Source organism: Ammospiza nelsoni, chromosome 5, assembly GCF_027579445.1.
Source record: "Ammospiza nelsoni isolate bAmmNel1 chromosome 5, bAmmNel1.pri, whole genome shotgun sequence".
NCBI lineage: Eukaryota > Metazoa > Chordata > Aves > Passeriformes > Passerellidae > Ammospiza > Ammospiza nelsoni.
The window spans coordinates 71,718,341-71,862,519 of NC_080637.1; the positions used below are offsets into that span (position 1 = coordinate 71,718,341).

Sequence of the window (144,179 nt, forward strand, 5' to 3'; positions counted from 1 at the left end):
AAAAAAGTCCTGATATCTTTCCACTGGGTTATTAAGCTAAAGTGGATGATGCCAGAACTTCAGCAAGGGTCAAAAACACAATGGAGAGGAGTGGATTTGTAGGCAAGGGATGTGAATGAAGGAGGGTGGAGGGCACAGTGGGCTGTGTGGTACCCAGAGCCCTGCAGCCTCAGAGCACACATTTAGAGCTAAATTTTATTTGGCATAGCTGAAGACTGCTCTGGCCATTCCACACTGCTGTGCTCCCATCTTTTCCTTCAGGGCTGGATCAGTGACTCACACACCTCCACAGTGTGTGGTTTGATGGGTTAGTTTTTCCATCAAGCCAGGAACCAACTCAGTTCAGAGCCTCCTAGGCACTGGATCAGATGTGAATGAGGCAGGAGGAGCAAGTGGACAGACACAGAACCCTTGGCAGCACTCCATGGGTGACACAGATTACACATCAAACCAGAGGAACCGATTCCTCCCTTTTTTTGCGCTGATTTAGCCTGATCTGCTTATATCTCTGAGTGTGATATTCCACACTGGATCTACTAGTGCAGCAGAGGTCTTTTCCACAAAAACTAGAGACTTTTCCAGTACAACTTCCAGGGATGTGCTTTGCCTTTGCTAAAGTAAAGGCACAAGAGTCTTGCCTCAGTACAGAAACAAGGAATTCATTCTCAGCTTATACCATTTTAGTAGTGTCATTCAGAAGCAGTTACTATCCTGCTTTATTCAGCTAGTCAAACCAATTCTGAATAAAATCCCAACCAGAAAAACCTCAACTGAAATAGTAGAGATCAGAATATATATTTTTCATAGGCTAAAATATTCTGAATCATAAACAGTGGAAGACACCATTAGAAGTGGCAAGCTCCTCATGGAAAACTCCCAAATGGACAGAAAGAAAGCTAAATGTGCTTTGAGTCCTTTGCTAGGAATATTCTCTTTGGTGTGGTGCACACCACTTTCTTTCTCCCCAAAGAGGCTAATTTAATTGTTCTTTGTACACTTTTAGGAAGTATTTGAAACATAGAGGCTATAAATTTAACACTTGTCAGTTTGGGCTTCGTGCAGAACATGCATCTGGTGCGTTGCTGACACCCCAAAGCCTGTGATTCCTGACAGAGAATATGTATTTTCAGATACCCAGCCAGGAGGTTACATTTAAAGTCTGAATCCATGCACTGTACTCATGATTTATAATAAACATTCTCTCTTTGGGTCACCAATGCTTTAATTTGCTGCCCATTGAATGGACAATGAAAGATTTTAAACACACATCAATGGTTTTCAAGGCTCTCTATGTCAGCTGTCTAGAGACAGCAGTAAAATTTCAGAAATTTTTTAAAATTAAACTCCAAGTGCACACATTACAGTGATTTTTTTGTCCTCCTGGACATCAACAGGTTTTTTTCTCCTTCAAGTTGTGGATTTCAAAGGATTAAAATGCTCACAGGTATTAGTTATCTGCTGCAGAACCATCTGTCCCACCTGCAGGACTGCCCAAAGACTGTTACCCAGACAAAAGACATACAAAGGCTATTTCAAATTCTGGGTTGATTGTTTCAATATATAGCAGTAGATATCCAGCCCACGTTTTGCAACTAATTTTTGCTGGGTTTCCCTGCCAGAAACCCAGGATTTTTTTTTTCCTCTTTCCCCCACAGTCACGTCCCTCATGCTTCATGTAGCTAATGTAGATTCTATCAAAAAAGCATGATTTGTGATGTTTGTGTGTTACTGTTTACTTAAAAGTGCTAAAACCACCTTTTCTTATCAACAGGAAACTTTCAAGATATTTAAAAGCCTGCCTTTAAACCTTCTGGCAGCAATAAAGCAAAAATGGCAGGTGGCTGTATGAAAGAAGCAGGATATGTTTATATAACTTACCATGGGAAGGGGGGAATTATACCAGATACAGTGGGCTGGAGTCTCATCTCATTTACAAAGGTGCAAATCCACACTAATACTCAGCTGACAGCAATGCTTTTTAAAAATGTCAGATTTATCACATCATGTGAATATAAAAATCAAACTGTATTTCTTCTAAACAGAGCTGTAAAAAGTATTTTTGGGTTGAAGAGGGACAAAGGGCTAATTTGCCTGTTCTCTTGTTGAACCAGTAGCTTTTGTTGTACTGCTTTGTAGTACTAAAAGGTGTGGTGCCTGTGGGATGGGAAAGCTGAAAAATTCAAGTTAGTTGGAAGAAATGAAAGTTGAATTTTCTTTGCAAGTAAATGAAAAAAGTTATAGCTGGTTTGGGTTTTGTTGGTTGCTGTTTTTTTTAGTTTTCTCTTTTTTTTTTGGTGTTTTTTTAAAATTTGTTTTGTTCTGGTGGTTTTTTGTTGGCTTTTTTGTTTGTTTTAGTTTGGTTTTTTGGTTGGGTTTTTTTTGTGGTTTTTTCCCCCCATCTGTCCAGCCCCAGTCAGTCCTCTCAAACTATGCACAAGCAGAATCTTCCCAAAAGTGAAGCAACAGCTATTTTGTAAGGTAATCCCCATACCTGCACACTGGAAGCAGGTACCACTATGCAGATCAGACACATTGATAAGGACAAGATTTAGCTTTTTTATATTTTTGGGATGTGTTTTACTTCTGTGAAATCTATCAGCCTTTTGTAAACTAAGGCCCTGCTGCTGTTTTCATGCATTTTTTCTATGTTGTACTTCAGTGGAATAAGGATTTTGAGGGAATTTAGGCTTGTTTGGTCTCCAGTTTGGCAGTCTTTGAATCACAGAGGATAAAACCACCACAGAACTGACAATATTTGAGAATTGTTCCCTTTATTCTTGTAACGGGCTGTGGAAAAGGAGGAGGCATCACACCTGTTTTGATGCTAAAAGCCCCTTCTGTTAGAAAATGATTGTCCTTCGTTAAAATAAAATAAAAGTGCCCCCAGTGACTCGAAAGGCAGTAGTTTAACAAGCTGTATTACTTCCACTGTTTTTCTCCCCCTGTCTTTTCCATCTAATAGACTCCTTGGTGCCAGTGACCAGAGTGACACTGGAGGCAGCAGGCAATGACACATTACAGGAATTCCTCTAAATGACTTTTATCCAGTGCCTTTGAGTGCAGGTGCGAGCTGAATTGTGCGAGGTAGCTCCAACTCCCTCTCTCTGATTTCAGTCTTTCCAGGGGGTCAACTGCTTATGAAGAATATCCATTATTTATACCTTTCAAGAGAATTACATCAGCAGGAACATATGTATTCATGTAATAAAGCTGGGAAGCACCGTGCAAAGCCACACTGCTTTAAATATGGATGTGAAATACACCGAGATAGGCTTTCTTACACCTCTCTTACACCACTATCTGCAGCAGGAGCACTGCCTGGAAGTCAGGAAATTTGGCTCAGGGCATCTCATGTGTGCCTGAGTCAGCTGCCCCTGTTGGACACACAGCCACAGCCATCAAATTCCACATCCCCATCATCTGCTTTCTTCCTAGGTCTGGTTTAACATCCTGGATTCCGGCAAACCCTGGGCCCTTCCAGGAGCTAAGGTGCTGGGATCAAGACCTTTCTTCTTGGGTCTGGTTTAAGATCCTGGATTTATGCAAATCCAGAGCTCTTCCAGAAGCTGAGGTACTGAGATCAAGACCTTTCTTCCTAGGCCTGGTTTAAGGTCCTGGAGTCATGCAAACCGAGGGCTTTTCCAGGAGCTGAGATGCTGGGATCTGTAGCTTTTTTCCCAGGCCTGGTTTAAGATCCTGAATTCATGCAAACACAGATCCCTTTCAGGACCTGAGGTGCTGGGATCAAGAGCTTTCTTCCCAGGCCTAGTTAAAAATCCTAGATTTATGCAAACACAGATCTCTTTCAGGGGCTGAGGTGCTGGGATCAAGACTTTTCTTTCTGGCCTTGGTTTAAGATCCTGGATTTATGCAAACCCAGAGTTCTTCCAGGAGCTGAGGGGCTGGGATCAAGACCTCTCTTCTTAGGTCTGGTTTAAGATAGTGGATTCATGAAAATCCAGGGTTTTTCCAGGACCTGAAGTGCTGGAATCAAGAGCTTTCTTCCTAGGCCTGGTTTAAGATCCTGGATTTATATCAACACAGATCCCTTTTAGGACCTGAGGTGCTGGAATCAAGAGCTCTCTTGCTGAGTCCGGTTTAAGATCTTGGATTCGTGCAAACCCAGGGCTCTTCCAAGAGCTGAGGTGGTGGGATCAAAAAGCTTTCTTCCTAGGCCTGGTTTAAGATCCTGGATTTATGCAAACCCAGGGCTATTCCAGGAGCTGATGTGCTGGAATCTATAGCTTTTTTCACAGGCTGGTTTAAGATCCTGGATACATGCAAACCCAGAGCTCTTCCAGAAGTGGAGGTACTGGGGGGATCAAGAGCTTTCTTCCTGGGCCTGGTTTAAGATCCTGGATTCCTCCAAAACCAGGGCCCTTCCAGGAGCTGAGGTGCTGGGATCAAGACCTTTCCTCCTAGGCCTGCTTTAAAATTCTGGATTTATGCAAACTCCAGGAGCTGAGGTACTGAGATCAAGACCTTTCTTCCTAGGCCTGGTTTAAGATCCGGGATTCCTGCAAACCCAGGGCTTTTCCAGGAGCTGAGGCGCTGGGATCAAGAGCTTTTTTCCCAGGCTGGTTTAAGATCCTGGATTCATGCAAACTCCAGGATCTGAGGTACTGAGATCAAGACCTTTCTTCTGGGGTCTGGTTTAAGATCCTGAATTCCTGCAAACCAGGTTTTTTCCAGGAGCTGAGGAAAAGCTGTGTCCCTGTCAAGGGCTGTGTCCACCCAGCACAGAGATTTAGTCCCTGCCTGCCGATCAACAAATGCCTTGGCCTTCATTAAGGACATCAAATTTATGTCTCCCCAAGCACTGGAAACTTAAATGTTGTTTCGTCCTGGCTCCTGGCTCTGAGCTGTGGCATTACTTATCCTGAGCAACTCTGTTTCTCTTGGCTAAATTAATCAATTGAGCTTTCAGGGCAGGTCCCTTTCTTTCCTGGAGGAAGAAACTGCATCACATTAGCTACCAGTCAGCTTCAAACCTTTCACTTTGGACTATGCTCAAAGAGAGTTTAGCCAGAGAGAAAACTGGAATCAATACAGCAGGCCAGCACAATCTGGATTTCAGGTCAGCATGTGGAGAGAGAAATGGCATTTGTGAGACTGATGGTCAGTGAGCTGCTGTTTCTGGGTAAAGGGCAGAATTTCATCCTCAGCCTCCTGGACCTGTCTCCATCAATCCACCCAAGGACATCAGGATAGCAGCTTGCACCAGGGCTTTGGGGTTTCACCCTAATTGTTGTAAGTTTTGGTGAGATATGCATCCAGACCAGCAAATTCAGACTTCTTAACTGCGAATTCCTCCAAGGATAAATTTTATTTGTATTCTTTTCACAGCCTAATACAGTCTGGAACAGAAGTAGTTAAAATGTGACTGGCAAATGCAAACAGAATGCTGAATATCAAAGACTGGGAAAAACAGTTCTAAAAGACAGTGATAACATAAATGAGATTGAATGAAAAGACATGTTCCCAAAACAATCTTTCCTAGGGGCTGGATGAAAAGCAACATTTCTGGTAAGTGACAAGTTTTCTTTTAATTTCAGTCTAAGCTGGAAATTCATAACCATTTCTCAGCTGTGATCTTGGTACCACAAATACACCTTCTGGCATGCAGGTAAGGCTCTTGCTTTACATTGGGCAAACTTTTTTTACACCATAAAGTCTGCAGCTATCTCCAGCCCACAGCCTGAAGTATTCTCAGTTTCCAGGAGGTGTGATAATGATGAATTTCAGTGAGATGAAAATGGTTCCAATTTAAGGATAGCTCTACCATTTTATATTTGATATAAAAATATATCATTTTTTTTTTCCTAAAAAGTTTAAAATTTGGGCTTTGTACATGCAGTGCACGAATAGAAAATCCCTATCAACAACATTAACTGAACTGAAAATCCTTCAGGATAAGTTCTCTGAAAATTAAAACAGACATCAAGCTACACATCTACATGAAAGACTTGCACAGCTTTATAAATACAATGCACTCAGAAGCCAAGTTTCCAAAGCCTCAGTAAAAGCATCTAATGTCCAAGTCTACAATAACAGTCCTGTACATGAAAAAGACAATATTTACTCTCTCTTATGGTATTAAATTGGAGTTTTTATCACACTCTTAGAAACCAAGTGATAAGTCCAGGGTCTCTCATCAAAGGTATTTTAAATGAGAATTTCTGGATACCTCCCAAGACCAGATGAAAACCTCTTGGCTGATCTTCACATAAGAAATGGAACCATATTTACATTACTAATTCAGAAACCTACTTCTCTGCTCTTAACTGGTGTCATCCTGCATTTGTCTTTCATCCTGACATGATCTTTTAGCAGACTTACTATTTTAAACTTCAGATTGCTAAAATGACTTGTTTTGCTTCTTCCTTCCAAGTTTTGGTCACAGCAGACAATACTTTTTTGCTGTTATTCCTGTCCTATTGGGCCAGAATTTTCTGACTCAGCCTTCTGTTATGTTTGCCCTTCCATCTTTTGACTCCACTTCTCTGACAGCAACCTCATCTTGCCACCCATCTTCCTCTAATTTCAAATGGTCTCTCCAGTGTATGGTTTCATTACAGAAATTCCACACTCACATCCTTATTTTTCTGCTGCCTTCTTTCAGCATTTATAGGAATTTTCTTTGACCTTCTGACCAGCTTGCTATCCCCATGACATATTCAAGATACCTGTGGTATTTTGTGTTACAGGGAAGAGAGATCCTTCTGTAGCTCCGCATCTTTCATGTTTGATCTAAACTTGTTCTCCAAATCTCTGCTCCTCCCTCCTGCCTCCAGTTCCACCCTTCTTTGGACATAATTTCCCTGCCAGCTGTGATGCCAGTCTCAGTAATCAAGGGCTATAAATCCTCTCATGGCTGCTGTATTTCATGTTGTCTCTTCTCAGTGCATGCAGATGATGAAGTCATTAGTGTTCACGATATATTAATTAATGTTGATGTAAATTTTTCATCTCAAGTTTCTCTTCCATTGTGACAGCCATAGGAATTATTATCAGAGTTGACTGTTGCCGATGGGCAGTCAATCTGACTATTAATATTTACTAATTTTACACAATTAAACAGCTTATACAAACAACCTATGTGATCTCTTGTTCCTGCTACACACATTTTTCCTTCTAGATTCCCATGACTATAACACAGAATAGAAAGTAAGAAAAAATTTCATGTAGTCTCATAACCTGTGTAAAATAATTTACTGTGCTTTGTGCAAATAGAGTTTGTAAATTCATTAAGAAAGAGATGTCAGTATGTAGTTCACAGCGTTTAGCACAGTGAGGTATCAGTCTTATTTCAACAGCTGATTTATTTAATCATTTGTTCCAGCTATTCTAGAGAACCAATGGTAAGAGGCCAAAGTCTGTCTAATTAACTGGTGTAACTCTCTGAACAGCTGAATGCACAGCATCCCTTGTATCATACGTGCACAGTCTCATATATGCTGTGTGATGCTGAGCAAACAGTTTCAAGTCATACAAACATCTAAAAAAATGGGAATATTTTGATGGATATGTAAGAGAATGTTAATTAATGCTCACAACCTTCTAAGTGACTGGAGATCAAGTGGCCCTTCAGTCAAAGCAGGGACTTGTACCCAGCCTTGCACATCCACAGAAGAAGCACATATTTGTTTTTTACTTGGAACCAGCTCCTTACATTTAAGGAAGTCCTGTTCCTCCAGTGGAACTCCTGGGGGTGGTGAGGGAAACAATTCAAAGGAGGCATTATTGGATTATTCACTCTTCTAGGACAGACCCTGTTTGTATAACCAGAGATATGTCTTAAGTGATCTTTAAAAGAAAGTCAGATTTTGTTTAAAAAGGGGGAAGGAGGAGGCTTCATTAACTAGAATGACAGGCTTCATAGATTTCTCAAGTGTTTAAATTAAGGATTGTGAGTTCTTGAAACTTGACAAGGAAAGCAGGATTGTAACTGCTGGCTGTCTGAACCAGAGGTAAGTGCAGATTAAGCTTTTCCTATCTCCATTATAAACATTTTGTTCCTGTTCTCAAAAGTTCAGTGAAATAGAAAAGGGACTATTGTTTTCTATTATTTGGGGAAAAACTCCCAAACTACATTTTTAAAGTGGCACATAAAATTCTAAAGTACTTAAAGTGCTCAGGTGCTATTCATTATTATTCTAGTGGTAACTATTTGGCACTTGACACAAATTCCTTAAAGAAATAAATGAAATTTAAATCAATCATATCTGGACACCTAGAACCAAATTTTAAGAGCACTCATGATGAGCATGGCATACTTGAAAACACATTAAGCCATTTCTGTTGATTTTCTTAGAATTTTTTGTCTATCTGGGTTCAACCAAGATTGCATTCATGTTATACTTGTGTGGCAGGTTATCTTAAAGACCAATTCTGGCACAATTCTTGCAGGATCTCTCTCCTTGTTCTTACAGATGTAAGTGTGGCAGAACAGCATGAACTTAAAAAGTCTCATAAACGGTCACATTTCTTGGATGGAATTTTTTCAGGTGCACTTGGAAAAGCATATTTTGTTGAACTAGCAAGTGTAGGCAACTCCTGAACAAAGCCTGGTCAAACCTTAGCTTTGCCCTCAGAAGATCTGGAAAACAGCTTCCTTTGACTACTCAGTCCTGCTCAGGATTCATGAAGACAGATTAATTTTGTGTTCTGTACATTTATTGGCACAGAATTATAAACTGATGAGGCAGTTGTTACAGAATTGGGATTTCAGGTACCAACATGGCTGTCAGAGCACATAAAGGCAATTCAAAGCAAGCACTGGATCCCTCTCAAATTGATATTGAGATGATCTTGTTCCTTCATCACACATAAAAAGCAGCATTGGTGATGATACTGCAAATCAAGTACATTAGTTTGTGCCCCCACGTGCCCGGCATAAACTTTCAAAAGCTGTAAAAATTTTTTTTTTTTTTTTTTCCCAAGAAATAATTAGGTCCATGTCCATTCTAAGAAAACACAGTTTTTATAACAGTATCCCAGTGTAAATTCACAATAACCCCATGCCCCACATTGGAAAACTTTTCACTTGAGGTTATTTCATTTTTTAAGGGAAAAGGTGTATATTGCAGATGTTCATGGGTCTGATAACTTCTCTCACAGAACACCTGACTTGCATGCTTTTGTTAGAAATGGCCAAAAGCAAATTAAACTTAAGAAGGTTTACATTGTGCACATACATTGGATTTTATAATCACCCCCCAAATGCTTCTATCTCTTTCAGTCAGAGAAAACATGCTTTGGCTGCTTCTGTCACCTGGCTGAAGAATAAAAAAATATATATATAAAAAAATAAATAAAAAAAAAGTTACTGTGTGCAGTTAATATCGAACAGCAGCCATCTCCAGATGATCCCTGCTGCATCCAATTTCTGCCAAAATGCTTTCTGTTAAACCTCCATCAAACAGACACACGGCGCACAAAAGAAAACCTCATCACCAAGGGAAACTAATCCACCGGTGCGCAATGTAAGCCTGTCAACTTTTTATTATAAGAAGTCATCACTCATTTCAGTGAAGATTAAAAGTATGACTAAATTGAGAAAATCCTCTTAGCCATTTGGAATTTTAATAGAGGAGAAAAGGGGGTGAGTAAAATTTAAACTGTATGTGCGTGTGTGCCTATATATCTATCTATATGTGTGTGTATGAATCAAATATATAAAATTACATATATATCTCCACACACAAGTTGTATTTCATATATATATATATATATATATATATATATATATATAGTAGGAGAATGAATGTTGGAAATAAGATGCTTAGAGCTGTCCCCTCATCGCCCCACAAAAAATAGACTACCAAAAATTCATACATAAACATGTAGCCTTGTAGAACGTTTTCTCAGTTACCACAAACAGTTTCTGATTCAGACGAGCTTAAGAGATAAGAATGGAAAATGAGTCCTCACAGCTTTAATTACATCGCCACTGGCAACAAGGTGTTACAGTGGCAGAATGACAATTGCTTTTACTCAGAGTATGGATTCAGGGTCAATATGCTATTTCATCCTAGTACACCACAGCAGATGAGCACCATGTTGTTTCTATATTGGCCTTGCACTACTTTATCCCTGCAGGTAAAGTTGGTCTGATGTGCAATTAGAATTACAGATGTGTATTTAGCCACCACTTTCTCTTGCAGATTATGGGGAAGACTGTAAGTTTCACTTAAGCTGTCATTGAAGATGTGGGTAATCTTTTGCATTTAGAGACCATAATCATCTTCCCATTCTAAAGATTTAGCTGGCGTTCAAGAAAAATTATTGCTCCAGTCACTTTAAAGTTTGAAAGCGATCAGATGTTATCTTCAAAGCCTTTAGCTGCTTATTCAAAATACCCAAAAACTTTAGAGTTACATAACTCCTGGCAGCCCTCCCCCTGCTCCCCCAATCTCTCCCTCCTGTTTTCATATTGATAGCCACGTTCACAGAAACAACTTGAAGAGCAAAAGAGAAAGATTTATAAGAGAACACCAGGATAAACGGCCACGTTTCACAAAAGACAAACACAAATGCACCACCTGAAGTTAAGTACTTCACCACCAAGAAGATAAACTGCAACTGAGCCTTACCTTATTGCAGTTACACGGGCACCAACTGGCAAGGAACTGAGTTGAAATTTTTGTCTGCAAATCACTGAGGGCTGTAAGACCAGGCAACCTGCCTCTTAGAGCATAGCAGAACAGTGATGCTGACACCTTTGGGAGAGGCAGGGAAACCTGTCAGCAATTTCAACGTCTCCTGGCCCTTTGATTAAGCCTTTTTTTTTTCTCCTTTATCCAGCCTGCTAAACCTTTTTGCTATTCAAGTAGCCTGATTTGCGAGGGGTAGACAGCCAGTGAACTGCTTCTGCTTTCAAAGCCTACTTTACTTTCCATAACCTTCCCTTCCATCCAATGAAAAGCAACTGTGGCCTTTTACTAAGTAAATGAGCAAATATTTTCCCAGTGTTCACCAGGTTAGATCCCCATTTAATTAAACTGGCTCATTATGTCCCTATCTGATTAGCAGAGTAGAATCAATTATTCAATGCACAAACATGGCTGCAGGAGCTAGAGGTGTATACAGAGCTGTTCATTTAATTCCAAGGACACTAATTAGGTACAAAGCAAGCAATAACTTTAACAATTGCAGGCACAAGCATACATGCAGTACAGGACAAGGGGAAAAAAACAGGCCTTCATTTTCTTAATAAGCTGGATTCTCTTCCCCCTAACAGGGTCAAGAAAAAACAGAAAGCCAGAGAGGATGAAATGTAGATCAAGAAAGCTAAGCATCCAGGAAATAACCCTTGGGATTTGCATATGTAATAGTGTGCTGCTACTTTTGTACTTTATAATCAAACAGTAGGCAATTATCCAAATTATTGACAGCAGATTTCTCATTTCAACTGCAAATTAAGGCCATTAATAAAGCTTTCTAATGCAAAAGTGACTAATTAACTAATGGAATGGAACTCTGAAGCCGTGATATCAAAACCAGTCCACCACATATTGTGGAAACACAGGGGAACTAATTAGTTTAATTATCAAAACAGCTAATTAAAATTACACAGTTGCCTAATTAGTTCTTTGCGTTTTTTCTCTGGTTTAATTGACAGGATGGAGTTAAATAGGTAACTGGTCTCAAAGAGGGAAAAGGAAAAAAGAAGGGGAAAAAATGTGAGGAGTAGCTTCTGCTGAATATTTTAGCTGATGATATCTCATTCGTGTGGCAGACCGGTAACAGGAAAATAAATGACTCTCATCCTTTTGGTAAGCAACTCCAAATTTTCTGGACATAAATCTGCCCTCAGAGTAAGCTATCTAAACAGATTTTCATGAAGTTAAAAGGCTTGGATGTCTTAATGCATACAAAGGGTCAGGGCTGGCACATAATTTTGGGAGGACAGTCAGGAGTTTTTCTTCCAGGAAGTTAATTTTTCTCTTTGTTTTATTTATACCTCTCTGTATGTCTGCTGTTATAGTCATTGGCAAAGGACAGGCTAGAGAACAGTAGAACACAACAGACTTTGCCTTAGTTTCTCATCAGAGGATCCTCAAACAAAGGGAAATAAAATATGAAGTTTTGATATGTGAGCCTCAGGAAGTTCAAAGTTCAAGTCTGGCTCTTATCTATGCTTGCCCTTGTCTGCAAGGTAGAGCTGGAAATCTTGAAAGAAAAAAACACCCTTGCTAAATCAATGCTTTTAGAACTTGCAGAAATATCTCCACTTCATTCATAACTCAGCCACTGATTTGATACATCTCTATTCCAGCAAAAAGAAGGGTTTTTTTTTGGTCTGTGTGTATTATCTTCCTTTTATGCCAAAAAATTTACACCTATTCAAAACTGCAGTAAAGCTAATCCTAGCTCAAATACTTGTTCATGCTGAAGCTTCTATCAAGTTTATTAATCGTTTTAACAGAAAATAAAATAGGAAAATTATAATGTTCTTATTAAATTAAACAGAAGCACAGTTAAGACCAAGATAGCTGGTTGTGAATTGGGCTGAAAATACTGCACAGCAATACTTAGTTACTTTCTTAAACTTAAAAAAGCACAATGGAAAGAACTAAATCTAAAAATAGGCAAACAGCAAGGGGTCCAATTCCTAGAGAAACGAGGAGGATTTTCTATGTTTGGCTTGATTTGTAGTTGCTCAGCTGCTCCAGCAAAACATTCTGCATAACTACACAGATAGATGTTTCCTATGCTTACTTGCATCTCACCAAAAGAAACAATTAATATAGTATTTCTTGCATTTAAATCATGCTTGCCCTACTTCTGCAACTATAAGGGGAATAAAACTTGTTTTTACAAAGCAAGCCCTTTATCAATGTTGCCAAAAAAATGAAAGCTCACAGCAACTGAGCATCGAGATGATAAAAATTACAGAAGGACAAGTGAGAATCTTGCTATCAGAATATTAAAACTTCAGATAAAGATGTAGAGAAAATCAACATTAACTTCTTGAACCTGAAAGTGTGCTGAAACCTCTCAGGGGTGTCACCTGGGGGCTCAGACAAAAGTGGAATCAGCTGTGGGGGTGAGGCTGGTGATGAGACGAGAGTGAAATAAGCTGTGGAGGTCCATATTGATACCTATATTAAGGGGGAGCTGAGAAGGAAGGGGATTTTTGGGTCCACATTTAGTGCAAGACCGTGTGGGAAAATTAAATCCAAGTTAGTTATTGGACCCTTTCTGTCTTTTCTTCAGTAGAGCAGAGGGATGCTCATGAAGTTCCTCATCTGAGGCCCTTGGACTGGAAGGTGTGGGTGAGTACCTGGAACTATCTGTTCATTAATTTAAGCTCTGTTCAGGTCCAGTTGGTGTGTTTCGGGGGTTGTTTTTCTTGCTGTGAATTTGGAAGTGGGGAGAAGTGCAAATGCAGAGCTGGTGTTGCAGGGTTGAGGTGCAGAGCCCATGGTAGGGGGCCATGGTGTTTTGTCAGGAGCAAGCAGCTGGTTTGCAAAGGAGGCAAGCTCACTGTGTGGAATCCATTTAAACAGAATTCACTGAGGGAAAGGTGGGTTTCCCAATTTACTTGGGAAAGTAAGAGGAGAAGCTTTGGTTTTTTGGTGTTTTGCTGGTTATTTTTTGGGGTTTTTTGTTTTGGTTTTTTTTTTTTTTTGGTCTGTGTGTATTATCTTCCTTTAATGCCAAAAATATTTACACCTATTTAAAACTACAGTGAAGCTAATCCCAGTTCAAATACTTGTTCATGCTGCAGCCTCTATCAAGATTAATAATGATCATCGTAGCAAAGTGTGGGGAGGTGTCTGGAGGGGAGCTGCCCGCAGCCACCTTGACACAGGTACAGAGGTGAGGGGTGTAACACCCCAAAACAATCTGCACAACCTCAGTTAGCCTGAAAAAAACCCCTGTAGCTACCTCTGAAAAAGGGTTCCTCCCCATAGAAGCTATAAGTATTCTGTGTTAGTGGCTGCAGGGAACTGGTATCCCAGGGCAGTCAAACCCCAAAGCAAGGACTGGGCATCAGTGGGAGTGGTGTTAGCCCTGGAAATGTGCATTCCATGTGCATTACTCCCTTTTCTTGGCATCTTGGGCACAGCCAGCTTCCCCATTTTCCTGACTATGGGGTTTGTGGTCAGGAAAGCAGAGAGGTGCTGCTGCAGCCCTGGCAGGGAGGGGGACAGAACAGAACACAGCAGGTCCTGTACTCACATGGATTCACACAAATTTGCACATCAGTGTGCAAACAGAGCAGCTGGGAAAGAGGAAGAGACTCCAGAATTTTGTGTTTTATAATATTACTGCCCCTCAAGCACTTCATTGTTGAACCCACCTCTCCTTCCTCCAATTTGCTCCCTTTGCTGAGGAATTAGGGATGACCTTGCTCAGTGCAACTGAGCTAATACAAAGTGCTGATGTCTGGATCATGTTCCCCACTGGCTGTGACCCTTCCTTCTTGTAAATAATTGCAAAGTTTTTTGGTGGTTGTTTGCTGGCTTTGGGATATTTTTTTTTTTTTTGTCTTTATGACTTTGTAAAGAAGAAACTTGCTTTATTTTAGGACAGCCCTTTACAAACTTATGAATGCCAGCTTTGGAGCAGTGAAATGTATGGATGCTTCAAAGAAATTGCTGGAATTTTTTTTTTTCTTTTCTCTAAATACCATGTTAAAGACTGGTTTTTCTTGATGCTCTCAGGAACAGATTAAGTTAATTACTGATCCCCTCCTCCTTTAAACCTGCTTGAGGCATTGTTTTTGGCAAAGTTATAAATGATTGAAAATAAGAAGTTCTAATGAGAATGTTAGGCAGCCATAGCTTTAGTTTTCATTATTAGCACTCTCTGCAGTACCTCACAGTACTTTTTGACATAAAGTTTAGACCAAGGCCATGAAAAGAGAGAGGCAAAGAGGGCTTGTATTTATCATTTTGATATTGTTCTTATTTAAGCATTACTTAACTAGCAGAACGTCAGGCAGGGTTTGTTGCTGACTACAGCTTGCAATTCACAACTGCCCAAAAGAAATGATGACCTGGTATATGTGCCCACATCCTTACATAAAAAACAGTATTTCTTAATCACAGGGTAAAATTATATGGCCCCAAATATTCTTGGCAGACAGGGAGCTCTGTCAATCATCTAGTGAGACTCTCCAGCTAATAGAGGTGGTGAGAATCATGAGAGTGGGGGGAGGTAATGAAAAAATGGTGGTCATGTATGTTTTTCTTCAAGAGCCAGATGCTGGAAGCAACTGATTCCACCCTAATTTTCTTTCTCTTGCCCTATTGTTTTTTTTTTCCTTTTTAATGTATATTTGTGGTCCTCGTTGCTGTGGAGGAAAGCTGGAAAATGTGATCCCAAAATACTCCAGAGGCTCCAAATCTATGGCCTTCTTTAAAGAGAGTTCCTTGATTCAGTAGGCTGTTGTGTCTGATTTGTGATTTAAAAAGAGAAAAAGAAACCAAACCCTCATAATGGTGTATTGGGAAGGGACACAAGGCAGTGTTGTAGAGATGTTAATGCATACAGCTGTGGCTAAATTAGAATTGGATGCTCAGAGTTGCACTGCAATGTCCTCAGCACAAAGTCAGATTAGATACCAAGAACATCTAAGTCATTGTGATTTAGATCACTTATGCTGAGCTGCTGCTTAGGCACAAATCACCCACACTCTGCTGCCCCTGGGTTTGTCTGATGGGAGGAGTATTTTTGGCCTGCCCTGGTGTGATGTGGTTAGTTGCATTAATCTTTTCCTTTCTGCTCTGTCCTTTTGGACATTATGGGCATCTAATCCCCAACATGCATTCTAAGTCTCTTACATGGATGCCTGGAAAGAATGCAGGAGAAGGGCCAAGGCTTCCACCAGGACAGCAGAGCTGTGGCTGGGCTGCTTGGCAGAGGCTGAGTCAGTGCTGGCATCTCACTGCAGGGAGCACTGAGGAAAGCATGCTCACAACGGGGGGGAATGCTGGCAGGGCGTTTCTGAAAGAGGAAAACTGATTGCATTGTTTGCAGTATGCCTTTGTGGTCAGCCAAGAAAAGCTAAAGTGTTTAGAGGGAGTCCAGCGATTCATCCCGTGAAGTGCTGAGCGTGGGGTTGGTTCTGCCTGACATGTCAAGAATTGTGTGTCTAAATTAAGGGAATTGTCTGAAGTTCTTTGGTTTCCAAAGAGGTGAGCTGGTGAACAGTAGATATGAGTACATAGGTGCATCTTGGAGTCTTAGATTTGTCTAGATTTTAAATAACTTTGTCTAGGTGAGATGAAACAGGGCCTAAGCATCTGGTTGCAGGGGTCTTAGATATAAGCTTTCTGTTAGTCATTTGAGAGGAGATGGTTTCTTCTGAGAATAATTGGGATCTTTTCAGGTAGGCTTCAATTCTTAATCATTCACTGAAGAAGATATCCATACCTTTACCTGTATAGGATGCCTGCACTCCTAACCAGCTGCTTAAGCTAAAACCTGGTTACCCACTGACAGAGCATCTTACCATGGCATGCATATTCCTACAGCTCCTGAAGATATGCCTAAAAAGGCAGGATTTTTGTTGCAATATCAATTTCTGATCTTCTGTTGAAGGAATGTCTTGTGTCAATCTCCAGAATGTAATAGTATTTGTACTGTTAGAAAAAAAGGCTCAGTGAAGGTTGTATGTGTTTTTACCATTATTTATTATCAACAAACAAATACTTTGGGGTCTTTCACAGTTCCTGCAAAAACCAAAATAATATGTTTTATGTTTTGAGCTCTTGCAAGTACCTAATTTCATTCTTAGTGCATGGAACTAAATAAACCAGGAATAAAATTAGGGCAATATCAGTGTTTTCCCATCAGTCCTTCTTGGGCTGCTACAGGGCAAAGGGCCTTTTCTGCATTAATTATGTCTAGTGTGCTGGAAGGTTTGGCTGGAGTCTCAGCCCCACACAGCTTGGCAAGGGTCTGACATGTCTGGCCAAGCCTTTCTCCCCACTGACTTGACTACCAGGGCTGACAGCTGCCAGGTCCTGTTGTCCTCAAATGGAATTTTTCAGAGGTTCCTTCTCAAACTGTTGCCACAGACAGTCATGGGGGCAGCTGTGATTTCTAGGTCAGTGATTTTGTGTATCCTGCCTGGATTTGCCAGCCCACCCTTGTAAACTGTGGGCCTAAAAAGACTGCTTTTAATCAAGGCACTCAATAATTCACATGTAAGTGGGTACAACACTTAGAGCCCTCCTTTTGTCCCAGCCAAGCTGATTCTTCAGACTTGGGCTGCAGCAAGCAGCTGATCTGTGGCAGGATGATGTGTGATGCCCTTCCTTGCAGGGGGATAGAATATAAGAAAATCAAGTTGGTATAGAAAGTAATCTTACCCCTAAAGAGTTGCAGCTGAGCTAATTAGTAAAGATTAGGAGCAGGCCTGACTCTAACAAGCCACAGCTGTAGCCAATAAGAAGAGTGCTATAAAAGAGTGGGCCGGCTGGTTAAAAAGGCAACTGGAGTCAGTTGGCTGCTGTGAGAAGAAGGAAGAGTCAGTGCTGTGAGGAGCTGCCTATGAGAAACATCAAGGAGGTATGAAACTCTTGCATTAAGAAGACAGCAATATGGAACCTTTGCGATATAATGACCTCAATTCCTATTTAAGAGTGACCAAATATGTTGTATATATCAGTGACCATCACCTGTGTGTCTGGGATAGTGTCTTTTTTTGGATAATATAACCTCCTGTGTCACTGAGTGCTGAGAAAATACTTGTGCTGCTAATCCTGAACCCTGTCATAGTGTGTTTGCTCTGCTGGTGCCTTTATCCATTGTGGGCTGCCAAACTCATGCTGTCCTTATCTTATCCAGAATTCTGGCTTTCATTATTAATTAGAGGTCAGCTTTATGCCACCAACACCTGTTTAAAATATCAGGCCAAATTTGAAACTTTAGTAATGAATGTGCCCTGAGTTATGGCATGAGGATGAAAGTCAAAAATCAGACCTTCACCCATGCAGAAATTGTGCTGGTAATAGGGCAAAGAAATTGTTGGGCACAAACATCTTTTAAAGTCTAATTGATGAAAGATTGCAAAAATGCAGGGTGGGTGTCATGGTGTGTAGTAGGAAAGGTAAGGTGGCTGAAGATTTGATTAAACTAAAAAGAGGATGAAAAACAGGAACTGTTCTGAGACAGGAATTGCTGTCCTGTATAAGTGGAAAGTGTATGTAATGGCATGGTTATTAATTGGAAGATTCAAACTGAGTGTTTAGCTAATTACATGAAAAGAGGGATGCAGAGGACACTGCTTGGGAAGACTTGGTTGATTACCTGAACAGGAAGCATTTTAGCCATAGTGCTATAGAGTAATCTATTTTAAAAGGTACTATTAGCTTAAGTAGTGATATATCCTTTTGTTATCAAACTTGGTCTATCACTTGTTAGATCAAAATATTAATAGTTGTGTTGGTGAAGTGTGTCTTTCAGTCTGTTTCAAGCTCTGGCATCTTCTGCTCTCTTCTCTTGGTGCAAAGTGTAAAATGCTGCCCTGGGGCTGTTTGCATAGTGATTTGTTCAGAGCTGGAGATGAACAGAGCCACTGAGGGGGAAGAGCTCTCTGCTGTAGTCTGTGGGTGAGCAGAAATGAGCTGAGCTACAGGGAGGGTTTCGTTTGCATAACCTGTGGGTTTCATTTGCAAAAGCTGTGTAACCACAGTTATCCTGTTGGGAATCTCTGAAACAATTACAGTACTAACTAGTTGGAGGCTCTGCACCCACCCTGGCTAGTGAGAGCTATGCTCGTAGGCTGGTATTATGATGCTCTTTTTCACCCATGAAAATTGCATATGGCTTAAAAAAATCTTGGAGGAGCAGGAAATTTGGAGAGAGGCTTGTGTGAGGAAATTACAGAGCAGGGCTGAAGTTTAACTGCAATGTGCTACTGCTGGCATCCAGAGTAGTTGTAGTTTTGCTACCTGTTATCAAGAGTTAAGACTGAGGAGTGCTTTCTCAGGGTCTGCAGACAGATTTGAGTAAATTCTTTGTCTTCAGTGTGTAAAACAGTGTCTTGTGTTTTATCTGTTCATTGCTTGATACAATGGCTGGGGAGATGAAAACAATGCTGTAAGGATCACTTGTGCAAAGGACCCAGTTACTAAACCTCTGCTACAAATTTCTAGCTACAGGTGCAAGCACGGATATGAAGGATGTGCTATCCTTCTCCTGATAGTGTTTTTCTTTCACAGTTCATTAATTTTTCTACCTTTTATCCAGAAATGGGTTATTTGCAAGTATGAAGGTGTTGGATGTTAATGGCATTCAAGAAACATTTCAGCGATCCTAGGGATTTCTTGGGGGATTCTCTGAGGTGTTTGTGCAGATGATACTTTGTTTTAGAGAGAAATCCTGTTTTTTGAATTTCATTACTGTGGCTTTTGAGTTTTTTTGATCATGGATTAGACTTTGAATGCAAAGCAGTGTCATTTAGATAAGACAAGTTGAAAAATACTACAGAACTGATGGTTTTGTGTTTAAAGTGGTTACTCTTTCAAAATACCCACTAGCAAATATGCTCAACAGCAAACTTCTGAGAGAATTGTTCCTAATGGAATCAATTTTAAGGAAGGGAATTGCAGGATATCCTGGTGTGATCTAGTGAGAGATAGGGCAAGCATCAGTAGGGTGGCTAAGGCTTGGTTTCATTTCAGAAAATTGTGGTGAATAGCAAAAGTAGGATGAAGGGGAGGAGTTGGAAGATATAAAGACAAAACAATAGAAAGAAAAGCAGGGAACATGAGATAATTTATCTTAGAAAGTGCTTTATATCTTACTTTCACAAGAAATGCTTTTTGTTGAAGAATAGTCAGGAATCTCGGGACAAGGCAACAGAGAAGAGAGAACAATCCCCCCTCTGAGAAAAGTGTGAAGATTTTGGTTTTTTTTTTTCTATTAACAAAAAATTTCTAGGATTTTAGGATTTCTAGGGGTTTCCTCCCCTGCCTAAGCCCTGCTCTAGTAATGCCCTGGTTTGTGGAGTACCCACATTGAACTGCTGGGAACCAGAGGCTTCTGGTTCTGTTTGTAGCAGTCAAGAGGAGCAGCGTCACCGTGGCGTGTTTGAACGTGTATTGTTCTGCCTCATTGAGGGACACTTGTCCCTGGGGACAGCAGTTCATTTATCTTCATGTCTGCTCCAGAGGGAAATTGTCAGCAGAGAGCTCAGTTAGTTGTGGTAAGCTGTGTATGTGTGTGCTGTGTTCTGATGTAGTTCAGTGACAGCTGGTAATCAGACCTAATCTGTCAAACTCATTTCACCTGAGACCTAAAGTGCAACTCCCGTTCTGATCTTTAAGGTAAAAGCATCACAAAGCTCCTTGGTTTCTAACCTTCTGGCTTTTAGTATGTAATAACTTTTTGATTTCCAAATTTTCTTTTTCTTGCTTCCTCTTAAGACACTCTGCTTCTTTCAGCCACTGATGTTTTGGTTGTCAGCACCTGTTTGCAAAAAAACCCAAAACAAAGAAACCAGGAACCAACAAAGCCCTTGACTCCAAACAGCAAAAAATAAAAATAAAAAATAAACCAAGAGGCAGTTGTTAGTAATATAGAAACTGTTTGAGCAGAACATTTTATCATGCAGTGACTGCATTAGCATGTTTGATGTAGATGAGCCCCTATCCTTACCTGTTAGGTTGCTCCTAATTGGGTGTTTCTACATTTCTTACCAGTTTGCTACTTTAGGTTACATCTTTCAGATTAATTAGAAAACTGGAATCAATTAAAGATTCCTAGAGAACAAGAATCTTGATTGTAAAGATTTTGTTACCTAGGTAATAGTTATTAGTGAACAGGATTCCCAGCTACATGTTCACCTTGGCTGCTTCTCTTTCTTCTGATGGACTCACAAAGCAGGAGAGAAATTGCTCCACACCTCAAATTCTGCCTTTAAATTTTAAAAAAAGATCTTTTTCACATTGCTGAAACAGTTCTTGTTTGTCTAGTCTGTTTTCTCCTATTCTTTTTCCTTTTAGACTGTTGCAGGGTTGGCAATGTCCTCCTTTCATTCTGAAAGCTGCTAAAAATATTCTGGGTAGAAGCTGAAAATGCAAGACAACAGTCTCTTGATGCTGAAATGCTTCGTGGCCAAATGTTTGATGACTTCTTGTATTATTTTTGTTTCTGGTGGCTCTATAGCACATACAGATTTGCACTAGAAAAGAGGGAGAGCAGCTGACAAGGATTGTTCTTTGTAAGCTGGGCCTAAAAGGACCAACAGAAGATGTTCTTTCTAATCTCTTCATCTGGTGCTTTCTTCTAAAGGGAAAATAAGGCTATTATATATTTCTATGAATATTAATAACAGGGTTGGGCTAGTGGGATGATAAAATAGTGGTCAAAAGGCCATGCTGTGCTTCTGAAGTGTCCTCTTGCCAAATCTGTGAGGTGTTTCAAGGTATGTTGCACTTGTTTCATTTGGCTGAACCAAAGATTTTCATTTTGAGATCTTAGCCCATGTAAGTGCTATTTGACTTCAATTTGGACAAGTATTTTATGGCTTGTTTGGTTGGTTTTGTTTATTTTTATTTATTAGGTTATCTGTTAGACATAGATGAATAGCTGAAATCTATAGGTAAGGAGTAAAGTATATGGTGTTACTTTCAAAGGTGAAATCTTTCTGAAATTTTCTGTTCTGCTGGTTGTGTTATTCTTCACATCCCTTAGCAAGCAGATGTGTGTGATGTATGGTGCAGGAAATTATAGTTTTCTTACATGAAATTATTAAAGGGTATTGGACTGGCTTTGTGTTACTGCGCAGGTACTGTCCCATAAGAAATCTTAGCATAAAGCCCCCAGAAGTAATTTTTCTTAGCAACAGTTTCTTTATTATTGCCTACCAGGCTCTCTCTCAGAACTGAGATTTTAAGGAAGAAGTGGGAGGTACACCAGAGTTGCCAACACCAAGATTGCCATTAACATTACATTTTGGCTTTGGCAAAAGCATTGGCTGTATAAAAACAAGGGAACAAAGGATGACTTTTGAAATTATTTTGCCCTGGGCAGGGCTGAAGAAATAATGCTAAAACGTATTAGACGTGGGTTGATGACATGAAATGTGGTTGCAGAGAGAACTGAAGGGAAAAACAAGCAGTGTTTCACTGAATGTGTGAGGCTTGACAATGCCATAAACACACAAAACACTTCCAGTACTGTGAGCAGTGCCAGTGCTCTTCTGGGCTCAGGAAGTGCTTGTTGCAGCCTTGAGATTGCTCTCATGCAGAAGAACTTGGTGAAAAGTGCTTTGGGTAATTCTTTGGAGAAGGCAAACCACAGTTTATTTCTCTGAAGTTGCATAGCTGTGGGGTGTTTTATTGACAGGCTGGTATGAGTCAAGACTTTTCTCCTGGAAGTCCATTTTTTTAGTTCAAGATTGTGATAAGTTGTTGTATTTACAGTAATTGCAGTGATTGATTTTAGTTAATATATGTAATGGAAGCACTAGAATTGAAGATGCCAGTGGAATCTTAATATGGTCCTCTCTTTCTTATACACTATATTATAGTCTTTAATTATGGAAATATGCATTATTTTATTAATACAGCTGTATGTCTAGATGTATCCAGAATATTCTAAGTACAGTAGTTACCTGTAGGTCCTTATAGGGAAAAAAGTTGGATATAAACCTCATAAAATCTCACAGTAGTTTTCAAACTCTTGTTCCTCTTTGCTCTAAATTGCTACATCTCTGCATACATTAAAATAATATCACAATGCTGCTTGGACAGTTGTAAGAACTAGGCTGACAGTACTAGAAAACCCTTTTTTTTCCCCCCTTTATTCTCTTGTTCCCTACAATGAGCACCATCTACCTCTGGTTTTGGGAATCCTGAGGCAGTGGCTGGGTATTTAATTTATTCAAACATATGCTCTCTTCCGACATGATACTGGTGCACATGCAGACTATGCCAGATTAAAAATGAGCACTTATCACATCTGTGTTGCTTGAGAATCACAGTGTGACCAGAAGAGCTCATTGTTATCGTATACATGTTGCATTTTAATCAAACCAACAATTAATTTGGATTGTCTGTGCAAGTTTGTTATCAGTAAGGCTTTTCTTTCATCAGTGTAAATCTGAATGGTGATTTTTATCATTGCAAGTGTATTTTTAAGAAATGACTTGAAGTAATAGATAGGAAACACATTGCACAAAGCTATTAACACCATTAACTCCCAATATGCTTCAGATTCATTGTAAACCTCAATTAAAAATACAACCAATTTTTAGCTTGTCTGCACGAGATCTAAAATTTTAAAGTACATCTGTGATATAGATATTACTCTAAATTTGCAAAATGGAGAAGCCTTCTCTGAAGCTCTCAAAACTGTGTCTGTCCTCTTCCAACTGCTCATGAAATCTTAACAGCTTGGCCAAACTCCTCAGCCTTTTGGCCTGACTGGTCATAGAAAAGAAAACTCTGTGGCCAGAAATGACAGTTGGCTGCTGGTTATTTCATCACTTTTTTTAAAGCAGTCTAAGCCAAGCTGCCTTCTTCCTTTCAATTCAAGCCTTTCTCTTTGCATAACACACTTACTTATAAAAATTGGTCAATTCTAGAATTTTTAAAATTTCTACTCTTAAGGCAGTGGTACAATTCAAAGAAATCTTTCTCTGGCTTGTTATGTAGAAGGAACCTGGGCAAGTTCTGCCAGAAATTTAAGCCACATCAAGAAGCAGAAACTGCTGTAGAAAGGAAATGCCCAAAGTAAGCATTGTTCTTTCCTCAAAGGATATGTGCAGGGCATCCCATAAGAATTTAATTTAGATGTGGTGTATTCATAGAGGCTTTTAAGCTGCCTCTACCTAATATGGGTTATGCCTATTAATCTGGTAGAGTCTGAGCCAAAACCAGTAGGCAATTGTGACTTAGCACAAGCTAGATATTTTTAAGTGTTTTTAAAGTTTATTTTATAAATGAACTGTGTCTAGATGGTCATCATGCTGTACACTGTAGGGATTCTTTCTCCCTCTGTTAAACTGCAAGACAGGCAAATAAACTTGGGCAAAAATGCCAATTATCACTTTCTCCCAGGGAATGGCAAGACCTAGAAAACCCAGATGACAGTGAGCTGCGGGAGGGGAGGTTGCATCTCCACTCCAGCAGTCCAGCCATTGAGATCTGCAATTGGATAGCCAGAGCTGTGGATTTCTCACAGTTCTCGTGCTGGTGCCCCGTTGTTACAGTTCAGGACTAAGCTACAGACTTTCCTCGACATCAAAGGAAATATTTACATCAGGCTGAAGTTCTGCAGCTGTTTCCAGGCATAATATCTCTGCAATTCCATTCTCCAGTGCCAGCTGGTTCTCATTTCATGAGCTCAGACATAGCTTTGTGGGCAAAGGCTGTTCCAGAAAGCTGTTGCTCTGGAAGTCAATGTCCACTCCATGTCTTGCAGTCACCATGAGAGATTTGGAAGTGCAGAGACAAGCAGTGGTGTTACCATGGCTGCTCTCATGAATCATTCAGCCAGGAATGATTTCATGGCATCACAGGAGCTGGCCTGAGAGCTGCCTCTGCTTGGCAATACCACGTCAGGTTTTTATTGGGCATGTGGCTTGTGCTGAGAGTCTGAAAATCATGTCACATGCCTTGAAGGTGTTGAGGATCTGGGATGTTCATCCCTGCATGCAAACAGCAGTCACTTCTCCCTGACTTCTGTGGCTAGGCTTGTGATGCCTTGTCAAGGCTGACCTAGAACAGAGACCAGATAGAGCTAAAGAATAAAGTAGGGATTTATTAAGAGGATCTCCTCTCCACCTTGGACAGCACAACCCATAATAATCACAAAATGCACGACTGCTCGTGAGATCTCTCACTTTTATAAGTTCTGCTCCCTTTGCATATTGGAGTTAGTTGTCCAATTACAGCTTTAGGTTATGAAGTCCCATCCTCCTTGTTTTTCTCTCTTTATCCCAGCATTCTTTATGCTGTTGGGCCTGAGATTTGGATCATTGTCCTTGGTGCCCAGCTGGAGCAGGAATTGTTTTGTCTCCCTGCTCTGTGCACAGAGCTCACCATCCCCAAATGTGAAACCCAGACCCACACACTAAAGCAGCACAGAGTCTGAAAAACATAAAAGCTAAACCTGAGGCATCATCTGTGTGCCACCAACCCCAGAAAGTCCTGAGGCAGAATGTAAGATAGATGGGGATGGGTGAGCTGGTTTTATGGCTGTGCTCATACATGGGAGAGCATCCTCCTTCCTGCCCCTCCTTTGTGTCCCCTCCTCACCTGACTCTCAGTAAATGCCGCTGTTAGTTTGGCAAGGGCAGGTACTACAAAGCAGTTACAGCAAAGGCATGTCTTAAATCTTATACAGGCAAGCCCTTGGATGAATAAATCAACCTCTGGTGACTTTTTCAACCCATGGTTTTCACAATGACATTTGAGGCTTTATTCATGGGTCCAAAGGATCTCATCCTCTAGACTTAGCCCTCTGAAGTGAGCATTTACATGCACGGCCTTGTTTCTGTGTGTTTTGAGTTCTGCTCTGACACGGATTCTTGCCATTTCCTTAGGCAATAACATAGGTTTCCCTGTAAATTACTTAGGACCTGAAAAACTGATGGTGACTGTGTGATAGCAAATAAAATGTTCACTGTCACTGATTTTTTTTCCTATATACTGGAAATTTGCTGTTCTTGAAACACTAAAAATTATTTAAGCTCTTGTCCCTCAGTGTTAACCTGATGTATGGCAACACTCCCCAAAGCTGTGTGTCCAAGAACATGATCATAATGATTCTGTGGTTTTTTTCTTAATAAGTTTTTCTCTATGCCAAATATCAGACATAAAAATTTTGTTAAAGAGCTTTCTTACCCTCTACTCAACAGTTATTTTTATATGGTAGTAAATAAAACTTTAAGTAGATAATCATCAGAAAATGTTTGCAGTGTTGTAATCAAAAGAGGACAAAGTCATTCTACGGTAATAACTAGTTCAGAAAGTTAATTCCCTTAAAATAAGGATATTTTTCCCAGCCATAACAATAATATGTCTTGTATCTTGCCAGTTGTAATCGAGACTGGAAGGATAACTTAAGTTCAGGTCAACAAAGTTTTGCCTAATAGTTATGTTCCAAGTTAATTTCTCACTCATTTGGGTAACTTATCCTGAATATCAGTACTCTTTTATTTTTGCATGAAAGTTTGCTTTTTTTTCACCAATATTCCATTAATAGGGAATGTATTCTTTTAACAGATGCAAAGAAGCCCCTTTTTCCCACCTCCCTGTACAGAAAAATAACATATCTGTACTCAAAGCAATAAAGAATACACTGTAGATAAATTCATACCACAGCAATGCAGTGTAAGGATTCCATTAATGCTGTAGTGATATTATCAAGCAAGAAAAGGGCAAAATGGATCCACAACTCTTACTCTGCTGGGTCTGTAATGAAGCAATGTTGTAGCAGCTGCTGTATTTTTTTTTTTCCTGTAGTCATCAATTGGTGTATTGTGGAAGTTAAAAAAAAAAAATTCCTGACTTTTTTTCTCTCTCTATTTTTTTTATTAAGTAAGTCAGCTTCCTTTTGTTACTCCTGTGATGTACTTGTCCCTACTAACTCCAAGAGCAATATGGAAATTGCTAATATGACAGAGAAATATGAGCTTTATACTGTGGAAAAAGTGGCTGTAGCAATATATCAGAAATTATTGAATGTTATCGGTCATAGCACAATTTATTATTTTACCAGCGTGCTGTGAAAAGTTGCTCAGCCAACTCAGAGCTTTCCTACTACATTAGTGCTGTCTGGGAGTTTAACTGGTGGCACTTTGCTAAATGCAAGCACAGTAATTATTTGCACATCAGGCCCTCCCCACCCCAACCCATCATCCTAACACACCGTGTGCACAAGAATTTGATTTACCTCTTTTATTCTGGACTCTGTACAGTTAAGGCTTTCACAGGGAAAAGATGGCTGGAAGATATAAGGGAGGGCTGAGAATTTGGAAAGTGTCTGCTCTGCACTTTGTGCGCGCTCCCCGCCAAACTCACGTGTAGCTCTCATTAATGCTAATGGGATTTAATACATGCTGCAAGAGGAAAATATCCTCATTTATTTTGCACTGAATCGAGTGGGTAGCAAAAGTGCTGTATTGACAACTCTGGAGCCCTCTATTTATCCAAAGAACAGGCAGTGTCAGAATAAGTTCCTCTTACAACTTTGTTGTCTCAATCCTCTGGTGGAAGGAGTTCTGTGGCACACATGCAATGCATAAACTTTTTCTTCAGTATGATTGAATGGTAATGATAACTTTTAAGATGTCTCCTGCTATGCATGTGTGTATAATAGTCAGAAAAAAAACCCTCTCCACTGAAATTTCTCACAGTAGTTTTATTAAGCTAAAAAAATTGGGGGGAAAATGGAGGAAGAAGTTCTTTATTAGGATCAAGAAAATATTGTGCTCTTTTGGCTGAGGTAAAGCTAGGTATAATTATATGCAGTTTAACATGCAGAAAGTCACATTTATTGGAAAATTTTGAGTTCTTTCAGAGAGAAAGATTGGAACTGACTTGCCCTTTATGGAAAAGTGTCTTATTGCCTGTTTATTTTTACTATTGTCCTGACTCATCTAAGCTTGATTGATTGATGTTATTTCCATTGAACAGACAAGCTCACTTAAGCTTTCAAAATCACACCCAATCCAGGACTTTACCTCATTATTTTGTTCGTTTACATCACTCCCTGTCATCAGAAGTCTGGATGGAGTCTCTACCTGGCTCGCCTCACATCTTCCTGTGTGATGATCTATGTAAAATATATTTCAGAACAAGCAGCTGTCAATTGCTTTACAGCAACTTCCTGTGCACTGGTTGGAATGAAGAGCTCAGGATTGAGCGTTGTTGCTTTTTCCTCTCTTTGGGCTAGAGGAGAAGGCTTTTGAGAGAGTAAAACTTGGTGAGGAAGGAGTCAGCATGCAAAATACCACCAGGCATGTTGAAAATCAAGGGTGGTGTACATTGACTTGACTCATGTTCTAAAATGTTGTGGACTTCAGAATTTAATTTGAGTCCCTCTATCAGGGATTCCTTGTTGAAAGTGTGTCTAGGACACCTTAAGGCTTTGCCTATCCTATTTTTCCTTTATCCTTTGTTTCAGTTTTTGGAAACTGAAATAACAAAGAAATATTTCTGAAACTTTTTTCTCATTGTTTCTCATTTAAACCCACCTACCATTGGACTGTGACTTTTATAGGTATATGGGTCTTTTTTAAATGTCGTGCTGGTGTCTAAAGAAAAATCTGACTTTTAGAATCTCATTCTAACAGATGTGTGCTCTTTTCACCTTCAGGTGCTTAGTGTAAAATGGGGCCTGTGGAACAAAAAAACTTGAGTTTTCATTTTGTCCAAGCTGGTGTCTCAAAAGTGGATTCATGTAAAGAAAAAAAATTGAATCAGTTTGAAGTTAACACCATCCTTGGGAGTTTATCTTGTCAAACCTAAACCAGATATTAAGTAATGTTTTTGTCAGTTTCTCTTATTTTGTGTCGCACCAAAGAAAGGGTTGATGCTTAGGTAGTAGGAAAAAGATATCGGAAAAGGGAAATGATAATGTAAACCTAAGGTGTGCTTTGAAAGTTGGACACAAGCCTTGCCTTTACATTTTTTTCTGTAATATTGCAGTTGCTTGTTTTTTGGGTCATTAAATCAACCTGCAGGTTTCGGGAGACCTCATTCTAAAACTTAGGTTTTGGTTGATTTTGGTTTTCTTTTGAGGGCAATCTTACTTTGTCATTGAACTGGATCTCTGCTGATACTAAAGTTCAATCCTGCTGAGCTCCATTTCCAATATATAATTCAACAATAAAAAAAAAATCATGCTTTTATTTGAGAAAAATGTGTGGTTGAACGGAATTCAGACTTGTAGTGCAAGGCTTGTTTGCAAGGCTTTTTAACTCAGCTAAACAGTTCACTTCTATTCTACAATTTATTTAATTAATGTTCATCTCATTAGTAGGGATCTATCTTAGCCATCTACCATTATACAGTAAATTGCTTTAATGAATTCTGTGATTCTCTCAAAATTCCCAATCAGATGAGAGGTCCTGCTAATGTAATAAGTCAAGAAAGTACAGCTTTGGAGATTCATTAGATTTTATTTCATATAAATTGTCTCTGGAAAAACTCTGAGAGCAGTGCAATGGTCAAAAGGGGCCATTAGGAGACCTGCTTGTTAGAGAGGTCCGGAAAGAACAAAGTTTAGTTTGGTTTTGAAATTCATTAGTACACTGCTGATCTTTGTTTTGTTATGAGGTGTTTTTATTTGCTGGTTTTGTTAGTTTTTGGGGTTTTTAAAAATTTTTTTATTACGTTTGAACTCCCTTTAAAATAGGCTGTCGTTTTTAGCTTAAATAAGAGAGGAAAAAGGTTTGGACAGTGTTGCAAGGCAGGTCTACAAAAGGTGTTTACCAAATTTGTCATGTTTTCCAGTTCCTTCCAGTACACCCTGCAAGTGCAGTTCTGTCTGTCCTGCTCTCTCCCTGCCAACTGTCCCTTTCTTTAAGCTCTTTGATGCTCCTCATCCATAGGACAGCAGAATGATGCTACAAGCATTTCCCTTCAGCAGCAGGTGACACACTGCTGTATGTTATGCCCTTTAGCTAAAAGAAAAATTGATTCTGTCATGTATGCATTTATATCTCATCTATTTTTTTTTTGAGGAAATTTTTAACTTTCTTTATGAGGCTGAGGTAGAAAATAATAAACTATTGAGATTTATGGCATGGTTCTCTCATCTTGGGAAGACTGTCCATCTTGAGCAAAGCTAAATGGTGATTAGAGCTCTAGGCAGGTTTTCTTTGCTACAAAAAAGTCCAGTTGCATTTGTGGAGAATGCATTCAGTTGCCTTTTATTTTTTTTTTAAAGAAAAACAATGTACCAAGTATTCGGAGTATTTTCCTATCTTAATCCTAAATTTGGGAGAAAAACATCTTGACAAACAGCCAAATTTTAATCCATGTGCTGCTAAAAGGTTTATTTTAATTTTTTAAATTTTTATTTTTTACCTTGAAGTAGGGCTACATTCTCTCAAACAGCAGAAGTGCCTTTCGCTTAATTCACTGAGCTAATCAAGCACCTGCTTTCCATTCCTGGCCTGTCCTGTGTGATCTTTGCTATCTCAAAGTCTGTTTCCTCAGCTTTCAGTTAGAAAAACTGTGATAATAGTCACTTTGCCTCACCAAAATGGAAGAAAAAATGTAGACTGAAGGCAGAGTTTCTGGCATGGAGCACCCCGTAAATTCTGAAGAATACGAAATGTAGGCTGCATTAGTGTCCTCATCCAAAAGGTGCTCCAAAGACTTGTATTAAATTTTGACTTATTGAAGTGTTTCAAATAAGAGTAATTAGTTTTTATGGGGTGTTGAACATTGACCAGCTTCCTTCATAAATAGGGACCAAAAGTAAATTAAATGCTCAGAAGTAATTTTCTTGAATTACATTATGAAATACACAAAAATCAAATATTTTAGTCCAGACCCACTGGTTTTGGTTGGTTGGGGTTTTGTTTTCATTTTGGGGGTAGTTTTAGTGTGGATTTTTTTGTTTGTTTTTAATGAAATGGACGACTTTTGGTGTGATGACTTTTAGTCCAGATTTAGCTTCAGATAAATCTCTTTTGTGGAGGTAAAAATGATGGCCTGTGGTCAAACACCCTGTTTTAAACACCCTGCTCCTAATGGGAAAAATGTTAAGTTTCTACAACTAGCTCTATAATTTTGATATTTCTGTTTAATCATTTTTCTTTTCAAGTTTAGGTGTTAATGTTCCAACTTCTTGTGTCACGAAGGTGATGGGCTCAGTGTATCAAACTTGTTTTTTTCCAAGTTAAAGTCTTTATTTCCAAATCTTTTGCAGTTAATTCCAAATTCATCATCTTCAATTGGAACTGAGGCAAATATGTGGGTTTTTTTTCCCATGTTTGTATTGCATTGATTGTAAAGAGTATTTACAGTAATTTTGCAAATTGGAGAAAAAAGGTACTGCAGACTGAGGTTGAAAAATTAATTTGGTAACTCTGAAGCAAAATTGATCAGAATAGGGAAATTGTAGCATCTATCTGTTTTAGAAAAAAATCTTTGGGCGGGAAAATCTAACCAAACTCAGGTGATTTGTTGCCAGCACTCTTAGGATTCACTTGTAATTCCTGAGGTTGATGTCTCACATTCCATTCCCCTTGGTAGTCAAGATAAATTGCATTTCCTGGATTCCACACAGCTTCTTGTCATGTGGAAGAGAAATCTGAAATAGTGAGAGCTCCAGACCACTGCCCATGATGGGAAGTTGCAGTCTGGATAATATCCTGAATATCCAGTCCAGGCTGTCTGATCCATGTCAAGCAGGGACACCTCTTGCAAAATCAAGATGCACTTGCAGGAAAAAAAAAAATCCCTCACCCCAAAAACTTTCTAAAAGTATTTCCATTAACCATTGTTCAATACTAAATTTTCATCCTCTATAATGAAGGATAAATGAGCAAACAGGTAGGACAGAAAGGCCTGAGAATATTTGTATGCATGAACAAGTGGACAAATACTTATTTTCCTACAGTGGAACTCTTTTTGTTACAACAACAGAGGACAGGGTTTCTGTGAAAGGAGATTTCTCTGATCTAGAGGCAAATCCTCTTTCTTGGATAGGTTCTATCCTTTTAACTTATATCAGGATCATGTGTGTCCCTCTGACTGAGAATCCCCAGTTATCTTTCCCTTTTTTAATTTTTCATTTTTAATAGTAGCACTTCACATTACCTATAAAGAAAAGTGAGCTGAGTTTTTTTTTCAAGAACATATGTTTATTTTATCTTAGTATGTTAAACTTTAAAAAGTGGTTTAGAATTAATTCATTGTGGAACCCTGGGGCTATGAACCACATGTCACAGGTAACCAAATTAGAAGTCCATGGGTTATGAGATCACAGGCCCCTGGAGAAATATTTAGTGGTATGTTTACTTAATATCAAACAGCATGTGAAGTTTATTTATTAATATGCCTGCAGGTTTCTCTCTAATCCCACTTCTCAAAGATGCTCACACATAGATAGGAAAGCCAGGAGGGGGTGAATTGCCCTGGTATTATTTCCATCTAATAGAATAATATATCTGTTAAAGGAAAAAGTTAGGGTACAGTACATACCTTACTGACCTTGACCAAATCTCCAGTCCTGGTTTACACAGGAGCCTGTTGCGTGCTGTTTACAGAGAGCAGAAAAGCACATGAACAGCAACTTCTTAGGGTTATGAATCTTTAAGAAGAAAATTCATTTTTTAACATAGTCAGAAGAGCAATTGCTCTCAGCTAGGCAATGAGAAAACAGTTCACCCATCCTTCCTCACACCATGCTGCAGTGATGGAGCCTGGTGAGAGGAATTCTGCAGGAAGGAAATAATTTCCCTTCCCCTTGATGGTGGTGGTGGAGCTCTGGTCACCAATCCTATCCCAGCCAGAGCCAGCAAACCAAGGACCTGGCTTGGTTCCACCTGTGCTGGGCTGTCAGGTATTGCTGCTGTCCCCTCCTCATCTGCTGGGTGTCACCCACAGCCCCTGCAGATGTGGGAGGTGTGTTCTGCACAGGGCTGGGTCCTACCCATCAATATTGGGCTCGTCTCTGCTGTCCAGAACCCCCTGTGTGTTCCTCAGGCAGCTTTGCCAAGGACAGAATGCTGCTCTACAGCTCTTGGTTGTGCTCCCAGACCTGCCACTAACCCACTGATTTTTATGGGTGTCTCTGTGTCTAACATTTACCATCTTAATGAAGCATTTGTGGTTTTACTGACAAAAATTTTTTACAGAACCACAAGAGGTACTAGTGATTTTTATCACACTGCTGAAGAGCTGGGAAGGATTGCTTGTGTTTGCCAGAGTCACTTTAGCCTTCTTGATCATTTAGCATCCTATTCGTGCACTAGATAAAACATTAGGTCTAGGCACTGTTGAGGAAAAAAAAAAAGCATCAATGCTATCCTTCACTTGTTCAATCTTTGCAGCACATCACCACCTTAAATGTTAATAGGCAACTGCCTGGATTTCCTCTGAGTTTATAATTATTAAGCTCATAATAAACCTGAAAATTAAAGGTGAGAGAGATATTTTTGTGCTCTTGTTAAAATGTCAAAGCTTGAGAAAGTTTTACAAAATGCTGAGCTCTTTGTCTTCTGTGTCAAGGGCTATTACCAGAGTAGGTGCAGAGACAATCTGGACACCTGCAATCTTCAGACAGATTCCATCAAGCTGCTATCTGTTAGAAGCTGCAGTGCTTGCATTTGGATTCGATATCTAACAATAATGTGGTATTTTATAAACATTAGTGGGCCTGATTTTGCACTGGTCAGCACAGGTAAAAAATAGGTACTTTTGGAAAACAAATAAAAAAGGAATTGGAACTGTCTCGATAAATAGTGCAAATTGTAAATTTCCCAAAGATGCAGTTTTTTGCTCAGGCATAAGAAAATAAAGCTGGCAATTACAATATTGAGGAATTGCACAAGCTGCTTCTGCACTCAAGGCCTAATATTTACTTGACAATACCTTTATATTATTATATATAGCATTACATCCTTTTAATACATAGAATTGCAATTTCTCCTTTCTGTTGGATTAGAAAAAAATAATCTACTATCTCTGTAAATGGAGTAAACCCATGCATTTTCTGAGTCTTTGTCAGTGAACTTCTATTGATAATGCTTTAAGGACATAAGTGGAATATTCATGTTAGGAGAAGTAGAGAAACTTGGTTCAAGTCTGGAAACTGATCTTCACAAGCCAGTGTCACAACCTTTTTTTTTTGTATGACCTTGACCGAAGAATATGCTCCCTCTTTTTCCTAAAACCAGTGCCCTAAACCCACAGATATAGGAAATATAAGAGTTCTGAAATGTGATTTCAAGGAATACAGAAACTTGTGCCTCTGAAACTCTATTTTGATGAAAGACATCATTGTTCTATTGCTAAACACCTGTTTCAGGGTGTCATTTTTGGCAAGGAAGCTCAGTGAATATTGATGTTTAACACTTTCCACGTTTTACCTCAACTATAGGACTTGGTTCCAAACAATATTGTATTTCATCCAAAAATATTTCTTAAGTGACAAATACATATTTTTGAGATGAATAGTGAAAGCCAGACAGACATAACCACGTTTAGCTATTGAGGTGAGATGCTTTTCACAAAATAGAAAATACTTTTTTTTTTTTTTTTCAATCTGTGGCTGCTGAGAGCATTTTGACTATTTAAACTTGGTGCCAATGCACACAAATTTGAAGTAGGATTTGTTCATGTGTAATTGTAGAGCAAAACGTGGCTGAATTGCCAGGTATAACTAAGCTATTATAGAGTAAAAAGTTGAAGGGGTGCAATTGTAAAGAGTTTCTTCTCTTCCACAATTTGTCTTCTCACAAAAATCTGGTTTTATTTTTGTGTTTGCTGTTGTCTTTGTAGTGTGCCACCTCACTCTGTGAAGTATATACTTTTTCTACGTGTTTTCTTTTCCCATAATTTGTGGTTCTTTGGGTTTCTGAGTTTTGATGAGCTTGCAGGGGTTTGCAAATCTGCCTTGTAATAGTTATTGATTATTGTGCGCCTCGCAGCTTTTGTTATTAGGTAAAGCCTGGTTTCAATAAAAGGAAGCACTTGTGAAGTAAGGGAAAAGGCATCTCCACAGATCCAATTCATAAGTGAATTAAATGCTTCCAAACTTTTCCTCTTCCTCCACTAAAGAGAGCCCAGTTGGTGCCATGGCTTACCAACATTTCCTTCTTATTGTTGTGAATATTCTGTTAAAGGAGATGAGACTATGCACATGCTTTTACCCAGATCATATCCACCCCAACAAGAAAAATGGGTTTCTTGCCAGCCACTGTCCCTGCTGTGCTATCAGAAGTGATGCTACAGGCAGTTTTGGGGCTGGAAATATGGACTGAGGTGATTTCATGTTGGCTGGATCCCGATCACACAGGTGACAGACAGAATTGTCTGCTGGTCTCCAGAATTGTGCTTTGCCTTTCAGTTGCTGATGTGGCTGCATACTTCATCTTTTGGCTGTTTTGAATTTGCACAGAAAGTGGAATTAGGAGCTGCTCTTCAGACTGGGATAGCTGCATTGCATCAGCATCTAAAGAGATAGAATGAAAACCTATTATTCACAATAAATTAAATTTCTAATGAAAGCAAAAAGAACAGTCTTAAGAAAAAACAATTTGGATTTTTTTTTTCTGAAGGGGATAGGAGAGCTCCTTTTATCTTTTGTTTATACATTAGCTAGACCATCTAGAGCATGTCATGTGTGATCTAGGATAGATGCTTTAGAAAAATACGTTAAAGATCTCAAAACTCTATTTGAGCTTGTATGTGCAGACAGACTTAGCTTGCAAATAGAATCTGTCTCAAGGAACTCTCAGCATAATTTCTATCTGTCAAGCACCAGTATTAAGGCCCCTTAGATGTTCTGGAATTTCCATTTCTGTGGGAAATTTCAGCCTTTCTATGATAATACAAGAATTTTACTTTTCTTTTTTTTTTAATTCTTTAGACTAGAAATACCAAAATAGATACTGATCTGGTACTTTTCCATTATGGCATACACTCACAAAGAGATCTGGAGTTCAGTCTAATCCATTTTTTTAATCCGGATGAATTTGTTCTCCTGAAATACATCTGAGCCATACAATTCCTCTGACAAACCAATACAGCTCTTCCTTGCTGGGTAATCTAAGTTGCACAAAAACACAGATGAAGATGGAGAGCAGCAGGAAGGTCAGACTCCTGCAATACTTCAAAATTGGTCCAAACACAGATCTCTTCTCTCGGATTATTTAGTTAGCAACAAATGGGCATCGGTTCCCTCCCCAGGCACAAGTTGTAGGGTTTACCTCAAATGCATTGTAACTCAGAGTTCAGGCCTCAGCAGAGCAATGCACAAATGGTACAGAAACTACAAGTTAAGGGTTTTTTGCTGGCTTTTGCAGCACCTATTACAGACCACATTCTAATGCACTGATTCAGTAGTGAAAGATCTTTACTAGCCCAAGAACACCACACTGACTTCACAGTGACTGTGTGCAGGGTGTAACATCACAGGCTGAAAATGGTGCCCTGGATGAGGTGTTATGGTGAATTAATCATTTGAAGCAGCAGCAATATATGGCATGATAGAGAGGCACTACCCTCAAAATAAGAGAGATAGAAAGTGTCATCATTAGTGTGAAATGCAAAAATATCATCCTGTAACTACTAGTGTATGGAAGCTTTACTCATCAGGTGTTTTTATGTCTGATTTTTTTATTCTTTAAGTCTCTGCAAGCAATGCTAAGATATTTTCTTAAACTGAGTGACAAAGTTGGGAAACTTATACTGAAACAGAGAAAATATTTTTCTCAAAACTCTGTTGACAAATTGATTAATTCTTCCTACAAAACTCAAGATGACAGAACTACTACTCTTTCCAACTGTATCAGTCTAAAACCTGCCCTGAAAAATGCGTTGTCAGATTCCAAATATTTGATATTTGGGTAAAGAAAAGTCTTTTAATTCAAGTTGTTTCCATGTGAGAGAGCTTTACCAGTGATTTGTTACATTTCACAATCTTTTACCCTTCGTAGTATGAAAACCCCACGTTGTTCTACAAAACCTGTTAAGGAGGGCATGACAAGTTGCTGGGGGTTTTGAAATTATCTGGTGAATAAGCAAAAATTTCAAAAGAAGATCTTTTAGCAAATAATATGGCTTTTAGCTTTATAGCAAATGCTTTGTGAGTTTATTTGCCAAGTGTAGTTAAGCTGTAATTATTTATGATAAAATGTTATGCAAGACTTAACTGAACCTTCCTCAGAGTAGTTTGCACAATTCAGAAGTGCAATAGTGGAATTGCCTCCTACTGTTCTCAGTTGTAGTTGTACACATTTATTCTATGCCTGCTTTAGTTTTTAAGATCTGGGTGACTGTAGCACTCTGCTATTAAATTGAGATATTCCAATGTCAGAGTCTGAGCTCCAAACTGAGTCTGTTGTGTTTGGAACCAGACAAGGTTTGCAAATGTTATTGTATGCAAAGTAGTTATTCTTTATGATGGTAATTGTTAATGGGTGTGACATGGGAAATACATATTAGTGCATCATGTATAATTCTGGGTAATTTAGCTGAAGTGCAGTAATTGCAACTTTGGGGTGAATTTTTTCGTGATTTTAGCTTATTTATAAGAACTGATAAGAAGCTTTCCTGACTCTATTTTCCAAACTTTTCTGTTGGGAAAATAAACATGGGAGACTCAGGTATCTAAACCCAATTGTCTAGTGCTATTTTAGGGGCTACAGGTCATAAAGGATGCCTATATATATAGACTGCATATGCCTTAGCAGGAAATGGTGTGCTGTGTCCTTTTGGATTGGGGGATTGTAGGCTACAAATACCTCAGATCACTCATTTGAGCGACTAAAATGATGCTAAACCCAGGCATCTCTTGATGAATGAAATATTTTCCAAGTGTTTGGAAAATAGGTGCAACTTAGTTACTAAATGCTTGTATAGATGACTGATTTTATATCGTCTCTCTAAATTTCCAATACTTGCTGTTATATTAGTTTTGCTATATGAATTTACAATTTCATTTTATTAATAATTTTTCATCTGAGTAATAATTTTTAAATTATTTTATTCACCTTTGGTACCCAAAGATAAATTATCCCTAGGAGGCTGTCCTTGCAGGAAGCACAGCATCCATTTTGTGCCTCAGTTACCCTTGCCTAATCCAGTGGAAAAGCGAACTTATTTGGCCTTGTTTAAAATGTAGTTAAGGCAAGATAAGTAATATGGCTTTCCACAGTCTGTGTTTAATGGATTGTAACCAAGGTCCCCTGACAGCAAGTTTGTGGCTTAACCACAAGACCATTGTCTTCTATTAAAGAAATGTTAACCTCAGAGAAGTGAGGGAGTCTGTAAGCTTTCTTATCTTTCAAAGTCTGGCTTAATGAGCTGTGGTGTCTGATTTTTTTTTTTTAGTAAAGAGGAAGGCACCATGGAGGAGCCTGCAAAGCAGTGAGAGACATGGGTTAAACAAGGTTTTTTTTCATTTTGTATTAGTGGGTGAAGATGGTGAGATGAGGTGTTCATTTCAGGGAAAGTATTTCCTCACACATTTCTCACATCTCTCTCTCCATCCTGTGTCTGTCTTGCTGACCACTGTGCAATCAATATTCTTACAATAAATAGTAAGAGTCTAGGGTATTGAAATTTAAAAAAGTAATTTGTAAAGATATGGGAAAAATCCTTAAGATTGCAGCTTATTGTGATCCATCACTAATATCAGAACCTTCCCTGTGGGGCCTGAGAGTTTTATTTAAGATGTAGGGTTTCACTGCTCTCTTTAGCCCTCTTAGTTCCATCAGCTTGAGCAGAGTTGCTCAACCTCAGAAGCCAGAGAAATCCATGAGGACGTACAAATGACTGAGAGTTGGCACAGTTTACTTGCTTTTAGGGAAACATATTTTAAGATTCTTCATCCAGCGTAGCGTTACCTAAAATGGGCTTGCCCTCTAGTGTCAGGAAAACTGAAAGGTGATCTCACTTTTATTGGTTTTGTATCTCAATTATTCTTTCCTATTTCAAGTGGTGGAGCTGCTGCTTTGCATTCTGCGACTTGTCAGGTCAAACCAAAGCAGGAGCCAACATCTCAAGGAGCTCCTCAGAGGTTACCAAGTCCTATCTCTCTGCAAGTGATATTTGAGGAGCTTGCTATTTTACCCCCTTGGTGTTTACTGTTGTTTTCAAAAATCTCTTAAAAATATTTAAGTGAGGAAAGCCACCAGAACTTGAGCTTGTTTTGTGTTTGTGTGATTGGAAGACAGTTGATACCAGGTTTGAATCTCCTGTATGGAGAAGGTGTCATCCGAAAACTGGCAATAAAAGAGATGGAGGGCCTCTATGCACAGCGGGCATGTTGTAAAAACTTAGGACTATAATCACACTGCAGTGTTTGATTCAATATGCTATAAAGAGACTCTCTGTCTTCAACCCCCTGTCTCCTCCTCTGGAAAAAGCCCAAATCCAAAACTGTCAGAAGTAATGAGAGAAGGAACCAAACCAGAAAGAGCAGGTCTGGTCCAGTGGAAGGGACAAATTATTGCTGGCTGATTTTGTGGCACAGAATGAGTGAGGTCACATCTGAAAACGGGGCTGAAGACCTTGTGAAAAAAGCTGTGGTCCCATCCTTGCCTGGTGTGAATTTTTCTTTGCAGACCAAGCATCGCTGCCCATGAGGGCACTGGCTGAACTGAGATTTGGCTCCGTGCAAACACTTCTGCATAGAGGAAAAAGCATTGCATGAAGTGATAGAAGAAGGAGGTAGCCAAATAAAGAGGGTTTGCAATGAGGCAATTAATGAAAAAACTGTTTTCTTCAGACTTCCCCCAAAAGAAATGAGAGAGGAGGTGCAGGAGATCAATTCCAGTGAAGGATGATATCTACTTTTTGTGCCATCATTGTCAGTCTGGCTCCATCATAGAGGAAGAAATGTATGGTGTGCATCTATTGGCAAAGTTGAAATGAATCTGCCAAACTGAGGCATGAAATCTGGGAAACGAGACAGCAAGATCTGGAAACATTTTCATTCTTTTGATGCAAAGTTTCTTTTCAGAAAGGAACTTCTTTTACTGAGATTTTTTTTAATTAAATAAAAGAAACTTCTTATTTCAGATTGTTGACTTAAAAGTTATCTGTAAGTGAAAGACACAAAAATTTTACAAACCAAACAAAAAATTATTGCAATTTTATAGTAAGTGACAACTAAATGTTTAAGGTAAATGAAGTGATGCAAAAGACAAATTTTTCGTAGGGGTTATAGGAATAAGGGAGCTGAGTTTGCATCTTGCTGTGTTTTATTCTGCTTTGATATAATGCATTATTGGACTAGTGCTGTTCTGTAGGGACAGCAAGGCTCACAGTAGGGAAGGTCACCAGAAATTGTTTTATTGTTTGAAAGCTACAGAAAGTTCTGACCCAAACCTCTGAATCCCAGTTCTTCCCTTTTTATCCTCTTTTCCTCTTCCTCATTTGTCTTCCTTCTGCAAATTCCCCTTTTTCTTTAAGCCTCAATATCCATTTCTTGTTTAGTTTATTTTAGTTGTAAAATTGAAAGTTATTTGAGAATGAGGAAAAACATAGCTATGGTTGGTTAGAAAAAGGATTCATGTTTGAGAACACTTGTTTCAGATTTTTAGCAAAGAAAAATGAGTCTTCTGAAATAAGATTTTTAAAAATGTGAAATTGTAGTCCAGAATTTATTTTGGTTAATTTCTGATCAGTTCATTTTGCTCATAGTGAAATGTTGCCCCACATGTATTTCTCTCTTAGAATTTCATTAAATATCTGTTAAAATGACATAGTGTGAAATCATCGAATAATCAATATTATTATATATAAACAAAATGTTTCTAGATCTCTGAAAACAATAACCACACATTTGAACTGACCAGTATGGACTTCTCTAGGTTTGGAAACAAATGATTTTTTAAGTAGCATTTTCCTGCAAAATTTAAGAAAATTACTTTTTTTTTTTGGTTGGAAAATGGTTCTGCCAAAAAAAAAATTTTTAGGCTGGTTCTGGTTATCTAGACTTATCCTTGACTAGAAAGAGGCCTGGGAAGGGGAAGAACAGCAGGAGGTTTGGTTCATTTTCTTGTTTTGCAAGATGTCCATGATGCCTGTTTGCCTAAGCTAGGAATGCTGTTCCTCACCTCTACTCTCAGCCTCTGAAATATCCAGTCCAATAAATTTAAACAATGAGTTGAATCTGAACTAAGTTTTCTCCATCCATATTATTTGCTCTCACCACACAGTAGTAGTAATGAGCTCTATTACCATGTAAATTTTCTATTAAATTAAGAGATTTGTTTGAAAATCTTTATTTTCCTTTGCACCTATAAGAAAATCATCACCTTCCCCGCTGTAAGTGGCTCAGTATTCAGTGCAGGGACATTTTCCCTGTCAAGTCATTGTTTTAAAAATATCTCTCTCTAATTCCTTGTCCTTTTATTTATGATCTCGCTACATTTTTTTTATCTGTCTGTGTTTGTTTATTTTTTATGTGACATTCAATGATTTTGCTCTACCTCTGTCTTTTTAGTACTGGCTGATGTTTTATAACATATTGATTCCCAATATTTTAAACTGGCCCACTGTTGATATGAGGATCACTCTGGGAAGTAAGATGTTTACATCTCGCTATGAATAGCAGATAAACGAAATAATAAAGGTTGTCAAAAGCTGGGAAATAAAGTACACTGGGTTCTTGTTTGCTCTCAAGGATATATGGCTGTGCAGCTCTGAACTAGCAAAGTTCAGAATTCAAGGCAAGTAGTTATGGACTCCAGTTTTCTATTTAATTTTTTTTTTTTTTTATAAAAGAAGAACAATAGCAGTCTCCAGGACTATAATTTCCCCAAAATGTTGCATGACAGCAGTGGCTTCACCAGTGCTTTTCTCCTATAGTTTTACAGGTAGTTCCTTTATAAATAATCTATGTTCTAATGAGCACATAAATGAAGCAAACAACTTTCTTTCCTCATTGTATTTGATCCTGTTGACTAATTAGGGAAGGAATATGCAGAGATATTGACACAGATTTTACTGGTTTCACTTAAAACTTTCTCCCATATAAAGGCTTTGTTTTTTTTACAATCATTTTAAATTGCAACTGTTTCCAATTGAGTTTAATTCCTTCTGGTGTTTACTGCAGTAACATTAATCATGATGAACTCATCCTGTATTTAATTTTGATGCAATTTCAGTATATACTATTTGTGAATTAAAATACTTATTTTGTAGACAGTGAAAAATTATTTACTGATTATAGCACAACAGTGTGTGTGTGTGTAGATATAGATATATTGTATACATTAAGGGTGACATGTAATTTAAATCTGCACATTTTGCATTATTCAGGAGTTGCATGCCAGCTGCTTTTCTTTTGTACTTTGTGATTAATTTCATTGTTGGTAGATTTTATGTTTTCTGAAGAGTCTTTCACAGAACCTACACAGGACTCAATGAAGAGAATTTGAATACACAGTTGTCAGTGGTGTTTTAGCTTGATCTACAGCACCAAAGTTCAATGGTCAGAGTTACAGGATAACGAAGGAGGGAGAAAAATGAACTGTGGCATTATTTTCAAAGAACTTGATAGACTTTTATCACATAACTAAAAATAATCCTTCCCCTCACTCTTTTTTTAATCTCAACAGCAATAGTTTGTCTGCTTCATGGAAACAAATGCCAGGTAGGGGAGTGCTTTGTCTGAATTTGTGTGTGTTTTTCCATGCAACCTTCAACTCTGAAAAACACAAAGCTGCTCTGTAGGGCTGAAGAGTTCCAAAGCTGGACTTATCCAGCCTGTTTTGTATATTGCATTTTTGCTTGCTTTGTCAGAACAGCTTGAAATAAGAGCACGTGGAAAGAAAAAAAAGCAAGTAGTAGTAAACATGAAAAAAAATCACAACTCTCAAGCACCAGTAGCAATTATAACTTGTAAAGTTCTGTCTTTTTGTGTTTGCTTTCAAAAGCAATTTAATAAACTACAAAATTTTGGAGTACTCTAGTCAGGGACGTTGCAGGTAGAATTTATACTCCATTTCTCAAAAGGCATATATTCCCCCTTTTTGTAAAGCATTAAGTCCCTCCCTTAATTAAGCCTTCTGGGGTTTAAATGTGTTGATCTCATTTTAAACTGAGCTCAGCACAATTAGACACACTGAGAAGATAGCAGATAATCAGCACATACGAAAACATTTCAGACATAAATGCTTCATCCTGCCAGGCCCAAAATTACTATTTCAGTTTTTAGATTTTTTTTTCCTTTTTGGGCGTTGGGGTGGGGGGAGCAGGGAGGGGAGAAAGAGAAAGGAAAAAAATTGATTATTTTCAGCTCGTCATACATCTCATTTGTAGCGGGTCAGACCTTCCCCATTCACAATTACCACTAGTTAATCTTATCAGAGAAAAATTCAATTACATTTATCAAGGTTATTCCATACACTCAAGTTATTGCCTCGGAAAAATCGGGTTTCAGTGTTAAGAATGTCAGCATTGTGTATGTGTATGGGGTTTGGTTTTCCTCCCCCCATCTTTAAAAAATAAATAATTAAATCCTGCTTTTACACTGACGTTACTAATATATAGTTATAATAAAGTAATATTTGACAGCTTTGTAAAAGGGATCATTAATACATAGATTATGGAAGTTTAGGAGGGAGGCTCATAACTGTTAATAGACTTCAATTCTCAGCCTACACTGACATTTTAAAAAATCTAGTTTCAAATTTGATAACAGATTACCAGCTAGGCTGGGAGCCAGCCACCTGATTAAGGCAATTTAAATGCTTGCAAAGTGGTGAGATTAAAATCAAATAAGTGCCGATTTTTTCCCTGCTTCACTTATCTTTCCCTGGATTCGTTCCTTAACTACCAGGTGGCAGAGGACTCTGGGTAATTTTCCTCTGCGCCAATTACCCCAGGATGGTTTTTAGGGTGAAGCAGAATAATTACTGCACTATCAATCCAAAATGGGCTGCTTAATGTGTTTAAGAGAGATTTTGAGCCTTAGCAGGGAGGCTGCCTGAAGCGTGCTATGCTCGCGGTGCCAAAGCGCGCTCGGCCTGCTCGCGCAGTTAACTGCTCGCGGAGAAGGCAGCACACACCCAAGGTGAAAGAAAACAAGGAAAACTCCTGGGAAGCTGCAGGAAAGTTAATGAGCTGCTTCCAAAGCGTGGCAGGCTGCAGTTGCAGGTGGCTGACAAAGTTAGGCAGGTTAAGAAAATAATATTTATCACCCGGCTGCCAGGATCGTCTTTATCAAAAGTCGTTCTGAAATCCGTACGAGGCGCAGAAAAATGGGTTTGAAACAACGACAAACAACAAAAAAGGTGCATGGGGGATAAGATGAGGAGGAAAATGCCACCAATGAAGCAGTGCATATCCTTGGTGGGTCATTTGCAAAGCTGGTTTGATATGAGGACACATGGATTTTAATTTTTTTTTTTGTTGCCCCCCGAAGTAGGAGGAAGGATGGGTTTGTGATCAGAGTGCACAAGGGGAGAGCTGGGCTGTGCCACGGGCTGGCTGGGCACACACCAGAGCCCCAAGCTGCTGAGGGAGGGGGTGCCTGGCTGAAGCCTGGCTTCTGCCACATCCCTGCTTTGGTTTTAATTGGTGCTGTGCTGGAAAATGAGGTGCTCTCCAGATGCTCCCCCATTGATGCTCTCTAGATGGCAGCCAGCTACCCTCCCCCTAATCCTGGGGCTGTTAGAGAGAAATTTGGCAGCAATTCCCCACTTTGCAGCACGGGGAAAGGAACACTTGGTGCAGCCACGGCACGAGAAATAACTCGTTAATTATTGGTTCATTAAAGCATTTGAAGATCAGGGGTGTAATGGCAATACAGGAAAGCTCAAGTGCAAGGTGAAGAAGTGGTAATGTTCTGCCATCAAACTGGTGTGTGGTGGGGGAGGGATGGAAGGGGAGAGCAGGGCTTAAGCTCAGCTGAGACTCTGAAATGACATTTCTGAATGGTATACTGTAGCAGCCACAAATTAAGTATTATCTTCCATCTGGTGACTCTGCACTTGATTTCTTTAATTATTATTATCTGAATATAAATTGTGAGTTTTAGCCAAGGATTCTGGAAGGCTGTCGTTAGAAACAGAGAGATAATTTAAAAAAAATCATATTTGCGAAGGGGTTGCTGCTGTTTCTTGCCTTTCAGAGATTTGCTTACACAGTTTTCCATACAATCTCTACCTACTTGATGTACCAAGCTTTTTTTTATTATTTAATGAAAAATTGATCTGTGATCTTGATTAGCAGATAGCTTGGATAACGTGAGTTAAAATGTTCGATTTTAAACAGAAAGTCGCTATTCTAACATTGTTTCAAGGTGCTCAGTGATCTCAAGTGGACTTCAAATACCTCTAAAAATCACCAGAGATTCCATCAAGATGTTGATTGAATATCACCCTCCCAGGAGCACAGGGTGTGGGTGTGCATTTGTGACTACCCGTGTAGTTTGTGGGTTTGTATTCCAGTCCAATTTCCTATGCAACACTGTTTAACTCGTGCACCCACTCCCTGCTGCCTTCCTCCAGCAGAACAGTGCCCTCCCAGTAAGAGGGGAGGAAGATCAGCTCTGAGATTTAAATGCCAATTTTGAAGCTGACCCTGTTTTAAATCACAGGAGCCTCACCTGCCGCTGCAAACCTGTTCGTGTCCATCCCGCCAGATGTGACAGCTTATGCAGAAGTGTGTCTTGTAAGACACAGGCAATCCATTTAAAGATTATCACATGAAACCATATTTACTTCAGAGGCCTGTAATAATTACACCTTCACTTGAAAAATCCCTGGGACTTTAGCTGCTGTGCCATAGATTTATACTCAAACATTTTCATTTGATGCGCAAAGTGTGAAGTACTCTTTAGTGGCAAGACAATTATCTGATTCTACTAATAAATGAATGCACTAGTAGTCATTTTTAATTGAACAATTATAGGATATTGCACTGTCAGTTGATTATAGAAGTCATTTCATAAATGTCAAAAATCTCTTTAAACGAATTATGGAGCTCCAAAATAACTCCGGCAATCAGCCAGCAATAACACAATAATCTGTTTACCCTGTTGTCAGGCAAACTACCACCAGGTTTTTTGCTCCTTTTTGAGGGGGGACTGAATCTTAAGGATTATACTCCTGCTCAGGCTGTAGCAGCTACTGAGGCTTTGATTAGCACAGATCATGAGTGTTGTCAAGTGCTGTGACATGTATTAAATAGCAAGAGAAATTAAAGTTGTTTTAGAGAGGCATTGGTACCAAACAGGAGGACAGATCTCTTCTCTGAGCGAAGAATTCTGGTGGAAGTCTGAAAGGTGCTTCTGGCATGGTCCAGTTTTCTGATGCATCAGTTGACTTCAATTTTTGTTTTGATGTTGAACACAAATACCGATTATTTTCTATAGTTATGGGATAATCTGTTTCCTTTGTTTTCCTTGTTGTATGTACAGATAAGAAAGAGGCCAGGTTTGCTTCTCTGTGGGAACACCTGTGTCCATGAATATCAGCCACTCTGATATCTGCCTACTCATACGAGTGACAATCAGAATTTGGCCCCCAATTTTTATGGATATAGCAGGTCCTTACCTAGTGGATTGGATACCTTTCTTTCCTGGGTCAGGAAAATGCTCTAATAATCCCAAGAGCATAGGATGCAAGGATGGTTCCAGTCATACAAAGACTTACTCTGGCCAGGGAAAGGTAAATAGAGAACACCAAAAAAGGAGTTTGTGGTCCATTGTTGTGGAAGGAAACTTTTGCTTGCTGAGAGACAAAGAAAGGGGAAAGTATTTCAGACCTTTTGCTTTTTTACCTAAATAAATTCAGAATGACTCATAAGCTTACTACTAATAAAAGGCTTTGAAATAATATGCAGGCAAAATGGAATCAGAGGTAGAATGTTAAGAAATAGTTTTTGGAGATTTCACTTTTGGAGATCGCACTTGCTGGAGATTTTGGGTATGTAGTCAGATTGGGGGCTGTTTGAGTTTACTGTCTTAAGTGCTCAATTCTAGATAACTTTGGTCTGAATAAATTTAACAGGATTCCACCTCTTGAAACCATTTTTGGAAATCTAACACCTGGTTCTAAAGCTGGTCATCCCTAAATGTGTGATCTCTAAAGAGTAGATCGTATTTGGGGGGCTGATGGTAATAGAATAGATTTACTGCTAGTAAATGACAAAACCTTTAATCTCTTTTAATCCTTAGCAATACATGGAAGATACCTGCAGCTTTGGGTCTGTTTCTTGACATATTCATATTTTTAAATGTTGAAAACTGAAATCCTCTGAAACTGAAGCTCAGAGTGGGGCTGACAAGAATAAGAGAAGTTTATTCATAGATGGTCGAGAGGCTGCATGTGATGTTTTAAGGCAGGTTTCACCATTGGAGCAGGAGAGCAGTGGCCTTCTCTACTGTCTGTGCCTCTTGGAGGCATGAGCTGACACAGAGGGGAGTTTTGGCAATGGAGCCAGAGGCATCATGCAGATTCATTGTGATGATCACCCCATGCAAGCTAGGTATGCCTGTGGCCATCCTTCCAGCTCTGGAGTCTGCAGGGGTGGAACTGGAGGATATTTGACCTGTTATTCTCATTTGCCACATGAGAACTGCTTTTTGGGATCAGATAGATCGGACACAGAGAAGCTGATGGGAGACCTAATAAGTTGTCTGGGTGTGGAGCTTGCTTGCTGAACTCTGAGCTAAATAATGAATACTCCTGGTCATGTGCAGTAGTTTAAGTCAGCAGCACTGCAGTAGCTTAGGAGCACCAGCTTGGCCACACCTGGCCCTTTAAATTCAAGTAATAAACCCCAATTTTCTGTCCCTATTAGCAAGTGAGGTGTATACAGGAGGGATTGCATCCCTATTTGTTGTGTATTTCCTGAGATAAATGCTTCTGTATTATTAAGATTTACTATGCTGGCTCTAAAGGATAGACTGGTCAAAAGACTTTGGTTAGACAAACAGAATAATGAAAAAGAAATAATCAGATATTAATAACGAAAAAGCAGACAGGATTATTTCACTTCTATAGTGAGATTTTTTTATTTATGGTTTAGGTAATTTAAGGCAAGAAGGATGATATTTTGCTTGATGAGACTGTGGCCCAAAAATCTGAGGATCTGCTTCTTCCCTGACTTACACCTGTGTCACCATGTTTGTCTGTGCCAGCTCTGTGCCAAACATGGACAGTTTGGCAGCTTCCTCACACACACTATGCTCTGAATTTAACTGACTGCACAAAGTGCAAGGCAGTCAAGAAGCAGCCTCTGACATTTTTAATTGGCATTGAATTTAAGTCATCATTAATTATTCTGCTTTAAAGGAAGCTTTATTCCTTTAAACTGCCATGCATGTTATTCAAGACTCTTGCAGGGATCCATCCCTGGTATCTGTCTTGGCTAGTAGGATTAAGCCCTTATGGCTAGTAGGTGGCTGAGACCTTACCATATGTTGCTGGTAGACAGCAGCAAAGCTTTACCCTGTGATAAGCATACTAAAAGCAATCTGTTGGGTTTTTCTGGTTTTTTTCCTTTTTATATAAATAAATATATATATAAATACACTAGCACATGGTTAATCAGCATTGATATTATTAAACTAACTTGTAAATAATGTGATTCTCCCAGGAATCACATCAGTTGTGCTGTGAGTAAGTTTAGATTTCCAAGGTGCCACGGTGCCTCGTTCTGCATTGACAGAATTGAACAGCATTAACCTTTTCACTTACACTAACAGAGACAAGTTAAGACAAGATGTGCTATGACTACTGCACATCTATGTTTTGTTTTTGCCCAGGGCCCTGTACAATTACCCAGCACTTCAGAGCTAATATTGGTTGGATGTTTGCCTTCCCTTCCCCACCCCTTTCGATATTTCTATGAAACAACAAAGCATCATTTTCAACCAAAAAATAGCCAGTAACATAATAAATATGTTCTCTTTAAGAAGAAAAAAAAGGCTAAAAATATATCCCAGGCACTTTTAAAGAGGTCTAGCAATGAGAAAAAGAGAATCTGCAGTACACTTCAGCTAGCACTTTCTCAATGCAAACCATTCTGCTGTCATTCTAAATTCCACAGTGCATACAATCTGGTATTGATAGCCAGGAAACACCATGCTGTGCATATATTCCAGAAAACAAGGGGAAAAAAAACAGGTTCTCAACACCTTCCAGAGAAAGAAACCTATTTTTTTGTTTTTTAAGGTGCAGGTTCTTCACACCTGTGTAACTAACTAGTTCAGATGTTATCAGTATAACTTGATGTTAGCCAGTAGTTATGGTGAAGGACCAGGTGTATCTGCCAAATCTGGCTGAGAGACTGGTGGCCCCTAAACTGCAGCAGTTCTTGTGTCTTTCTTGGAGGAACTGAAATATTTGCGTGGTGGACAGCAAGCAGGAACACTGTTTTGGCTCACAGTAATGCTGAAATTACTGTCTCTAAAAGTAATTTCAGAGTCTCTGTCTCTACCTGTGGAAAGTCCAAAGAGCTCCCTCTGACATAAATATCTGTATTGTAAATATATCCCACCCCTTTTTGCAACATTCTTCAGAGACTAAGTTTAGAAGAGTGAATAAAATCTTGATAATTGGTGAATTAGCACAGTAAACCAATACATTATTCATTAGGTAGTTATCAAAATATCACAGTCTTGCAGGGAAGACAGCATTTGCATATTCTAGGATTGACCACTGAATGCCTTTCATAAACATTAGAGAATCTGCCAAAATCTGGGGAGATTTAACATAGTGCTTACATGAAAAGCACCTAGATCTCACCAATTTCCCCTGTAAGGCTAAGAATAAAAAATGTTCTTTCATCAGAAACATGGATCAACCTGTATGAATTGTAGCACAGACTGTAGTTATGATGTATCATGTCTGTCATCTTAAAATTGGTTTAAATTTTAGTAGATCTACAACAGTTGAAGTGATAAAAAGATAGATTGGCAATGTTGGAAGGGTAGAAAAATTCAATACATAGCCTTAGCTGCCTAAATGGGTATTTTTGAGGAACTAATTTGTTCATTTGGTAATCAGTTTTGTGTGTAAACTTTAAACATTAGCAAATCCTGTTGTAATATGCTGCTCTTTAAACCATAATTATTGGGCTTCTTTCTGTGATTTTTCTCTTTACCATCCCATAATATCTTTGAAGTATTGAAAAATCTTTACTGAACTGAAGTTTTGGCATCTTGTTTATTGTTTGGGTTTTTTATTATTACCCATGAACTACCTGCTGACAAAGGTAGTTCATAGTTACAAACACGTAATTTACAACACCTACATAATTATGTTTGCTACATAATTACAAACACTTTTTGAAAATAAAATGCATTTTGCATTGCAGGGAATGTAGTAAAGCCTTTTTTGAATGTTTGCACATCTTGGACCAGTGGCAACTGAATGATGGGCTGAGGTTTGAAATCTAGCTCTGGGGCAGATTTTGCTTTTTGTTCGCTGCTGTTGGTCTTACAAGACAACACTAAATTCAGGGGACCAGTTTTGGCTTCACAGTGATATAACCTCACTAAAGTAATTTTTGCTATGAGTAGAGTACGTGACTGATGTGATGCTGCAACTCTGTTTTATTCCATCCAAACACTGAATTATTTTAAAAGACAAATATAGGTTGAATTCTGAAAGATGTTGGATATGACCAATATATCTGCAAGCAGATATTGCTGGTGGCAGTAGGCATTAGGGACAAGATGATGATCTTCAAGTGAAAGAGGAAATAAGTCCTTAAATAAGAGAAATAATGTTCTGTATTCTTTACTTTTTCTGCCCTAAATCTCTGGGCTATCCAGATCCCATTGTTGATTTCTGGACAACGGGTGTTTTGCAGTGAGCTGAGGCTTTCTTTCTTTTGAGGTTTTCACCATGCTTCCTACCAGCATGGTCATTGAGATGGAAATAAATCCAGAAACCTGCTGCTATATTTTGTTTGTGGCTGTGGGCTAGAACAAAAGCTTAATAAAACAGAAGTAGTGCTAAAATTGTTGAGATTGGGTTTTTTGTTTTGTTTGGAATTTTTTTGTGCGTGTTTTTTTGTGTGTTTGGTTTTTTGTGCCTCTTTGTAATTGATACCAAACTGCATTTCTTAGTAGAAAATGAAGACATTTTTGAGGGTATAAGGCATATTAAAGTGACAGACACTTGTCACTCATCTTCCTAAATCTTTCAGTTTGAAAAAGAATTTTACTCTAATAATTTGGTATTTCTTTATGATTCCCATTGAACACTAGAACCTCTTTAACAAGGCATAGAAGAATATGCAGTTCTAGCTTTGCTAACCCCTCTGTTTCTGGATTGATTGAATTAAACATTGTTGATTCCAGCAGGCTGTTTGATAGTCTAACACATTGAAATAAGCACCTTCTCAGTTCAGGTATGGATGTAGAATTGGACAGCATTCAGGAGACAGACTGCTTTTTGTAGTGGATGGTGAAAATAATTCTGTGTGACTCAGGAAATGGTGGCAGAATAGTCAGAAGGACGACAAGGGACTTGCAGAGAACACTGGAAAGGAGAAGCAAGGACTCAGTCCTTGCATGAGGAAAATGGCCTTGAAGGACAAGAACTGGCAGCTTAGCTGGTCAGAGAAGCAGCAAACACCACTGAGAGGAGCAGGTTAAAGATGCACATAAAGCCACATTACATCACAAAAAGATAAAAATTATTTAAATTAAAAAGATATTTACACAATGTCAACTCCTTTACTGAATAAAAATAGGGAAGTTGAATGCAAAGGATCAGGACTTAAGAAATTTTAGTCTAGCACCTCTGTATTGTTTTCATTCTTGCTAAAAGACACGAGGTGCTGACAACTCTGAGATCTTGATTCAGTCTGACTTCGTTTTAAAGGAACATCTGGCTTAAGTCTGCTGGGTTCTGTTTATAACGAGGGTAGAGGCACCTCCCAAAGAGGTTAATCTCTCATATTCCAATTTCCCCATCCCACTAATGATGTAATTACTTGTGTTCTTGAGTTGCCCCTTTCCTTTAACTTCAGAAAAAGTATAGAAAAGTAGTTTTAAATATCTAAAAGTAAGACATGTAAAGCCAGGTGAGTTGAATCTTGTTTTCAAAACGTGGCTTATGGATTGGATGTGCAACTCCATTACCTAGGGAGGGATGTTTTTCTGCCTGTAACAAAAATATATGCAGGTCACATCTTTTGCTCCTGAATGTGTGATAACTTTGATTAAACTACCAGATTAAATTCTCTTGGTTTAGATTTTAAACTTGTTTCAAACAAGGTTAGATGGCATTTAAGTTCCATATCACTGTGTCTCCAGTAATGAAAATTAGTCTAATGGGCTCAGGTACCCATTATTCAGGCTAAATTAGCTTCCTGGGAGAGATCCCTGTAAAGTAGCCATCATGATGAAGAATGTACCAATTAAAAAAAGTAAACCAACCTGATTATTGACACATTCTGAATTTCTTTTAAAACTTTTTCCTCTTTTGCAAGCTTCTGCCTGTTGTAGAATACTGGGCACTATCAAATAGAGAGAAGCATAATAGAAGAGAAAGGAGGGAATTGCTCCATGTCTTGTTGTTGCCACTGTTTTGCCCATAAATTGAATTATTCTTGAAAGAATACTGTCCTTTCTAGATCTTCCTGAGATCATTCAGGCCCTCCTCTTTCCCACTGTCTGTCATTGGATGATAAATACTGAGTACCATGGTTGCTTATATGGAAAAGTAATCAAGAGTGCTTAATATATGTATATTTTAGCTGCCTATTAATGGCATTTAATATCTGGAACAGAGAAAATCAAAAGTCACTTGGCAAGTCAGCTTTTGGGAAAAGTTATAGAAACATTGTGGTGTTCTGTTTCTGCTGTTGATGCAGTGATTGCTGAGATTACATGGATGATCTCAGAGGCTTTCTTTTGATAGAATTTCTTATGATTAAATGAGGAAATGGGATTTTGGAAGACCTGGATTGTATTAGCAATCAAAGTTTCAAATCAGAAGCACACCCTGGATTCAGTTTTAAGGCATATCTGTCCTGTTTTCAGAAGTCATTTGAGCTGAGAGCAGCTTTTGTTGCAGAGATGCAAAGCATCGCTCTGGTAATAGCAGAATAAAAATTTTACAAGTGACTTTGCTACTCCAGCTCAAAGTCTACCACCTCAGTTCTGATGCATCTTCTCTGGCAATTTTAATCCTGGTCCTTGAGTTGGGATCACTGTAGGATGGGTTTGTGTTTGCATCTCTGAGAGGTGAGGTTAGAAGCAAGAAATTCCATTGGCACACACACGTGCATCCACATTTTCAGGCATGTTTTAAGTGTGCCAAAGTGACATGTCACATAAAGGTGAATTAGTCGTAACTTCCAGAAAAACAAAATTGCTATTTTGAAGAGTGGTCCTCAGTGATGTAGGTGGTCCTGACACATCCTGTATCTCCTTTTCACATCTGTGAAATGAGAAAATAACACTTACCTACTTCTAAGAGATGTTTCACTGACTAGATTTTATGAAGCACAAGCCTCCTGTGGAATGAGTGCAAAGTATTACTCTATTTATTTTTATGAACTTTCTGTTTTACTGCAGTAGGAAAGCTTAAATTATCCATAGAGTTCTTGAGCACATTGGGGAAGCCAAAGATCCTGATTTTGCCCACTGTGCTCCTGGCAAAGAAAAGACCCAAGGGAGACTCCTAAATGAAAAATATAAACAAAACCCTGAAGCTACTCAGATCCTTAGAAGATTAGATTTTTGAAAATATGTTCTTTATAAGATAAGTTAAATGCATTCTTTCCCTTATTTTTTTCCTCTGGTTTGGTCACAGGTTGCTCCAGGCACCCAAATGGGGGTATTCAATCCCTTGCTTTATTGATCCTGGCAGGGACTCGTGCTATGGTGCCCTGTCCTCCCTGAGGCCACCACTAACTGCAGATTTAACAGGTCCAGCAAGGAGAAGAAGTTCCAAAGCTGTCATTCAGCCTGGGATCCATTCTTCACCCTTTCCTTCTCATCCACTCCTCCATATATTTCATTATTGTCATGACAAGCAATACTTGAATTTCCAGTGATGCTGCAGAGCTCTTTCCAGGGGTGGTAGGTGTTTAGTGAACATCTCACAAGTGGGAAAATTACCTGTGAGACCAAAGAGTGCTCTTTGTATCACTCACATGGAGGAGAGGCAGGAGAAAGTGGAAGTGTATTTTTATGTGAATTCTTCTTCCCAAGGTACTTTGGGAGTTGGTCACATAAAAGATAAAAGTAGGTGGTCTAGGCATCACTTTTAGGTTTTGACTGCAGAGACCTTTTCCTTTTCCATTTACTGATGCCAGTGATTCAGAATTCTGCTGTAACTCCTCATGTTTAGATTTCAGTAAGTGGTAAACTCATTCTCTCACATTTGGATTTACAGTGAGATTTATTTTGGCTTTTTTTTTTTTGACCATGTTGAGGGGGGGAGATTGTGGAACAACATTAGGAGCATTTGGCAGGGAGCACTGTAGGTATGAGGGGAACGCGGCAGGTTGGGTGTGCAGGGTGGGAGATTGCCTACCCTTTGACCACAGCACAAGTAACTGAAGTGTCTAAGTGGAATGCAAAGGAAAATGCCTTTAATTTGATCCCCAATACCTATATTCAACATATGCCTACTTCTCAGATTGGTACAGACTGATACAGCTGGGAAATTTGTTTCATTCTTCCCACTGGCAAGGAATACTTCCTATTGCTACTGCTGTCCCACTATCCCTGGACTATATATTCTTTTCAGAAGACTTGTATTCAAGTGCCACTTTGATTAATTCAGTGGCTAGTTCACCAGGAAAAAAATTCCCAGAATTTTAAATGCAACTGGGATGAATAACAAAATTAGCAGTTTTGTGCTTGCTTGCAGTGATGCAATGAACAATCCAGGTGGATCACAGCTGTGGCCAAAGCTCTGAGCACCACTTTTTGTTTTTCTGGGTTTTTTTTTTTTTTTATTTTTGGCCCTACCACAATTTTCTTATGACCTGTGATGTTAAAGCTTTGGTTCTGTATTCATTAATAGTCATTAATGGCATGCAGTGATCTACTGCAAGATATTGTACTTAGAGAACAGACTAAATGCATGTCTTTCATGGGTATCAGCAGAATGGGACAGCTTACCAAGTGTTTATATTACCTTCAAGATTTTATTTTGTGTCTGTGTTGCGTTTATGTCAGAGGACAGTTGTTACCAAGTCCAATGTGAAGTGAGATAAGAACAGATGATGCACAGCCTACTGTAATGCAAATGACTAAAAATTTGGCCATTATACATTTCACATTATGTTTGATAGGGCAGCATGAACTTATACAAGGCCAGTGGTTTTTGTTGTGTGGCATTTTTGTGGGGAATTTGACCTGGTACGGACAAGGCCTAGAAGTAGGTGCAAGATGTTGCCACACTGTGGCATTTAAAACACTTTTAGTCTTCTCTGTGGTCCTGGGAAGCAATCTGCTCAGCACTCCTCAGGATGAGCTCCCATGTCCACCTGGGAATAATGCTTACCTGCTCCAAGGGGATCTGTGAAAGTAAACCAATTATTCCTTTAGCTGTGCTTGTACAGCACTTTAAAGATAAAAAAAATGCACTGTGATTGTAAGTGGTGTTCTCTACATTACATTTCCTATGTAGCTACATATTTTTTCCAGAGATTCTAAGATATATTTTAATTTTTCTTACATGTACTAGAACATTATTCTATCTCTAGCTAAACAGGGTACCTTGGAAGTGTAGGGAAAGAAATTGATCCATCTCCTGTGTTATCCACTCTGTGCTTTTATGATATTTTTGTGAACTGCTTTCATCAAGTTAGTAAGGATTTGTCAAGGTGTTTACCTGTTGGGAATCTCAACATGATTTCTTGAGGGTGCAATCTGGGGCTGAGTTATGTGTTCTCCTCTTCTGCTCTTCTACCTGTTCGTACATCAAAGTCTCCACCAGTGTAATTCTTTCAGGCCTGCTCTTTATTCAGCAGTTGCTGTACAAAACAAATGTATGTTGTGCTTAGAGGATGCTTTATTTCATATCCATTTATCCACCTGATGAAATGAATACATTAAGGGCACATAAGCAGAGATGTCTTGCCTGGAAAGGCAGTGGTGGCTTGTGCCTCACACCACAGACTGCAGTGTAAGGAGGGATGTGTTGGTGGTGTTAGCCAAAATTAGCAATGAAAATTTTAAATAAGTATCAGGAAATATTTCTTATACTGAGTTCAGGCAGTGGAACAGCCTCCCAAGGAGCATGATGGAAAGCCCATTGCCAGTGTCAATTAAAACTGGACTAGTTTTTGAACTGGGGAATATACTGTGGGGAGCAATCCTGCACAAGTCTAGATGACCTAATAATTCTTTTCCATCTGCAATGCTTATTCCTGAGACTCAGAGTTATGTATTGCAATATGATTTCTTCCTGACTGAGAAAGACTGAAGCATTTTTCTCTCATGCAGGATTATTTTCACACTATCCAAAAAGATTTCATAGACACTAAAAACTAGTTGGGGAAAAGAAAGCAGAACTTGGTCTAAGAGATTACCCCACTCAATTTGCACCTGCTGTCACAGTGGTTGCAAAAAGTAACCCCAGACATCATTCCTGTGTATGACAACTTGAAAGGGATCAGGCTTGACAGAGACTGTGGGCAGGGAAATTGTTTGTAGACAAACGTGCTCTTTAAGGAGAAATTAAATATTTTTTTCTTTCTGTTGACCCTTACTGAGTCCCGTCTCATCTGTAGCTGCAGTCCTTGTTGGGGAGCCATGGCTGATAAGAAGGGACATAACACAGTGTCCACCTATGTGCAGTTTTGGGGGGAGAAAATGTTTCTACCATAATTTAGATTTAGGCACTGAGAATAATCAGTGATGCATCACAGAAAGACCCATTTTTTTCCCATTTAACAGGGAAAAGGTTAGAGTAGTACATCATCTTGCTGCTTCCATTCTGTGCATATAAGAAACAGTCCAGCCACTAATTGAGAAGTGAACTTGTATGGGAAGAAACCAGTTTAGTAGTGTCAGTAAAAGAATTGGTAGTTTTTCTGCTAGCAAGGTGCGACACTGGTAAAATAAAACCCTTTCAAACTGAGACATACTGTCTACCTGTTCCTTAGATATTTTTTGACTGAAATTTGATAACGTGGGTTTTCCTTGCTTCTCTTCACTCCCGTTGGATCTTTTTTCTTGGCAGCATTCTAAAGCTGAGGGAAAACTTGTGGTAGCACCTGCCTTTCTTTCCTGACTAAAACATGGCATAAAATAGCTTTTACTCTAAAGACTTCCCTAAACTCCTAGCAAAGTCAACAGGACCTTTGCCATAAACTTTGGGGGCAGCAAGTTGAGTACCAAGGCTGAAATTCTCCCAGTGTGGGCAGGAGGCCAGATGGGCCAGGATTCTAATGCCTAGAAACCTGCACCCAAACTTTTTGTAGCCTTTCAAACCTCTGCAACCAATCTGTCTGTAAAACAACACTCTACCCAAGCCACTTACGAGTCCCACTCAGTTTGCTCTTTCCTGATGTCTTGTTTAAAACCTGCTGCTTCAATATTAGCTTGGATCAGCCCTTTTGAACATTTACTTATGTTTATTTGGCTTTCTCTCTTTGCCTTTTCTCTTGTCCGTGATCTCTTCTTTTTTTATCCATATGACTCCATTTCTATTTGCATATATGCTGCTATGAAAAAGATAAACTAATGGTGCCAGCCCTCCAGCAAGGACTTTGAGAGACTTTCTTGTCTCTCTGACTAATTCCTTTTGTGGCCTTGGGAAAGTCACTTATCTTGTCTTTCTTAGTTTTTCCCTACAAAAAATTGAGTTAGCAAGGTTACACTGACATCCAAGAGATCCTGTTTCTGTTGCACTAGGAAGTCAGCCATCTCCAAATACAGGTTTATTCTATGTGAGATAATTAAAAGCTAAGGTGTTGTAATATTGTGGATTAATTTTAGTCTCCCTGGTCAGCACTGACCACATCACTGAGGGGAAAAATTCTGAATTAAAATGAAGAGCTAAAAAAGTACTAAGTACTTGTTGTTATTAATCATTGTGTTATTTATTGCTGTTTATCTTGTAATTATTGCTTGGGAAATAAAAAAAATCTATCACTGTCTGTGCCAGCTCTAGCTGCAGCTGTGGATTTAGAGACAAAATTCAGTCTTCAGCCTTTCCCTGGGGCTGATGGACTTCTCCTTTCAAAGTAGGACACTTCTATCTGATGGCATTAACCATAAAATCCCCCATTTCAAGTCTATGATATCCTGAAGGACAACGGCTCATTTCATTTCTTATCAAGAAATCGGGCAGATCAGTCATATTTCCCGAATCAAATGACATTTTCAGAAAATTCATTTGAACCAAAAATGAGGTTTCCTCTCCACAGACTCCAATTAGTTTAAAAGTGGTTTTCTGATGAAAATTCTTGAAATAACTGAGCTGTATAAAGAAAAATCTATATCTATATATGTGTGTATATAGATATATGTACACATGCACTGTGAAAGCCATAGCCCGAGTACCCTATCAAGCAATATAAATCTTTAATTTTGGCAATCGGCAGTAATGGTGAAATACCTTAAGCTTTTTTCCTTTGCTTCCTCCTCGTTTTCCCTCCTCTCATCCCATCACTTTGGCTATTCCCATGGGAGTGAACGCACTCATTTTCTCCCTAAGTACACAAAATTAGCTGCTTATCTGTTGATCTTCTTACATGATCCTTTAAAAATCCTTTCTCTCTCTGTGTGTCCAAGGCCGCTTTTGCCTTCAGAGGAAGCCCAGACAAGCCAATCCTCAGCCTTTCCCTTACCCACTCACAGGGGGCCTGGGCCTAATTAAATTGCTCTCAAAGACAAGAAGGGATGAATTTCCTTCTTTCCATCTCCCTTGTCACCCATTTAACTCAGCTGAGATCAGTTCGTTCCTTTTTAGTTATGTTAAAATGGAAAAAGGGGGGAGCCTGCTTTGAGGGGGACAGGCAGGGAAGGGAGAGAGGAAAGGAGAGGAGCAGGAGGTGTGTGGGCAGAGCTGCCAAGGTGCAGCATCCCAGGCTGCACAAACAAAGCAGCCAGACCAGAGGAAATGGGAAGTGACTAGAAAAGGGCAAGCAGCAGGACAATTGCTGGGTTTCTCTGGCTGGGACCTCCTCTATGCTCTTTATTGTCTGTTTCTGTACTCAACCTGAAGAAAAATGTGACATTAAAGAAAAAAGACAAGGAAATATCTATGCGCATCTCTGTGTATTTATGCCCTCTTTCAGAGGAATGCTTGCTTCTTGCCCTACTCCTCCCAATACCTTTTTTTCAATGATGAGGCCTAGAAAATTAGGATGATCCTTGTTCTGCCTGTGTGGCATCACCCAGGAGGGCAGAAGTGGCCGATTTGGCTCATCCCTGCTTGGTTGACAGGGAGAGGGTGAAGGGGACTGCCAGGGCTCAGGACTGTGCCTGTGCCCAGGGAAGGACAGCCCTGGTCCTGTCAATGCCAGGATCTCTGTGCAATATAAAGCCCAGGCCTAGGAAGAGCCAAGCAATTAGCCTTTGAAGGTCACCCAAAGTTGTTGCTTTTTTTCTTTTTGTTTTCCATCCTTCTCCCCCCCACACTTCTCTCTTCTCAGTGCCGCATCCTCCTCCTCCATCACCCAAACCCCAAACACATCTGAGGGAAGCCATTCAATTAAATCTCTCCTGACTCCAGCTGGCTCCTGAGTGAAAGGTCAGCAGTGTCCGGGAGGGAGAGGCGTGTGCGAGGAGGAGCCGGAGCTGCTGCTGCAGCCTCCCTCCCTCCCCTCACCTCCCCTCTCTAATGATACCCAATGGTCAATCACTCCCCAGCAGAGCTGGAGATGCCCTGAAGCATCATTGTGGTCGGGAGCAATCGATCAGGTTTTCTTTTTTTTTTAAGAAAAAGATGATAATGATAACCCGTGGCCATAATGTCAGCGTGTTTGCGGTGCCTCTCGCAGGCCGCACGCGCTCCGCCTGCCAGCACTGAGGAGAGGCTTGGAGGAGCTCAGGAAAGCCTCTTCCCCCCACTGAGCCCACTTAGCCCTGCCTTAAAGACAGCTAATTAGACCAAGGGCTGTTATGTGTGCTTGCAGCAGAGCTGGAGCAAGGAGGGCCTGGTGCCAATGGCGAGCAGGACTAGAGCAAGCTTTGTTTTAGAGAGGCTTCCAGCTAACTGGAGGTGATCGCACAGAGGCACCGCCATAAATAATACATACCTGGATGCAAGAGGGTTGTGGTGATCCACTGCTCCCCACCCTGTGCTGTTGGGGGCCTCTATTTTGAGACAGATTAGTGCTCTGTATTGCCAGGCAGGCAGAGGTAATCACGGGTCCACGCTGGAGTTGGAGATCTGAAAATCGCTGGGAGGTGCTTATCAACATGCGATCTGAGCACCACCGGAGGTGTACAGACCTTTTAAAATTCTATTAGTACGTGTCTGAGTAGATTGTGGGGAAAATACAAACAGTTTTCTAAAGAAAAACTGTCAGTGCCTCTGCCTAAATCTCTTACCCTGCAGCCGAAGCATGGACTTCTGTTTTTATGGATAAACGTGATTTGTCTTTTAACTGTTGAGATTACACACTCACTGGAAGGACTGCAGACCCTACTTGGAAGAGGAAATCTTCCCCTTATCCCAGTGTACACTTTATCAGAAAAATAATAATCAAACCTGGGGGCGCTCTGTCCCTTTCCCCCGTCGAGGAGATATAGGACAAATAACTCCATAGCAATAATTTTCTATCCCAACATAGTTGTTTTTTTTTTTTTTAGTTGTTGTCACATTATTTTCTGCATCATTTGATGTACAAAACTACATTTTCCTCTGCACCTATTAAACTATTTGATGATGCCTTTTATTTTGCACTATAATTGGGAAAGCAATCATGTGATAAAATCTAAGTTTGTGAAATAAAATAAGCGATGTTGAAAACATCCAAATTATATTGTCCAAGAAAGTTTCTCAGAGATTCTGTTCATCTAGTGAAATTATACTATTATTATTTTTTAAGTTTTTTACACTTTTGAGAAGAAATCTTTGAGCATTGGAAGATACTTTTAACAGACATAGCAGTAGTGCCTCGTGATTCTGCCACTACCTCTCTTGCAGTAAGAGTGCTAGAATACCTGTGGTCTCAAACAGGATATTTCTCTCCTTTCTTGTGCAGCTCATTTGTGTATGTGAAATTTGCATCTGTTTGTATGGCTGAGCCAGTAAAGAAAAGCTGCCAGGAGTATGTATTAACATGCACTAGAAGGACTGGAAGCTCTGTGTGGGCTTTGAGAAACACACAGGACAACATTTGATGCCTTTTGGTAAAGAATCACAAAAAACCCATGTGACTTTTCCTTATGAAACTTCAACTAAAAACAGAGGCATAATTTTAGAGGACCGCTTGGGAGCCAGCAGACAATATGCAGAAGCTTTTATCATGTGTTCAACCTCATTAGAAGGATGCAGGTTTCACCTAGAACAGTTGTCACAACAATTAATTGTATTTTATTTTTCCTAAGATAGTAAATTGAACTAAAAACCTACAACTTTATAATCCTATAAGTTTAGGGTGTGTATGGGAAGAATATATGGGACTCATTAATTCTTTAACCTGTTGAAATCAAGGGCTGTATTAACCATGATGAGGCATCAATAGACAGGGTGTAATTTCTGGATAAAATGTTATAATCTCATTTGTCTATTGAGACAAAAGAATTTTTAATACCCAGGGATCAGTTGGCTGTGAATAATGATGTTGTATGTAAGGTCAGTGATGACATAGCTTTTAACCATCAGTGATCGGCTGTCTGTTCTAGGGAGATTCCTGAGAGAAAGAGCCCAAATTAAAAGGTGGGGAATGTAGTGTTTGAGAAAGTCTAGATGACCTGTTAAAGAGCAGCACTTTTCTGCTTAATGAGGTTTGCAAAACTACTGTGAGGTGCAAAGCATTCCTGCCTTCTCCTGCCTACCTCTCATTCCCCGGTTTTGCTGTCAAGAGTTGTTACAGAGACAGGCACAAAGGGTGGAAGTGTTCTGGTTTCCAGTCCAGCCCTGGGGTCCAGGCTTAGTTTTTGCTCCTGAATCTTCTTGTATAAAAGTGGGGGGAAAAGAGGATGACTTTAACAGTTCTCAGTTCCTTCTACTATCCTACAGCTCAATGTTGCTGTTAATGAATATCAAAATCAGCAAATGGTAAAAACTTACTGTCTCATCCAAAGGACACTGAACAACTTCCATTGGGCTCTGCTGCAGTGTATTCTAATTAATATTTTTTTGATCTAGCATAAATGTAGAAGTGTAAGCACACTTTGCTGCCACAGTCATCCAGACTAATCCCATTTGCTACAGCTGAACTATGAGACCAAATAGCAAAGGGACCACACACACACAAGCAGCCACTGAATCCCTGTTAAGCTTTTGAATGCCAAGTGCTGCTAGATGCTAGTGAGTTATTTCATGGTGTGCTTATCTCCCTTTAGCAAGCCAAAGTACCAGGTTAGTTACTCTGGTACCAGACCATTACAATCAGAGAGTTTTGTAACTAGAAGTGAGAAAGCTTCAGGTGTGCATTGGTCTTTAAAAGAAACAGCAGCAAATACATGAAGCCATATGCTGCAGATTAAATACCTGAGGATGAAAGGTGTTTCTTTCTGTTTTAAAGACTTTTGAAATCTTCCTACCCAGCACCATGTGTAGGATACTGCGCTCTTCTCTTTGTGAAACCGGATTACGAGCTGCTGTTGTAATAAGGAATAAATCCAAACAGTGGTGGATTTTTTTATGGTTTCTTTGTTGATTCTTTACTTTGTTTCTGCTGTACTGAGCTGAACATAGCATCTTGTAGACTAACATCTAAAGCACTTTTGTTTTTCCGGCTTTATTCATGCCTCCTGTTTCATCCCATGTTATCTTTAGACACTTCAGTACTGTCCCACACTGTTTAGTTTCTCAGAGAAGTAGGTGGGTGTGAAGTAATGTGTGAGGACATTTTGATTCCATTTGGCTACAAAACATCCCAGGAAAAATGAATTAACCTTAGCACAGGTACCGAATTTTCTATGCATTGAATTTGAAATTATTCACCCAAATACTGACTTGACTACTCACTGTCTGAATAGATAACAGATGTTCAACCCTAAAATATAGGGGTTTTGGTCATTAAAAATCATTTGAATAGTGCATTGCTTACCTAGTATATCACAACTGATGCAGAGATGTGGCATACTTAATTCAGAAAGAGCTTAAAAAAGTAATTGTAAACATGACCTCATAATACTTTATTTCCTCTGGGTAATTCTGTGTCAGATTTACTCAGAGTTAAAATCAGAGCCTCTCTGTTAAATGCCAGCACTATAGAAAACAAAATCAAGCAAACAACAACACACTCCCAACCACCTGAAAAAGCAAATGGTATTAGGATTTTTTTTGTCATTTAAGTCATTGTCAGATTTCAAAATTATGTTTGTCACTGATGTCTCGAAACACTTTTAATCTTCTAAATTTAAGAATTAGTTTTGATTGCATTAATATCTGAAGAGTTTTTGTGTGGTTTCTGTAGGACTGCCTGTGGAGTTGAGGCTGTGGACAAGGATGCCTGAATCTGAGTTATTCCAATGCGTTTGATGGTACTCAAGTTCTCAGAAAGCAGTGATATTTTAGGAGAAAAATGGGTGTTACGTTAATCATGCTAAGCAATGTGTTCACACCACCTCTGTGAAACCATTTTTCCTTGCAAGACGAGTATTGTGGGATAGCGCCATTTCTCGAAAAGTTCCTAAACTTACCCAAAATTACCCAGTGCTAAAACCAAACAAACCACCAAACACATTCAGCACTGAGCTGCAGATGAGCATTTCTAGAACTCAGGCCCCTGCTGAAGCCTGAGGATGTGCCCATTGCACCCCTGCCAGTGCTGGCTGCCTGCCCTGGTGGGGATGTGTTGCCAGCGGCTCCTTAGGCTGCCGAGAGGGTCAATTGCAGCAGCAAATCTTCAAGCTGTGCAGGTATCCAGCCTGAAAAATATCACAATATCAGGCTCTTACCGCTTTTTGAGAGTTTAAAGCTGTTGTAACCACTCTTATGGTCTCCACTGCCTAATTCACTGCCAAGTAAAGTATGTTTGTACGTTTACACTGCCATATATAAATGATCACTGCATTAAGCATTTATAGCAAATTTTACTCTTTAAGGTTCCCAAACCACTTTAAGAATTTAAGACCAATGTAAATGATAAAAAAGGATAGGTCTGGTTGAACTACTTATAATGAATAATTAATTTGACAAATCTATTTCTTTTTTCCTTATTTGCAAATTATTCAAGTGCAGAGTTAAGTTCTTCTGTTCAACAGTTGAAGTTGTTTGATTAATAGTTTAGGCAAAGTATTTCAGTCTACTAATTGCCTGCAAGCTGTTTCACATGGCAATTATGATGTACTTTATTTATTTATAATTGATCATTCTACCTGCTAAACAATGACCTGCCATAAATTACATGGTTTTATTCCTCCATGTTGCTTGGCTAACTTTATTCAGTTAACTTTTAACATTCAGGAAGAGGGCTGAATATGGTTCTGAATTTTTCCAGAATCTGGAAAAAGCCCATGGAAGCATCCTTTGCAGGACAATTTTGTGCAGTCTTTCTTGACAGCAGGTTGGAAAGATCCTGCGAAATATTTCAGGGGCTTAGAAAGATAACCAACATTTTTCTGGTATTCTAGATCAAAGTGGAAAATTTTGAAATCAAGCCTAGGTGAGATTCAAGATAGCAGGATGTAGGCTGTTTCTAGTACCTGACAGGCTGTTGATGATTTTTGAAAAATCTGATCCTGTTGACCATCTCAGCAAAAGCCATCCCACTCAATGAAAAACTGCCAGAAGGGCCTGAAACTAAGTGTGGGTTTGAGTAATAATATAAAAATTTCCAGCAAATATGTACTCTCTGTGTGTGAATTGCAACCAGCCCACCAGACGCATGCAACAAAGCCAAGTGATAAGGGACATATTAGATTGTAAAAGAATTGCTAAACAAACTTTCAAGCACCTTGTTAATAGGTGAGCAGAGGCAGTATTTAATGTAAGTGAAGAAATGTCACACAGTTAATATTTCTGAAACTTGGTAAGGTGTCATAGTGCTGGAGTCACAGATATTGATTAAATTTTTTAGCCCTCCTAATAAGGAAGAGATGCTAGAGATGGAATACTGCATCAAATAAACACTGCATGTTGAAGAGTCAAAAATAATCTAGTAACACGAACTTGGTATTTCTGAGTCAAAATATAATTACACATTCCTGTGTACATTACAGAGGAAAAAAAAAATCCACAGAGAAAGTGAGAAGAGCTGCTCTGTCACCATTTTCTTTCTTTGTGGGGAGGGGAAAAAAATCTATCACAGTAGTGTTTAAACTGAGGAATATTTTCTAAGGTTTTGTTTTGCCAGCACTAGAATTCCCTAGAGCTTCCAAAAATAGTAGCAGATAATCTCAGTGTGTCAGAGTGTGGAGATTTGTCTTGCACAAGGAAGTTCAGAACTGAACATAATTTTGATGGAAAAAGAGATAAATTTTGCCTGCCAGTGACCATCAAACAGGAAGAACTGCTAAAGAACATGATTATATTTACTTTATAAGTATGAACTGTATGTGACACCAAGTAGTTATACTTAGATGTTTTAGGGGGGCAGTTTTTCCAAGCTTGAATCAGTTAGCATAACTGAACAGGAATGGAAATTTTAATTAGTTAGTATTAATGAATACTGGGAGTTGTTCAAGGACATAAACTCGCACGCAAAAATGTACAGTAATCAAAATGTCCTGATTAAACCACAAAACGTACTGAAAACCCAGAAAAAGTGATGTGTCAAGAATGGAAAAAAGCAGGCATAAGTTATACATTTAGACTTATAAGTAACTGATAAAATAAATTAACGACTCTGTTAAACATCAATGGCCAATATGGTTAGAAACAACAAGAAGGCAATTTGAAAACATTTTAGCGTCAAAAAGAATCTTAGGTCAGATATAGTTCCACTGAATATGCAGATGGTGGAACTCATAAATAATGATGCAGATAAGGCAGAAATGTTTAATAAATATTTCTGTTCTGCACTTGGAATGAAACGGGAGGATGTATCCATCCCATATGATGTTGTGGATGGAAATGAAAGTTTGCCATCTGTAACAAAGAAAGAGGTAAGGCAGCAACTGCTGAAATTGAACGTATTCATATCAACAGCCTTAGATTATTTCAGACCCAGAAGTCTGAAAGAAGCTAACAACAATGCTAAATTTAGCCAGTTTACCAAAATGTAGGAAATGGAGATATCAACCCTGCTTTGTTGTCTCGTAGGCATTTAATTTTCCTGCTTTGGAAGACTAGTGGAAAAACCTCTCCTCACCATGTGATACAAAAAAAATCTCACTGAACAAACATAAACCCTTTTATTTATACCTTAGAGCATTCCTTAGGCTGATACAAACATGGTGATGATGATGGTCTTTGTTATGAGAAGGATGATCTAATTTTATAAACTCATTTGAATTGCCTGGTTAACAGCCAAGAACCAGCAAAGTATCTTTAAATGCAGCCAAAAGCAAAGTAGAACATTTAGGAAGAAGAATTAGGGAGACTGTCTCTGAGAACAGTGAGTCAGAAAGAGCTTGGAAGAGTTCTCATATATTATTACCACAAAATACATTTGAAATGAGATCAGGTTTCTCTCTGAGTCCTTATGGAAAAAAATAACCTATTCTCTGTGCATGCCAATGGTCAAGCTATGACAGTCACTTTTTTCCTCGTCTAGGCATTTATGCAAAGAAAAAAAAAATAGAGAAAAGATTTCTGAAAATTATTTATGAAAATAAAAGTATAGCAAAAGCATTTGGGTTTCAGTTGAGCAAATCCCTGGAAGAATTTTTTTTACAATGCTTTCAAAGGGACCTGATTTGACTACTAAAATGCAGTTGTTCTGTGGTAGAATTCAGTTTCCTGGCATGGATGGTACTTCATGTAGGCAGGTGATCCTGTTAGCAGAAGACTCATAAAACCTTATAGCAAATACAGCACCCTCTACAAAAATTTTGTAACATCTGTATGTACAGCAAGGATTCAGATACTATCAAGAGCAAATGTTCAAAACCTGTGGCAGTGGACAGACCTGAGACATGCATTTTCTGTTTAACCAAGCCTACCCGAGTCACACAAATGAAAAACAGAAGTTGGACCAGTTTTCAGACTAGCCAGACCAATTTTTGTGTTTAACAGCAGATCACTTTTTCTGGAGTTATCAAGGAGTTATCTATCTTTAAGACAAGTGTTCCTGACTTCCATATTCTTCAGGCAGGCTGGCAGCTGTGAGGAAAAGAGCAGCAATAGACCTGAGTTCATAAATGTTCATCACATTTAAAACAGTGTAGCTACCTTGGTGTCATCCTTACCATAGTTTCTATTTGGCGTGAATTTTGAACCAAAATTGTTCCCATCTTATTGAGAAATAACACACAGCTGCACCAGCAGCAGTACACCTCAAAGCATCCAGTTACAAATGATGAACTAGCCCACAACCCAAATGAGTTGCATCTATTTCTCCAAAATATTTTACTCTGTAGCCATCAGGAAATCATAACATTCTTTTGTGCTTCAGTATTTCGATGTCAGTGGGTTTCCCAGACTGGCATCTCTGACCCACAGCGGGTGGCTGCAGAGGTTAGCCTTCAAAAGCACGTTTGTGAGATTGTTTTGCAGAGCATGGATGCTAGTTAGTTGGAAAAATTAAGTTAGACTCTTAAACAGTGCTTTTAACGTTTTTAGGAAAAAAAAAAAACCCAGCTCTGGGTGCACCTTCAAAAGAAATTTTTGAGGGAATTCTGCAAAGCACCTACATTCTTGCAGAGCAAAATGGAAGCAAGGTAGAAAGGCCTCTGAAGAGAATGGAGGGTGTGTAGGAGTCAGTGTAGGACACTGGTTATTCAGCAGCAATTGATGTTCTAGAATAATATCTTGTCTGAGTCATAGCAGCATAATCATTGCCTAGGTGTGCAGATTTACAGTAACAACTGGGCTCTTCAAATGATTCACTGCGTGGCCCTCAGCAAACTACTTAATTTTGCCTTTCAATTTCCTTGGCTATGAAATGGGGATAATTATATTTCTGGAACTTTATAAACACTTTGGGATCTATAGCTGGAGAAAACATAAATGTGCTAAACAACAACACCAGATTTTTTTTTCCTTCTAGTTAAGACCCTTAAAGATCAGCTTCACCTACTTGTCATTGTGGAGGTGGTCTACCTGAAGTTGATAGAGCACAAAATTGCTCTGGAGCAAGTTATAGCAAAACTAACTTCTTTGTCATCTGTATTCTTGTGTTAAGACTTTTCATTTTTTGTGTCTGATTTTTTTAAAGGCTCTTATCAAGTCTCTGCTTTTCAATAGAAGTAAATATCTCTGTGATGATGCCAGACCCATCTTTCAGACTTGTAGTGGCTGCTGCAGTGCAAGATGTCTTTGGGAGAGGAGCAAGCCCAATGGAAATCATACCACAGTCACAAATTTGGCTCTAATTTGAGAATATACAGCAACTATTTGCCACCATCTTGAGGCAGCCATTTCTGCTCTAAAACATTAACAGGAAAAAGTGATTTTGAATTTAATAATGAAACAACACTTTGATGGAATATAAAGATGCTTAGAAAATTATGGGGACAGTAAGTTAATTTCTCAGAGTTATAATTTATATGACACCTTAATGACAATACCTATTTTTTTCCCAATGCAACACTCTATGTGTGTGACAGCAGAAGCACTGCTATGCCAGAACTTCTGCTGCCCAGCTCTGACTCTCACACACCCCTCAGTCATTGTCACCTCTGTTTTTCCCACTCAAAGGTCTAAAACCCAGTGCTAGTGAGAAAAGAAAGTTTGTGTTAATCAAAGTCTAGTGCTTTTATGTTCCCAGCACTCCTGTCCCCTGTTGGTTGTATTTTGTTATTTGCTATAATGTCAATATTTTATCTGAAGATCAACTGCTATCAAATAGGATATTTTTGGTTCTACTGATAATGTTGTTGATTTGATGCAGCTTCTTACACAATATAAGGAACTCAGGAAAAAAAAATCTTCTCTTTCCCAGAAAGGAGAGGAAAATTGAATGTGTTTTGATCTAATGTGATTTTGATGATACATGTAATGTTGCTCTGGCTGATTTTGCAATTCATTTAGGTTTTTACATAGAAGCTTCAAAAGCAAAGTTGTACCTCCCAGATTTACTGATAAATAGTTTTTTCTGCAGTTCTTTCTCTGTTTTATCTGTCACAGGCAGATACAAAGAGGTAAAAAGAAAATAACTGACTAGATAAAAGTAGAACTACCCCTTTTAAAAGCTGGAAGTAGTAAGGAGAGAGTGTCTGCAGACTACAGCTTTCTTTGGTCTAGGGAATCAATTTGTTTCCTATTACCTTCTGGTAATTTGTTCTGTTTCCTAAGTTGAGCCATGAGCTGGGGGTTAACAAGCAGGAAGACAGGGTCTCTTCTAGGCAGGAAAATTTCCAATAACAACTTGAGAATATCACTGTTTTATCCTGTTGCTTTTATAATGATGACAGAAGATACTGATTTGCATGAAAATTTTGTCTTAATTAAATTGAGACATCTCTGCTGATATATAAGTTTTGCTGCAACTTAAACCCACTCACTAGAAATGCAAATTCACTAGAAAAGTAAAAGCTTTCTGGATGTACACCTTGGTGATTTTCTGTCTTGTTCTTTGTCTTTTTTCTTGTTCCAGCAAGACTGGATCGTGCCAGTTCTGCACTTCTTTGAAATGAGTCTGTGTTTTACCTTGAATCTGAAACACCAGAGAATTAGTGTTAATTGCACTCATTCGGACAGTGCTTATGGTGCCTTGGTGTTGATGGCAGCTGGCTCCTGAGTGTTTAAACCTGTGTTGCACTGAAGGAATTAGGTGCATAGCAAAAATTGTTGCTCCAATTTTATGGCACTAATGGAACTGAAAAATGGAAAGATACTTTTTGTTTATCCCTGAGTGCCTTGGCTTTCAATAGAATTTCATTTATAAGCCTACAGAAAAAGAAAAATGCTAACTAATAATTCAGTCACCCCTCTGATTTAGTTTCCTCAGCATCCCAGCATGCTGGGCTAAACAAGGGTCTTGTGCTGCCAAGCTCTAGTTAAAATCCATATGTTCACCAAAATACCATCGCTTATGTCATGCAGGTTCTGAATCATTAGGTATGATGTTCACATTATTACTCACTAAACAGGTTTTTATGCTGTTGAGGCCAATGCATATCAAAATTCATGAATTCCAATAGTTACAAAGAGTTCTTAATGATACCTTCAGAAGATGAAATATATAGGTTTCAAAAGGTATGAGAAGATATGGATATTAGGCATAATAGTTAGAGGTAGGAGGAGCACACAAGATCAACAAGCCAGACAAGTTCAGAAACCTTTAGTGATTGTACAGTGATCTGTAATGAAAATTCAAGTACCTTCTCTTTAATGATCCATTTATCTCTTTGACATGATTTTCTATCATTCTAACTGGCATGGCTCCTGTTTTCTGAGTATTTATTGCAAATTTGTTTTGTCAAACAAGTCTTTAATACCAGACAGAGCAGGCTGCTTCCTCAACATTTCCTCTGAACGAATTCTTTGTTGTAAGGAAAACACAGACGAATTATTTTATGTCTGAAGGAGCAGCACTGATATGATTCTTGTGGTAAAGAAGGGGGAGTATTTTAAAGTCTCTAAAGCATGGTGAATTGTTTCAGTATCAAGTTGGTTCTGCCACAGAGCAGAGTGCCCTGTGACAAGGCAGCAATACATGGTTCTGTTGGTTGCTGCCTCTTCAGGACAATACTGGGCTCTTTGAATTTTTGCTGTGGTTTGGTCTGTGGGATGGATCCACTGTGCAATTGCAGCTTCATTTAGAAAATTTACTCTTTAGTTACTTTACTCTTTATTTCAAGAACCATGGTCAGGTTGAAGTATCATTAATATTAATAAGCATTAATACTAAAATAAAGATGTTATTCCTACTCAGAGTATTGAGGGGGAAAAAATCCCAAACCAACATCCTGAAGCTCATTCCTTCAGTAAAATCTTTTAAATTAACTGTCAATTATTTGAATTGATATTCACTTAAGTTCACAGGCGTGTTTCTCTATGTGACACCTTATTACGAATCATGAGAACTTGTCCTTCCATTTGCAGCACTAGTCTCAGGTACTTTACCTTGTGCCCAGAGGTAACCCTGTGAGCAATAGTCAGGCTGGGGTGAAAATCCAGAGCATGCAGGCACCCCACAGCATCTTCCTCTCCTCAGTCTTCCTGTAGGTGCCTCACTCCATTTTGAAAGTGGTGCCTCACTGCACAGAGGGAGAGCTGTTGCAGAATAGCTAATAACCTTGTAAATTCACACCCTGTAGTACAAAAACTTCCCCAAACCATTAGTAAGTCATTTTTATTGATTTCAGAATCCCATTAACCTTAAAGGTATTCCTCACACATGGTGGAATCACTCAGGAAAGCAAGAGCAAACCCTAAACTTGAGGCTTCAAGCCCTAAAAAGCATTTATTTAACTCTCTCCTGCCAGTCCTGCAGATTCTGAGTGTTTCTGTTCCCTTTTCTGCTCCTTGTGACTTTTTCTGGGAGACACCTGGAGAACAGAACAAAGAAAGCTGAAAAAGCAGCCCCTCCAAACTTTGTGTGCTGGTGATACGGGGTAGAGTATGGGAACCTTGGTGAGGTAATGAGATTTCTCTGTCTTTCAGCACCAGATCCATTGCTCTCATTCAAAGTAAATGAGAATTTGGGGGGAAATGTAATATTGTGTATTATATCTATTGCATGTTTTTGGTAAGGCCTCCATTCCTCAAGCTGGAATTGTGGGTATCCTGTGTTTTATGGGATATCTGGAAGTGCTAACTGCTGTTGAAGTCTAACAAAGTCATCTCTATAGCGATTTAGATGAATTTGGGAAAGTCAATGGTGAGAAGAATTATTTTTCGCAATTAAATCTGGACTTGTGGGAAGATCTGTTCCTAAGAATAAACATTACTAGGAAAAACAAATTCCCCCAACTTCAGAATCTTTAAATATAAACAAACTACAATTAGAGAAGTCTTAAAACAGGACCTATGTAAATGTAAAAGTAATTTTGACAGGTTCTATTTATACTACTGTTGACTGTGATGATATACCTGAATAAAGACTGCAGCATAATTTGGGGAGAAAGTAATCTCCAATTACCTCATACCATAACTTTATCAATAAGAAAACTAGTAATGAGGACAAACATTTATTTTGTGATTGTATATTTATCTCAATAATGAGAATATAACTTTATTTCCTTCAAAACAATAATAGCATTTCTTCAATTATTTTCAAATTCCCAATATTATATTTTTATGTACTGTACTATAATCCTTACACATTAAGCTTCTGTTTCTTTCTCTCACTAAACAAATTGAATTTAAAAAACCCCAAACAATGACAAACATATAGAGTTACCTATACCTTTTCCCAGCAAGATGAAAAACAGAATTTTATCACTTTTTCCTGTTCAGGGAATAGACAATACCTTTTTAAACTGGAAACCTAATATTGCAGGTGAATTTTCTGGTGTTTGTTCCAGATAATTCTTACCAAATTCTGTAGTTGATATATCAGTAGTGGTATGTAAGGGAGGCATAAATCATGATGCAGCACTGGACCTGATTCTGTAAGAAGGCAAACTGAAGTCACATGTCATTATTTCTGTATGCAGATGCTTTTTACTGCATCAAATCTCTCATTTGTTGTCTCTGAAGAAGTTTATAAATAATTTTTACAATTAATGCACTGAAGTCAGAAAACATGGAAAAATGAAAGAGAATGCTCACCGTTCACGAGTTCAAATGACCTGGTTTATTATTTTGATTTGACACTTACCTTGTAACTCAAGCATTTTATAGATGTGGTTAAAACAGAAAACAGCTGCAATGTTTGATTAAGGTAAATAAGACTCAGCAAGTATTTCTTATAACCGGAGTCCTTCCAGGTATTGTGCTAAGTTATTTTTGTAGCCCTGTCACCTCATTGCACTATCTGTGTAAAAAAGATCCCCCTAAACATTTCCTTAACATTTAGAGCTCAGACTCATACTTTATGTCAACTGCATGTTGGTGTCTACTTGCCCGTTTCTAATGCAGGATTTAACAAGTCCTTGCACTGCTGACATTTTGCAGCCTGTTATTCTGTGGGCTGAATTTGAAGACTTCTTTTAGTTGGGTAAAATAGAGCATTATTTTGCTGTTTGCAGTTTATTGGTATGTTAAGCTCAGCTGAGGCTCCAGGGATCAAAAAAATCAAGCTAAGACAAAAAGAAGAGAAAAGTGAATCAGCTGGGTTATATTAGTAAATAATTTAGAGTGCTTAAAATAACAATGTTCACACATTTTTAATTTAAAGCCTGCTAAATCCTTTTAAAATTCATTTGTATTTGCAATTACTTAAACTGCGAGCTGTGCACTGGAGGGAGCGAAGCTATAGATTTGAAGTACGTAGCTGGAGGTAATATATAAATTCAATTGATCAGTCTGGCAGAGAATTGATGCCACAATTTGTACCCAGTGGCACTTTCTCTTTCTTACCCCACTGGCTTAGAACATTATCAGAAAGTCAATATGATGAGCCAATACAGTGATATACTTGCAGCCATAAGTCCCTTGCTCAGACGAAACCCTGGGTGCTCGCGCCGTGGGTTGCAGCGGACAGACAGCCTGACTCCAGCCCTCTCTGAGCCATCCTGAGAGCACTCAGCTCCCTTCAGCTTCCCAGGTTTCATGTGGTTATCAATGGCCCCAGCAGCCAGGCAGAGCAGGCAGAGGATGTCTGTGTCTGCAAGGCAGGGATGGTGGCTGTGCAGTGCTCCAGCCTGGCTGCAGTCCCCCACTATCAGCTGCCTGTCTCTCACAGGCTTTGCACTCATCGTGATCAGGTTTCCTTTATAACTCCTCTGTAGTCTCATGTTTTGGTTCTCTCTCTTCCTTGTAATTTATTAATGATTTCACCTCCTCTGCATTCTCTTTTGAAACCCTTCTGTTTTATAACAGGCATTTTTATGAAGCCTGATGAGGAATGGCTTACAAAGTCTGCCTTTTGAGAATGTGACTTTCTTTATTTGTGCCTTCATTGAGAACTAAATCAGGCCTCCAGCCACTAATTTCAAACAAAACACTTATTGAGTAAAAACCCATTATGTCTGGTGTGACATGTAAAACTAGAAGGTCACCCCACAAATTTGCCCTGCATTTATTTTCCTCACAGGATGTTCCATTGTGTATAGTATGTACAGTAACATCTGACATTTCATGGCACATGTTAATTTTTTTTTTCTGCAGCAGTGACCCTTCCCTCTCCACCTACAGAACATGTGATGCTTAGAATCAGAGAAACAGCATGGAGAGCTGCTGGGTCAACAGTTGTTTAACCCTCCCTGTGATAATGCAGAATTATTCTAGCCAGTGCACCACAAGTACTTTGTTTTGTGCAGCTTTGAGTGACACAGCTGATTATCTCATCCACACCTTCCCCTGCTGACACTCCAGGACACTTCATTGTTAGGAATCTTTTCCTGGTCTTTGTCTAAATCTACCTGGTTTATACTTGATAGACTCATAATCACTTGCTCTCTCTTAAAAAGTTCCCACTTTCAGTGCTCTTTTTGAATACTTCTCTGTAATTCCTATGGGTTCTGGTGTAGAGCAGATTTTAAGAATTGAGAACTTTCAGAGGCACAGGACTTTTGTTTGTTCCCTTGATGCAAGGTTGGGAAATTCCTCTCATGTTACAATTAGAATATATGGGGCATATATTAGAATTAGAATATATGTCTGTTTTCTTAGATGAAGAGAGAATTCTGAAACCTCACAGCTCACTCTGTCCTGTGGTTTACAGGATTATATTTTCCATTTTCACTAATGTGATTTCATGTAATAGCTGGAGAAGGAAAGTGTCATATTTATTTGGTGGTCTGCTAAATTCCATTGTAGTCAAGTCTACGTGGGTAAAGCTCTCCTGCAAACACTCACGCACTTGTCTGTATGTTCATGAGTAGTTTTGTTGTTTTCACGGATAAAGGAAAGCTGACATGTTAGTGTCAAAAGGACAGGATTTTAGGCCACAGCTAGAGGGCCAGGCAGTCAAATGTTTGTGTAGCACAGAAGATGCACATAAATTTCCAGTGCCCTGCATATGTCCATGTCAATGACTTAAGTAGAGTGTGGGACCTCTAACCTTCAGGAATAACATGAGCCACACTTGTTCTGGTGCAGTTTCATACTGATCTGCTCAATCTTCAGTGATAAAATCCTCTCAGAGTAGATTTGATTCAACTCATGACAACAACCCCTTTTTGTTTGACTGAGATCAGGACAGAACCAGTCTCTTAATCTATTTGGCTTTTCTATTTTTGTACATTGATTGCTTATCAGGAAATAAATAAATGGGAAGGTAAAGGACTTGTGCACATCGGGGCAAAAAGCAATAGCCATTAAGCCTGTAACTTACAGTATATGCCCTTTTAGCAATAAGGACACTGCTTGAAATTGTCAGTGTGACAGATTTACTCCTAATAGCTTAAGCAAATTTCACAGTTTACCCAGGTCATTTTGAAGTAAAAAACATTAATGTGTTTGGAATAAAAATTAAAGATCATAAACTTCATGCACATCTGCAGAGAGTCAGCCATATGTTTCACATGTTTATTTAAAATATTAGAAGGTTCTTGTTGGGATAGAATATGTTTCCTCTGTATCTATAATATAAATAATCTAAAGGCATTTAAATACATTTTGACATTTAAGCATATGCTTAAATCACTTGTAACATATTGATTCAGTCCTGTTCTACCAACACACACCCAAGACTAGAGGGTGTAGAGCTTTATGAAACTGTTTATATGATGTGCAGGGCTTTGTGTAGGTTCTTATTGTATCAAGCCATGGAGGAGAACAAGGAGAGAAGGAAGATAAAGAAGGATGAGGGTGTGTGTTCCTGTATTGTACAGGAAAGTGTTGGATCTTCCTCCCTGGAACTGGGCTACCCCTGCATCTGCTGCTCTCATTTCCTGGAGGGGTTGGAGAGGCAGCCCCACACTGTGTGTAATTTACCCAGAGCATGGGTGTACCATCCATGTGCTGGATTAAGTACAAGTTGTGCTCTGAACACACATTTGCACACACTTTTCTTATTTCAAGTGGTTGATGAGGGGTCTTGGGAGTTTTGCTCGAACTGACTCAGCTCAAAGGTGATTACTCTTTAAGCAGTACCACGATGTGAAGCAAAGCTTGTTAAGTGAAAATCAGCATCAGTTGCTCCTGAAAGCAGGGGGAAAACACCTTGGCTTGCTCCTGGTGTCATTGCTATAATGGGACACTTTAGAGAAGCAAAGGTGGCATAAACAAAGCTTTAGGTCTGTTCCACGGGTTGCTGAAACTCTGGAAAATAATTCAGTGTGTGTTTAAATAAAGAGGATGGTTCACTGCTCATAGCTAACTTTTGAGGGATTGCTCAGGTACTTAGACACCTCATCTCTCTGCTGGACTGGGCCAGAACACTTAACATTCTGTAGGATTGAGCCCTGAGTGTCTAATTACCATAAAAAATATACGGTGGGGAATGATTATGCACTGGTAGGGGGGAGGGTAGAGTAACCCTAATAAATCTTTTTGATCTTTAATTTCTCTACTAAAGTATAAATCAGCTCCGTATTTTTCTAAAGTCTGGGTTGGTAACAGATATTAATGTAGCTGAGGCGAAAATTAAGATGGTGTGCCTGAATATTATTGGAAGGAGAGTTGACTGTGTCACTGAGGGTGGGGTCCTGTGGGTAGATGGAAGCAGTTTGTTGGCTGAACAGCATGCACACCACACCATGCACTTCCAGCAAAGGGGCAGTCTTCCTCCAGACCCCTTGGAAACCTATCCAAGACAGAATGTTGATGAAAACTACAAAATACTTTTTTTTTTTTTGTGGAGAATGCATCTAGATGTTTACATGCTGAAAGACATGTTCTGAGATGACTCTGGTTGCTCATCTCAACTTTATTATTAATGATCCTTGAAGGCTGTAGATCCAGATTTCCAGTTAGTATGAGATTGCCTAGCAATGCACTTTAAGTGGGTTAGACTTAAGAAATGAATGTAGGCAACCTTAATTCTGTTAACATTTTTGTGCGTAAGGGAATATATTTATATGCACATATACTCAGAGACATACAAGTAAAATATCGCAAAGATGCATTAATTTTACATTGATTCAAAATATTTACAATTTCAGTTAAGATGATCATGCTAAAGTGACAGAAAATAGTAAGTATTAACTTTGCACTATAAGTAATGACAAGTACTGTAGATCCTCACAGAAAAAAAAACAATTGCCTGTGGCATCCACACAATATTTAAATTGGTAATCTCAAAAGAGAGGATGCTTAGATTTTCAAGCTTGTTTTTGGAAGCTCTTCTCTTAGCTGAGAATGTAAGTTTAGGAGAAGTTGATAATTTAGAGCTGGTTTTGTTTTTTCTTCTTGAGAGCTAAGAGACTGATGTCAGAACTTCTTGGATAGGAGGAATGTTCACTATATTTTGAAATATTGCTGTGTTACTGCAGGGATGAAATCTCAAAATGATCTCAAGCCTCAGTGAACATCAAAAGGTGAAATTTCACCTGCATAGACCCTTTTTGTCATTATCTATTAATTTATGATTTTGTTTTTCTATTTGCTTATAATTTTTTTATGTTAAATGACAGTAAAGTCCCTCTTGCTGTACCCCTGAAAGCTGCACTTGTAGAGATAGATAAGATGATATTCAAGTCCAGAAGGGCAAAGGAAATTTTATGCGCCTTTGTTTGAACCTTCCCTGGGTGTGCTCATATCAAGTGCTTCCTACAGTTGTGCTTGGCCATGATTTGGAGGAATGGTTCAGCAAGCTTGGAGAAATCAGAGTTTTATGCTCCTCACAGCCAAAAGGAAGGAGAGAGAATGATACCTCTCTAAAATCTGAGCACAGGGTCTGCAAGGAAAGTGACTGACTGAAATACTAGCAGTTGCCTGGGAGCAAGTGCAGAGGTTGGTTAAATTCTGTAGATGTGCATGACCTTGTCCTTTGCTTTTATTTCCCCCCCCATTGGACTCTCTTCTGGTGACACCAAATCCTGAAATGCTTCAGTGCTGGAAGAGCAGCTATAAACATCTCAGAGCATTGTTTAAAAATGTCTTTTGTGTTTTGCACCTTTTAATACTTCCCCACTGAAGTAGCTGTCCCTCAGTCAGGGAGTGCAACCAGTTGCTCACTTGGGTGGCAGCTGAAAGAGAACTGGGGATCCCATCCTGTGATGCACTGAGAAACTCCATGGAGGAATTAAACTGCTCAGGGTTACTGAGGTTGCTCTGTGCCACGTGGGTTCAGTTCTTTATTTGCTAAAGTCACCCACCTAAAGAGGTAACATGTACAGAAGGCAGAACTAGAGCTTTTGGAGGAAAACACCGAAGCCTATCATGTGTTATTTACAAGCAAGTTTGACATTTCTTATTTTCTCAAATTACGTTTAGGTTGTTAAGAGGGATAAAAATCTCAGATTTTTTTTCCCTTTGCTTTAAGGATACCAGAATAATTATTCAAAAGAATATGTCAGGTCAAGTGTTAACAGTATGTGCTGTAAATTTAAAAGAAAAAGGGAAAGTAAAGCACCACACACAAGAACCAACCATCTGTTCCAAAAAGCTCTTACAGTCATATCAGTCTTGGTAAGGATTTAAAAAATACAGTACAATTTCTGTGTTAAGATTTATTAAAAGAATTAACAGATTTACCTCAATTAAATGATCCAGAGTGACTTCTGTACAAGATATATTTACAATGAAATTATTATAGCAAGGAAGTACAAAATTTGCAGATCTTCTTGTATGGCTGGGTTTGTGTGAAAATAATATTACCAAAGGAAGAGAGCAGTTTTCAAAAGCAGTATCTTGAAATGTGAAGCAAAGTGACTCAATTCCTTCAGTGTTGAGTCTATGAAATGTTAAGACAACTTGCATTTTCCTCCCATTGCTGAATGCTCAAAGTACAATGACTCTTGGCATAAAAGTCATTGGTGGCAAAAAAAATCAGAAATTTTTTGTTTTGGTTGGAAAATCCTCAGCAATTCCATCATACATGCAGGCCTGCAGCTTGTTTATTTCAGTCAAGGGTTAGCTTTTTTTGTGTGTTAAATGTAAAGCAACTTTAGGCTAGGCTGTTGGTGGCAAGGAACCCAAGTTTCCTTAGGAACTACAATATTAGCTGTTTGATTCAAGCCTTGAAGAAGTAAGCAGATAGGGAATTTGATTTTTTTTCTGGTGACCCAGATGATGAGAGGTGCATTAACAGAGGTGGGGTAAAAACAAAAAGGGAAAGAATGAAAGAATACAGACTGCTCTGGCTGGGCAAATTAAGCATGTCTGAGTTATTTTTTTCATGGTGTGTTTTATGGTCTGCATTACTTTTTAAGTTACATCTGAAAGGTGAGCTCAGTAACACTGTGGAACAAAGTCCTGGGGAACTGGATGAGTTCATATAATCCATGTGCTTGGGGAAGGGCTGCAGGTCCAGAGACCTGGAGAGCACGAATGTGGTTGTTCTCAGTGAGTAGGGTCTGGTGTTATGGGCTGTATCATAGGCTGGCGTTGTGGCCTCATGCTCCCACTCCTGCAGCATTAATTTGTCTTGTGGATTTTTGCTGTGTGCACTTCTACCAACCAGACACCACACCCTTCCCTCAGCCCCTGTGCTCTCTGCTCTTTGTGAGCGTCTTCTGCTGAGCTCTCCTGTGTTTTCAGTGCTCAATGGAGGTTTGTGGCACTGGATACTAATTAGTCTTCCCAGCATGAACTCCCTCAGTATATCATTACAGCAATGAAAATATCACTGCTTGCCTAAGTGTTTGATCTCAAGTCAACCTATCTGCAGGTTTTGGTATGAAGTTGGGGTTAATCCCAGACTGAACATCCACAGGTTTGAGGGGAATTCTGATCAGCAATTTTATAGGCAGTTCAGGTTTATTAGTAGTTAGAGTTATGATTGGGCTTGACTCTCCTGTCTGGATTGATCCTGAAATGTGCTGATCTTTTGCTCTTTTAACAGAGAAAGTGTAAAAAAACAATGTGGGTCTTTGTGAGAGGCACTGTGTTGCCTCTTTTATTCAGCACAATGCACTGAGCATGTTGTGTGCAGTTTTCCATATTTAATGGCTCTTTTATCAAACACAGTTGCTTTAAGCAATGGAATAAAATGTGCAAGTTGTTTCCTTGGCTTCCGATATCCCCCCTCAATCCAAGTTTGCCATTCCCCCATTGACTGCAAATCAAACTGAAAGTGTAAAAAGGGAATGAAAAGATTTATCTGCTTCCATTAGCAAATACTATATCTAACAAAGAGATTCATTTAATGAATAAATAAACACATAGGAGGCACACAGATGTTTTGCCTAAGTTTTTTTGTTTTGTTTTGTGTTTTTAAATAATTTCTGAAAAACACAGTTGAGTCTCCTTAATTGGCACAGGGGCCCCACCAGAGAGAGGAGCATGACAATTAAGCAATCAGTGATCAGAGGTGCCATGGAATATCTGTGCACCTTTTCTGTTGGTAGACAGTTGGTGCCAAGTCCACAGCTCATGTAAATTGACACAGATTTGTGGATCCCCAGATTTGTTCTGGCCCTCAGTTTGGACACTTGTGTACTGGAAACATTTTAACGTTCTCTGCCAATGTCGAGCCTGGTTTGCAAGCAGAAGAAAAGGACAGCAGAACTGAAGCAGGATTTGTGTGCTGGGACACTTATGTCTGCTCCAGTGCCTTTGCAGGCACCAAAGAAGCTTTCAGACCAAAATCTAGACATAGACTAAAATCTAGACATGGAAGGGAGGTGATCTAGGTGTAACACCCATCACTGACCTTGAAGAAGTAAGTTTATCTCTCCTTAGCAGATATTATTACATCCCAACCTGTAAAAGCAGAATTATGGTATCATACCACTGTGCTGAGGTTGTCCATATCTATAAAAAAAGGGTCAGTGCACTGACAGGAGATGTTAAAGAAGTTAAAAAGTCTATAATTTTTTATTAGGAATTAGCCTCTGCCATTTATGCCTTTTGTATTCAGTTAAGTGTGTGGTCATAATCTTTCATCGGGCTACTGTGACTCCTGTAAGAGGTTAATTTGTAAGGGTTAATTCTGAGAGATTTCTATGTAAATATGTCCTCAGGGAGGGACAGGCCAATTAGAACTACCTCTTATGGTGCAATATTTGCAACTTCATAACCTTTAGTAAGCCTTTAATATGGCTTCAGGAAAAAAAATCCTCTGTGGTTGGTTTTCAGGGAAGATCCTAAGGTACATAAATATGAACTGAATTTTATAACATTACTTGAACTTAGGTTCTAAATCTATATTCAGACACTCAAAGAAGTGAAAAGATTTTTCAGAAGTGAAAAAATTTTTCAGAAATTTGAGTCCAGTTTCAGTTGGTGGAAAACTTGCCACTTGTGGAGCCCAGCTTACTGATCAGGTATCTAAATATGGATCTAAACTGTAGTTTGCAAGCATTCATCTCAACATAACTATTCAGACCATAGAAAATAATGATTTTAAAGATTTGATTTGCCTCCCATTTCTTAATGAGTGTTATAGCAACTGAAGCTGTTTAATTCCCAGCTCCCTCCCCCTGCTGAGTCTGAAGGTAGAGAGATTTAATGGATTTGTGTGGACTACATGCCAACTACATCTAAGGGCATGCGTAAGAACAATAAATTATGTTTTTCTCAGGTAAAATCTGTAATAATTACACCTGATGCCTTTGATCCTCAGCACTGGGAGAAGGATGCAAGTATGCTAAACCTCACTGATTTTAACGGGAAAGACGTGGCTTTGCCATTGCCATCATTTGAGGGTGCTGCCCTGGGTACTTTGTGACTTTTCCACATTCAGAGAATATTTTATGGGTAGATGGTGTTCTCCTTGAGTAGAAAAGCATCATCTTTTACGTAATGTGGGCCTGTGTATTATAGAGGAAACGTTAAACTACTTACTCTCTTCATTTTTCTTCTTCTTACCATTTTTTTTTTCCTTTTTAGTTTTCTTGGACTCATCCCACTGCTCTCCTCCCTCTGCCACAAATGGAGGTGGCTTCTAATTTAAAGCTGACCTTTGCCGGGGTCTTTGGCTTCTAAGAGTGCTTTACCCTTTGTTGAAGTGGTTTTAACTTTACTTTATATTTTAAAAAAAGATCAGTTGGGAGACTCTAATGCTCCCAATTCAGCTTTTTTACTAACCGTGCAAGTTAAAAGTCAGCATGGCTGAGAATAAGGGATACAGGGGAGAACATGAGCAAAGGAAAGTGCATATTGATGCACCACAGTAATGCACAGGAACTTCTCATTGAGGTGGTCTCATTGTTTCTCAGTAGAGTCCTCTAGGTAAGAATTGAATATATTTATTGCTCAGTCATATCCAAAAATCTCTTGAAGGTGTTTTAAGAGAGTACTGAATACCCATGACCTGTATTAAACCCCACTGTTGTCTGGAATTTTTATCCTCAGATAATATAGTGAAATTACTAGAATTATTATTCAAAAAAAAAAATCTATGGAGCTCTCATGTCTCTGATAACGTCTACTATGCTCTCATCTTTACCAATCAAGTTCACAATTGGTTTGTTGGGTTTTTTTTTTCTTTGTTTTTTTTTTTTTTTTTGTTTTTGTTTTTTTTTAAGAAAAGTGTAAATTCACTTGAAAATATTGGAGGAGGAACGTGGAAGCGGTGGTGGGAGGGAGGAGCACAGGAGATTAGGATTTTCTGCTGAACTAAAAATTCAATTTGTATGTCAAATAGCATTTTATATATTTCTTCAGAGCAAGTTTCTTAAGTTGTATTCTGAAGGTTTAGGCTTGGCAAAACCCACGTGTCCCATTCCCTACGTGTGTGTTTGTTTTGAGGTTGGTTAGGAAGTAGGTGTGGTTTCACTCATACAAAACATTTCCATTCAGATAAAAGTCTTCTGAAGGACACAAGACCTGTAAAGCCTCCTGGGGTCTCATACTGACTTGGATTTTATGACAACACCATGTTGAATTTCCACAAAGGTTTTAATCCCACTCCCTAACATCAAAAGGAGACTGATTCATAAAACATTACTTCTTTTTTTTTCTTTCCTCAGAATCTTGCTATAGATCTTTTGGAAATGGAAGTAGATATTGTCTCTTGAATTGATTTGTAGTTTAAAAAAAAATAAATCCAGCTCTGGAAGTGTAAGTAACTATTGGCCTGAGAGAAAGGTCTTGGCAATTGGGGAACTTTAATTTCCTAAAAATCAAGAAATAAAGACAAAGAACAAAAAAGTGCCCATGAAATACATGAAACAGATGAATTTCTGTAGCTGCAACATTAATATATCAACACTGTCAAAAAGTCATAATTGTCTCAGCACTGTAACATTATTTATTTAATATTGAGAAGCTATTATTGCACTCTAGTTAAGAAAAAACACTCTTACCTTAAAAATGCATGAAAATAATATTAAAAATTAACACTAAAACTATACAATGTGGCAGTAGGAGGCTCAGCAAATTGATAATGGAATAGGGAGACTTTCAAACCAGGTCAGAAACTACTACATGATATCTTTTTGATGACATTTGAGAGATGAGACATAAAACATACCCATTTCCCAAGAAAAAATGAGCCATTTGTAGAACTTTGCCATCAAATAAAAGCATGAAATACTGAAGGATGCCTGCAGTACTGAGGCCAAGCATGGAGTAAGGGGCTTTGCAGAGTGAGCTTGGCTTTCTTCTGGAGCAAGCATTGACTAAAGGAGGCTGACAGAGGAGCACAGTGAGCATTCAGGGCTGCAATAAAAGTGATGTGGATGGAAATGTACAAATCCCAAACAGGAAATGTTTCACTGTTACTAACTGCTCATTTAGGTGATGCTTTGGCTGCTCATGTTCACATGGTAGTGGGGCCTGAGTGCAATCAGTAAATCTGTCTCATTACAAAAGATGTGTTGTTAAATAAAGAACTGCCATAAAATCCAAGTCCCTTCTCCAGCTCTCTATTGAGAGCGGGAATAAAGCTTTGTCCACAACCAATTTTCACCTCTGGAATCAAGTCTCACCCTTGAATTCAGAGCAATTCTTGTTTCTACCCGGGTTTCAAATGGACTCTGCTCAAATTATTTGTGCATTTGGCGAATTTTTTTCTCCTCTGATGGAAGTAGTATTGCCATGGAAAAATATCCATGGTAGTATTTTTCTTTACAAGATGGGAAGGGTGTCTGTCTAGATCATCCAAAAAGGGTTCTGTTCTGGTAATCCTGTGTTGTTGAGAACCTGCAGAAACAGGGAATAAAAGTGTAAAAGAACTTGTCCATAAAAGTGAAGGAACCATTCAGGTTTATGACATGTGTTGTTTGCAGAATAGCTGGAATGAAGCTAAGTGGGGTCTTTAGGAAGAGCAAGGTATCACTTGCATGACAGAAAGATGACAAAGTTGTAGAAACAGCAGCAAAGTAAATAACAGAATCCTACAAACCTGTATGTGCTCCATTGCTTTATTGCACAGTTTCCTCTACCCTTTAACAATTATAATACCATTAACCATTTCAGCTTTCCTGCTGTTCTTGCACTCACTGATCCATCTTTTATGGTGTGTTCTTTATTCTTCCAGGAAGTGTTTCCAACCAGTGACCAGAAAGAATCTTTAGTCAGTCACGCATTTCAAATTTCCTTGAAGAACTTTCTTGATCAGGCACGATCTCTTCTTGAGCACTTAAATTTATGACTCTTTAATTTTTCTCCTTCATTCTGTATCTCCCTGAATTCAATTTTGAACCACTGTCTCTCCTTACTGAATTTTTTCTCACTCATGATTTTGTACTTATTTTTACATCCTTGGGTTGAGGATCTGTGTGAAATGATTGTGAGGTTTCACAGGAAAAAAAGGACTCTCTAGCACCTAAGTGATCTTGTTTTAGAAACATTTATTTTGTGGAAAGTGGTTTTTTAACATCCCAACTAAATCCAACAAGGAACATTTCCTAGGAAAAAATGTTTGTGTTTGACATGTGCAGAAGCACGGAGAGAACACAACTCCCACCTAGTATTTTTATGAAACATCTTCAAAGGCAAAGGAAAACACAGTTGAAGATCATCAAATATAGCAGTTTCTTTCTGTTCCTTTTGTAGAGGGTGCTGTGCCACTCTGACCCCAGCTCCTTACAACCAGAATTGTCTTGTTTTTCTCTCCTGAGTAGGATTTCATCAGAACAACCAAATTTTGGGTTCAGGCTCCAGATGTCTTTGTTCTAGAGAAACTTGTAGAATGGGGGTTTATCTTCAGAATATCTTTGTTTAGGTACCTCATGGTAGGTATTCTTCTTAAAACATGAATATTATATGTCATAGACAGTGCGTTATTATTATAAGTTACAATTGTAGGGGAAAATGACAGTGGTGCTTAAATGGAGCTTGACAGTCTGCATAGCAGGCACCAGCCATCTGTGCTATGGCAGTACTGTTTGTATTTTAATGTTTAAACATACAGCAAAGATAATTAAGAATAACTATAATTAAAAATGATTACAACAAATTACTTTTCCCTCAGCAGTGATGTGTGCCTCTAACTTGTAAGTTACTTGATGCAGTAACCCTTTGGTAAGGCAGATAGGATAGCTTTGCAATTCCCACCCTGCTTCTTGACAGTTCATAGATTTTTTTCAGGGGCTTTTATTTTTATTTTTTTCCCAAATGATGAAAGAATTTTGCATACTGGGCTTCATACACCTATTTGATGCACGGTAATTATCAGTGAAATTTCATTCTTCTTATCAGAATCTTCACTCTTTTTATTTTTTTTCGTTTTCCTGAGACAAGATTAAAAGTAGCATATTTCTCAAGCTATGGAAATAAAATGACAAGAAAAGAACACTAACTCACACATTTATTTTCATTTTCAAAGAAAAATATTAATATTTGCTCTTGACAAAAAGAAAACAAAATTTGAAACAGAAAGAAACCAACTTTTAGGATAAATTAATGCAGTGTTTGTTGTAAATTCCTGTGCCTAAGAATAATAGGCATATTTTGCAGCCCCATTTGTATAAAGCTCTAATTTCCCCCTTTGTGTTTTTTCCTGTGGATTCTCTTGCTGGGTCCTTGGTGTCTGTCCTCATGGAGATGAACATATTTAAAGCACATGAGTAGGGTTCAAGGCAATTTTTCTTAGTTCTTTTAATGAACAGAATTTCAATTTCTGAGCACCTCCTTCAGAAGACATAAATGGACAGAAAAAAAAGAGAGCAGCTCCTGCAGCTGGCTCTGTAAAGCTCCAATCCTGCTCCAATTCCATGTCCTTGGGCACAAGGTGAGATCCTGCATGGAATTGGATATGACCATGGGTGCAGGATGAGAAACCAGAAGGTTCCCTGATGTCACTGTAGTGTAGAAATAATCTACATTTTCTATGACATTCCTCTGTCATCCTTCCTAATAATTTAATTTGTCTTTGGTGCCAATGGCTTGAAACCAAAGGAATTGGATGTGGCCAGACCATGGGTGCAGGCTGAGAAACCAGAAGGTTCCCTGATGTCTCTGTATTGTAGATATAATTTACATCTTCTATGATGTTCCTCTGTCATCTTTCCTAATAATTTAATGTGTCTTTGGTGCCAAAGACTCGACACAAAAGACAACAGCAGCATCTGGGAGGCACATTTTCACTTCAGAACCTGAGCTCTGCTCTGGTTCAGCAGGGTTTTGGCTTTCCCACAGAGAATTGGATTGTTCCTTGACTGATTGCATATGAAACCGTTTGTCTGTCTATCCATCACATGTCAGTTTAGATGGAACACTTTTTAGCAACTCATTCCATACCTAGTTTTTCATGATGCAAATATAACTCAGTGCCATAACTACCATGATGTGATTTGCCATAATTGCAGGAAGATTCCAAAGCTATTTGACAGATGAACAAGCAAAGGGTCAACCTTTACTTACACCTACTTGACATTTTTGAGGCAGAATCAGATTGGTAGGTCAAGATACTTTGAATTCCTTAATTGATAGAACAAGAATTTAGAAAAAAAAAAAGTAAAAAACAAGAGAAAATTGTTGTCCAGACTACTGCTTATTAAAGATATCTCTGCCTCATTGGCAAATCACCTAAGAAAATTGTTTTGGGTTACTACTATGCTTACTTTCCAAAAAGTGATAATTGCCATTTTGCAGAAACTATCCTCTGAAATTGCTCCAGAATTAGCAATTAGCAATGAACTTAGCTGTGTTTGACTGGACATTAGTGGTGTGACCTGGTGTAAAAACAGTGATAGATGAATGAAAAGGGACACGTTTGTAAACTGAGATTTCCACAGTGGCATTCCTCTTGCCCTGAAGGTGACAGAGGAGCTGTGCAACCTCAAAGGAAGCACAGCTCTGGAGAGCTGAGCAGTTTCATCACATGCTGGTCATTTAGATTATCAGAATGAAGGGAATATGTAAGCGGGACATGAATAAAACATTGCAATAATGTGAAGAAGAATCCAAATACTTTTCCAAACCTAATGTTTTATTTACCACTCTAAGTAGTTTAGTGCTGTTCTGGCATGTAATATTTGATGGGTATTATGTTTTATAAAGTTTGCATTGATAAATGTATCTGCCTTTCATACAGGGGAACCACATGTTCTCCTTGCTTGAGAATAATATTACTCTGCAAGGCTGATTACAACCCTGTTTGAAATTCATTTCAGATTTAAGTGGTGTGGGCCAAACCCGAGCCCTGGTGCAAATCTGCTTGTTCCAATGGAACTCCACCAGAGGAGTGTTTGACCCTATGGGTTAATGTAATGAAAAGATAACAGCATACTGTATGATCACATAAATTAAAGATGGGAAATACCAATTAGGTCAGCTAGTCCTTACCCGGGGGACCAATTTAGAGTGTTCCCTACACTCTGCTCTTGAGTGCTTTGCATTGTTTTAAGAAACTCCTGCAATAAAACTCGTGTCTTGGGAGGCTACGTGGTAGTCCATGAGATATCACGACTAAAACCTGGTTTTTTTCAACATCCATCTCAATTTTTTAATTCTCAATTTTGTCACAAGATTTCTGATTCATTGTAAGGAAGGTGTTTTAGGGTTTTTTTCTATTGGCTTTTCACAAGGTAGATCCCACAGTTTTCAATTATCACTTACCTCAGATTTAGTCAAATAGAATACAGGAGAACTATTATTATTATTAGTAGTATTAGCATTATTAGTATTATTACATTATAGTTATTGACATTATTATCATTATTTTAATTATTATTGTTATAATTATTTATCATTATTATTATTATAAATTGCCCAGGTCAAATACGAATTTTGAAAAACGGTTTTTGTCCTCACTGATGGAAAAGACATGGAAAAGAACTTATGCTCTTATTTCTGTTGCTTTTTGGTTGTTTGTTTGTGGGTTTTTTGAGAGAAAGACTGGAAGCAGAAATACACAAGCAATTAGGAAAGGTTTTACTTTCATCCCAGATAACTCCAAGTAGCACTGGAGATCCTGGGCTCAGATGAGATAAAACCCAATTTCCAGATGCATCTCCACTGCTGTATGCTCCTGGCTACAAAGCTAACACAGACATTCAAGCTGTCATGTACCAGAGTGGTGTCAGAATGTGACTTGGGCAGCAAAACTTGGAGTCTGACAGCAGTGAGAGCTTTGCTCCAGTGCCACAGGGTCATCACACAAATGCCTTGGTCCTGAGTTTGACCTTTCAGTAAAAAAGGGTTCACACTCTCTGAATGAAGCAAATCTCCTTGGTTCTAGCAGGAGAGGCAGGCTTTGATCCAGAGTGTGCCAAGCAGATTCAGGATTTGTTCATAAATTGAACAATTTTTTCAATTTTGTCTCATGCTGCCACAGTACTTCTTGTCCAAGGCAGACTTCAAAAATTTGCTCTGGACTACCTGGCTTTTCTCACACAACAGGTAATTAACTTTGGGGTCTTTTATTTCAGAGTTTATATTGTATCAGGTTGAATAATTTGATCAGGTAGCACAGTGCCTGCTAATGTGAATAATTCATAAATTCGGGGGGGGGGGGGGGGCACTCATACAGCCCAACTTTGATCCCTAATTGTTAAATGATTTGGTTTAGATGAGGAGCCTAACTTCACAATAAATCCTAGTACAGGCAGTGTAACGTCAAAGACAACTTCAGAAACCAATTTTAAACTAATGTAAATTTTCTTTTGCTGTGGTTTGCCCCCAGAGGATTCTGCTTTTGCCACAAGACAGGCCCCCGAAGAGAAATACCTTGAATCATTTCCTTGCTTACATGCCTTTTTGAAATGGTAGAAGGTACTGAGATACATGTAGTAAGTCCTTTAATGATAATGGTAGCAGTAACTATAGAAAAGCTTTTTAAAATGCATATCTATCTGAAAATACAGATCTGAAATGACTGAAAAACAGAAAGAATGGAGAAAAGTGAGGAAAATAGAAGATGGGCTGAAAAATAGAAAAGAACAGTACCTGAAAAGGATCCAAGTGAAATCAATTAGGGTAACTGAAAGAACTTAGAAGCACTGGAATACTAAAGTTAACATTATATTAGTATTAAAGTTAATTTTTCAAAGCCCACAACATCAGAAATGAAAGTATATTAATATTACTAGTTATGTATTGCTTAGAAAGCACACAGTGAGTTTTCCTTGGTTCATGAGCTCTTTCTGCAGGACTGTCACTAGCCAGAAGCTACAGTATCACTGAAAGCAATAGAACTTTTTTTTTTCCTCTCTTTTTTTTTTTTTTAATTGAATTAATTGAAGGAAGAAGTACAGTTTTAGAACCACTGTTGCAATGGCTGTTGGGCAAAATAACCGGCACCCAGTCAGGTTGTTGTCTGTGCTGAGTTTTGCTCAGGTGTGGCTGAGATGTTGTCTACATCTCCCCAGACCCCAGGATTTTAAGGATAAACTGTTTAATTAAGAAATTAATTGTTTGATTTAATTAAATGAAATTATTTATATTTATACTTAAATTATTTTTTACTTTTAACTTAATAACTAACTAATTGTGGCTTGCAATGTGGACTTTTTTATCTAATTATGCAATATTACCTGAACTTACAAGGGAGAAAGTAAAGAAGAATGAATAGTTTTTGCCTTGAAATTCTATTTTATTTTATATATATTGCTATATTTTAAAACTTTAAACTCTAAGTTTTCTATTATGTGATATTATACACTTCTATTTAAACTATATATTTGTAGTCTTAGTTCTATTATTTAATTTTGGAAACCTTCTCCATGGCTTAGGTCAAATACAGTGTTCTCTTGCGGGTCAGTGTTTGTTAGTACAAAAAACCTACAATGTTCAGTAACCAGGGTTCTAACAGCACAGCATCTCTTTTGGAACAGCACAACTCCCTAACAGGTTTTACAGTTATTTTACAGCCTTTCTTTTTGTTGTTGTTGTCACCTCTGTGTCACAGGATGGCTCTCAGCTTGTGCTTCTGGCCAAGTTAATTTAATTTATGTAAGATGTATACATTGAGAAGTGAGAACATGGCGTTTAAAAATGACCAACATTGCTTCAGACAGAGTGCCAACATCCTTAAATTGCCTCCCTTTTATAGATCTATATTCATATGAGAGAGGAGAAAAACAGAGGGTGGCACTTTGCATAGTGTTTCACACATTCTAATAATGCACCATACACTCTTAGTTTTGCAGAAAACATCTGCTGCATTTCCATATAAAAAATTAATAAGGAAGATAAGATGTAATGAAACACAGGAAAGAATAGAAAGTCTAAAGATAAGTCTTATTTATAGCAGACCTCCTTGAATAACTATGTTAGGTTTTAGTCAGGTCAATGACCAAGCTCAAATACACAATAAAAAATTATCTGGGGTCACCTTAAATTAAAAACGGTCAATTTTCCTTCAACATTCTGAAAAGCTAAACCAAATTATTTCAGTTCAAATTAAATGTGTCATTCAGATTGAAACAAAAGGTTTTGTTTAGCTTCTTGACTTCCATTGACTTTATTAAAGCATAGAAATATTTAAAATACTAAGCTTGTACATTTGTAGGTCAAACTAAATCTAGATTAAAATGGGAATGTCTTTCATTTCATAGGTACTTGAAAAAAATATTTCCAACTTTCTTTTCATAATTTCTTACAAAAAAATTACCTGGAAGTGTCAAACTCTTCTTGACCCAAAAAATCCTTTTTTCATTTTCTTTATGAATAAATTTTTCAGCTGAAAGACTTAGAAGGAACATGGCCAGTTCAATGTCATGTATGTATTCAGCAGTCTGAATACAAAACACAGACAATAACTATAAAGATGTTTATGCATAGGCATTTATGCCATGGTTTCAAGGACCTATTGATTATCATTTAGCTTTCACAAAGCTTGAGAACAAAAGATATTTTCAAAAGAAATCTCTGCCTAATCAAAAACTTGAATGAACACACCTAAGCTTATTATCCTTCATGTGGAATTTCAGGAAGTAATCACCAAACAAAATAGTTTCTTCAGAGCATAAGATTTGTATAAAGTTCAAAAGGAATGACTGAAAGTACTGATGGTATGTATCCATAGATTTTATCATGCCTGCATGCTTTGGTTTCTTTTAAAAGTTTTGAGATTTTAATATTCTTGAAAAACACTAGAACCCATTTTCTTGTCCTCAGCCGTGAACTATGCCGTATGGAATGGTTCCACGTCCTTGTGGGTCAAGCCATCTTGTGGGGGACCCTCTCCAAAGAAGACAAACTTCCCAGACAGTTCCTGGTTTGGGATCTACTAGGGAAGTTGACAGATAATTGATTCTAATCCAAACATTCCCAAAGAGATATTTTCCTCTAATGAGCTTCTCAAAAGTCTCTAACATGGGACCCTTGACAAGTTTGTATGTCAGGGAGCTCCAAAATCTGGTAAGAAAATGCTGACTGGTGATAGATTCCTGGTGTGCAGGAGACTGATTCCTGAGCACTCGAGTTCTCTTCCTCATTTTGCCCTATCACTTTTTCTTTGCCATCCCCTGTAAAAGCAGTTTCTTTGTGTTGGCAGCCTAGAACTCAATGTATGAAATCAAATCATTTGTTTTGCACTCATTTTCAGTAGCTTATTGTAACTTTGTGTGATTTGACCTTTGTCTTCTTTGCTCATCTTTGACTTAAAAGTGCAATGCTTTCTTTTTACCCCATCTTTAAATTTTATGATAAAATATGTTTAATATTTCCTTAGGCTCTGAGACTGCTGAGTGTTGCACAAGATCATATTACTGCTCAAATGAAAAACATCAGTGAGAAAGCTCAGAGCTGAGGAAAAGGCTGATTTCTTGCTTTTCTTTAGTTGCTACAAACCTTGGTTATTGACAAAAACTTCCTTGTATACAAAAGCACAAGGGGGCAGCATTACATTAAAATAAATTGTTGCACTCTGTGTGTGTGTGTGTTAGTGTGTGTGTCTATGTGTGTGTACAGAACAATAATCATGTAGGTAATGCTAAGGTTGCAGAAAAAAAATTGCTATTTGAGTTTGTTCAGAATGCCTTATTAGTTTACTTGTCCTGATGGCATTGGTAAGCTAGAGGAAAAAAAAACTTTGAGGCTGTGGAGAGTTTTTTACTTTCTCTTGTGTGGCAGATCCTTCATGCATCTTCCTTTCCCTGCTTTCCCTCATCAATAAATATTTATTTGTGTTTTAAGGAGCAGCACAGCTTTTCAGAAGACTTTCTTTTATGACTCTCTGGCATGAATAACAACCCCTTGCTCCCTCATCAATACAGGACAGGGCTCTGGACTGCAAAGGATTTCTGCCAACCTTGGGAACTTTCAAAATTGATCACCAAGGACCTATTTGGAAAAGACCAGTGGAAATGGCATGTTCTGTTGTGGCAATGCTTGTATTAACACTCTGAACAGCTGGCTTGATATAGATTCTTAAAAACGTGGTTTTGGGTGGAAATACTTTATTGTAGAAACTTGCCTTCAAAGAGCAAGAGTGTTTGTGATGCCTTTGCAAGGATCTGGTCACGTCCACAGTGTTCTCACTGCTTTCCTGTAATTCATTACACGGGAGTGACAGGAATTTTCTTTTTTTTCCTGATTTTGAGTAATTGAAATTACTATCATTGAAATTATTATTGAAATGATTTTCCTGATTTTGAGTAATTGAAATCCCCAGTGTCTATTTGCATGGAATTAATTATCTGCACCACTTTCTGAAGCCTGAATTCTGCCTCTGTAGATCTGTCACTTTCAGTTTAAATTGACTGCAAGGTCTGACTGATCTTTGCTGGGTGGGTCATTTTGGTGCTATGCATCAAAATGCAATCTAGTAATTTTTTTTCCAGGAGGTGTAGTGGCAAAGATGGCTAATTGAAGTGGCTCTAGCATGTTTCAAAACATCTGAAATATGAAAGTGTATTTTTTGGTTTTTGACTCAGTGTTGGAAAAGAGGAGTTGTACACTTAGAGACAGGTCTAAATGCCAGTTGAAAGAATGGCATCATTGTCTAGGGCAGGGTGTCAGTATTTGGTTGCAAAGACCTAACTCCAGCTATTATTTAGGTTTTGTCTCTAGAGATGCAAAGATTTTCCATATTATTTGGCATCACCTTCTGGAGGCACTGCAGGGAGTATTGTGTAATTCCACTTGTGTGAATGACTGTTTGCCACCTGTGTGAATATCTCCACACATCATTCTCACAGTCTTTTATATAATTCAGTTCTGGAAAAGAGAGTAAAAAAGGCTTTTCCAAGGGCTGGCTCTCTAGAGGCTGAATCCCCCTCACCAGGTATTCAGTTTCCTGGGGTTGTCTCAGAAGATAAACAGAAATTAATGCACTGCATAATTTTAAAACTAAAAAATTGGTGTCTGGCTGTTGGCCACATCAGTAACCACAAATGCCAGTAATCTTTGACAATTGTCACTCGTCCATCTAAGGAATTGACTGCTGCTTCATTTCCCTGCCAGAAAGGCCTGAGTAGTTTATAAAAGGGGGACTTCAGGACTGAACTACATAAAATTGAAAGGTTGGTATTAACATTTTTTAAAATTTATATATTTTTTTTCCTCTCAGTATGCTCAGAACCTAGAAAGATGAGAAAGGACCCTGTTCTAAGAAGGAAAATTTATGATAGTAACTTCAGGGTAGAAATATTAGAGAGAAGACTTTTATTGCCCTTTTCCTTGCAGTTCTTTCCTTAAGTGAAAAATAAACATTTATTTTCAAGTCAAATGAATGGGTCATGTCACTCAGTTTGAGTTCTGTCACCATGGTGCTAATTATAAGTAATCTGATGATGAACTTTGGGTCTAGAAATGGTTTTAAAACTATAAAAGTGTTTCCTTTCCTTCCAAGAAATTTTCATCTTTGTATTTCACTCTTTCAGCTGTGTTTTTGACCTGTTATTATGTTAAGTTTAGCCTTATATAATTGGAATACTTTCCCCTGATTTTTGTGCTTGGCAACTGTGAGAGCCTCTCTCAGCTCTTTTCTTTTTTTCCTCATTTTTTAAAATGCCTTCCTCCTTCCTACAGTTTTGGAAATGTAGCTAAATTATTGTAGTTGTCTTTACTTCACAAAAAAAACCCCAAAACAAACAACTGTATGGAAGGCCATTTTGGAGAATTTATCTCTTTTTCTATAAAAAAGCATAACAATTGATACCATCTGCCCCTGTTTTTCACCTGGGTCAATAGGCGTTGAGGCTATTGAGTCTTTTAGTCATATCAGATCATCAAAGAGATACCTTTTCTTCCTCCAGAGAGATTATTTGTGTGTCTCTTACCAATCACATCTGCTTCTATAAGACATGGATTATATCTCTATGTTCTGGTATCTTCTATCTGGAGATTTGAACAGGAGTTTTATTTCTGTCTCTGAATCTCCCTTCTCCCCCAAAAGGTTTATTCTGATATGAAGCAGTTTTTCAATCTAGTGACACGAGTCAGCACACACCTTGTGTTGTGCTGCTTGTGCATCAGGCTTATCCTTGGTGGAGTGCCTGGGACTCCTCTCCTCTTTCCATGGTCACATCCTGGTGAAATCCAGCTTTAATTACCTGCCACAATAAAATTATAAAGAACTATTAAGAAAGGAAAAAAAAAAAAAAAGTTGCAGAGAGAATTATTTGTAGCCAAAAAAAATAAAAGGAACCCAGTTGTAGTCCAAGAATCGTTTGATAATTTTATTTTACTCATTTAGTTTGATTGTTTTTCCACAATATTGTCCTACATTTGATTCAGCTAAAATAGTTTTCCTTTTACACCAAGTTCTCCCCCATTTGGAGCTGTTAACTGAGATCAATAAGTAGGGTTAGCCTGAGATTTAGGACACCATATCAATACCAACCATTGAAACTCCTTTGGCCATACATGTGGCAGAAAAGCCAGACAGTTAAAAGTAAGGATGAGTTATTTTGGTCAGTTTTGCCAACAAAAAACAATTTGCTTGTTTTTAATAGGAAACTAAATATCAACTTTTCATTTGGGCACTTAAGAATCCTGCAAGTTTGAGGTTTTTTAAGGGCTGGGTTGGACTGCATCACTTCTGTCTCTAAAATGAACACAACATCAAGCTTTAATTTACAGTTTTCTTTCACCTAGGTTCTGAAAATACCTCAATATTAGGGTGAAGCAACTCATAAAAATCTTGATTTTATAAAAGTGGTCTTTTCCAGCTGAAACAACCCCATGATTGTTGCTCTTGGTTGGCTGGCTGCTCACACAGTGCACTCAGGCTGCAGAGGAGTTGAATGCCAGGGAAAGCCACATTCTCCCAGCCACTGCAAATGGCCTGAGCTAGATGCTCTTTGAGCAATTCCAGGGAAGTTATCAGGACTGGGAAAGCATCTCTGAACAGTGTAGAGTAACATGTGTCTCTTGCTGCCATGTTATAAACAAAACTGGCAACGTGATAAATTAGGAGGCATTATTTTCCTTTGATATTCTTCTTGCAAGCAGCAACACCACATAACACTCTGGAGTGTCCAAAGGCTACTTAAACTTTACATGCTATTTGTAGGCAGCTTTTCTAATTTTATTGTAATTTTATGATGAGACTTTATAATAAATAGGCTTATTCTCTGAGTAAAAATACAAAACAAAAGCATGAACCGTTCAGTGCTCAGAGAGGTTGGTGGTGTAAAGGGAGGGTAAATAGCATTTGCCTTCTGCCTATAACTGAGAATAGAGGTAAAGAATTGATCTATTATTCAGAGGTGCTGCCCTTTGTAATTCCCATTGACTTTGGGCTACATATCCAGGTGCTTAAGTGAGATAAATTTTTAACATGCAAAGGTGGAAGTGATGTTTTGGCATAGGGTCCCAATTTTCCCCTGCAATTTCTCCCTTTTCAAGTTTTAATTTTATGTTTTAGTTGATTGCTTTTGCCAAACTTAACAGAGTCTTAAAATCTTAATGTAATATTTCGCTACACTTTTTTTTTTCCTTTTGAAATTAATGATTATACTAGATTTGTTCCTCAGGTCCTTTCAGCTTCCATAAAGGAGACATGAGTACTAGGGAAAAATGGGTAATATTGCTATGTGTGAAATTCATTTTATTCTCTCTTCTAAGTATTGGACAAAAGGCAAATCTAATTAATGAGAAAAGGATTATTTGTATAAACTTGTGTTCTTTAGAGGTTTTAAGAGGAGCCAGTCGGCTACATATCTGTGTTGAAATGCACAGGCATTTTTAGCTTGGGCATGTTACTCAGCTGCATAGTGAAAGTTTCTGATCTAGAAAGTCATTCTGGTTCAAATATGTAGAAAAAATTCCTGAACAATGTAGAGAAGAGCTTCCTTGGCCCAAGCTGTGTGAGCTGGCCATCTACGCCAGCAATCCTCACTGCAACATGGGCATTTTTGGGATAATCTTGTTGGGGATTGTGTAGGGGGAATCTTGTTTTCTGAATCCAGCTCCAAGAGCAGAGATGCTTAAGGGTTTGTGAGTTCAGAATTAAGAACTGAAGAATTTGCTCTTCATGGACTCACTGATCAAACTTGAACATGATGCTTAACCTCCTTGTGCTTTCCCATGTGTAAAAATGGATAACCCTTCCTTCAGAGAATGATATCAAATGCTTTCTGAAGAAGAAACTTCTTCAGAGCAAGAATGTCTGTAAAACATTCTGATATCAGAGAAATGTATGTTTTACAAGTAAGAATAGTTATTTATCTGAACTAAGGAGGGAAGGAGGTAAGTGGGCATGGGCAGACATAGAATTTGTCATAGGAACACAGTTTTAAACATATATGAAGGGAACAACTACTCCATTCCCTGAAATTTGCATGGAGCATACACAGGATAGTAGTTTATTTGTTTCTCCTTTCCTAAATTTAAGATGAAAGCTCTGTACTTTCTCCTACCTCCAGATCCTCTGCATTTGTCCCTCTTTGGCCACAGACGCGACTGGACTTATTCCATTAAGGGAAATCATGTTTGAGGAAGTTGATGCTGCTCAAGTGTGTCAGTCCCCTGTGCTAGACCCTTAAAAGCATGGAATTACCAGATTCAGAGACACCTCTTAACCTCCCCTCACACCCACACAGCATGTCTCTATTGACAGTGACAGATACTGCATCTTAATAGGGAACCTACTTCAGCCTCCAGCAGAGAAGGAAGCACTCTACTCATTAATCTCCTTCAGAGTATAGTCTGAACCCTTATTTACAGCCTCAGCAACATTAGCAAGCGTTCTGTGTTGACATATGCACACAGGTTAGGCGTGTCAGACAGGATGAGCTTCTGGGGGAAGCTGATGTTTTAATGAAGGCTCTGCCTCCTCCCCGTCACGGGGAAGCGCTGCCGGCTCTGCCGCTCGCCATCTGCAAAGCAGCATCCCAATGGCATTCCTCATCAATCCCAGCCCACCCCCTGCAACACAACACCAAACTCTGCTGGTGGAAGGCTTCAGTCAGCTTCTGCTTTCTGTGGTAGTGGACAAGACATGAAAACCTGGAAAAGAGCAGGTGTCTATACAAAATATTCTCTGTTTTGTGATCAGCATTTGGGCCCTTCCACTTAAGTTTGATGGGAAGCACTGCTTTTCTCCACTTGCCAAGACAGGAAAAAAAACCCAAAAAAACTATTTAAAAATAATTTCAGAGGCTTGTATGAATCACTCTGTTGTCTCATGAAAACCTGATCTGGGCAAAACCAGTGCAAAGTCTTGAATGTTCTGCATTTGAAATCATTATGTGGCAGATGTACTCAGAAAATTGGATAAGCAAATAGCTCCGTGTTTTTTACCACCTACATTTCAGAGTGCTGGGAAATGTCTAGGTGTTAGTTGAAAGCTTATCATATGCTAAAAATGTAATACTGTCAATGCTACAAAAGGGCCTGTTTGTTTTGAGCTGGTTATCTGTGCTAAGGATTAGGAATCAGTTATTTTGGTAGGGCTTAAAGGAAACTGAGGGATGCTCTGGAAGAGAAAGGTAATGTTTAATTTAAAAACAAATATTGCTCATGGTATTAGAGGGATACTGTACACTAGAAATTTGATGCCAGTAACCAAAATCAAAAAAGCACTCTGGCTGGTGCATGAGACTGGAAAGTCTCAGCTCTGGCAAGGTCTTCTCCTTGCAGTGATGCCTCCAGGAGCACATCTGTGAGTGTGCCAGCTCAGGGTGGATCAGCTTTTAGAGGACATCTCTAATATGGTTTTCCTGCTACAGCTTCCTAGAACCCATCCAGGCTGGTGGGTTTGGAGGGTGAGGCATTTGGCTTGTCTGAACACAGCTGTGTAAAAGCACCTGGGAGATATTCTGGCACCTGCAGGAGAACTGGGTGAGGCATTGTACTTCAGAGAGTTACACAGGTGAGTGGTTGGCCATGCAACAGTGTTCTGCCTGTGTTCTCACATTAACTACAGGAATTAAAAAGGACATCTGGAGGCTTGATTCCTCCTATTATGTCCTGTCTTGCCAATAATATTGACTAGATAAGCTCCTCTCAGAAGAAATAGTACTTGTTTCTTTAACAGGATGGGGACAGACCCGAGGGAGAATGGAAAGTAACCTGTATGTCACTCTTACATATAGGGCCATATATTCTGAACTCGTGACTCTCTGTCTTGCTATCCTTTATATTAACCCATTTAATTTAATACAGATGGGTCTCTATCTCTTCCTGTTAAATTCACTTGACCCTTCCTTGCTCACCTATATAAATTCCAGTATAGATTTTTTTTGAGGGATATCATCTGAAATGTTTTATTCATGGTACAAAATCATACATTAGTATCAATGTGTCTGATCCTTTGAATAATGATTGCTTGAAAACATGCTTTTTATCTGATCAAATGCTTAGCAACTCCATATTGGATAAGGGTTATGGGCCATTAGGCACTAGATACAAGACATCCCTTAAAATGTAGGAGGATAGTCACTGCAACTTCTTCAAATTTATCTTAAATTTTCTCTAATACTTCATTAACTGGATTAGGGTCACCTGCTGTGTTTTACAGCATTATTCTGTATTGTTCCAATAGCCTGCATGGAATGAACACAAGATTTATCAATAATCTTAATTAGCAAGCAGTAATAAAGTAATTCAGGGACGCAGCAGCTCACCACATTTGCTTCTATGCCCCTGTAATTTTTCTGAAAACAATTATTACAACTGAGATATATGAAAGCAGATTTCAAAGAATGTGCTCAGCAAAGGGTCTGAAGGAGAAGCAAGGTTTTCAGATGAGACAAGGATTATTTATATTGGACACAAAACTCCCACGAGGTCTTGCTGCCATGGCCCCTCTTGCAGACAGGGGCTGTTTGGAATTCATTCTCTTTGCCTTCACCACAAGTGCAGATGGTTGTGTGTAGTATCAGCAGCTTCATTCTGCAGGGAATGATTAATCAAATGCAAAAGTCACAGAGATTGGTATTTATATTTTTGGTATTTAACAAGACTTGGATATTAGGGAACAAAAGAATGCACTTTTCCTATGAGTTGCTCTTTAGCTCTACAATTTTTTAAAAACATTGGTGGTCATTATTAGCTTTTCAGAGCACCAAAAGAGAGATGCTTACTTCCATTCTGATAACATTATCACAACCTAAACATTCTGAAAAGAACAGAAATCCCCACATGAAAAAAAAAATTCTGCATTGCCAGTAAATCTTCTTTTCAGGAGCCCTGTGGCAATGAATACACTCTTGGGACACTGAGGCATAGGAGAGAGGAATAAAATTGCAGAGTCACAGTGCTGTGGAGTTTGGGCAGGATAAAAGTCCTTGGGGGGACACAGGGGAGGGATTTTTGAAAAGGGACAAGCCTGCTTGGTGATTTTGAAAACATTCAAGGTGTTCAAGGTAGCTTCAAAGTCATGTCAATAGCATGGAAATGAGGCCAGTTGTGATGTTTGAGTAATCCTGACTGGGTAACTCCAGCCCTGAGAGCAACCTCATCCTGCTTTTGGGACAAGACACCACATTCTGTGCCACCCTCAGCCCACAGGTCTTGTGGACTGTATCCAGGGGCTTGGAGGGTGGCTTGGAAGGTCTGATCTAAGGTGAGGCAGACCCCAAGACATTCAGCATCTTGGGCTATGCCTTCCTCAGAGCTGTTTCTGGAGCAGACTGCAGCCACTTTATATTTGCCTAGTCAATCTCTTTAAAATGTAGCACTGATGGCAATGAACCAGTCAGATTATGGAAAATATGCACCTAAAAATCATATTTGACTGCAAAACTGCTCAGCGTTGATCAAATCTTGTCATGTTTGTCTTTGTCATGCTCTCCTCATACACCTCAACTTCTGCCTCCTTACTTGTAATTTTTTGAGAAATGGCATTATGTTAGCTAGTAAAAATTACGCTTCTTCTATGAGATATGAGCTTATTTATTTGATGCACAATAGGTAATCCATAGCTGCACATTTATAAGCACCTGCAGGGGTAGAATACCTGGCCTTTGCTATTCTAGACCTACAAATGCACACACAGACACTCTTTGGCACAGATGCACAAAAAAACCCCTATGTACTGATTTACTGACTCACTCCGAGACAGTGCAGTCAATGGTTTTGGTTTCATGGTTTTCATCCTCCGCTGTTGGCAGGAAATGCAGATGGAAGGAAGCAAAGACCTGAGCCCAGCATCTGGTGTCCTCTCCAACTCCCAGGACATGACCTCCAGAACCTGCTGCTAAAAAACGCCGAAATCACAGAAAAGGGAACTGGCTCTGCCACTTCAGAACCAGCACAGGATTTGCAAGGCAAGCTTTAGTATCTGTTAAAAAAAACACCTAGCAGAGGTACTTGGACACTGACAGCTCGTTTCTAATCAGCATCCCAGAGCAGAGAATTATTACATCTTACGATTATTTTTTATTTACATACATGGCAGCCTGACAAAATGAGGTTGATGCTTTCTCCACTTTTTAGTTTCCAGCTGACTATCATTTTCTTTTAAGATTAAGTAAGTAATTTATTGAACTGTAGCATCAAGTATTTATTAGGAAATTGCTGGGTAATTTTAACTGTATCTTTTTTTAAAACATAAATCTGCATCCAAGGCCTCCAGTAACTTTGTGCGACTCTGCACCATTAATTTCTTCCAGAGTGACATTCTGATATGAGCTGAACAGATGGAATTGCAGGATTGTTCTAGCAAATTTATCATAAAAAATGCATCCGACACCTGTGTAATTTGCCTAATCATTTTCCTAATAAGCTCCCACCATTAATTATGCACGATTTCCACAATGCAATCAAGATAAAAGTAAATCTGATGACTTAATACCCTTCAAAATAATTGGTTCACCCAACACAAGGCCTCCTTTGCTTTCCATAGCCATTCCAGTTAATTAGAAAAAGGGTGCACCCTGTAGGAGTCAGCAGAATGGAGGCTGAGCTCATGGTGGGAGGCAGGCCTGCTGGTTTTTTGGGCAGGAGTCAAGGATATTAACTCATGAAAGAGAGGAAGGGCCCCCCCGCCTCCCATTGCTGCCTCTCCCCCCCTGCCCACCCCACCCAGCAGCAAACAGATGCGATTAGTGTTCTTCAGCCATCAGAAAACTGACTGCAGGACTCCCAGGGTCTAATGAGAATCAACTTTTCGGCGGCTGCTGTCTTGTGGTGCAGCCCACCTGTCACATCATTAGGTGCAGCATGTGCCTGGAATTCACTTTGCTAAATGAGATTTACAGGCCCCAGTGAAACCCATCCTGCAGCATTCCTGCTTCAATTAGCTAAAGATTAATTGTCTGAGAAAGGGAATGAAAGTTTTACTTCAACTGACCTGAAAATGGTGGGAGGGGGGGAGAGAGGAGAGAGAGGGGGAGCTGGGGAGGGGGGCAGAAAGTATGGCTCAGGTATTCCACATAGGCCTCAGGCAGCGTGGAAAAACGTGATAATTTAAAGGTGCTGCAAATTTCCTACACCTCGTCTGGATGAGTGAAATTAACTAGCACTAAAAGCTGTCAAATTAAAGGTTGACTTCCAGATATTAGCACCTTAAATGTCACCGAATATTCTCAGTCTCTCCCCTCCCCACCTTCCCTCCTTTCTCTCCCTCGGCCTCTCTCTCCCCCTGCCCTCCCCATCATTCCTCCCCCATCTCTTTTTTTTTTCTTTCTTTTTTTTTTTTTTGGCAAACAGGCATCTCAGCACACCTGCACGTGCACGCAAACATTATCCTGCTGCTGTTCCTGCTAACTGCCTGTGCGTGCTCAGGCCAGCGTCGCTCGGCATAAACCTCAGACGTAACCATGGCTACAGAACAACTGGCAATTACAAAATTTCCTCCATTTTTTAATGTTACACTAATTATGTTTGAATGTGTTTTAATGAAGAAAGGAATCGAGGAGATGAAACAGTGCTCTCTGCATGAGGAAGAGTGGGGGTGAGAGCCTGTGTCTCCTGTCTTTGACAGCCTGGAATTCAAGCCCAGGAATGGTAAAGAGCATCTTGAAATCAGGTGATGTGCCTACAAGTATGTGGTGCTTGCACCAGCACATGAAAATACATGGATTAAAATTTAGAATCCCAACAATAACAACAAAAAAGGGCCAGGCCTGCTCATAACATTGAGGAGAACGAATGGCATCTTAAATTGAACTTTATTTCAAGACTAAAAGATGGCTGCGTGTTCTGCAGTGCCATTGCTTGGGATATCCTGCTATTGTAGATATTGTAGAATGATTTCAGTTGGAAAGAACTTTAAAAACCACCCAGTTCCAACCCCCTGTCATGGGCAGGGACAGCTTCCACTAGACCAGGTTGCTCAAATCCATATCCAGCCTGGTCTTGACCATGCACTTCCAGGCATGTGACATCCACAGCTTCTTTGGGCAGCCTGTTCCAGTGCCTCAGCACTCTCACAGTGGAAAAACTTCTTCCTTAGCTTTTGTTCAGTTGTGATTTTGAGTGAGAAATTCTTTTCTTGTGTTCTGCATGGTATGAAATATATGGAGTGTGAGCTGATTTTCATGCTTGTACCATGTGTAAAACGTTTTAAAAAAATTGTTATTACCTATTGTGCTCTCAGCACAATGGTAACAATGGTCTGGCATGTCTGCTTGTGCTCCATCCCTGGCTGTGTATCATCCAAAATTCTAGGTCATGTCAAAAAAATTGACTGAGGCCAGTAAGCCCTTGCACATGGGTACCTCCTGAGCCAGCTGAGGTGTGGGAGGCATGGTCCAAATGCTCTTTTTGGATTTTAATGGCATAATGGAGGAACACATTCTGCCACCCAAATTATTCATCAGCCTCAGAGGTTTCCATCAGCAGAACCTAGTGGATGTCCTGCCAGCGTATGGTTGCAGCTGGGTCTTGTGCTGGTGTTGGTGCCTTCAAACAGGGCAAGATGAGACAAATCCAAGTTAGAAGGAGAATTGCACTTCTGGCATTTTGAGCTGGGGTCACAGGGCTGCTGTGCAACAGGTTTGGGTGTTTGACTGTAGGGCTTTTTAATAGGACCTATTTGGTTCTATTTTACCTGGGGGGAGTCAAGGAAAAAACCCCAGCAAACAACATTTTGCATCCTACTGCTCCATCTTCTCTGCTAACCTGGTAATTTAGCATGCACGCACACCCACTGCTGAAGGTGGGGTGGGGATAGTGTTACAAATTTCCTCGCAGCAGTGAGCTCTGGATCCCAGCTGTGTCTTCAGCGGCATGAGCCAGCTTGATTATGCTAAAGCACCCCTGGATCCCTTCCTCTTTTGTTTCAGTCTACACAGGGTTTTAAAGCTTAAACATTTGACATGCTTGGGTAGTTTCTTCTCTAATTTTATCCCAGCTGACTGTGCAATGAGTTTAACTCAGAGCCCTTAGGTGCAAGCCACTTTCCACAATGTATATTAAACCTTATAAAACTAGCCTGTATGTCATTATCCAGAATATAATTACCTATATTGGAATTTGGCCAGGATACTGGGGCTAATATTGTTAGCCTTGCAAAAATTGGCACGGGACTTTCTAATGACCACATGTGGTCAGTGCCATATGTTTGCAGCTCATCTAAGGGATGGTGTCTCTCACACAGCCATGCCCCCTTGAAATCACTTCAGGGCAGGAAAGCAAAAGCTCAGAGGCCAGACAGGACAGGTTCAGAGACTGGTGACATCTTTGATGTGAAGCAGACACAGCTCTGTGGCAAGCCAGAGTGCTGCGTGGCCAGGAGCTCTCCCTGACCCAAATTTCCATGTTCCCTCCCTCTCTTCTGCCAGCCCTCAAGCCTTCACAGCCTAGCCTGGCGAGAAGGGTCTCTGCCCTTTCTGGAGATGAGGTATTTTACATAAAGATGTATTTTTTTATCACTCATCACACAGGTGACTTAATCCACTCAACACACTACATTTGACAAGGATGGCCTAAACCATAAACTCTGTTAGAAATCTTCTATAAAGCCCTTTTATTTTTTAAATTTCCTTGTGTTCTATGTCAGACAGTCATACCACACCCTAACTGAGAATGACCATGCTTTAAAATAATTAAGCTAATATTAATGTTCTCATTAAAGGGAAAGCTCATTTAAATATATGGTCAAATGTTTCCATGTTTGCTCTATATGCCACAAAGAAATTTGGCATAGCAATTTGGAAATTTTGGAATCTCTCAGACAAACAGTACTTTACCACTGCTCTGGTCAGTCTGATGAAACTCATCTCCATCCCATTGTTCAAAGCGTTCAGAAAAACGTGAAAAAACGTTGGGCTTTGAGCACCTGTGGTAGAATGTCATTACAGGGTTCAAAATGAAACTTGCTCTGCTATTTCCTTCTTATCCTGACAAGAAGTGTTCAGTGTTCCTGTCCTTTCCCAGTTTCTTCTTTGTGACTCTTTCTGAGTCTCCTCAGAGTGACCAAGTCACCCCCTCTTGCACTGCCTGTGTGTGTGGGGTTCTCCCCACTTTTCTTCTTCCCTCTCTCCTTTCAACTGCTGAGCTGTATTCTCTTCAAATTGTACCATGAAACCCTCCATTTACTTTAGCCTGTGATAAAATAGATTTTCATTATAAAACATTTAATGTTACTGCACGACTTCTGGCCTGCGTGTCTTGTTAAGGCGCAAGCGGTGGTAGGGAAGTGATGACCTAACACCTCTGTTTTAAACCTAATTCTCTCTTGATTGTCAAAAAAGTTGTGAAAAAGAAATCAAATCTATTATTGGACAAGGTTATCATTAAGGAGGTTGGCAAGCCTTCATCTTTACAGCCTTCAGCTTTACAGCTCTCCTTTTCTGGAGAGATCATCGTTTGGTTTAACGATCTGCCTTGCCACAGGTAGTGTTTAATCTTCCCTTTTTGATTAAACTACTGCAGATGGTTCTGCCAAGTCATCTCCAAGACTCTGTTCCCTTCACGTGTCCTGGATTTTTGACTTTTTTACAGCCTTTTTACTTGAATATAATACAAGGCTGGTGTTTGTGACTTTGGCTGTTGATCTTTTTTTAATAACGGTCAATTCATATAATTGTGGCTCCATTTACATGTGGTGAAGATGTGTCAGAGGAGCATAAGGGAAGAAGTAGATCAAAAAGTTGTTATTTTAGCAACTTTATTCCCTCTTATGAGATCTCTGGCCTAGCTCAGTTTGGGACTTAGTATAACTCACATCAGTTACCATTCAACTTCTGCATCAGATTTCAGGGATGAAGTTTCAGAGCTTTCCTGTAAAAGACTAAATTACCTAAAGCAAATCTAACTTAAGGAGGAGGGCAGTTTTTAGGGCCATATCCTTGTGATGGTTGAGCCAAGAGTATTTCAGTCAGTCTGGCACAGGAGGGCTCTGATAGAGGCAAGTTTTCAGTTCTTTGAAATTCACTGTTTTGAGTGTGAAAGTAAAACAAAGGCAGCAAGGGATGGCAGAGATGAGACAATGTGATTTACAAAAAAATCTGGATCTTTTGGGGAAGAAAGGGCTGCCTGCATTCCATATAACTGGTTGTACAATTAATATAACTGGATGTATATTTAATTAATGGCAAGATGCCCAGTGCTTTTGGAAAACACTTGCAGACCCAAAAAAATAATTCGTTGTATAATGGATCCCTAGCAAAGGACCTTACTGTGATCCATGCCAGGACCACTATCTAGCGTGGTTTCTCCCAGCTTTTTAATGTTGTGGTGCATATTTTCAGCCCTTCTTGAAGCCAAGATCAATGGGTGTGAAGTCCCTTTTGTAGGACAAATATATTCAGTTATACTTACTCCATCATAAGCTCATAAAATATATCATTTTGCTGTTTTGTGACATTTCTAGTGGTGTTTTAGGTCAATTTACTAGGACCTTATGCGCACCCATACCTCTGGTATACTGAGGTTGTGGAGATGTACAGCAAATTATACAATATCCTCTCTATACACTCAAAATAAATTGTGGAGTTGATGATTAACTCTGCAAAATTAGTTGACTATTTCTAGAGCAAGGTGGTTTGAGAGACAAGAAACTCTTTTGTTTCCCTATTTAAAAGAAAAATAAGTGCAGAACCATAAATAAGGAGGTGAAATATGATTGTTTACCACACAAATATGAATTAAGCAGTACTTGATGAGAACATTTTGCAATTTGCTCCTGAGAGTATTGCTGACCTGTCTGATTTTAAGTGTGCACTAAAATGAAGGCCTTCTGGATGGATCTGGTGAAATCAACTCACAGCCTGCTGTGCAGAACACCTGGACAATTGCAAATTGTTTAATTCTAAATGATTGCCATTATTTAATTCTGAAGGTTGCTTTTCAGGCCTGTGTTCTGGAGGTTTGAGGCCCACAAAGAGGACATTTTGCTACCTGAGGAAAACAGTATTATATCACAAGTTTGCAGACACACTTTGGGCTGTTTAGTGGCTTTTGTTTGTTTTGTTTTGATTTTGGATTTTTGATTTTGTTTTGATATTCTGTCTCCCCTCCTAAACTATGGCAATATTTTCTCAAAAGTCAAGGGATTTCTGTATTCTGCTGATGAAAAATTTAGCTTCAGTTGGCTTTAGTAGTACAGGCATTTTGTTATAATGTACATACAATTTTTTAAGTTTTCTTCTACTCTACCTTTGTCTGGTCTTCCAAGGACTTTCCATTCCACAATTTAGGTCCCTTCTACATATTCCATTACTGTTTTTTAATGATGCTTAAATGTTCTCTAAGAAAGAGGCAGTATCTTAAGAATCTTTAAAAGGCAACTTTCCCATGCTAGTGCAAATCCCCAACATTTATTTGTTTGTTTATACTCTGAATACATTATTCAGTAATTCTGGGTTTATTACCACAGCTATTATTTGCCTTTCAGACAGTCAAGTTTGGAAGAGGCACTCTGAAGCCATTGTCCCCAACCCCAGAATTTGAAAAGCCCAGAGCTCTTGCTGGGACATCCTTCCTCCTAGCTGCAGTGAACAGTAGGACACTATTCCTTCTCTGATTTTGTTGTTTTTTGGGTTTTTTTAAAAGTTCCCAGTATTTCTGCTGATACCTAAAAAGAGGTTGCTGACTTTTTGGTATTTCTGAAGGTCTGTCTGTCTTGATGTCTTCAGCAAATAGGAGCTCAGCTCTAGCAAAAATTTGGCTCTAGGTCTGTATACTTATGGCAACTTCCTCTGTGAATAGTGAGCTCTGTTGTTAATTAATGCAAGCTGTGTTATCATTCCATCTACTGTTGTTCCTTCTGTTAGGCAAATTTTCTGTTTATTCTAAGTATCACAGTAGTGTTTGTAGGCCTTAGTCAAGAACTTGGGCCTCATGGAAATAATAATTACTAATAGTTTCCTTTTTTAGCTTGCCTTCTTAAAAGCACAAGTTACGCTGTCATGCTGTTTGTCTGGCGGCCTGCTCCAAATAACTATGGAATCTTTTAATTAATTTCAACCAAAGTTTACTGTGGGAGCTCTACCAATTTTTGTGGAAACTGGCTACCAGCAAGAGGAAAAGGTGATGCAAATTAAGGCTCCTGCTGCAAGGAAGAGTGTGTGGTGAGCTCGTGTTATTTTTTTTCTGGGAGCAGACATGTGCTGGCTGGCCAAGCAGCATAAATATAGCTCTTGTGCTGCCTCTTCCCTGTTCAGTAATTAGGAAATCCAGGAGGGAGGTGCTGTGCTCTGTCCTCATTTTGAACAAGAATGAAGGAGGAGAGGGAGGCTGGAAGTAGTGTGGAGGAAGACTTGGATATATTGAGTGGGGATTTGGGAAACAGTCTTCATTAGCTCTGCTGCTCTCACATTAACTAACTAGGTTTATTTTTTAGTGTACTTGGGAGCGCAGATATTCATGAGGATTTTAATGGGAATCTTCTTGAGGAGAGCTGAGAGAATCCTTGGGAAATTCTGCAAATGTTGATGATGATTTTCACGACTAGCAATGGTATTTTCATTTGCATGAAATGTACAAGTAGCTCATTCAAACTGGTGCACATATAACGCGCACAATTTTGCACTTTTAAATTATCAATTCTCCACTTTTATTCTGAGTTCATGTAATTGTTTATCAAGTCACCTGAAATTTTTGAAAGGTAGATAATTTTTCCAAATCTGTAATAAAAATCAGAAGTGTCATATGTTTAACTAGGAGATTTGCATGAATAAATGCACCTCAGAAAAAAGTTAAAAATTTTCTTTCCCCACTCTTTTTTCCAATTTAGAGTCCCAGAGAAAACGCATTTTGGGTATCACAGTTGCTCTGTATTGATTGGATAACATATAAAAAAGTAAGAAATTCTTCTCTGATTTGGATACCATTAGGATTTGTTCCTTTTTTTTTTATCAATTATTTTTATTTTATTTAGCATTTTAATGTTAAACCAGTGTTCTGACTGAACTCCAGCTTCTGGACAAATTCCAGCTTAAGTAATTACATCTTATGTAATGAATTTCCCTATCTGGCATTAATTGGAAGGGCTATTCTTCACTTGCTGTCCTAACATGATCTATAATGTTGCTCTGTGCTATAGGTTACTTTGGTCAGCCCTGGAAATTGCTGCATTTTAGTAGACAAGTACATATTCACTGGGCAAATTTCAGAACTTCTGGGATGCATCATCTACAGAGCCTGAATACTGCCCTTGTTCAAATAGAAATTTTCCTACTCAAGCATCTGTAACCACACTCCCCTCCAATAGCTGGAAATTTAAAAAACACAAGATGTAAACTGTAATTCTACTTGTAGTTGTTAGAGTGGTTCTTTTCAGCTGGAAGGACAAAGCCCCAGGGTTAAAGGTTCTGAATTTACTGCAGGGTGTCCCAGGGACCTTTTCCAGGTGAGATCTGTCTGTGTGCAGATGGCCATTCCTTTGGGTACTGAGGGAAGGAGGGAACCTTTGCACACAATAAATCAAGTGAGAATTCTTTACTACTGTTTTTGCAAAATTAAATTAAATTTCTCTAATCTCAAATGCTATTTACAATATAAATTATCTCTATATATTCAGTCTGTTAGAATCCAATATAATTAAAGCTAGAAAAATTGTATCTATTATTTTGCTGTTTACAGACCCTCATACATTCTTGGGTTTTTTGGCCATTTTGGCTGGCTGTTCTAAGACTGCTTTCCTCTAGCTCTAAGCTGAATTTCAATCTTCAGCCTTTACTATTTAGAGCATTTCTTCAAATTCTGTTTGTTTTGCAAGGTAGGCTGAGACCTGCATAGAAGACAAATTTAAGAAAATACATTTAACAAAGCTATGAACAATTAAAATGTGCAAGCTCTCTGGGACTACTTTCTTGGACACATAGAACATAAAGTAATATTTTTTTTTCAGGTTTTCAAGGTTAGCATTGCTGTGGGGCAGAAGGCTGTTTTATGGCAATGTGGCTAATTATTTTGCATACCTATGTGGTAGGTTTCACCAATGTTTTGAAACTCACGTACTCACGTGAATAATTTGGTGAGCATCTGATCTGTGTTTCATATCAGGAGCCACCAAGACTTAACTTGGCATCCTGATATCACAGCAGTGTCACTGTGAGCTGGAGACCTTTTCTGGAATTCCTGATAAAAAGACTGTGGGTGATGGGGGAATTGACTACAATCTTACTGTCCCATACCTTATTGCTACACATATGCACTTTATTTCTGAGGCAAATTTGTACCTTAATATTTCAGCAATTGTGCCTTACTATACCAATGTCTTGATGCCTGTAAAGAGCATCTAACACCAGAAATGTCTTTTCAGATGTAAAATATGGCTATTTTCTTTTTTTACTCTTCATTCACACTGAATCTGGTGTATGGTGGCATACACTTCTTGTTAAAGAACTAGAAAATAGATGTGGAAATATTTCAGTGTGTTGTTACTGAAATGAGAGTTTACCGACAGCTAGCTGGATACTAGCATGCTTCTCATGACTATCCATGTAAGTTAGCTGCTAAAAAAATCTGAATTAAAATTTCACTGTATGACAAAACAAACACCCCACCCTTATTTTTGCTTGTTCAGAAATCTTTGAAAAGTTGCCATTGAGCCTTGAGTTCAGGTTCTTACAGGGCATTAAATATGCCATGAAAGCAGTCTTAAAATTTTGGTAAATTAAACAATAAGACTGACCCTCAAACAGAGGCTTTTTTGCAGGTAATGTGTACCCTGATGTATGGGCTGGCTGGCTGTAGATCAAAACTGGAGGTTTTATTGATTAAAGTCTTCCTACAGTGGGGATTAAAAAGGCATGTCTTATCTCACTATCTATTTGAAAGATATAGATTCCTGTTATTTGCTGAAGTAAGGGAATGCTGGCAGTATCAAGTTCTTTACATGAGGACTGACATGACTAGATGCTCCTTTGAAGATTTAATTCATGGTGTTGGGGGAACAGTCCAACCACTATGGGAACAAAAACTACTCTGTGTGGACAGCCCTTCCCCATCTGTGTGACTGCACTGGCTCTGAACCCTCTGAGCTCTGTATGTGAGTAGGCTGGTTTTGGTTGGGGCTTTTTGGGTTGTTTTTTTTTTTTTTTTCTGGTTCGGTTTTTATTGCACTTTGATTTGATTATTTTGGGGGGATTTTGGGGGGATTTGTTTCATTTTGGTCGGTTTTTTTTGGTTTTCTTTTGGTGGTTGGTTTGTTTGGTGGTCGGTTTGTTTGTTTGGTGGGTGGTTGGTTGGTTTGTTTGTTTGGTGGGTGGTTGGTTTGGTTGTGGTTGGTTTTGGTTTTTTTGGGTTTTTATTTGTTGTTGTTTTTTCCCAACTAGTGTCTTGGGTTTGGTGGTTTTTTTTGTTCATTTGCAAGTGAAATTGAGTGCAAGTTGGTTTTCGGTTATAACCCTCACTAAAATCACTGCCATCACTGAGAAGACATCCATAGACACACCTAGCCCAGAGTCTGGCCCTGTATCAGTGCAGCAGCAGGAAAACTGTGTGAAGTGTTAGCATGTCCCATATGAGACAACTTAGGGGATGTCATGTGGAGCAGCTTCATTAATTGTTGGACCTTTTTCAACAAGGACCAACTCAGGTAGACCAAATTAACAAACAGCTACTTAGCAAAAGTAGCTCTTCATCCTTTCAAATCTGTTGTGGGGTTTTTTTTTTATGGACTTGTTGGCGCTGCACAATTGTTGGGCAAATAATGCATGCATATAAATGACTGCCAGTGATTTTGTGATCAGTAGCATTAACTTCTCCAGAGAATAAACTTTAAATATTCTGAGCAATGTACATCCAATCTTCCTTTCAGGGTTAAAGGCTTAAAAGGGTTTTCCATGAAAAACCCAGTGGACAAGTAGGGTTGAGCACCACCCCACACAGGACAGAGGCACAAAGGCCACGTTCTTGTCCCCCTCAGTAGCCTGATCAACCCATGCAGCTGGAAATCCCACATCAAATAGCACTGTTCCTAAGGCTCCCTAAATGTCATTGTTCTTACCTTTAAGGCTGAGTGGAAACTAGCAGTTCTGTTTTTCTGAGAATTCACACTCCTATTGTTTTGTTTTTTTTGTTTTTTTTTTGGTTTTTTTTTTGTTTTTTTTTTGTTTTTTTTTTTTTGCATTTACACTGTACAAAACAAAATAACTATTATTTGTTCCATGTGGCTGGGATGGGATTGAGAGGATGGGACCTTTGAGTTTAGGAGCAGGCTACGTTTCTGAAGAGTCAGAGAATATTTCTACCTGTAAACCAAGGGGTATCCAGTTAGAAACCAATTTATAGGAGGAAGATTTCAAAACCTAAGTCCTGTTATGATCCTGCAGTTCTGTCTGATTTTTAGCAGTAGTTTGTTAAAGCTAGATTTTGTTGCAAAGAATGTTTAGATGTCAACAAGTAAAAGTTTTTAATATTTTCTTATCTCTATATTAAGGTTAATACGTTAAGGTTATCTGATCAAGTAGTTGGCATCAAAACCTGACTGCCTTATTCACAGTAATGGAGTTATGTGTATCTTACGGGACTTATGAATCTTTTCTAAACTATTGGACTTTACGAACTATTCATTTTTGTATTCCTGTTTCTCATTCATAGTTCTCTTCTTTCTCAAATCAAAATTCATATGTATCACAGGATATTGTTTCTACTTTCTGAAATATTTCTTCTAATTTACTTTAAAAACTATCCACTAATGGTTATAGTGTGCTAATATGTGTTTTATAGTAACAAACTGTGAAGCCAGAACAGTGTTGCAATCATTGTGCTTTCATCCTTTAGTTTAGGGATTAAGGTCAAAGCCACAATGACATTCAGATTTGGAGTGACCACTTCTCTGCCCACATACAGATTGAACTCTAGAAAGAGGGACTCAGCACAGAGAAAGAACAGACACACAGAAACAGTTCTCACTTCTTTCTGAATCCTAAATTCCCCATAGAGATTTTTTTTGTTTGTTACTGGTCCCTTTTACACATTGTCCATAAGGGGGTGCTCTGAAAGACTAATAGCATCCTTGTGTGGGCTATAAACACAGATTATAGGACAAGGGTTTATCTCCACAGAGCATAGCCATGGCACCCTTTTTACTAATCTTCCTATTTCAGAAAAGATGGTGGTCTTATTCAGTGGGATGGATGTTAATTCAAGTCCCTAGAGGAATTAAAGACTTGGGAACTCCTTCTGATTAGTAAATTTGTGGTCCCAATTTAGCAGCAGTACCTATGCTATGTTTTTTCCCATGCTGAATTCTACTCAGTTAAGCAATGTCCAAAAGAATTAAACCAGAAGACAAATGCAGTGTAAACACTAATTTTGAGTTCTTTTGATTAATGTGATTGATTTGTGAAAGGATGAAATTATATTGTGAAGTTAATCATTAGAGAAAATAAATGCCTGAAGGGTATAAGCTTAATATATTGGGCTTTTCTTTTTACTGAGTCAATATAGATTGACAAGCCATATTTCCCATTCAAAGAAATGTTAAACGTGTTTACAGATTTCATTAAAGACTCTGAAGACAACATCGCTTTAACAACGTTTTCTGTCAAAGGCTACAATAATAACCTGATTTCTACTCTCAGTCATGCTGGAGCACCTGTCACAAGTGGTAGAGCACGTTGCTTAAATAGAGTAGAATTTGGCCTAGCTGTCTTGTAAGGCAGCAAAAAATATAATAGATAAAATATGATGGTTTTCTTTATTTTGGTGAGCTGGTTTTGTTTTGTTTTGTTTTGTTTTTAATAATTTCTATTCTATTTTATTTAGGAACTTTAATCCTACAGATAGAGGTGAAGTTGATGCATTGTTCAGATCTTGTGTCATGTCCAGTGCAGCACACTCTGACACAAGCAAGTCACTGCCTGAGTGGAAACATCACAGGGGAAGGTGTTGGTGGTTTTGGCACAGCACCACCTTGCAGTAAACTCATTGTGCCTCTGTGGTGGTGAGTGTCCTTGTGGCACAAAACAATACACAGTAGTGTTTCCCTTTGTGCTGAGATGTTGTGGATCCCTGTGGGAGTGCACAGTGCCCTGTGAGCAGGGCAGGTGGATCCTGACACGTGTCTGGAAGAATTACTGTGTGCTTTGCACAGCTGCTGCTCCAGGTGAGTTGTCTCACCCCTCATATCCCTCAAATCACAGAAAGCTGTGGGACCCATACACTGTATAACTGAAACATTCTTTTGTAGGTATGTGCCTTTAAAACCAAACAATTATATATTCCAGACCTTACTTATTTAAGTATTAGGAGAGAATTGGTGTTAGAAGCTCAAACTTTTGGAAGCCTAGAGTTGTCATGGTTAATGTTTCTATTGCTGTCCATGAGAGACAATTGTTTGGGATGTTACATTTTGTTAACACGTGTTAGCAAACTAAACTTGCTTGCTTGAGGCAGCCCCAGGATCTGCTGGCAGTCCACAAGTTATTTAAGACTGCCTATGACTTTGATATCCTTACTTCTCTTTGACTTTGTTGTGACTAAAGATCTGAAGCCTTCAGGAGTCATTAAGGAATCATCTACTATTTGTCAGATGCTGAATGGTAATAACATACAAGTTTTCTTAGCACTTCTGTGAGATAGGCTGTGTTGTATGACAAGCAATGTATTATAAATTCCTTTCATGCACTTCTGGATCGTACCAGATCCGACACATGCAATTCTAAGACTGTCACCATATTTTATATTGCATTAATTTGGTATTACTTGTAGTCTGAGTTTCAGTAAGCAGAATTTGAGAAGTAGAAACTAGTCCCAGTGTTAACTTTCTATAAGAACTCCATTCCTTTCTTCTGTGTAGAATGGCAAGACAGTGTTTCATTTCTATTTACAAGTATGATGTAAAGATGGATTAATTATTTGGAAAATCTTTTGAGATTATTCAGCATTGAAAAATGCAAATTATTAATATTCAATTATTAAATTCTACTAATATAGTTAGTGATAATAATGGAGCATATCCTAAAGTAAACAAATGAGAAAGACTGATTAAAATTGCATGGGCAATTTTAACTTTGAATTTTCTGACCTTATAATACACCTGTGCTCAATTAGATCATCTCAGGTCTTTGATATTTTCTGGTGTGTAACCTGTTTTGAGTAATGGGAAAATATTTTTTTTTGTTATGCTCAGTATTTTTATGCATGTTTTACAATTTCTTGTTTTGAGCAGAAACAGAAATACCATGTTGAAGAGAAGACTAATTTTCTAACATGTATTGCTTGGGTTTTGTTGCAGCATATGTAACCATTAAAAGAAAAAAAAATCAAATGTCAATTAAGATATCTCTGAGTTTTGAGTAATTAGATGAAGTCTGTGATACTTTGGCACTAGGGATTATTGTTTGCTTGTGTGCTTTGAGCACAAGTTTGGATTAAAAAAATGAACTTTACTGGAGATAGATTCAATTTTCTTAAAAGAAAGCACAATACAGATTTATAGAATCATTAAATAATTGAGGTTGGGAAAATAAGCCTTTAAGATCATGGAGCATTTTTTGTAGCTCTCTCCATTCAGTGCCAGGTTAATGCAGCTGTCTGGGCAGTTCCAGTTGTTGAGTCACAGCACATGTGAAAGCCCAACTCTCCACTTTTGTTAGATCTTTGATAAGTCATCACCTCACACTTCTGTTACGTGGAGATCTCATTCTAAAAATGTCTATTACTTGGGAAGATTGCACTGAACTGGTTTAATTGTTCAGTGCTTTTTTGTTTGGTTTCTTTTGGTTTTTATTTATTCTTCTCCCTTCGCAATGAGATAAAAAGACCCAATACAAAAACAAAGCAAAGCAGAGAGGTTATCTTTATTATATTCTGAGATTGGAACAAATCAGAAATGTCAATATCTTGAAATATATAATCTGATCTTTGAGACCCCCGGGCTTCTCTATAGGCAGAATTTCTAAGTGCTGATGCCACCCCAACCAATGGAGATATTTATTGATTTAGATTTGTCAATGCTTAATTATGCACCATTACAGAAATATATGATGTCAATGAAAAAGAGGGATGTATGAATAAAAAATTCTTTGCAGTAGAACAACTCCATGCAGAGCAAAGCTTTTAGCTCTGGCTTTTAAAATGAAACAGATTTTTTTTTTTTCCATATAAACAATTTCACCCACAAGAGGGATTTAAATTTTGGGGAGGAGGAAGAAATCACACATGTTAGGAGGACAGCTTCTTGTTTTGTGTGTTCAGATGTCTAGTTGCATACAAAGAAATATGTACGTGTCTCCTCTGTAAATACCATCAGGTCCAGGTGTAAGTATGACTACAGACCTGAAAGATATTTTAGACAAAGGAAAACGTAGTTAGAAAGAATTGATGCTGCAGTGACCTGGTTCCCTTTAAGGTGACACAGGATTATTCTGGAAATAAAGTAATCCTGAATTTAACCCAGGATTTTATGTAAAAGCTGAAAACTTCCTTCACTGAGGATGTGGGCTGCAGACCTCCAGTTCTGTGTGCTGCTACTTTCTCTCTTAGTTTTCTTTGTTTTGTTTTGTTTTTTTCAGTGGGGAGAAGTCTCTTAACAGCAAGTAGGAGCCCAAGCTGCAGTATCTGGATCTGAATACAAGCATCCCTAAATTTATTAAATAGCTATTATCTTTGGTTTTGATAATAGGGGAACAAGAAGGAAGGATAACAGCAGGAAAAACCCTGTGAGATCTCCAGTTAGTCAGTTAACACTGTTGACTAATTTCTTTAAAGTCATTACGAATTCAGTGTGTGAAATCTTTGACAATTATCTAATTGGAGAAGTTGTCTTGCATTTGACCATTCTCTTTTTGCAAGCCATTGATCTGCTGATATATTACAGTCAACCAGCTCAATGCACCGTTGAGATATTTTATTGTAATGCATTAACAGAGCAATGGTCATTGATTGATACCAGGAGAGCAAAGGAAGATTTCTTCCGTATGTTTTGCTTAAAATAAAATACTCTACAAAAAAAAAGATATGCTGGGCAATATTCTGTTCTCACTCCATTACAAATCCAATACCATTTCATTGACATCTGTGGGGTTTCTCCAGAGTTAAGGTGGCATGGCTGAGAACAGGATTGCTCGTGCATGCTGTCAATATACTCAGGTGCTTTGTGTTTAGAAGGAAATCAGATACGCAGTTATAATTTGGGTCAAAATTAGCTGTGTTAGTTTTCAGTTAGCTCGTATTTAAACATGCACATATATCTGTATGTGTTGGAATAATGAATGGGATGAATAAAGAATCTGGCTTGGTCGCATTCATTTCTTAAGCCAGCTTTTGCTTCTCATTTTTATAGGGAAGAGCTTTGTGTCACGGAGAACCATTGCTGTCACCATGATATTTTCTGAAAAATCCCTTCACCAGGGAATTTATTTATTTAGCCTCAGCTTCTCCATGTTTTGCTCCTCTGGAATGTAGTCTAGAGATTGTTTATCCAAACATGTGAATTGTTTTTAATTAATGGCCAATCACAGCGAGCTGTGTTGAACTCTGAGTCAGTCATGGGTTTTTATTATTCATTCCTTTCTAACCTTCTGATGTATCTTTTCTCTTTTTTTACTATAGCTTTAGTATATAATTTCATATAATATAATTAATATAATATAATTAATAGAATAGCCTTCTGAGAACGTGGAGTCAAAATCTCATCTCACCTCATCCCGGGGACCTCACAACACCACACATTGCCACCCTAAATGTATCTCAGCCTTGATCTAAAAGGGAGCATTTCCACTGGAAAAAAAAAAAAAAGAGGCATTGTTTAGTCTTTAGGTCAGTTGAATCTTTGGCCTCTCTGCCAAGTCTGTCAGCACTGGTGCCAGTTGCTGAGTGTGGTGATTTTTATCATTTTTACAGCGCTCATCTTGCGGGAATCGTGCAGCCGCTATCGCAATCGTTCTGCACAATACACCACGGGCAGAGCCCTCTAATCCCTGCACCAGGGGCTGCCCTGCCACTCAGATCACTCAAAGTTCATGCTGCTGCAGTGCTGCATGCTCCAGATGTGCAGTTCAGGCTTTTTTTGCTTTAAGATGAAATCTTTTGGCAAAAGGCAAGTTAAAGGCAAAAGCGGCATTAAAGCTCATGCAGCACGAGCAGCAATTTGTGGCGTGGAGCCTGGCATGTGAGTGGCAGATATAAATTTTCCTGACTGAGTGTTGGAGCCTAGCATTCTCTTGGACTGAATGCATTGGAAACCACAATATTTTCATTATTTTTTATAAAATACTTTCATTATTTTTTGTAAAATACTTCTTTATTTTTTTAGTTATTATGCTTTTCTTATTTTTACTTATTCAGAAATACTTTTTTATAATTTTAGTTATTTAGTTATAGAAATTTATTATTTTTAGTTATTAAAATAACTAAATAAATTCAGTTGGTTTTAGTTATTCAGGAATCTAAATGAAAAATGTAAAAATGGTGAGGTATGTAGCATGTTGAGTGACACTGGAATTCTAGGTTAGAATATGTAAATGTTAAATGAGTTACAAATGGCTTAAACGGATCCATTTAAAAGCATATTTTTGCTATAGTGTTTTGTTTAGGGTAATAACACAGAAATAATTTGCCTATCCATTTTAACTCTCATTTCTACTAAGGTTTTCCAGTTCTTTCATCTTCTGTTATATGTGTGGTTTCCCATTTTGGTTTTGTTCTTTTTTTCTGCTTTTAGACATTATTATATATTAGAACCTCATGGTTGCGTTTGGGTTTGCAGGACTCAAGAAGAATTAACTGTATTGAAAATTCTCCACTGCAGTTGAAAAGAGGCTCAAAGGAATTCTTTTTATCCACATTACCCTTCCTCCTGAACAATTTGTTACCTCTATTTATATTCAAAATTTACACCATACATTTTTGAAAATATTTCTGCAAAAAGACATATTTCAGGACTTCACAGCCTATATAAAATTTCTTATAAGGATCTGGAGTAGTAATACTCAAAGTTGCTTTCAGCTCTGACTTTGCAATGATCCTGTGTTTAAATAGCTAAATATCAAAAGAGAAGGAAAAACACTTCACAAACATATCTAGAATAAAAAATTCTCTATTTTTGGGGGGGCAAAATTGGGGAATTTCACCTGACAAAGACTATATCCTAATTAATTCCAAGTAGTCTCTAGAAGAATTGTAGCTCTGATTCATTAGACTCCAGTTTTGAAGTGTTACCTTCTGCTATTTATGTTCACAGGATTACATTTCATGTGGTGTATGATGATGCCTCTTGTTGGGAGGAGGAGTATTTTCACTGAAGGGCTTGGAAGGTACAACATATATGGGCAACAGCTTAGACAGGAAGCTCAAATGTTGTCCAGTACATAATGAATAATGAGTTGCATCATATTAAAATGTAAATACATTTATTCTTATGCATACATATATATGCAGTGCCTTTATTTTCTAATTTAAGCCCAATTATTTTCCCATTAAAAAGTTGCTTTCTGAATAGAGAAATTACTTAGATTGGAATCATATTTTGCCCTTGCCTATTCTTGGACAGATTTGGACAGAAATCTATGTTTTAGACCTTTACTTGTGACATTACATTTCACATTGCTTTGGTGTTCACAAAGAACTTTGTGGGGTGGGGTACTTTAAAAAACTTCATTCCTCACTAGTTCATGTTAAACTGATTTCCACTTTAGCAATATGGAATTGTCTTAGTTCTTGGAATTCTCTTTCACTCTTCACTAGGATGGTGGTTTTATTTATACAGCTGCTGAAATACTCCCCGTGAAGTATTGCACTATATCAAGGCCTCATGCTTTTTTACTCTGCTTCAGACTTTGTTCCAGTTTGCTAAAAAGTTATTCTGTGGTTCATAATCCTTTAAGTAAATGTGGTCTTCTTTTTGAACTACATTTTGACCAGTTTGAGGAAGACAGAAATATTTTTGTTATTATTATATTGATTAAGTGGATTTAATTCTTCTTTGTTTATAGATTGCTTATAAATTACATCAATTTTAAGACTGTATTTCCTACTCAAAATTGCCCAGAAAATATTATCTGTTGATAAACTCTTGCCTGTGGACTGCTATTACACCCAAAGTATTGTTTCTGAATGTATTTTTCATTTTCTTCCCATATATTTAATCATCTATGTGATGTGTTTATTGAATGAGTAACTCAATGAAAATACTCACTTTTTTTTGTTTGTTTGTTTTTTGGTTTTTTTTTTTTAGGAAAAGGTAAGTAGAAGCTCAGGTAATTTAATTAGGATACATTAACCTTTTTTTCCCCCCTTCAATTATCCAGCCAGTCTCAGATTCTAGCAATGTTCACAAACATCAGATTTAAAACAAAAAAAATACAACTTATTTCCTTCTGACTGAGGGATCATGACCTAAATTGCTGAATGCTAGACTTTTTTTTGCTGCTAACAGCAAATGTTTACATTTAATTTTCTTCCACTACATTGATACCACAGAATAATGCATGGAATACTGCTTCTGAAGGATTCAGAAGGATCCCAGTACAGGTACTCTTTCTGTGCTGAATGAAGTTCTGGCTGCTTTAAGCTGTCAAAAAGTGCATTGATGTGATGGTACCCATTTGTCCATTTCAATTTATTAAATATATATTAGTGGCAGGCAGCTGTCCTGCTCTAGGGCAGGGCTGGTTTTGTATATAGGAGCTATTTGCCATGATAAATACTTCAGATGTGAATATGCATTATTGTCTGTCAGTTTTAGCAAGCTCCCCACATTTCTGCCATTGCTGTTCACAGGGAAATGAATAATAAAAAGAATAAGAACAGAATCCAACTTCAAAGTTGGTGTAATCCCTTGCTATTTGCACAGCTGCAATCATGAGACATTCATATTTTTGTTGTGAATATTTGAATCTGAATATCAAAGTGAAACTTAGAGAATGCCACCCTGTTGACCAACATAATAGAAAATATTAGTACAAATCTCTCAAAGCCTAATTCTTGGGCAGACGTGAATAATGTCTTATTGAAAGCAAATCTTGTTCAAAGCTGCAATGATTTCTGAAATGTATAGAGCAATCAAATCAAGGGAGTCAAGCCTGAATACACAGATAGAAATTTGACCCATAATGCAAAGAATTCTTTTATTAGTAATTCTTAAAATGGAAAGTAATTTCCAAGCTTCTTCATTGTAGTAACATGCTCAGGTCCCAGGACTGGGTATATGTGTTTCTTTCCTAATCAAACAGGGAAATATCCAAGCTTTTATTACCATCCATTGTAAAAACAATAGTGTTGAAATAAATGCCTTGATGTAAAATCCCCATGGAGGAAAACTACAAGTAATTTTGCAAAGCACAAGGGTTCCAACCAGCCTAATATACTTTACTGACAGTCTGCTTTCACTGACTGCCTACACTGAGGTTAAAAAAACAGTCATCAAAAAAATAGAGGAAATAGAGGAAAAGCTCTATTCCCTGATTTATATTTTATTTGCAGACAACAAATTGGTGCTGATTAGAACATGATTTTCTGTTTGGAAAATAGAACCAGAAAAGCAGCAAAACCAGAAAAGGCAGCTTTGATTCAAAATGTCAGATTAAACCAACATTTCACTCACCAAATATTTATAGCTGTGTAGTGCTTTAGTGTTTCAAGTAGGGATGAAATGGAAATAAGCCATGGACTGAAGGAAATTCAGAAGAAAAACCAGCTATGTAGGTCTTGGCACTGGCCAAACACCAGGCACCCACCACAGCTGCTCACTCATCCTCTCCTGCTACAGCTGGGCAGAGGAGAGAAAAAAATTAGTTGAGATGGGGACCAGGAGAAAACACTCCAATGTCAAAACAAGCTCAGCTTAGAAGGGCAGAGTAAGTTTATTATTAACAAAATCACGAGGAGCATAATAATTAAAGTCAGCCCTTAAAACCACTTTTTTTCCCCAACTCCTCTCTCATTCTCATTGAAAGGGAGACAGAGGAGTGGGGGTTTGGTCAGTTCATCACTCAAGGTTTTCTTTTGCTGCTCAGGGAGAGGAATCCTTCCCTTGCTGCATCCTGGGGTCGCTTCCCATGGAGAGATTTCTGCAGTTCTGCCTGAGCTTCTCCAGCATGGCTCCACTCTCATGAAAAGCAATGCTCCCAAAACTGCTGCAAGGTGAGTCCCTCCCATGAGAATCCTCCCCAAACTGCTGTGGTGTGGGACACCCTTCCGTGGGGTGCAGTACTGCAAGGACAAGGCTGCTCCAGCCTGGAAGAAAGGGACCCCTCTCTCCTCTGGGTCTCCTATGGGATCAAATCTTCCTCCAGGCATCCACCAGCTCTGGTGTGGGCACCTTCCCCAGGGGCTGTGGATGGATCTCTGCATTTTAAACCCATAGAATTTAAGATTAATTCCCAAGTTTTTTCTAATTCATTGACCATAGGTTTTGGGTTTTTTTACCAAAGGAAAAAAATATGTTTCTTTGGAATCTCAATATGAAAAGCTTCTTAAACAAAATGAAGAGGTAGGAGATTAAAATGCTAAAAGGAGAATGCAGGATTTTCTAATGCATGGCTGAATTCCAGAGGGCAGGAACTGTTGCTTCTCTGCCCCTGACACCATTCTTCATAGATGAGGTCCTAAATTTGGAAGGATCTGAAGAGTTTCCAGTATCTCAATGTATTTTGCTAACACTATTCATCATAGCTTGTAAATTTTACTTTCTTAACTGGAAGCTATAGCAATTAAAAAGATATCTGGAATAATTAGAGCAAATTATTCAAGAAACAAAACCTAATGACAATGGTGTTGCCAAAGTGGCTGTAACATATATCTAAAATAAATCAAAATCTACAAATTAATCATTGTCTGTCTGTATCCCACCCAATGCTAACAGAACCAAAAACCTTATGTATTTAAACCTACAATTTATAAGTGCTCCCTGGCAAAAATCAATATAAGCCTTTAGTGGGCAGAATGTGTGTAATAGTAACAAGTAGAAAGGTTAGTATAGAAGTTAATGGTTCTATCAAGAATAAAACAGAGCTAAAGTCTGAAGAAAAGCTCTCCCACAAGTGCTTCATTAACCTTGGAGAACTCCAGCATATCTTCAAAGTAAAGATTACAACAAACCTAACTCAGTCACCAGTAGCACTTGTTAGCTCTTGGCTTTGGAAATCAACAGCTTTTTCATTTGCATCGTGAAGCTATCACAAAGCTTTCGTTGCACTGAGATGTTTGACCCTGTAAACTAACTAGATTAGTTAATCCAGGATCACGTGGGGCAGTGGGAATGGTGGTGAAAACCTCACCCAAACACAGCCCTGTGCACTCCAAGGTAGCTGGGAGCTTCATACCAAAATGATCAATAGTAGACAACATCAACAGCTACTCAACATCGCCGTTCCAGGGAGCTGGCATTGCACTGGCAGGGCTGGAGTAATTTTGATTAACTCACCTAGCAGCAATTGCACCCTTCCTAAAGCAGCTAAAACATATCAGTGCTTTTCTCTTTTATCTGCTTTTTCCTCAGCATTAACCATTCCTGACAACAGGAAGGTCTTGGTGCTCTCCTTCCCACATCTCCTCCTAGACTTTCACTTCCCACTGAGTGTTCCTGGGACAAATATTTGCAATAACTCCCAGGATTACTGGAATGGTCTGGATAAACAGATAACTTGTACATGCAGTTGTTCAAACCTGTGTTTCATGGTTCGGATATTTCTGTTGCTATGCCATGAAAATGAACAGGAGGATAGGCCACTCCTTTATCCATAACCCATTCCTTTGTCCAAACTAACCAAAAATTTGGAGAGGTTATTAATATACAACCATGTGTAACATTAATTAGAAGTTCTATATAAAGAATACATTGTCATATTGTACATTAGATCTTAGAAAAGGCCACCACAAATTACACCTTTTGAAAATGCAACCAGTGGAGTCCTATTTGAACAGTAAGTACAGATAATTGCTTTTGGGATATATTTTTATTTTATGCTTTTATTTTGTTTTTATGCTTTATTATCTGCTTAACCATACATACAATTATTTATATGTAATATTTTGCAACTAATATCCATGGACAAATATCACTATATTATAGCAGTGTGGTTCAATATTCTGCATAATTGCATATATTCCAATTTATCTTTCAATATAAGATTGTTATGTTGATATCCTGAAGATTCCTAGCTACAATGCCTCATATTCACTCTTCTAGCTAGATTTTTCTGTATCTCTGTATTCATCATTAAATTAAATGAGAAAATGAAATAAATAAATAGATAATATTTTGGAGGAAAAAGTACCATGTAAGCTAAAACATTATTTCATGTGGGAAAATTCAGGCGGGAAATTTCTATGGAAAAAGCATGAAAAATCCTGGACTAGAGTTTCCACTTTACATAGACTCTCTTGAAAATTGTGCTGATACTTTGGGTTATGCTTTTCCAGCTGATCCTAAACTGCGGCTGCAATTTATCTAAATTAAGGAACCCTCCAAAGTCAGTGCTCTTAGTTTCAATTCTCACATCAAACTATAATGACACAGGTATACATAAAAGGAAATTCACTTTTGTCATGGCAATCAAGAATCTCTTACATACAAAGTCAGTTTTTAGACTAGACTTGGAAGGAACTTTTCTTGGTAAACTATTTCCAAGATGAAGCAATGGGGAGTTCACACTGTCAAATATTTTTTTCCCCACTTTCCTGTGCAATCCAAAAACAATTTGGTCAAAGTATTGCCATAGATGCAAAACCAAAAATCAATTTGCTATGCAAGAGCACAGGGAAACTTGGTAACTGTCAGTTGTATTATGTTATAATGACCCAAAGATAAAAACAATGGCAGCCAAAGGGACAGTTGGGACCAAGGACCATTAGCCACACATTGACAATGCAAATGCATTTGTACTGTAGCCAGTTTGTTTCACTCTCCAGTCCATCTAATATTTTTTCCCACTTTATTCCTTCCATCTTCCCCTACCTACAGCTGTAAGTTTTCTTCCAGCAAGTTTTAGGGTGGAAGTTTAAATGAGCATCTGCCACAGCACCAATGCCAACACGAGCTGGCCACCAACCAGCAGGGCTACTCTTGCATGGGATGCCTGGCTCCCCTTTGGAGACCTTTGTGACACGCTCAGATTCTACCAGCCTGGTGCTTCAAATTCCTGCTTCTCTCCAAATTTTCCAGTCGGTAACGTATCCTGGTGGGGAGACTCACACCCTTGCCCTTCATTATCCTTCGTGTTTCTTTGCAAGTCAAAACAACACCGTTTTATTTTGTTTCACTTCGTTTTGCGTTGGATTTTTTATTATTATTTAAAAAAAAAAAAAAGAGAGAAATGGGAGGGGGATTCAGGTTATAATTAGGGGAGGAGTTGTTTTTGGACTCAGTCCCCAACATGAAATCTGTCATAAATGGATTCAGCCAAATTGCTGAACAGAGTGCAAATTTGTAATGTGCCAGTTTTTTAATAGGTTTACTTCTTTGGGCTCTTTCTGCAAGTCCAATGCTTGTGTCATTTCACTGACACTGTCCTTGAAAATCTTGTTCTGCATCCTCCTTTTTAAACTACGTGATGCGCGTGCTTAAGCCTTCCCATCTGTGACAGCCCAAGACAAAAAAAGTCAGCCTAGGTTTTGGCACACCTAAGGTCTTCAAGTAATCTCATTTGTGCTCCTCCTAGAACTGTTCCTGTTAGGCAGCATCCTTATCTCATAGCTACAGCTGAGGATGGCATTGTGGTTGCCACACTGGCTGGAGGGACATCCCAGATCTCAGTTGCAGCAGACACCATCTTTGGAATCCACTTCCATGAAAAAAAAATTGCCAAAGCCCTTCATCTGTTTTATTTCCCCTGCTTGAATGATGGGTTAAACAGGCCTACTTAAGAGTACAATAGCTCCAGCCATTTGAAATGCTAATTTTCTTCTTGGCCACAATATGTTGAGCATATCAACCCCCTTTATACCTTATTGACTGTAAAGATAATGAGATTCTCTTAAAAGAACAGCAGAAAACCCATGACATTGAGGATTCAGATTCCCCTCAAATCCAGCTCCTGCATGCATGGACTGAGAGCAACTTCACACATAAAACATTGTTTTTATTTAGAGGATATTTGTAGTTAAACCTCTGAGAAGCCCTTCTTCACACTGGAAAGAGATAACTGGTAAATACTGGAATTTGTTCCTGTCTTACAAGGCTAGTTGAACCTTTCAAATGCTTTCCTTGGAGTTGGATCTGGTGATCCAGCAATGTGGTCTTGCTGTATTTCCAGTTTATTTGAACACACGAAGATATCACACAAGCACCTTTGCACAAGGCCAGTCAAACAATGAAAACAAACATGTTGCTCGTCCAGATTGTCTGCTGTTGACCCAGTCTGTGCTTTGTACTTTCCAGGCTGGAGTGTAAATGTTTCCTGGGACAGATGTTGTGAGAGAGCTCTGAAAACATCTGATGCTACTTCCAGTCATTTCCAACGGTACTTTTCAGAACAGAGTTTATCACTTATAATTTTTTTTTATTCTATATTTACATAATATACTGATCTGTGCTTCAGAAATTTCCTTCTTCACAAATAAACAATTATAAGTTAATACTAGATCCAGGGTGAAGAGGCATGCAGCATAAAAAATAATCCTAGATTTTCAAACTGCTCTCTGAGTCTGTAAAAATGTCGGTGACTTTTAAGGTTTTAAAACATTTGCAATAGAAGTGAGGGAGAAGGAAGAAACATATCACTGTAGAATACTTTAAATGCAAACTTTTAAGGTTTATTTCCCCATTTTTAGACTTTAACCAGATTGGAAGTAAAGGACAGCTTCTGATTTAGAGTGGAATTTCCGGTCTGAATAGGTGAGTACCATTGATATCAATCACCATCTCACATAGGTGAGTATCTTTCATTCCAATGGATCACCATGTTTTGAGATTGCAGGGAAGACTTGAGAACTATCCATGTGGATTTCTTTTTGTAAGAAATTACATTAAAAATAAACAAAGTTTTTGAAGCTTTCTTCATCTATAAAATTTTCAGAATTCTTTCTTTTGTCGAGAAGTAAAATATTTCTAAATGCACTACCTTGTTAAAAATTTGAAAATTTAAAATAAAATTATTGATGATTAGAAAAATGTTTTGAAGAGAATTGCAGAGCAGACTTTTCAAATGTGTTGTCTGTCACAAGGTTGTGTCAGATCTCCCAAAGAAATGCAAATTGTGGTCATTTTTTTTTTTTTAAGGAAAATTATGTCTATGTTGGAAGTGAAATCATTGATAAAGAGAGGTATTTTAAAGTTCTTTCTCAAATGGCCTCTTTCTGGTTCCTTAGAGTACAATTCTCTAAAAAACTTGAGGTTTTTTCCCCCATTAATAATATCAGATAATATTCCTTTTGGAGCCTATGGTAATCAAAGGAAAATTAAAAGGAATTGACATATTTAAAAAGGAAATTGTGGTTATGTCCCAGTACCAACAGTTAAAGATACAACTTGCCCTGATGTGCTGATGCATTTGCCAGGGTTCTCTGTCTTGTTCTTCTCAAGTCATTCTTTTCCTGCTCAATGATTCTTTAGGAGAAATTTTTTTTTTTGTTAGGAGTTGTGAGTTTGGCCATGAATTTTCAAGAGCCAAGGGAGGCTCTCCTCTCCTCCAAGTACATTTCACTCTCAAAGTGTGCTGATTCCTTGCACAGGTATGAGCAGGATTAAGTCTGCAACTTCTGCCTTAAAAAAGTAAAAATTAAAAAATAAAAATCTCTGCATTAACCCTTTCTCAGTGTTTGTGAGAGCAGAATCAACACTCAGGGTATGCAGAGGGTTTCTACACCATAATTCAGTGAGAAACAGTAGAAAATTCTTCCCAGAATGTCCACCCAAATGTCAGTAAACCAGGAGCTAATACAATCATGAGTGGTAGGAAATTAGTCATTTGTAGCAGACCTTCACATTTATCATTAAATCTCTCTGATTCTACCACTGACCTTTCAGAATCAATAAACTGAAACAAGGAAGTTTCCTGTAAAGGGAAGAAAATGGATCTTGTTTGGACCTTCTGTCTGCTAGGTTTTTTTTTTCTGAAACAGTAAGTCACATTTGTAGCTCTCTTTTATCAAACCCCAAATATTCAAAATGCATTACTCACTAATGAAAGATGATTTTCCTTTTAAATTCATCATTTGATTTCTGGAGTTTGAGTTGAATAGAAAGAAATTCTGAAGCATGTTTTTAAAGAGGCATTCTTTATTCTTCTTGGCAATTGAGTTGCAAAGTTGAGTCAAACTCAGTGTGAAATCAATTGTAGATCTAACTAGATTTTTTTAAAGGATTTGAATGCTAAAGTCTTAATGGAAGGTAAGTTATCTTTTGTTTTGGTAAATAAAACAGGGTGTTCCTTGCTGGCATATTAAAATCTGGTGTTAAAAGTAGTAAAGTTAGTCTAAATTAGCTTTAATCAATCAAAAAGTAGTATTCCAGATAAAGATACTGTTGAAGCTATTTGTAATCTATTTCTATATTTATTACTGAAAGAATATTATTGACAAGTTTGAAGCATTCATTTCCTGAGCATTGCACTTTGGCAGTGCCTCATCCTTATTTCTTCAATATGCAAAATGTAGATGAATCAATCTCTGTATACAAATGCTGAATATTACCTCTCATTTTATGTATATACAAATTATTTTTATGTAGTTCTTTTTATGTGTCAGTATGCATTGGCATGTGTTTTTTTTTCCCTTTTTTTCCCCCCAATAACAAAATATAATCAGAATCTATTTGGCTACCAAAAGCAAAAGAGATTAACTTGATAAAGTATTTTTGTTTTTCAGGTCTGTCTGTCTGTCTCTAACAGATGTCCTCAAATAAGTGTTTCTAAGCTAGAATTACTTAAATTTTGAGTATTTTTAAGTTCCTTAGAAAATTGTCTAAAGATCAGGTCTGACTTTGATAGCCCCCTAAATTCTTGGGACACACATTGTCAAAATATCCATACTGTGCACACTTATCTGATATAAACTAGGGATCTGTGAGTGACAGTAGCATTACATGGAATGGAATGGAAATATCACTTAGTAATGTACACACTGAATTCACAATTCCACAAAAATAGCTTCAGGAAGCCTGGTGCTTGAGAACACCATATATTTAACCAAGTGTCATTGGGTAATAAGGCAAAGGGACAAATTTCAAGATCTACGCTAACACAAAGTCAATAAATGCATGTGCAGTCCAAAGATGTGACAGACACATATATTGTACAAAAAGGATTTCTTGGACAGATTCTGTCAATATAAATATATTCTGTCGACATACATGTGCCTTGTCATGCTGCCTTGTCATAATTGCTGTCTCAAGAGCTTTAATTATCTCTTTAAACCATCGGTATTTACATTTGGTTTGTCTCATGGTCCTTCATTGCTAATGTGTCACAATCTTTTTTTTTCCCATGTGGGGGTGACAACTGGTCACTCTTCATTAATAAAATGACAAGTCTCTTATCCATGTTGTAGTCACAATAGGCTTTAGAAAGTTAAACTTCAAGAGATTAAATTCCCTCTGTGGTTATCCTACAGCACACACACTTCAACAGGAAATGCTTACACATCCTTGTTTTTCTTCTGCCAAGAATAAATTTTGTTTTCCAAGACTAAGTAAACTTGGGATGAAAACAAGAATATGAATTCTATAGTGAAACAGTGGCATGTATTGTCGATTTTTCTAAACTACTAGAAGAAGTACTCTAAGAAGGAAAAGTATATTCCTGTGAACATTATTAGTCACATAACTAACAAGATCAATATATGATGTCTTCTAAGGTTGTATTTTAGATATTTTGGATACTCCTAATGAAATCCAGCATTAGCCCTAGATTTCACAGAATTATTGAGGTTGGAAAGGACTCTGGAGATGATCCTGTCCAACTCACTTGCTCAACCACAGGAGATTGTCCCAGAGTGTCTCCAGACAGTTTTTGAGTAGTGCCAAGGATGAAAATACAACTTGATCAGACTTGTGTTCATATGTGGAAGTCACTCTCTTGTTCTTTCCATTAAAATTGGTGAGTGTTAAAAATATGTAACACTTAGGCATGAGGAACTTTTACAACAACATGAGTGAAGCAAATCTGAATATAGCGTTGATTTAAGGTTCCCTGATTTCTTTCTCGTTAATGTATTTATTTTCCTTTCTCAGGTGAAACAACAGAATTTTCTGCATGATGAATCACAAATTGCTGGTGCTGGTTTACCTGGAGACTGTGATACTGGAGACCTGCCTCAACATCTGATGAGAGTGACATCAGTAAAGACATAAATCACTGATGGTGCCCATCTATCTAAAACTGCAAGCTGCCCTAAACAATGAGTATAACAAACACAGTGTTATCCAAAGCCTTTTTCCAAGAGGTAGAAAGACTGTTCAAGTCTTTAAGTCTGAAAGTCTGTTTTTTCTTTTAACAGGAATCGCAGAAACCGTCGTTTCAGAAGGTGCTGTTTCCAAAGTGTGGAAATGCAAGCTATAGTTCTTTGGTATGCCTGGAACATGAGAGCCCTTGAGGCCAGCTGGCTTTGTCAAACAAGTGACAAAGCAGATATTTTGAGGACCAAAGAAATGAAAGGCAGGGCACGTGTAGCTGTGGCACATGCAGTGTTTCCATTGGAAGCCAAGGAACCAGCACAGGTCCTACTCCTGTGGTATTTTTGGGTTCCCTCAACGAAGGAAGGAAATTATGAATCTGACTCAATGTTCTTAGAAGGCTAATGTACTATTTTATGATATTATATGATATTATATGATGTTATGTGATGTTATATGATATGATATTATATTATATGATGTGATATGATACTGAAGAATAGAGAAAGGATCCTTACAGAAGGCTTAACAAGATACTAATGAAAAACCTGTGACTCTTTCCAGAGCCTTGACACAGCTGGCTGTGATTGGTCATTAAGTTAAAACAATTCACATGAAACCAATGACACAATGACCAGTTGGTAAACAATGTCCAAACCACATTCCAAAGCAGCAAGACACAGGAGAAGTGAATCAGATAATTATTGTTTTCCTTTTTCTCTGAGGCTTCTCAGCTTCCCAGGAGAAGAAATCCTGGTGAATGGATTTTTCAGGAGACATGATGGTGATGCTACATCTGTTTTCCAAAGCCCTGCTTTTGTGCCCTCATCAAGGCTAGCTTAATTTCAGCCAAGCAGAAGAATAGACAGAGTGAAGGTGTGACACTGGACAGTCCAACCAGCCCCTGCTCACAGGGCTGGTTTGGGTTTGCCTACCACAGACTGCAGTCACTGCAAGGTAAGCATTGCCCAAGGCAATGAAACTCTCCTGCAAATTTTATTGTTCTTTAATGGCTTTTATCAGAAAGGGAGTGTTTAGGCCTAAAAAGAGGATAAGTATGGAAGAAAACCACCAGCTCGGTCCAATGGGACCACTTAGAATGAGGATTACTCATAAAACTTAACAAATGCTGGAGACATTTACAACTCTCTTCTAACGTAATGGCACCTATACCAAATACTTATATTAAATTGCAAATTTTATGTTCCATAATGCTATGCACAATAAATTAGCAAAGCCTGTATCAATCTCGATGTGAATATGAAGACAAACCTGAAAAATCATGTTTATTGTTAAGGATAAATAAAGTAAAACACTTTATTGCTCAGTGACAAAAGATTATAAAATACTTTGCGGAAATAAAGCACATGTTATAGTCCATAAGAAGAAAAGGATTGTCTGATTATAGAAAAGACCTAAAATTCAGGAGAGAAGGAAAAGATGAGGTCTAATGCTACTATTTGGTATAAATTTTATCTTATTCCAGTGAGAATGAAATAAAAAACTTTAAGGAAATAGATTCCTAGATTTAAAAAAGAAAGTGTCTTTTGAAGGTTAGTACTGCTATAGTGAAAATTGGCAGCTTATTTCATAGGAAAATGTAGCAGCTGGTTTTCTGTATGCATTCAGGTTTGTTTTCACAATTTTTGAGATAACAAATACTACTTTCTCTTCTTGGATTTAACTTAAGTCGTGACTAGTAACCAACCTTTGCTATTGGAAAAAATTAAATACAATTATGTAAAGTTTGTCATCCTGATTGATCACAAGAGGTCATACAGAATGTAGGAAAACAATAATTTAGATTTGGCTGTGCTGCCTTCAGGCAGTGTGGTAATGCAGGAGGGTGTGTGGAGAGAAGATATGTCTATATGTATTTATCTATGTGTTTTTTTTTTTAACTACAGGAAAAAGAAAAATCAGACTCTAAATCCCTAAAACTGGTTTTTAAATTCCTACAACATAAATAGAAGACATCTGGATATTCCCTTTTTTCTCTGAGCAGTTTCTAATGCCACAGATGTGAGTAAATATTGGTATAATTAATTTTCATAACCTTTTGAACATGTAGTAATTTTCTACTAAAAAAAATGAAACAGGGAAATTGTGCTTTAGAAACTTACATAATTCAATGTTGTAAAGATTAACCAACCCTGAAATAGTATAATAAATGGGAGACCAGAGATGTTCAGGATACAAATGCATGACCTTTGGAAATAAATAAATATATAAATAAAGCATGGGATTGTCAGTTGTAGTTGACTGTGGTTAGGTTTTCATTGGAGGCAGCAGAACATTGATTCAATAAAGCATCATTCAGCAAACTTTCCTTTTTCAGCAAGGCACATAAATATTTGCCTAACTTGTTTAAATCCCACAGAGCTTCCTTCTACACTGAACCAGGCAGTGGGGAAAAAGGTGCTGAAAATCAAGGTACAAATTTCTGATCTCATTAGTGCCCTGCTTCCTCTTTCACCCTTTGCTACTCTCTTAAATCCTCCTTCACTCTGTAGCTTTTGACAACTTAATGCCACTTCTTTTTTCTATATAAAAAGTATTTAAATCCTCTGAAACAGCAGTGTTTGGTGGGGCAAGGTATCTGCACACCTGGACCCCACAAAGGACTGGGTTTCTTTGTGCCTGCTGAAAGGGAGGAGAGGGAAAAGCCAACTCAAAATGGACCAACCCACATTGTTTAATGTTGATAACCTGTGGTTGCTTTGCTATATTTGCTTTGTTGCACTGACTGAATTTTGTTTCTTTTTGGATGATCCTGATATATTTTTGTGCTCATAAAGAGTTCAGAAGCAGTTAGAGTGAAAATTTGCCTTTGCTCCCAAAAAACAGGTTTCAGTGTCTGGCCAAAGTTAAAGGCTGGCAGAAGAGGATGACAACTCCTTTTGGAATACTGGAAATTTTGCTATAAGGAGCATTCATTTACTCTGGCTTTGGATTTGGTAAGTGTTTGATCTCTGGGCATGGGGACTGGAACAAATGCCATTGCTTCAGGGGAGACTTCTCAGAAAAACCTGGCTGGGTTTGCTCCTGGAGCAGTAAAGCAAAGCAGGGCTGGCCTTAGCATCCATCAGGCCAGAAAAAGCAAAGATGTCCCAGGTCTGGTCACAAAAAGAAATTCTTACTATTTATTTTCATTTCCAAGAAAATTTCAAAACACTCTTATTTCTTCCCCTATCTGGCAACTACATTAAAATACTGATAGCCCTAGAAAAAATAAAACCTAAGATATGTATCTGTTTTGACAGGATAAAAACCTATCAAACCTGTTTTGATGGTTGCTGATTAGATTATATTAGACCAGGACTTTGTCCTCAGGTGCAATTTGCTCTTTGTTGATGGATCATCTGGAAACCACATAGTTTGTATAAAACATCTGAAAAGGTTTCCTCTAGCAGACCAATTTTCTGAAAAGGGAATTGCTAGAAATTATTATCTCCTCCTTACACAGAAAAATAAAAAGACAAAGAGAGGAATATGATGAAGATGCAAAGTTAACTCAGTTTTGTTGCAAAAATTAAAATTTGGTGTAAAACATTGAAAATTATTCTTGGTAGAGATAATATATAAATAAGGATACCTACACTCTTTCAAAATAATCCTCCAGAAGACCACTGCTGCCTACAGGACAAAAAAGTAGAAGCTGTTCCAACATGTACAGGAAAGCTCCTTATGAAAATGCCCATTAGCAAAAGACTGAAGAATGGGTAAGGAGAGAAATACTTCTTGTACAAAAAGTGCAAGAGAAATACTTCAAAAAATACAACAAAAATACTTCTGGCAACAAAAAATAAGTGACAAAAAGGATTAGTGAGTCTTTTGTGTCCTAACATGACAAAAGTGAAGTAAGGAAAAGGTTCTGAAAGCTCATCTGAAGACATCCCAGTAACAGAAGCTCCTGGATTGGCAGGAACCTCTCCATCCAGATCAGCAGTAGAGCTTCTGGCATATTAATGAAATTTGTTGCAAGTACTCTTTAAGTAAAAGCAGAATTGCCACAGCACAGGATTTTATGGTAATGGAGGCTGAATAATGAGAAAATGGAGGGTTGTCATCTAATCATGAAGATCCCTCCCCTTTGAACATAAAATGCATAAAATATCTGAAATATTAATATAATTGTACAAGGTCCTGAAAATCACAATGAAAATATTTTATGAGTATCCTTAGTGTGCCTGTGACCTATAGAGATCATTAATTTGAAGCCTAATAGCCTACCTGATACTGTACAGCTTCCACAACCTGATTTGGCAGAATTGTATTATATGTATAATATTGTTAATAATGTATAACATAATAGAATGCCACATGGTATTATAAAAAACAGGAGAAGAAGATAATTATCAGTATTACAATATGCCAGTAAGAGATCAAAGAATATGAATGTTATATGGACAAATGAAAGTCTGATGATGCACTAATTTCCTTTTCAAGGAGAGATTACAGCAGTGGAAAAAAAACTGGACACAATTCCCATAGCTTTTATTTTTAATAAAAAAAAAAAAAGGAAAAAAGTAAGTATGTGGAAAATTAGAGACTCAGTGCAGTAAATTTTTCTCACTTAAAAATATAATTTAAATTATTAGAAAGCATTGCAATTTTTTTCAGATGGAGGATACTTGATTGTCCTTATCATCTGTACTTTTCTGCATCCCTGCCTGATATACCTCCTTATCACTTAACTAGCTAATCAATCACTAGACTTTCCCCTACATTTTAAACACTGCACAAGAGTGTCTTTCCATAGCAAGACAGGTGGCAATGTGTTGCCCTTACTCTGAATCACCTCTGCTCACTTTATCATCCACATCCCAAAGTTTAAAATAAAGCAATTATGTGCTGGAACTCAACGGGGCCTCTAAGAATTGCACGAGTAATATTTATTAAATGTTCACTTTATTAGGATTAAGATTGCCTGTAGTTTTAGAAGTCTTCTGCAGGAAAAAAAAGTAATTAAAAAGAATGAGCTGAAAATGATATATTACAGCAGTGTGCACAGGCAAGGCATTGCCTCTAGAGGATCAGGGCTTCACTGAACTCTGCAGGGAGGAGCACAGAAATTCTCACCTGATTTATCCTGACAATCCCAGCCTGGCTCAGCCTGCCAGAGCATTGTTGGACAGCTGAATGAGACATGGTGCTCTGACATCGCCTGTCTCCGAACCTGCAAATGACTCCTGCTTTTTCAGCATCTTCTCCTTCTTTCTTTCTTTTCCAGCACTTTCTCCTCCTACCTTTCTTTTTCTGCATCTTCTCCTCCTTTCTTTTTCAGCATCTTCTTCTTCCGTGCTTTATTTCTGCTCATTGGATCAGAAGCTCTTTGTTGGGCCAAATGTTGTGGAGCCCTCCAGCCTTCTGCTGCCCTCTGGTTTTGAGGGGAAATGTGATACATAAAAACAAACAATATGGTGATGCCATCAGGACTCTTTGTTGTTTTTCTACCAAAATATCCTGTTTTAATATGACATTATGCATATGGTAGGATTCCACTGACAAATATATTGCTGCTTTCTTTAGATTTCATACAGGGAAACTGGTGAGTCTGCTTTAGATTCAACAATATATATATATATATATATATATATATATATATATATATAAAGAAAATATGGAACTTACCATTTTTGGAATAGATTTTTTGTCTACATGGATACATCAGTGATATTTGAATGTGATTTGCTTGTGCTTAAGAGATCTGCTAAACAAAATTTGCATGAGAGAAAAATTAGGTGTTGCATACTGAGATATAGACTTAGTGTGGACTATATGATGTAAGATCACCAAAGAATTTGGTATGGAAACCAGGATGTTATCCCAGAAAGGTAAGAAGTATAAAGTGTTTGGTATATTTATTAAGAACTTACATGTATTTCCTTTCTCACTACATTCATCATGAAATGATGAATGCCTTCTCAGAAGAATATAAAAAATATGCCTGCTCTACTCCACTTCTACCTTCTGCTTCACAGACCTTACACCCTGCTCCTGAAGTTTGTGTGACTGACTTTTGTAAAATGCCCTGTGAAATTACTGGAGTTAAATCTCTGTGAATGACTACACTCCCTTAAATCTCTTATCTCTCATTTTGTTGCTACTGATGATTACAAACAAGAGTATCTGAAAGAACAGAAAATTTTGCATGACTTTGTGATAATAGAAAAAAACTGTATTTTTATATCAAACAAACAAGTTTGTGTTCACATTCACAGGCCTTTTCAAAGAGTGTTTGATGCCACACAAAAACCAATCCCCAAAACATGTAGTATGAAACTAATTGATTTGGTGTCACATTTATTTCAAGAGTCAAGTTAATAAGAACCGACTTTGTTTTTCTTCTGTGTAGGCACAATGCTTGTCCTAGCAGAATCCTCACTTCTCTTTCTATGACATAACTGTAAATAAAAAAAAGTAAATTCTGTTGATAGTACAGCAACATCTGTGAATGAAAGCCCAAGTGAAAAGTATGGGTGTGATACAAACACCTGGTGAGAGATGGTCCTGACTTGAAAGGGCTTAGAATTTAAATAAACAAAGAGCAGGTGGAGAAAGAGGAGACACATAGACACCGAGGTGTAAAACACCCTGCCTAGTGTCACAAAAAAAATCAGTGGCTGAAACAGATCCCATGTCACTAAACTATGATGCCTCCCTCAGTGGTGCTTGTGTAAATTTAAACTGATTTTTTCTTGCAGTGTATGTGCATGCATTAAAAAAATTAAATTTCTTTCTAATAATTTAAATTATATTTTTAAGTGAGGAAAATTTACTGCACTGAATCTCTAATTATTATTATTATTATTATTAGCTACAGGAATTGTGTCCAGATTTGATTCAAACAAAAATCAGTGGTGGAAATGTGTGCTCAGCTGTCTCTCTGAAAGGCTGACCTGAGTTTCAGACTCCAGGTAAGTGCAGTGGTCACCAAAGCAAGCATCTCTTTAGCCATTAATAACAGAAATATCTACATGAGGACAGAAATAACAATTGTATTTCTCTAGACACTGGTGTTTTGGAAAGTGATTTCTGTACATGTTAATTTATGCCAACTGATAGAGGAAACTTATTTTATAATATAAGCATATAATATCATATTATATTATGTTTATGTTATGTTATATTATAGTGTTTTAATAGAATATCATATAATAATATATTTCTATAATATAATAGAATAATAGACTATAATAGAATGTTATAGATAATAGAAAATATTTTTATTCTATTATTTAATTTATAATAGAACATATTAAAATTATTTATAAGATAATTATATCTATATTCTATTATATATAAAACTATTATATTACATTATATTATGTTATATTGTTATAACATAATAATACATTATATTATTATATAATATTCTATTAGAATAGAATGATAGAATATAATAGAATGTTATAGGTAATGATAAAATATATTCATATTCTATTATTATTTAATTTATAATAGGATATATTGCAATTATTTATAATAGAATATATTCATATGCTATTATTCTATACTATTATATTATATGCTATTATATACTATACTATTATATACTATACTGTTATATTGTATTTTATTATATACCATTATACAATTATATAGTATTATATACTACACTATACTATTATGTACTATTATATTATGTACTATTATGTACTATTATATAATATTATATACTATTATATCCTATTATATACTATTATATACTGTCATATACTAGAATATTATATTAATTATATTATATTTTAATATAACTACATAACCACCTGTACATTAAGTGGTTCCACTTGATTGATATTTCATCACACACATAATTTGATATCCTTTAGAATCTGATTTAGTGTTATTTTTTTGCTATCTATTGCTTGGAACAGCACACATTTCCCATGTGTGCTCTACACTGTGAAGATAGGGAGCCATGGAGTTTTTGGAGGGTGTGTAAGAAATGCTCTCTTTAGTGGGTTCGTCTCCAGGAGAAGTGCAGCTTCGCTTCAGCACCATCACTTGAGAGCAGGGCTGAGCTGCTCCAGTGGCATGGATTGTGCACTTGGAACCAGGGCTCAAGGCTGCCCCAGGATTAGGTGCAAAATCAACAAGTTTTAGTGAAAAAGAAAAGCTGCTGTTTCCAGCAACTGTAAAGTATTCTAATCTGCAACATACCAATTAAACAAAGACTTAAATGGCCAGAAAGTAGGGGAGAAATCACGGAAACTTTCAGAGCTCCACGTTTCCATAAGCCCATATGCTGTATATGAAACCAATACAGTAAATGACAATTTCTGATTTTGTCAATTTTATCTACCAATATTCTGCACATTTAAATACCGTTACCAATGTACAGTAAATTAAATTAGATGACAACAAAGTAGGGGACAAATCAGGGAAACTTTCAGAGCTCCATGTTTCTATGCTGGATATGTAAGTCATTACGGTACATTTCAATTTCTGATTTTGTCAATTTAATCTACCAATAATCTACACATTTGAATCCATTACCAATCATATTATTTTATCTACAGATTACTCTAACATGGTCATAGTTTGCCACCTGTTTTCCTTCATGCTATTGGTAGCTAAATACAAAACACTATATTTGATGTTCTGATATTTCATTATATTTCTGATATTTCATTTCTCATTTCAGATGTAGACTTTTGCTAATACTGCTCTCTGTGTAGAAAATATGCACATGCCTTCATGCTATTTTGAAACAATCCTTTATGTTCAGTTATAATATAGGGACCCCAAAAATTACCTAACATTGAAGGAGAATGCAAAATGAGCACAGGTCTAAATTTCTCGTTTCTGCAAAACCTTGTCTTGGCAATTTATTTAAAGATCTGTCCAGCCAACAGCTTTTCTGTTTTATTTTTTTTACTCTTCTCTAATTGCTTCTATATTCAAATTCAGCAAATGACTGTATTTATAGTTAGGTTTAATCAGCAGGATTCCCTTCATCCTTAGCTTTAAACACATGTAAGGATTTCCTGGAAGAAGGATTTTAAATATTGTCTTTTAATTGCATTTTCAAGTGTTTTACTTCCTCCTAAGAATTGGAAGGAAGCATAATTTAGTGCTTTCTTCATATTCTGAAATGTCTCACTTGGGATTTGTATTAAAAAGCATGTCTCACACTCCTTCCTCTAATATTGGCCTGATATACTCTTATGTACTTCTATTTTCATTAAATTTGGGAAAAATAATAATTCCTAAACAAACTTTGTCATTCTGCTACTGTAAATATACAAGCAAACATTACTATATAATAATATTTGCTATTAAAGTCTGAAGCTGGAAGTTTAAATTATTCTAAGTGCAAGGTTTCATTGATAATATTAATGGAAATAATTAAGTTCATATATATCCTTTTGAATAGCACAGATCTATCAGACTAAAAGATATGGGGCACATACACAAGCTGACAAAAATGCTGTGCCCCCCAAACTGGGGTCACTCTTTATGACTGAAAATGATGATTTATGATAATTTTTATGATTGAAAATAGCCTTTATGGCATAATTTCTGTGCACACTAACACCGAACACCGCGGTTTGCATGCACTTGCATGATTTGATCCCAGGGCAGAATTTTCCCCCAAATTTCCTTCCTGACAACCCTTGCAGTGTTTGTGCCCACAGCAGCTGCAGGCTGGACCTCTTGACTTGCAGAAGTGAGAGATGGAAGAGATCTATTATGTCCTTTACTCCATTCCTCTGCTCATGTGAAATTGTTCTGTGCAATCTTTTTTGGGGAGATACAGCGCGGTATAATCCTGCCTAGGCGGGGGGATGGACAGATGACCCAGCAGGTCCTTCCCATCTGAAATATCTCTCCTGTTGTGACTAACTTCACTGTCCTCCTTATCTCCCACTTACAAAATGCAGGGACCAAGCACCTCCATGGGAGCTGCTCCTGCCACAGGCTGCTGCAGTTTTCACTCTCTCTTTCAAGCTCCCTCCCATGCTGCCATGCATGAATTTCTTTTTCCAAAACATTTTGGAGCTCCTGTCTGTTGTGGGTGCATGGTGAAGTGTGACTTCTATTGCTGGGCCCATATATTTTTCAAGTTTTTTTGCCATTTCTCTCTGGAAAGGCTTCCTTTTTTTGCTTCTGCTATCATCCACTGTAAGAGCTGAAGCAAAGCAATGATAACTTTCATTCTGAAACACACAGATAACATCAATGAAAGGATGTTAAGTCATCTACATAATTAAATAGCAATTGGCCTTAGCCATTACTCATTATAGTGTAGCTTTTTGTCATTCTGTTTGATGCTAAAGGATGTTCAGCTGCTTGTAATTGATAGAGAGGTTTAATCTGCAGTGGTTTCACTGTAATGAGCCAAGCATGAAGCTATTTTTATGTTAAAAAGGCTAAAAGACCCTTGTTTGGGAGTAGGCATGGGGACAATGCTTGGGGTTCCTCAAATTCTCCAAGTATAAAAAATCAGCTTTTCTTCTCTATTAGTTGATTTTCATAAAGTTTTAGTTGAGCAAAGATTGCTTTTCCTTCAGATGTGAAAATGCAGACCTATTCACAGCAGTTGAATCACACTGAAGCTATCAGAATAATATGTTTCTAATCTAGGGACTCAGAATAGCAGAGGGCTAGGAAGAAGCACAGAGAATTTTGCCAGAAATTAATCAGGAAAGAGCTTTCCTTGGTCTCTAAATGAGGCTTCTGCAATTTGTAAAACAAAATGGATGCATTTGAAGAGCAATAAGTGGATTATGTCATGCAATTGAGTTTTGTGAAATTTTAAGCAAAATCCATAAATATCAGGTTTGAGGGAGAGTCAACAAGAGAGCTTTGAAGATGGCTCCTCTTTTTTATTATTATTTTATAATAAGATCTCTAACATATTAATGACCATGGCTGGCAATAGCATTATAATTCACATTATCTTAGTTATATCAGCAGAAGGAGAAATACGCAGCCAACTACACTGGAGGGTTGAGATCTGCTGTCTTTGAGCAAACATTTGCAGTGCTTTAAAGTAGCACTCAGCTGTTTGTCACAGCTCTGTTACTGACAATTTTTACCTCCTTGGCAGGAGCAGCAGAAAAAAGTGATATTTACTTACACCTCAGATGCTCCATTGGCTGGAATGGGAGCGTGAATCCACTTTTATCTGTGCAATAGTCTAATACTCTGAGTTGCTGCAGCTCAGGCAGAGGCAAAGCTTTTGTTTTGCTGGCTCCAGAAAGGTGGCAGAGCTGTAGAAATGACAGCTGGAGCATAACTAGCAAGAGATAGTCAATGAGCCCTAAACCAGATGAAAGACAGAAGAACCTTTAGGCCAGTGCTAATGATCATCAGCTATCCAGGCGGCAGAATATCAATAAAAACTTAAAAGCACTCCTTTTTCTCCTTTACAAATTAACCCTGCACCAATGGGGAGGAATTCCTCTGAGATAAATGTGTCAAGATATTGGGAGGCTTGGAAAGTACGGGAAATACCAGAAGGGAGAGCAAAACCCGAGAGGAGAGCAAGAAACCAAACTACAAATCAAAGCAAAGGCAAAACCACAAACAAAGCCCCCCAAATAGACAAGCAAAGAAATAAACAGAAAACCTCCAGGCTTCCTCATCCTGAGCAGCGAGGTTGGTTGGGAAAGCATTCCTTAGAAACTAATATTTAGCTAAACTCATAGATTATTTCAGTTTGGAGAGAGCTCTGAAGGCTCTCTGGTCTGTGTTGGCAGATCAGGTGGGTCAGGTGTGGCTGCATCTTGAGCTCAGGTGACAGAAACCCCCTGACAACCTGCAGCAGTCTGTGGCTGCCCTTATTGCCAGGCAGTTCTGGAGGCAAAATTGAGAAGAGAAAAGCAATCAGGAAAATGAGACTAGGAATTCTCTGCAAGACCTATGCTTTGCTCCTTATGAAGAGGTGACGTGGGGGAAATAATGTTTTTTGTGCCTTTGAAAAGACTTTTAGCCTCAGTGGATTTAAATGAAGTGTAGATGATGCATTCCTAGGCACAGACTTAAGGTTGGTGACTGAAGTGACTTGATTCAAGCAAAAGGCTAGAGGGAAATTAATTATGTGGTTAATTTGTTGTTATTTTGTTTTCTGTATCAAATGAGTGCAAATCTGTTCGTGATAGCTGAAAGTTTTGAACTGCCCTCCAAGAAATGATGAGTTAGACTTTTCATATTACTGGGAATTTCCTGTACAAAGAGATTTTTAACAGTTCTAGACAGTTTGTCATATACAAACACGTGGCTGTAAAAGTGAGAACGGAATGTATGGATCCAGGGAAAACTACATCCAAATTTACCATTTTTTCACTTTGGTTGTGTTTTTCACTTTGTTTCAGTTTTTCTTAGAGAAAAGATTAAAATGGCAATAGTACTAAAAGGAAAGAACATTGCTTCTTCATCAACACAAAGGAGAAAACATTATTGTTGTTTTATACATAACCTAAAGGCATGCTTTCATGTGATTTTCCTGCAGAGCTTTGATCCTAAGATAATCACAATCACTAGAAAAAAACTATACAATCATTGTCAAATAAACCTTTATTCCTTTTGATGTACCAGTCTAATTAGAAGTGACTGATTTTCCATTCCCTAGGAAATTTCTGATTTGAATATTTGATTTTGAATATTTGATTTGATTTCAAATCAGTTTCATTTTATCTCATATCAGGATGAAAAATTTTAATTTTTTTTTTGCTAAACATGTATTCTAACTTTTTCAAAACATTAGTTTTTCACTTCTCTACTATGTTGTCAAGTGATAAACTGATTTGAAACAAAATATCTCAGTAATATCCTACATAAGTTTTAAATTGAATTGATGTGCTGTAAGGAAAAATGTTGAGATAACAAAATCATTAAATAATGCACCAAATTAACTGTAAAGCTAAATTAAATTCTTGCCTTAATAAAAGTGAACCCTGATCCTAGAATTCTTGTAAATCTCTGCTCCTAATCTGTAACAGCCTTCAGCACATGATTCTGTCAAATCACAGGAAACAGTAGCCAGCCTCTGGAATCAGTCCTGCATTGTCTTGCTTTTGCCTTGTAAGATTTCATTTTTTATTAATATGCACTTCCTTTTCTATGAATCAATAATGTAAATAAATATAATCTGCTGGCATATAAATGAGTTATTTCAGTTTTAGTAATTAATCCGGTACAGGTATGAAGGTATGTTCTGCAATTTGATCCATCACTGCTACTCCACTTTTGGCTAGGTGAACATGCATCATGATTTTCCAGTAGCTTCTAATTTGTGACTTTAAAAATCAAATTGAAATAACTTGTAATATTTTGCAGTATTCCTTCAGAATTTCTCAGCCATTTCTGTGATGATCTAATAAAAAGAACAAGAGTGGTGTCCCCTTTATCAGGTTGGTTGGTTCTTCCCTGGGAGAAAGCTTTTAATTCCTTTTTAAAGAAAAATGAAAGAGAATTTGGGGATCACAGTTGATAGATATGACATATTACATGACCAAGTCCATGCTCCTGACAATTCAAGTTAGTCCTACTAATCAGGTATTAAACTGTTATTATACATGACTTTAGGAGATAATTTAGCCTGTAAAATTTCTTTTAGAAGGTCATTAAGAGCTTCTGGGGATTTAGTGGATCCAAGGACCTCACAAATCTCCTGCATCTGCTGTTGTTCCCTCTCTTAGCTCTTGCACAAGGGGCTGCCTTGGGCTGGATGTCCTTGTAGGAATCCTGGGCTGCAGGATTTTGTATCCCCAAGGACACAGAACTCGGGTACCCATCCATGTGAATAAAACCTTGCAGCTAACAAGTGATGCCTTTTTTTCCTATTATATGTTCCCTGGATGCTTTACACCTATATTTGTAGCCTATTGGATTAGTGGCTGATTTTTTGTTGGTTTTATTATTTTTTTCCCCAGGATAATTTTCCATGGCCTTTCCTTAGGC

At 38.2% G+C, this 144,179-nt stretch overlaps 1 long non-coding RNA gene across 1 annotated transcript; it reads left to right on the plus strand.

Annotated features, from left to right (window-relative positions):
- The first annotated feature begins 13,121 nt into the window (after positions 1-13,121).
- Positions 13,122-101,314, plus strand: LOC132073867 (uncharacterized). The gene is made up of 3 exons (XR_009418535.1): positions 13,122-13,280; positions 98,380-98,522; positions 100,765-101,314. It is a non-coding gene; the product is annotated as an uncharacterized LOC132073867 (long non-coding RNA).
- Positions 101,315-144,179: the final 42,865 nt, after the last annotated feature.